We start from the raw sequence: 144,179 nt of genomic DNA, 5'->3' as shown, positions 1-144,179 counted from the left end.
GCTAGAGATCAAAACTGTATTTTTGTACCAGGTTGTTTTTTTCTGTTGTCAAGTTGGGCATTTTAACATTAGGGTCTATGTGGACTTACTCTGTTTTGAAGCCAGCCTCAAGTGGCCATGCAATGTGATTTTTGGCATTTCCACATAGGCTTAATTTTCCAGCCTCAGAACTTGCAGTTTGGGTTTTATGTAGCATTACAGGACAAAAAAACATCACATGAGTGACGTAACTTTGTGATGTCTATATGTAAGTAACACAACGTGACATTAAAACAACCATGACTACTGGTTTCACAGGGTTCACAAACAGTCCCCTGGGTGAAAGTCCTGTGTTTGTCTGACACATCCACCAAAAAGGGACTCTTTTGCTCTTATATTACGTGAGTTGCTTGATAACCTGTTGCATCTGATATAGACGTTAAAGAGCGCCTTCGGTGCATGTCGAGAGGTGTGGAAAAGTGTTTGTATTTGATGACCTGGGAATGAGAACGAGCTGGCTAATGAGTATACTAATGACGTGTGAACAAGCAATTGTGAATGGAATTACATTAGTGATTAGACGTAATAACTTCGCTTACAGCTTGTCGAACTGCCACCAAGTGACCAAAAAATAGATTTCAAGTTGGCAGCAAGACTTGTGTAAAAAAACAAACAAACATGCAAGGCAGAATCGTATTCTTGAATTATTCCTATAATTCTTCCTATAATAATCGATAAAAAACTGCTTTACTACATTATTTACTGCAATGCCAACAACTATGAAGTAATAAAAAACGTTTTGTAATTACTGATTACATAATTATTCAACATGGTGACCAAATCAGTAGAACAATGTGAAAAACAATACTAGCAATCAGCCTGAACAGAATCTTGAGTTGCACTTTTGACCATTTGTAAAAAATGCTCTGTTGGACCTCATACAGTCATCTTCACTGCTTTACTATTTTAAGTACAAAAAAAGGCCCAGTGTGTCTGTAGCAAGCTGACACGGTCATTGCAAGGCATAAAATCCAGGTTATGTAATCCACTTATCTTAAGTGGGCTTTGCCTGCCTCACCTGCGTGGCTTTAAAGACGAACAGGAAAGAGTGAGGGAAGGAAATGTTCACCTGGCCTCAGGCCGCCATGACAGGATGAGCCACAGCACATGAAGGGCACACGTTATCGCATGTTGGATCACCTCGCAGGTGGAGGTGTTTTGGTGGTCGCTTTATGGTTGCAAAGTACAAAGCCGGATGTTATGAGATCGTCTTTTTCGTAACGTGCAGACAGTTTTAATGTGTGATGTCGTGCATGTGTGTGTGTGTTGAAACATCTGCGCCTACTCGAGCCACTTCCCCTTGTTTCAAGCCTCCAGACACTTTTCATATAGTCTAAAAATATTCTAAATATTTCTCTCAGAAATAAACAAGTTTAAAATAAGACAAGAAATGAGCCTTTTATGGCCCAGAATAGACTTGTCTCTGTCTGTGTGGCTTTCATGTTAGAGGAAGTGCAAAACAATCATATTGTTACATTGTTACATTTCCTTCTCTTGCTGTGAAAGCCTCACATTGATCTTTATGAGGTCACAGACAGTCCTTTTGGCTCCCCGTAGATTCTGTTAACACCACATTTATAAATAAGTATATCTTGAGTTGTAAGGGTCTTTTTATACTTTGGTGAGATACACAAGTACAGATGTAGCATATAAACAGCCACGCTATTCTGCTTTTCAAAGTAAAGTGTAAAGACAACAGGAGAATGAGTTATTGCTCTGTACAGTATGAATGAATGATTCATGTATGATTTTACTGTTTTGACACTGTTTGTAATCAGAAACATTATAGCCATCAATATATTTAATAAGACCGGTCAAGACATAGTGGCACATTTGTAAAATAATTAAAAAGATTAAAAAATCATCATAATCATTAAATCATCATAATCCTCATCATAAATGGTAAAAAAAAAAAAGTCCATGTAGTATATGGGGAATCTGAACATTAACAAATAAAAAAACAAAATGAATTAAAAAAAATAAACAAAAATAAACACAAATAATAATGAATCATGTAACAAAGTCTGTTTTAAATTGAATTGGGTTTTGCTGAGTTTTTAATGATGCAATTTGATCGCAAAAAATATGAACCCTGTGTTGATAATGCCCGTTAAAGGTTTAAAATAAACCGACATTGACTGTTGGTAGGAAATGAGATGCGATAGAGTCATTTTTCTGTCACGTCCGGCAATGAACGGTAGGTAACTAAAGACACACATGAGAAACCCAAAAGAACCTGCTTTCTTTTTTATTGTCTCGTTAAAATCACTGGCCCTTAAATGGCTGTACAGCAGGACTGTGTAAAAACATATCTAAAAAGCAGAGGGGAGGAAAACTGACAAGAGCGAGAAAGACAAAAAGATGAGAGTGAGACACAGAGAGAGATACATAATTCATCAGAGATGTCACAATGTTGAGTCATGTACTTAAACTTGGCAGGGAGAGCTGAGCGATGTGCTGAGCTCGGATGAGGGGAAAAAAATCCTTGATTATCTCTTAACAGTCGCTGGCTCGCTCTCACTGTCAGAACCAATCATCCAGGGGGAGAAAAACGGCATTCTTCTTCTGCAGCTGGGATTAATGAACTGACAAACTCTGTTAGAGGCACAAGATGGGGCACCTGCGAGGGGCAGATAATGGCTCAAGTGGAATACAACGAGGTTAAATCGTCATCTATTCCCATCAGCACAATTAGCAATCGACCCTTTCTGTCTTGAACACGTAATACGTCATAGAGATACGGGAGAATTCCTCCGGTCAGTCTCAACAAGTAAAGTATGAGGCTGTATCTGAAATATTGTGGAAAGTCCCTGCGTGCAATTGCTCTTATTGTCCCTTAACCCTCTCAGTGGCGTCTTCCCCTCCACCTCCTCCCACCCACACGCTGTTGTCAGCTGGCCCATTTGGTGGTAATCAGGTACAGGCCAGAAGGCCCACATCCTCTCCCTGATTAACACTTCTCAAATTCTAACATGGCTCTCGACTCCTCCTCCTCTTGAATATTCGACCGCAGACTCCAGATTTGCTCACCTTCTGAGAGATGAATGGCCCTGTTGTTGAAACGGAAAACAGCTCCGTCTCTGCTACCCCTGCGGTAGACTCTCTCTCTTTCTCTCTTTTTTCGCCTTTGAAGATAGAAAATAATGCGCCCTCCAAGTCTAACCCACAACTCTATTACAACCGATGGGTCTCAGTGCCATATTTGTTTATTTTACCAAGCCAGCGGTGGAAGTGTTCTCCTTTTTTGTAATCAGCTGAGTTTCTGAAAGGTTCCTGGCCTCGGGACTTCTACCTGTAGTGGAATCTGGACCATTCATACGCTCCATTACCAGGGCTGTCAGGCCCAACGAAGTCAAGGCACAACACGCAGATTAATCCATGACAGCCTGTTACAGGACATTTGGCGCAGACATTTTTGTCTGGCCAGAAAAGTCTGAAGGGGGGGGCTCCCTTAAAGCAACATCGTCCAATTAATTTTTCCCCCCTGATCTCAGAGTAAATGAGGCAGATTATACAAAGTTTCATTTTGGAGGTTAAGAGCTAAATTTAAAGGCACCCAGTTGGTTATTTCGTCACTTGGGATGCTATATGGAGAAATTTGTTAATGAGCGATTGTCCACTTTGTTAGTTTTGTGATCTACTAGCACAAGGAAAAACCATAGGCCGTATAAATAATGGACATAGCCACCGCGACATCACCAACTAGTATGTGGACTCCAATTGAGTAGCCTCGAGTTCAGCATTTTGGCTGTTGTTCATGTTTAGACGGGAGTGTGGAGCAGTTGAGGACCGAGGGATGGAACTGACTGAGAAGACGGGGACACTATCAGCAGAGAGCCTGTCACTCAAACCGACCCCACCTCTAATTTGAAGCCTTTATATCTATTTGTATAGAAATTAACCCCCCATACAGTTGTAATGAATGTTGAAATTAGCAACGGAGACCAAAACAGTTTTTGGCACTTTGTGTTAGCTTCATTTTTTGGCCCCAGAAGTTGCCACTTGTTGATGCATCGATAAAACAACATGTGACAAATTGCAACGGCAGAGGAAAAGATCATATATTAGTGTGCCACCTGTGCACCACTCTTCAAATGAATACATGAAACAATATATTGCCATATATTGTTTCATGTTTTGTATCACAAAACTACATTATTGTTCCTCAGTGAATAATTACAATTAAAAAACAAACACATTTTAGAGCAGTTTTTTTCCTCTTAACTGTGATTGGATGGCTGGGTAAAAAGGGGCAGTGACAAGTTCTACCCAAACTTGAACAAAAACAAACAAACAAAATAATCTTAAAATATGCAGCGCTCAGCACAGAAGAGATGCTCAGAAACTTTGTCACACTGCTGGCATTTGTTGCGTGCATAAATATGCGGCACTCGCATTGCAAAGAATATAAAAAATACACTTGGAAAAAATGCTTTGATGGACACAACCCTCAGCCTCATGTTTATTGATAATGTTGATATTAAAAATGACTATTTCCCCTGTAAAATCAATTCTGTTTTCCAGTTATGTTAACGTACTATAATTATTAAATCAGTACTCAGTTGATGAAAAGTTCTTACAGTGTGATTAATTTTGTTCTTACGTCCTCTTTTCTTCTCTCGCTGTCACCCCTTGTACCGACGTTGTTTCTGAATATACACTTACAGTTTAGTTTCATGGTAAAATGTGAGCTGTAATTTGTCATTTTTCAGATGTTTTTTTCAAAAGCATCAATATCGTGTAAATCGGACGTCATAATGATCAAAGGCAGCCTAACCTTGAACGGCATTTTTAAACTCACATTGTTTGAGTCCGATGTGATTCAGTTGTTAAGCACGAGGCTCTCTCTCTGTGGATGTGTGTGTGTTTGTGTGATTTTGTTATTAGGATGCAGACTGCTACAGAAACTGGAGTAGGCTTTGTGGTTAAATAATCAGAGACTGCAGGGGTCTCTTCCCTCCTCGACTCAGGCTGTGAAGTTTACAACTTTCCATCCTCCTTTTATTTATCAGTTCTGCCCTTTTGATACATTGAACATGCCTGACCACATTTCCCTCCGGTGACATGCTTCTTTTCATTCAATCCCAAACATGGTCTTTTGTGGCAAGGCACCCCACTGCCAAAACTACTTAGAAGTTTCTTTGAAGTGTTTTCCCCTCTGTCTTTGCTGTTGTCCAGGGTGACAACATTTTTAACCTCATAGTAGTCCACAAACTGAAAATGCTACCGACTGTCATGGGTGACAATCAAAGACAATGAAAACATTTCCGTCCTGTGGGACACGTTTGTCCTGATAGTGTGGCACACTTGCATGTGACAGACAAAAAGATGAGTAACCTTTTCTGAAACCCCATCAGCAGTATTTGATTACATGGGGATTGTTTGGCTGTAGTTCTATTTCTGGTTTGGCATGGCATGAGAAGGAAGTGACCTAAATTCATCATGGGCTGATTGGCAGATGCATCTGTTTCGACACCATTCGTCACAGACGCGGTGAAGGCCAGAGGACCTCCACTGTATCTACAGCCGTTTGTGAGAACGCAAATGTCCAAATCAGTTGGATCTGACATTAAACGGACTTTATCCTGCCTGCTCCCAAGTCCACGTGATGTCCTGTTGAGCCCATTTGTGAATAGAGCTGGTTATTTACCTGGAGAATTCACAGACAGTGAGTGGGCGTGATGTCTCTTCCCATCATGTTCACATCCCAACGCGTCACATGGTGCCGCTGTCAGTGACCTTATGCTCTGGGATGCTGTTACCACGATGTCAACAAATGCACACGGTGGGGGGATGTCATGCTGGGATGAGACAGCCCCTCACATGACGTCAAATAAACTCCGGATTCCCGCACGAATGCGGGTCGTTTGTGGGATCCATCCCTCTCCCCATCAACCTGCCCTATGAGCACATTTGTGCTCCTGAAATTGCATCATTACTGGCAGTGTGATTACCTGACGCCGTCCTTTAGTGTTTCATACGCACGTAACCAGTGAAGTCCGGCCACGTTCTCAAGTGACCCCGCCCACGCGTGTTGCATGTGGAACTGCTTGGTGCCATCCGGCTGTCTGTCGGTGTTTTAATAACAAAGCTAACGGTTCTGTCCGAGCATGTTCTAAGCTGACGCCATCCAGCTGCATTCCAGCTGGATGCTGAAGGTGCCTTTTGGCATCACGCTCATATGCTAAAAGCACTGACAGAGAAGACGTATTTGAGTTCGGAAAACCGGAGGAAAACATCCAACAACAAAGAAGAAGGAAGATTTATTTAAAAAAAAAAAAAACAGAGAGAGAGAGAGAGAGAGAGAGAGAGAGAGAGAGAGAGAGAGAGAACAATATTTTGGAAACTTCCAACATGTTCTCACCCAAAGTTGTCACAAGAGGCCTCTTTGTTAGTGGACTTCTATGTCTACATGTTACATTGTCAGTACCCTCTGCGTCTGCTGTTGACGCTCCTGGATGCCGAAAACAAATTTCAAGATGATAAAAAAATCACATGGTTAGGTTTAGGCAATAAAAGCATGTGTCAACCAACACCAGGACATCAACAAGGACACGGGTGGTTAGGGTTAGAAAAAACATCATGGCTCTACATTAATATGGACAGCTTAGGTGTGATGGGGCGCCTGGTGGCTCAGTTGGTAGAGCAGGCGCCTGTGTCCTCGCTGCAGAGGCTGTGTCCTCGTCACAGAGGCTGTGTCCTGGCCGCAGAGGCTTTGTCCTCGTCACAGAGGCTTTGTCCTCGTCACAGAGGCTGTGTCCTGGCCGCAGAGGCTGTGTCCTGGCCGCAGAGGCTGTGTCCTCGCCGCAGAGGCTGTGTCCTGGCTGCAGAGGCTTTGTCCTCGTCACAGAGGCTTGTGTTTGTCCTCGTCGCAGAGGCTGTGAGGCTGTGTCCTCGCTGCAGAGGCTTTGTCCTCGCGCAGAGGCTGTGTCCTGGCCGCAGAGGCTGTGTCCTGGCCGCAGAGGCTGTGTCCTCGCTGCAGAGGCTGTGTCCTCACCGCTGAGGCTGTGTCCTCACCGCTGAGGCTGTGTCCTCACTGCAGAGGCTGTGTCCTCAAAACAGCGGCTGCAGGTTCAAGTCTGCTCTCTGGCCCTTTGCTGCATGTCATCCCCTCCCTCTCTCCTCATTTCATGCTACGTCTCTCCTATCTAATAAAGGCATAAAAGTCCCCAAAAAATATCTTAAAAACCAGAAACCAGAATGAAATTGGTTTCATATTTTTGGAAAAGTGTTAACAGAATTCCTTCAGTAGGTGAGAGCACTGCAGAGGGAGGTCATTTTACTGTAAAAGGTGGTTTTCACTTAATGTAAATGCTTTAATTTCATTTGGATAAGGAAGCCTCGATAAGAGTTCAGTGTAGTTTGAGGACAAAACTTTCTGTGGCACATATGAAGAAAACAATTTCTTGGGAAAAAAAAGTTCTTTAGTTTGTTGCCCAGTTCTGGATGTTACCTGGGCAACTGCTGTCTCTTTTTCTTAAAGACAGCGCCACCCGTTGGACACCAGGGGAGCTGCCCTAATGAACCCTCATCGTAACTTCACATACAGGTGACAGCATGTGGTAGAGGTTAGTTACCAACTCCAAAAGTGTGACCACCCAGCACAAAATGAGCTCCCCCGAGAAGATTTACAAACCCCTCATCTGAAACCTCAGCCACTAAACTACCCCCCCCCCCGCCAATTTTAGCTCTTAAACCTCATCTGTGCTGCAACAAAACACTCACTGACCTGTAGACATACACACATGAGCGCCTCTGCACATACAAAAATGCACACAGACTCCCCCAGCTCTCCCCAAAATCAAAATGTAGGAGGGTAAAAGTGACAAAGTGGGTGTGCAAGATGAGCTTGGCCATTATTCGTCTAATGGGGGTAGAGGATGAGATTTGCCAAGATCTTTAAAAGCTGCTTAAGTTTCCTGTCCCTCTTCATCATATTTGTCCTCAACATTCTTGCCGAAGCCCAGGATTATAAAGAAAATCAACATCATTTTCTGCGAGTTAGCAGAAGATCTAGTCCCGCTGAATTTGCATTAAAATTCTGATCATGCATTAACACCAGTGCAGAGAGTGTTAATTGTATTATCTTGTTAGAAGTCAAGGAGGACGGACTCTTGGCAGTGAGTCCACATGCAATTTCACACTGACAAAAACTAAGCAAATGAAAATATAGATTAATTAATACAATTTGAATTTGTGTTTTGTGTTTAAATGGTAGTTTTTATGTTTTTCTATTTTTTTTCCTTCTTGCCTTCACATCCTCTTGAGGGATAAACATAAGTAATTAGAAGTGATCTGAAAACAAGGAGTCGTTCTTTGTGTGAAGTGAGCCACAGAGAGGCAGAGAAGAAAGAAGGAGAGACTGATTTTTACACTTTCTGCACAATTTCCTCTCTATTTCCTCCCTGAAGACCCTTGTCTGCAGAATGTGCAGAGTATGCTTTCCATGGACAGGAGGCTATGGAACCTGCCAGAACAAAAAAAAAAAAAAAAGGAGAGAGACACTCCTCCTGCTCTCTTGCACTAATACAGAGAGATGGAGTTATTACCCAGAAAACCTCACCGCCTTGTTTTTTTCACTTTTTATCCGGAGTTCCCGGAACACTGAGCTACTATTACGACCAGAATACTTGGACCGCACACCGGTTACCCGCTCTGACGTTGAAGGGAGAAGAAAAAACAAATGCTCCTCAGAGCAAAGTGCATCGGCCTTTATTTCTGTCCTACATCACGCCTAATTGGTGTTCATGTGAGACGGCCAATGGTAGTCTGGGGCTGAGGTTCAACTGTGGGTAGAAATATTAGAACAGTGGGATAAAGTTCCCAATCTGCCCCCCTCTTTACCGTCTCAAACATTTGTCTTGGTTTCAGCTAATGACAGTGAGGAGGCTGTTATTAGACAAGCAATTTGACTGAACACTGCAAAAAATATCGACATGGATTTAAGATAGTCCTTACATGAAGCCCCAACAGTCATTATTTGACCACATTATCACATGAATGTTTGAAGAGCTTGAATTATTAAAAAATCTTGTGCATCATTTCCAAAACAGGAGGCCTTTTTTGCAGCACTGTTTATATTATTACTGGTGTGAACAAAAATTTACAACAGAAATTTCATGTTTTTGAGGCCACTGCTTTATTTTGCATTTTAATAACAGACTGTCATTAAAATTCTCTTTTTAAATTTTTACGAAAGAAAAAAAATGCAGATATTTCTACCTGCAGTTAAGTTTCTTTCTGCCATTTTGAGAACCTCAAGTTAAGAAATAATGTGATTAATTACGACTGAATGTAAATTAAATTGATTTTATTTCCTATAGTGTGCATCTGAATTGTAGTTTTATATTGTCCGAAAATGTAAAAAAAAGAAATGAAAAAATCGCTACGCTGTTTTAATGCTAAATGTAAAAAGTACAAAAAACAGTGGTATGGCAGTAAAAAAATAGTACCATTTATTATGGACTAATCCATTTCAGTTAGGTATCGAAGGAAAAATGTAGTTAGGTTTTTATTCAGCCAACATAATTTGAAGTTGGCTGAATTTGAGAATACAAGTTTAGGACATTTTTCTAATCTTATCTTTTCACAACTAGTCAACTTGAAAATTTAAGACAGCCCGAACACTAACCTTTTAGAGTTAATACAAATACTCTCTTTTTACAGTGTATCATAATTAAATTTGTGGCGTTACTCCCACACAGATAGTTGTTTTTGTTATGATTTTGTAATTCCTGAAACAACATGTTAGTCCTTGCGACAATCAGTGAAATAATATTTGGGTTCACCAAAATAACATCTAATCTTGGTCCTCATCTAGTGTCTTCTATCTAGTCTTGGTCTTCTATCATCATCCATTTTGCCCCATCTGGAGGAGAAAAACAAGAGTAAACATCAACAAACAAACCCAACAAGGACACGAATTTTCACTGACTGATGATAAATGTGAAATTTGTCTCCTAAAGCCACGGTCAATGCAGCCCGATGTTTCTCGGGACAGCCGGTGAGAACGACTGCAGTTGGTGGCCATTTGTCCTGAACAAATTAAAGCTGAGGTCCAAGGGCCACTTGAAGCACCTTCTAATATTCACTCGGAGAACCTGCGAAGAAATGCTTTGCACAATGGGTGTTATAGAACAGAGGAAGTTGGAGTCAAAGAAGGAAGGATGCCCTCTTAAAAACCAGGAAATGAGACTCCAGGATGCCAACTGCTCACCACTGAGGATCAGGTCACACAGCGAGATACTTACTCGCTCTGCGGTGTCTATTTAACCTTCTGTGGTGGCAACACCTCATTTCAACACTCATCAGACGTAGTAACAAACAACAAGAACCAGTCATCGAGGACAAAAAAAAAAGGTGCTTGAGGTGATTAAAATTCTATAAATAGACGACGCCGTTTCATGCGTCTGTTTCCATCACGGTGCGCTTCAAGTTACGACAGGTGTGTTTTTATTTTTATCATATTTGTTTCTCAGACAACATGATGTAGCCCATTTTTTCCTCCTCTGCTGTCATGAGTCATCAACCGCTGCTGACACTGGCTGTCAAAAAAAAGAAAACTTCATATGTTCTTAAATCACGCTTCACTGCAAATTGTAAGGCGGATTAGAAATAGCCTACTCCCATCCATTACACACACACACACACACACACACACACACACACGAACACACACACACGTGCACACACACACACGTAATGACAGAAGGGTATTTTAACAGTGGGAGGATGCAGGAGTAAGGCCAAGGGCTGGGAAAAGGGAGAGGAAGGAGAGGGGAGATGGATAGATAGACGGAGTCATTAAGATAACTTGGGTGTCAATGTAATTCATCACGCCTGATAAGACCATGGCCCGCTGCCAAGGAGCAAGGTGTGGCACTTTCCCCCACCAATCACTGTCAAAAGTAGCGTCCCTCGCAGCCAGTTTGTTGTTCTTACTCTTGCTATTAATATCAGTATTGATGAATGGAAATTAGAGTGAACAGCTGGCACATATTTACCATCTGACACTGTGTGTGTATGAAATTCATTAGTTCTCTTCACACTTACATGTCTGAAATGATCAAAGTCTTTATCACATATAAACACAAAGTACTGCCAACACTGACTGGACTGTCAGGAAGCAGCCATCTCCTGTGTTAAATACTATGTGTACATGTTTAACGTGAACTAGGGAGCACGTTAGGCCTTCTTTCTTGTCCATCAGGCCATAAATATATATGCGTATATACTGTATATGGTATTGTGGCATCCTGTTTAAGAAATTAGTATATATACATAATGTTGAGTTTGAGTATATGTATTGAAGCTTGAATATAAGCAATGAAATAATGACATTTGGGGCATAAATTTATGTTCCCTTCAGGATGAATTGTTTTAACTTTGGTGACTGACTTTTCGTCTCACACCATCATCAGGGCCATCATTTTAATTTGTCCAATGTTGTTGGTTTGTGACCCAAAACTAATGACATCCTCATCAGCCTCAGATGCACTTTGCAACTAAGCAAATGATGGCATGCTAACATGCTATCATATGATGGTAAACATGTTTACATTTGCCATAAATTTGTTTAATAGAATGGTTGAGTTTAAAGACTACTACTACTACTACTACTACTACTACTACTACTACTACTACTACTACTACTACTACTACTACTACTACTACTAATAATAATAATAATAATAAGAACATAAGCGCTGCTCCTCTGCTATCTCTTAAACAATTTAAAAATAACATGCACTAATAAAAATTATAATTTTAGACGTCAGTTAGGTCTTAAATACAATATAATATAATATAATATATATACAATATTTTACACACCAGGAGATATGTTCCTTGTAATTATTAAAGTCAGAAATCAAAAAAGAAAAATGGTATTTTTAACCTTTTATTACTGAGACAATGGATTATTGATTGATACGGACCAAGGTATGATAGCAATTATTGTGAGTGTTGTGCAAATACTGATAGCACTCACCTTTGTGGAGGGAGGAACATGACGTTTTTATCTGATCATTATAGGAAACTCTGTAGCACAGAGCTGTCTGAGTGATCAGTCTTCTTTGTGTCTGAACCACTGAGGCTGCAGTCTCTTTAACTCTGTTAAGCAAATAAATGAATAAATAATCTGCATATATGGAAATCCTTTTGTATCATATCTGATACATCAAGCATTTTTTACCACATTTTCAGTGCTTTGCAATGGCCAATTAAACAAAGCAAAACAACTTTCTGTCCTCATTCAGGCAAAGATACACTTTATATTTCCCTCAGAAGACACATTATCGGGAAAGCCATCCATCCTCTGAAAGCCCGTATTCTCTAATTTGTGATTTTAAAGTTTCACCAGGCTGTGATTATCCTGGAGGTCACCAAAGGTCATTTTATACAATGATGTCAAGATTTCATACAGCAGGTTTTTCAGAGACTTATTATTAATGTGTATGTCATGGAGGTGTGTGTGTGTGTGTGTGTGTGTGTGTGTGTGTGTGTGTGTGTGTGTGTGTGTGTGTGTGTGTGTGTGTGTGAGAGAGAGAGAGACATGTATCTACGTCTATCATGTAGGAGAGCGAAGGATGAACAAAGATGACTGAAATAAATCTTTAAAAATAAATGAAAAAATAAAGTAGTAAAAACTACAGCGTCAGTATGAATCTTACTGGATTTTCACAGTAAATGCCACATTATCAGTTCATTTAAATGTCAGTTCCACCTGGATTATTTCCTGTAACAGCTGACATGATGGTAACTGTAACACAGTGGAAATTGCTTGCACTGATAACTTCTGTCCCACATCAAACTTATCAGATGATAGCCACAGCGTTGTCAGTCGTTGCATTGTCATCACTAATGAGAGAAGGTGAGCACTTATTACCATTCTAGTACAGGAAAAAAAACTATCATCAATCATCATAATCAATCCACTTCAACTACAGGTGATCTGCCTGTTAAACAAAAAACCCATTACTAATTATCATCCAGTCAGCAGTCACAGACACATTCTCAGAGGATGAAGTGCATATACAGGGACATTCGCTGAGGACGGTTGCCATGTGCATTCAGAGTCATATTCAGGCAAAGATGAGACGAGACTTTCTGTCAGTGTAGAGGCTTTGTGAGACAGTGAGCGAAGATAACAGAAATGGTGATTTATTTATCTTTTATCATGTCTCAGATGATAATATATTCACTATGGATTAATCTACAGATGCTCCATTCAAACATTTCAATGGAGGTCAGATTTAACACACACATACACACACATGCCTATAATAATGTACAACTGTATAGTGATAATCACCTGAATAATATTAGAGTAGATCACTTCAAGGTTTTGAAGATTACTGTGTCACAGTTCAGAAATGCAAATAAAAGCAAAAAGTGAAAGATATAAAACTATAATACAGTCTGTTTATTCCAACTTGTTATTGTGCTTTTCTCAGTTAGTCTTTGTACGCCTAAAATGAATAACAATTTACAATTAGCATTGTTTAATAATGTTTTTGGTCATATTAGCACTTTAAAGTAGTTTTCTCAGCATGGTTCTATATGATTTATGAAAGTTATGTTACTTTAAACAAAGCATGCTCAGTTTTCTCACCATGAATAGAAAGACTCCTGAAAGTTAAAGATAAAACTCAAAAATGCACCGATAAAAATAGCGACCAATGCAACCACAAATGGAGTTTACAGCGATAGGGGCGTCAATATCATGATAGACGTTTTTGTCTCTCCTCTCCCTCAGTCTCTTGGGTAATGATACACAACTGATGCAAAGAAGGAACTGCGCCCCTGCATGTTAACTCTCCACCCATGACTGGGATTTTTGGAAACCGACATGACAGCGTCATTGCACCTGAAGCACAATTTTAAGTTACACAATCCACACACACACACACACACACACACACACACACACACACACACACACACACACACACACAGAGTCAATCCCATCCAAAAACGAATCAGTCCAACTCTACACAACTTCAGGGATGTAGCTAAGCTGAGGGAAGGGCTGAGTGTGTTTTCCCTCTTTAAATTACCCAGAAAATGATGTGTGATCCATCGAGTACTGTCTCTCCAGGCGATGATGGATGGATCCATCAGCTGCGTTGTCTCCCGATTAAGCAGCTGTGTCTAAACACAACCTCCAATTTACCAATTTGTCTCAAACCACAGCTGATTGATCTCTTGTACAGTATTTTCTCTCTTTTCATTCATGCATTTCCCCTCTTTCTCTCTCGTCGGCTTCTTCCACCTCCACCCTGTCAAGCATCCCCTGACCAAGGTGCACTGCTCTCCGAGTGCCCTGGCCTTCAGAACAAGCTCTGTACAGTGAAAAGCCGCACAAATGGCCATTCATATCAATCACTAAACACCGTCAAACAGGCCTTCTGTTTCCAACGGCATTGAGGCAAACACAGCCATTCCTGTTCTGAAATGAAATGTTGCCTGTAATCTTGATTCAAGGTGCTAAAATGTGTTGAAACTCAAAGGCGAGATTCTCTCTGCAGGCTTTTTTTTTATCAAGGTTTTTTGGGGTTTTTTTTACCAAAAGTGTTTGAATTTTCAACACCTTCTTGATAAAGTCAGCAAAATAATTCATATGGTTTGTGATGCATTGATGAAAGAGAGTATTACGCTGATCTCCTGGGGTTGTGCCAAAGACGGAAAATTAAGTGGAGGAGAAAGCGAAGGTCTCCTGCTGCATTTAGGAGGTGTGAAGGGCTGTCCAGGTTCCAGTGTTCAGCATCTGTCCCTTGAGCAACAAGAGAGGCTGTGTAGGGACCGGCTTACCGTGCTGCACAAAGGATGTCCTGTATTTTTCATGCACCTCCAAACACACTCTGAAACACATGACCCCTGAAGCTTTTGTCTTTGTCACTGTAGGCACATGTTTCTGAGCCCCAGCTTACAAATACTTGTTTGCTGACAGCCTGCTGGTTTTCCTGAGCTGTGGAGCAGAAGATCTTTAACCCACATCTCTTCCCTCAGGCTGATAAAGTGCTCTGATAAGCTGCGAGGTGCTGGTGAAAAGTGGCTGGCCCTCAGCCCCCAGGGTTACAATATGAAAGAGTGGCTTGTCTGGAGCAAAGCAGAACAGAAGAGATGATGAGGCCAGGAGAAAAAAAAGTCCAGAAGAAAGGAATTGGATTAATGATGAAGTGGTCTGGGTGCAGTGTGCGTGTCTGTATATGTGTTCGCTCAGGTATGCATATGTGTGTGTGCATACATTTGTGAGAAGTTAACTTTCGCCACCAGCTGTGTGCGGCAAGAGGGGGCAGGGTGTGTAGAAGTGGGGGAGCCCTGCCATGTGTTTATGTTGACTAATGAGCTAATTACCCAACCCCTAATCTACCTCAACTTGTGTCATTTCACAGGAATGCTGCAGCAGTCAAACGCTTGCAGATTATGGGTCATTTCCTGACAGTTAAAGGGAAACTACTACAGCAGTAATTCCTCCACACACCAGGCGTTAAACCACAAGTGCTGCAGCCGCTCCATTTGCCTCCTCATGAGTTTATTGTCCTAAAATGTGACTACAAGATTAAAAGTTAATGCATAAGAAGTGACTTCAATGTCTTGCAATTTATTTCTTAGATGATTGGGTTCTTGATGAATTTGTTTGAGCACATATTCTTCTTTGACTTAGTATGCATTGGACCACACACTTCCATTGTTTGTACATTTTAAATGCATCATCGGGTTTTGGATTATTTTACCAAAGTTGGCTAAAATCTATTCAAAGTAGATTTGGATTGGTAATCCAGATGCAGAAATTATACCCAACATACAGGAATCAAAGTATTCATTTAATTGATTTATCTGTGGTACCAAACATACTTATTTAGAAAGCAGTAATTTTAATGCATGTCATGTAAAAATTACTTACCTCCAATGGGGTGATTTAGAGATTTTTTTTTCTCATTTTAATTTATTTTTGTTTTTTGTAAAGTTAAAGAAGTGAGAGTTCCAAAATGTTTTGGAAAAATTGTCCTACATCTTAAATTAGATAAACTATTTTAAAAATCTGTTGGATTAGTTAAAAATATACTGTCAAAAAGAAAGAATAGGGTTGTTTTCACAGGACAACAACAATACATAAATAGTGTAAAGGGAAACCTCCCCGCTCAAAGTTTGATAAATTAACTCAAGTTATATCACTTAAGTCCATGTCAGGTGGAGCTGAAGACTACAAGTTTGAAAATGTTGAAAATCTTACAGGCTCTTCATCTCTGCTTAAGGCTAGCAGCTCGAGGCTACATTTACTATTCATTATATAACACACTGGAACCCTTTTTTCACAAATATTTACACATATATGTAGGTGGCTTGGGAAAACATGCCTTAAAAGAAAGGCAATAGACTCCTTCTCCATTACCAGTTGACTAGAGCCATGTACAAAGCCCTGCAGCAGATGAGTATGCATTTATGGATTTTATTTATTTATTTTTATGGATTTTTTTCAGGAGTTTTTCCAGTTTTTTTCTGGTGTGTCTCGAGCAATGTCAACAGTAGAAAGCAGCATGGAGGCCAGTGAAAATTTTAGGGTGGTTACTTCTTTTTTGTATCTTACTGTGAAACTCTGTGAAGAGCATTTTTGAATCACAGTATTTTGTAGGGCTGCCGGCTATTGTTTTGCAAAGGCAAAGGTGATAGAACTGGCACATCCACCCATGTGTCCCATTTCCATCACTATCGATTGTAGCCAATGAAACCCATGACTACTGTAGTCTTGGTCCCAGGACTAAATGTCGATTGTAACCTTACCCACTAAAGACAAAAGCCAGAAGTTAACATGTATTTGTGTTTTTTGTACAGTGGTAAAGGAGCTTGAGACAACAAACATGTTTTCAACAATACAACATCAGTTTTTGTTTTTTGTATTTTTGTCCATCATACCCTGTTATAGAAGTGCAATGCTAAATGTGTGCAGTACATCTTTAACTCTATTAAGATATCACCTGAGTACAATAAAGCTTATAGCTATGAGGTAAACATAGCCAATGAAAGCTCCTCATGATTTAGCTGAATAACAGCCCCTGTCAGGATGTTTCACGTTTTTAAGAAATATGGTAGCTCAGCAAAAACACCACAATGTAACTGGAAAGGTTATATACTGGGACATAAAGTTTGGGAATTGCTTTCAAATGGGTCAGCGTTGTCTAATCCGCTCAGCACATCTCTTGAAGTATTGCTTGCTTTCAACTGAGAATTATTTAGAAAAAAACATAAGTGAAATAGCTACTGCTCTACACTGGAACTGTCAGAAGTAACTCATTTTTACATATTAATTACCTCTTGAAGCTGCACATTTTTCAACCGAAACAATAAAGATGAAAGTAAAAGATTTGAAGAAAAACAGGCGAAAGTTTAAAGTACTTGAGTGGACTGAATTAATCAAATTTCCAAGTCAGACAGCATGGGAGGTCTCCACCCCCTCCACCCACAGCGAGAGGTGTGAGTGGGGATTCAGTGAACTCTCCCTTCACCCCCTCCTCCAGTGTTCATCATCTACCTCCCCTGGGGTGTATGCTGCTCCGCTCCCTCTCAACAAGCTCCCATCCATCACTCCTAAGATTTCACTTTAATAGGTGGTCCTCTTCCTCCTTTCACACAGCCTTATGGGAAGATTTGGATAAGAAGGAACGAGACGACAAAGAATAAATAGTAAAAGAGTGAGCATTGTTAAAAGGCTTTTGATACCGCATATTTTTCGGGGCCAGTAGGAGACCTGAGTTTCAGATCTGATCATAAAAAATGACACAATTTCAGCTCCCATATTTTTTTTTTTTGTTGTTGTTGTTATATGTTTTATGTACATATTTATTCATGAGACATTTTATTTTGTTAAATGACACTGAGACTCATTGTTATATTTGTGAAAGCTCTTATTCATTGCACTTTATTCAACAAGGCCCCGCTACCTATTGCACTTTACTGTCCTATTTGTTTTCTTGTTTTGACTGTATTGTGAATATAGATGGAAAGGAAGTCTAGTAATAGCAAAAGCACAATATATTAAAACTGTGCCTAAAACAAAGATGGCCACCATCTCTGCCAGTTTAAAGATGGCTGCTGATCCCAACAACAATGTGTACTTTATTACACATTGTGACAATTAAAAATAAGATAAACCCATTGTCCCCGCGATTACATCTTTTTCTTTTTTAAAAACGACTTACTGTTCAAAGACAATGCTTAGTTTTAAACTTATCAGATCCTATTAATCCAAAATATCTAGGAGAAATTAAAAATGGATGCCAAACGAAAACGTGGGTCTCGGGAGGGTGTGTTCAGTTTCACAGTATACCTACAGAGAAAGAACCACCACGACGTTCTGTTTTTGCTGTGGTTCTCCAGTTTGGTCCACATCCATGTGAGCTGAACACGTAACACCGGCATGCTGGACGAGCCCGGGCCGAGCTGCGCGGTAGCTCCTCCATTCAAACAGGAGGCAGGTTGGTTGATATTTAAATGGCCTCTGTTTGTTTTTCTTCTGGTCCCGTGTGTGCATGTGAGCCCAGTATAAAGGACCGTGTCCTTTTGAAGGGGATAGCACCAGGAAAGTGAGGGGGAAGGAAACTTACTTTGGTGTTTTATATATCAACGGAATGACTTCCCTCAAATAAAGACGTGCTCCATTCTGCCGGTCGGGCTGGAACAAGCTGCTCGTTTCCTGTCCTGAAAACTCGCAGTGTGTTCAAACAATGCGCCCGGGCCAGAATAGAGGAGATGTCACGTCTTGAAGATTTTGGCGCGGTGCTTTTGTTTGACCGCAGGTTCAGGCTGAATCATGTGTTTACAGTATTTGTGACATTTGAATGAACCGACACTATTGTGCCATTTGAATTCATATAAATGCTGAAACAATGCATGGCAGTGTTTGAAGCTGTCATCTGGAACAAAAGGCGAAGATGAAAGTGTTTCCTTTGAGGCTGTAAAGTCTCCTTAAACTCACTTTTCAGCCATAAACAGTAGCTACACAATAATTCTGGTGATGGGGATAAAGACACCTCTGCTAATTAATGAATCCCAGTTGAATTAATCTTCGCCTAAACGTTCACATTTCTGCCAACTGCCATGTCCGCGCTACGGACAAAGGCTTCTCTTTGCCTCTCTCCGCTGGGAGCTCACCATGCAGAGTTTCTCACTCGCGCTGCCCCCTCATCAAATTACAGCCCTGCTCCCTCCTGTCATGTTGGCAAACAAAGGTCTTAAAGCGCACTCCCAGTGTAATTGCCTCTAATCTCAGACATAATGTGGCCTTTCATGTCAACTGGTCGGAGAGAAAAGGGAGCTGTTGTTCACTTTTTTTCACCCTGTATGCTCTCCCACTTTCACTCTGAGGAGCACAATTTAACAACCTGCTTTGTTTTCCAGCATGTGTAGGAAGGAGACTTTTATTGTGATGCTGTGTAAACATTTTGACAATATAAAAAGTCTGGAAATCAAAAACATGCCTTACATTATTGAACCTCAACAGATGAGCAAATGCTTGGTGCTGTGGTTAAATAAACACAAAATTCGGAGAAATGTCTATGGCAGTGCAGTAGTTCTTGGTGAGCTCCTCCACCTTTGGCCTGGATTCTCTCCGTGGTGAGCATCAGGCAGTCTTGCAGCTGGAAGTGTTTCTGCGGTTTGGCCAGGTGTCTCTCTGCCCTGCCTGGGACAAGGCCTCAGCGGGGCCTGGGACTGGAGTCTGGGAGCAGGCTGGAGGCGCTGAGCGAGCTGGCTGCCCCTCCGTGATCTGAAATGTCCCGCAGACCCACCTGACTGGTGGTCAGCTGTAATTGATACAACACGATAGCAGCGCTGGAGGGGAAAAAGAGAAAATTAAGATGTGTGTGAGCATGCGGGGAAGAGAAACATCGAGCTGCGGAGGGAAAACGAGAGGAGAGGAAAGAGAAGGAGAGAGGGGATAATGGAAATTTTGGACAAATTCTTCAACTGAAGAGGCCTTTTGGTTAAATAATGGAACGCAGACTTTAATATGGTTTCCAGGGGCTTTGGCAAGCAAAGATGAACATATCAAGTAAAAAACACAGTATCTGATATCTGTCCTGTGCTCGATTTTGGAGCGAGCGGGGAGAGAGAGCGGGGTAAGAGGAGATGCAGTGTTTCTAAAACCATTCAGCTGGGCTTTTTTAAGGGACCCAGCTGTGCGCCCTGGAGGTCCAGAGCTCTAACTGTGGCAAAATCAGTGCAGTGAGGCCAGGCTGCAGCTTCAGAGCCTGGTTAGCCATGACCTGATGTTCCAGGAGCCTTCGCGAATTGATGGGCCCCAGGAGAGTCGTCACCAGGGCCCTCGAACAATCACCCATTCATCGCTGCAGCCACAGCAACAGGGCAAACATAAATGTTGAAATAGTTGTTTTAAAAAACATGACACATTTAGATACTTTAATTTTTCTGCATGAATGTTTTTTGTTTGTTTGTTTTAAAGTATTTAACGTTTAGGGGGATTTAGTGGTGTCAAGCAGTGAGGATTTTGGTTTGCAACCAACTGAAACTTTTCCCGGTTAGAAAGCCATCAGTGTTCTTTCTATAGGTGTTTATTACTTGAAGCCTAATTGTCCATACAGGGTCTCTTCCTCCCCAAAACAAATGGACAAGATGATTAAAACGATCAAAAACACTGAAAAGCAGTCTCACGTTACAAATAAGTGTGTCTCCAATGTTGTTTGGCACATTGCGCTTCTGTCATTACGCGGCTGCTCAACTCTAAACCATCTTTATAAGATAGATTATCGTCTTCTTAAGAACCAAATCTAATGTGTTTATATTGAAACTTGGTAGAAAAATTACTTAAAAAGAGCAGTGTGTAGGATTTAATAGCATCTAACAGTAAAGATTGAAAATTACAACCAGCTGAAACTTGTGCCAAGTCTGAACTCCTGGTTAGAATTCCTTCAGTGTACATAGTTTGAAAAGTTTTTAGCGGGAGCCGAATAATCCTCTCTAAAACAAACAGACCAGGTGATTATAAACAGTAAAAACAGTAACTGACTGGCGGTACAACATCGTGTTGTCGATGGACAATGACCTGCTCCTTATGTAGATATAAACACCTCTTATGTAACCCTTTTTCAAGTATATACAAGAGCTGGACTTTCCAGATATTCCTGAATGATTAACCATGTATTTTAGGGAAATTAAATTGTGATGTGACAGGAAGTTGTCTGACTGACGGCCACTATATTGTACATGTTCTAATATTTATTTATTTTTATTACTATACACATACATATTTTTCTGTTTTTATTGTATTATTACTAGTCTTAGTCCTATCTTGTTTTAACTGTTCAAAACAGCTCATTCTAAGGTAATAAAAAAAACAGCAATTGTTACTTTCTGGTGATTATACTCTAAAGAAAACATATTATGTTATGCTCAATTTTTTCCAATATATCCCCCCAAAATCTTACACAATGGACCTTTAAGAATTTGAAATAAAATAAGATTCTGCAACAAGTTTTTACGTGAAAGAATAATAATTATGGATAATTTGTCCTCTACCGCCCACATTGAGAATCTCAGGCGATCAACTTCCATTTCCAATCGTGAAATATCAAGAGCAACATTAAATAAGTGTATACTCCCCCGGTGAATGTGGCCAGTATATTTTGGGATAATGTGGCTGAGCTGGCTTGAGCCCATCACGCCTCATCTGCCAGGACTACACACTGCTGTTACATAAGACAGCTGAGCCAGTCCAGACATCTAGACTAGTCCTTATGTGGACAAAAATGGGTGTGTTCACTGTGTCCCCTCGACGAAACCCATTTACCATGACTGTATCAACCAACTTTTCTCCAGAGTTTTCAAAGTCCCTTTCACTCTCAAAGATTAGAGGCCTGGAGGTCAGCTGCACATCAGTTACATTTTTCTCCGCTTCACCGACCAGTTATTTATAGAGCGAGAACAAATATACAATGGAAGGAGGGCAGCGGTTTGGGTAGGAGGCAGGTTAAACCCAGGAACATCTGTCCTTTCAAAGGCATCTCCTCTTTGGTATGCTCAGAATCCACTCCAGGGGTGTCGGCGCTTCACTGGTAGTCAGAGAGATGGCATGCTAGTCAAAACAGAGCTGAAGAGGGGGGAGCGGAGAACCTGATCCAAGGCCAATCTCCCATATCACCGAAAACAGTACATGTTCCCGAAGTCACCTGACTCCGGACAATACTTACAGGTATTATCGGTCGGCCTCACTTAACAGGAAACACACATTTCAGTTGAGAAGACTCAGAGGAAAAAGAGCGACATTTTTGAGGTGTAAGAGAAGAAAAGACGGTTTAAAGCGGGCTTACGCAGCAGTTCTTAGTTATAGATGGTGGCTTTAAAACAAAGATTGCCTATATATTTACACTGTCTTATGAAACTATCATTCTGATTTTCAATATTGAACTTTCCCTCTTGTTTTTTTTTTTCAGTTCACCCTGTGTGTGTGTCATGTATTGCATGCTTATCCTAGAAGAGGGATTCATCCTCAGGTGTTCTTCCTGAGGTTTCCTCCATTTGTTCCCTTATTTAAGGTGTGAGTCTATTTGGGCTATATAGCAAAATGGACTATTATTTTGTCTGTGGTTACCATTTTAAAATTGGTTTATATAGTAGTTTCTATGCAGCAAATATCCAAATATACAGTTCAAGTGGGCAAAAGAAACAAATATAATTTATTAACAGGATTTATCTTCATTAGTTTGCCTTTGTATTTTTTTTTTGCCTTTGGACCGTCATATGTCATCTGCTCAAGGCAGTAACAGGACACACAGACCTGAAGAAAGTGCAAGCGTGCGTGTGTGTGTGTGTGTGTGTGTGTGTTAGGGGTTCACAGAGTCTAGGTTTAGTCCGTCTGCATCAGAGATGCTTCATTACACACTCGTAAATTCAACCACATTGACACTCCCAGTCCGACCTCTCACTCTCTATTTCACTGATTCTTACTGACATACATGGAAAAACACACACACACACACACACACACACACACTCACACACATGTATGCAAAAGTACGTGGTAGGACAGAATCAACACCTTTGTTTACCTTTATCTCTTATTTTCAGTTGAAAAAAATATTTTTTACATATAAAAACTTGCACATCTGATTGACTGTTAAAATTTAATTTAACAGTATTCTTTAATCTACAAATTACATTCAAAGTGTCGTTATTTTTGTATGAATATTAAACAATTCTTCTGACAAATTAAAAAATTCCTACTTGTATTATTTTTTCGATTGACATTTAATTCTCAAACTTAATTCAAACCGAGGTATCGAATACCTCTAATGCCTCTGTGCAACAATATGCCTGTTATTAATTGTATTTTTACTACTCTAAATAATCGCTAAATGCAGTAATTAATATATTGCCATTTGTTGTGTAAAATATGAATTGTTGTTTTTTATTTTGTGAATTGGTTGACAATAAGAAAAACTATACAAAAGAATTAATTGAATGAGATTTTTTTTTCGTTTCCTGTGGACCTTCTGTGTTTTACTTTCTCAGCCATGCGTTGCAGAACAAGTAAGGGAACTTTGAGGATGAACAGCAGACTAAATAAACTCACTGAACGCAGAAGTATCACATACTTGCAGTGCATGAGAGATGTGTTGCATCTGAAACTGAAAGCTGTTTTGAAACTTTTCTAGGTTTCTGTGTATATCTCTTTTATTTAGCTCATTTGCCTGTTTCTTTTCAAACCATATGCATATTTAAATAGTTTAAAAGTCCCATTGCAAAGACATATTCCCAAAATATGACAAATAATGCCTTTGCCTTTTCAATCACCATCATCCAATCACAAAGTGTTTATGCATGAAAAAAACAGGCCAAAGCACTCTTTAAAACAACATTTAATTTAAAATGTTAATAAATGCCAAATTATCATAAACCTAAATATGTCCTTTTTTAAAAAATGGAAATCTGTTTAAATGTATGCGCAAGACACCAAAGTTTTTCTATTTCATGTGATTGTAAATAAAATGTCCTCCAAGAAAAATATTTCAGTCAGAGCATCAAACAAGAAAAAAAATAGGTTTTGTAACTTCAGAGGGAATTTTAAGACGAAATTCACATGACTTATTTTTGTAAGCAAACAAAATAAATGTTAAACTATTTGTTTCCTTTGGTTTTTTTTTCGTTGTTTACGTTTTATATTTGGGAATCATTATTGATTTCACATTGCTGAAACATTAACAAATAACGTCTGTAATTTTACGGGATTTAGGATTAGTTTGGGGTTTTTTTTTATTGATGACTTAATAGCTGATTGGTTCACTTTTTGCTTCTACTGTGCGGCTCTTTTTCAGCTAAAAGGTTACTAAATAAATATCTTTAATCCCGATTCGCCACGTTATAATTAATGCACGCTGCTATGTGTTGCATTAAATTCCTCATACAGTAACAAACGGACGCTAATTGAATTATGCGTTTCTTTGTTCCTGCGGCCCTGCTGCGCACTTTGATCCTGGTCAAAGCGGCAGCAGCGAGGAGAGACATCGGATAAAATCCCAACAGGATGCTCAACATTCAACATTCAGGTCTGACCTTTATGGAGAGAGATTCTTGTTAAATGTGTCCAATCCTCAGTTCTTAAAATATCACTGTAAAAACGAAACAAAAAGGAAGCGCAAAAAATCGTTTGCTGGATTAGGCTTCTAGGGAGTAACAATAAAATGTCTTAATTATTCAAATGAATTTAGCAAAAACATAAAACGTGTGACGTTTTAATTAAAAAAAAAGTCTTTGTTACAGTGGGAGGTGTTTTGGGGTGTTTTGTGGCATTACATGTTATTGTGTAGAGGGGAGGAAATTAGTTTTAATTGTTCTTCAGCCGTACACCGACCCCCTCAGTGACGTCATTATAATACTGGTGATTTCCCATCGCAGTCTGATTGCACATGCAGCACATCCTGTAACTCTTCAGGCAAAAATTACACAAGGTTTCTGTGGGGTCACAAATGCAGTGCATGCTGGGAAGTCCATGTTTCTCCTTCAGCTTGTTGTTATAATTTCAGTTAGTCATTAGATTTTACAAAATCACATGATTATGATATTATTGCTTAAGTATTTAGATATTTATTTATTTTTTATTTTTTTGCCTTCTATGATATGCTTTATGATGCCAGTTGTTTGCAAACTTTTTTTTCTTCATAAAATAGACTAATTAAATGGGATTAAAAGATATTTTCAAAAATATATTTTTGGGTATGTTTTCTTAAAGCAGCACCATACGATGGTGCTAAGAAATGATAAAAGAGGATTAAAGGTTAAAATTTTACACAATACACATGGGAAATATTCAAAAACCTACAAATTCAAAATTAAAATGTAACTTTTTTCATCAGTTTGTCTGATTGTTACCCTCAGACAACACTGTACCACTGGGAAACAGAATGAATGTGTTAATGGCAATATATATATATATGCTTCTATTTTCAAATAAAATTAAAAAAAAACTATGTAAAACACTCAAGAAACAACAGGAAAATTAGCTAATAATTTAACTAGACACAAGGTTAAATATAGATATTTACAATGCATTGTGAATCAGCATATCATGAAAAGTTTAACAGAGCTGTCAAACTCCTGTGCAGTGAAGGAATCCCCCTGTAATTACATTTTAAGAGCAGAGGAAGCTGAAGGCCTGAACCCCGTCATTTAGTCGGCATTAAATAAACACGAGGCCCATCAGTGTCAGATATGCCCTCACAAAGTTGCACTGTAAATAATGACTTTCATGGCCGTGAGCAAAAAAATCTGAGGTCACGATCAGGCTATACGTGAAGGAAAGTCATGCTACAGAAAGCTGAATGTGGGTTAATCGTTAAAGTACCCAAAAATTATCACTTTATCACTCTCATCAGTCCATGTTCAACTCTTCCTAAAAGAGAGAAAAAAATGACACTATCAAACAAATGCCAATAATTCAGCATGGGGAAAGATCAGAAAGCATGTTGTTACTCGCCCAGTGGCAAAACGCAATAACACAATATCAGCAGACTGTGAATGTACAAATACTACAGCTGCATGGTGTAACAATATTCTTTCTGATACAAAACAATGCTAATAATTGGAGGAGAGTATAATGCGTTGTTCACGGAGAGGTTAGCAGGATTCCCTCAGAACAGAACTGAAATGTGATATCTAACACATGTCATGGAATTTCTATTCTTCATCTGCCCCGGCTCGCCTTTGATGGCGAGCCAAAACCGTCAGCGTAATAAACTCTCTAAGAACCTATGAAGATGTGCATTAGCCAGGGATTACACTCATTCAATGACAAACAATTATTGGGAGTGAAGTTAAGATCAAAAGCTGAAGTTTGTTCGATGGACTGGGATCTCTGTCTCGATATTGAGTGAATAATTAATCCATTTCAAGTCTGACTTTGTTTTTAAAAAGTGGATGACACATTTTTGTGATGTTGTATTATTCGACTACATCTCACAACATCAACAATTTCTGCATGATTAGTATGAAAAGTGGTGATTAAACTAAGAAATTCAAATGAAAGTAGATATTTCTAACAGTCCAATTTGGCCAGGGGATTTTTAAAATTATTGTCATTATTTTTCTGTCATAAATTCAGATTTACAGCTTAATCACACAGACATTAGACGCCCCCGCTGAGCTCTGTCCCTCTCCAGTTGTAGCTCAGTGATTTAGGATGACCTTTATAACCTTAAGGTCAACATCAACATTGTTGGTGTCCTTGTGTGGGCGAGCAGCGCTAATGCTCCATGAAATATAAAGCATTTTTAAACTGGTAATAAAAAAGCTTTAAATTTTAGATCAACTATTTTCTTTCTTCTTTCTACAAACATGCCACTGCAAAAACTCTCCTCCAGTTGTAGAAAAAAACTACCTAATAATAAAAAGAATGACATAAAATATTTGTAGTATTCTATAGAATTGCTAATACACATTAACAACAACAACCACATTGTGACTTGTTTTCAATATTTTCCGCCCACTAATGTGCCTCCAGAGAGCCCACGCTCAACTGTGCAACGTCCCAAATATTTAGAGTAATAGCTGGTTACTGTGCTATCTCTACCACTACAAGCTGTCAATCTCTGCCCCCGGAGCTAATTAAAAAGGCCCCGGCACTTTATTTGTTTGCACACACTCTGAGGGCAGACTGGAACAGTCAGGCGTGGGGGCACGACAGGCACGCCATGCCCCCTTAAATCACTCCCCTGTGCCAAAACGCTGACACCACACAAGAATCCTGACAAAACATTTTGCTGTGTGGGCGACATGAGGGAGGAAAAATCATGATGGCAATATGGGAAATTTACAAAAATTCTTATCTATCTTTATTGTTCTTCACTTTCCCCTCAGCCCCAATATCACCCAGCTTTTATTCTTTTTGTATCACACAAATTCATACCCTTCTTTAATTTCATCTCTACATAAAATACAGTTCAAAGTACAAAAGATATTAAACAAGCTGTAATGACTTACCGTATCGTCCCAGGCCTGCACCCCGTCACCTCATCCTTCTCTAAGTTTGCATTTCTTTCCCTGTATGTGTCACTACTGCTGTCGTCGAAGTGGTTTTGCTACCCTCTGAAATCCTGAGAAGTGACACAAAGATGGAGCTGGCATGGAATAAAAGACATACATTTTAATTGTGTTGCAGTGGACCCTGTGGCATCAGCTGCTGTGGCCTCATGGCTCTCTGCTGCCACCTGTCTGTGTGTGGAGGAGCACATTAGGACCTGCATCTGCAGAATGTGCTGAGTAATGCTCGAGGATCATGTCAAAATACCTAAATCTGTGTCTTCATATTGCTATTTTTATGTGTCCACTGAACTGAATAGTAGATTGACTAAGTAGAAATATGGATTAATCATGTAAAATACTTACCATTTCCCATAAAATACCAGATTAAGAGTTCTAATACTGAGTGACTTTGTACTTGAGATAAATAATTTGATTGACTCTCAAGAGGCCAGCAGTAAAAATTGTCTTGACCTGGATCAAATCTCTGCAAACCAGTGTTTGGCGAGTGAACCCCTGTTTTGCATGACTTTACGGCCCAACAGGAAGCCATTGAAACTCTAACATAAATAGCAATCAGGCCATGAGTAAACCAATCAGCAGCTTTGTTTCAAAATATGCACCAATCAATTAGAGAATGGATTTCCTTCCAGATTAACAGACCGAATCAAAGCATCTCAGGAAACACGTTACGGACGATCTACAGTTTGTTTCTTGTAATTGAGGACCTTGTGGCAGTTTGCAGTCTTGACTTTCTAGATTTTTATTGCTTGATTAAAATGTGTTTACACTGCAGAGGGTTTAATCATCTGATCAATCATCCATTTACTCTGTTTAATGAGAATGTTCGTAATGACAGTTTTGGCAATTATCAACCGTTGAACTCATTTTGATTTGATGTTTTATCTTTTGGCAAAGTCGTCTTGTTACATCAGGGGCGTTTCTAAGATTTTAGGACACTGGGGCTCAGCCCGAACCTTTGTAGGGGGTCCAGGGGGATCCCCCCCAGGAATTTTTTTTTTGATGAACAAGCTCTACTTTGATCCTGCGTTAAGCACTCCGGCATCTTATTTACCCATAAAAACTATTATTTTACTTTCCAAATTAATTAAAAAAATGTGATGTTAAAAACATTAGTTGTTGATTATTATTACTATGATTGAATAGGAACAAACAAATTCTCATACCAGGTCAACACGTATTGCCGCTTTTTACGGGGACTTTAACGTTTACATGTTATGTCGTATCCTCCTGGGTCTGCTGTTGACGTTGCGGGATGCTGCAGCCTGAAGGGATGTCATTAAAAACAACAACACCAATAATAATCATAATAACAAAATGCTTTGCCAAACAAAGCAAAAGCAGAATACATAGATGGGATACATAGAAGCCAGTCCTTCTGCACACAGGCAACGTATCATACTGCCACAAAAGGTGGCTTTTGGTGTCGGCGTGTGACACTGAAATCACCGACAAAGTGGCAGTATTTGACAACTTTGGAATGAAAACAAGCTGAAATAGAGTACTTTATAACATCTTTAGATCTAGGGCTACGTATAAAATACTCAGGGCGGAAGCCTCTGAGGCCAGATGACACCACTGTCAAGATAATAAGTGATCAAAGCCTATCTCTTGTTCATTACGACTGTTCAGATTTAAAAAAACGTTCCTCACAGACTCTCAAAGACAGCATGTTGGCCTCATTTGTACTCCAGTCCAGCTCACACAGCTGTCTTCCAGGCTACAAGCAGAGAGCTCCATCACCTGCATCCAGCTGCAAACCACAAACAGATTGAAGTATTCCCCTGGAGGGGGATTTTGTGCAGTCAGGCCATCATCTGCACGGAAGATGAAAAGGCCAAATATTAAGCAGAACTGGCCTCAACTGCCCATCAACAAAGGACAGCTCTGGAAAAGACAGCTCGCAGCTTTTGTGCCAGTGAGGGCTGATACAGTAGTAGCTAGGAACATTGTCAGAGCATGTGACAACATTTCCCAGACCGCTAAACATTGAAAACAGACCAACGAGGCAACATATTGCATTGATTTAGTCATTTGACAAATAGCTTTGGAATGAGCGTCCGTGTCCAGTCGTTTCTAAGTGGTTGCCATATAAGTAGTGGATGAAAGGAAACATGGTTTCTTATTTTAAGAACAGGAAATGAGACAATGACAGAAGGCAAACTTATCACATTATTGAGACGATTGTGGTAACCGTGGTGAGAAATGTACTCTGGATGGTGTCTTTATTGTCTCTCAGTGCTGAAGTCCTGATGTGGTCATCCCATTCATAAGATTTTTATTGCATCTGGTATCCTCTGCAGCTCATGTCCACATGTTTACAGTGTTAGTCGCTGTATTTCTACTGAGGAATTTTGTAATAACTGACCTGAAATTAATAATATTTTTCCAGGTTTGTTTTTCTTCTGCCTGCCACATTTTCGTGTGTGAGAGGCCGTTGTTTTGTTGAGTCTGTGTTTCCGTTTTACCACAGTTATTTTTGAGTACAGCAGGTTAGCCGAGTGGTTATAAAGGGTCAGTCCCCTGTGGCAGCAAGAATCTGACGTCCTGGAGTATCCTTGAGCTCTGAATCTTTATACCAGCAGTTTGGACTCTGGTGTGTGGCCAAGCCTGTGCTCTGACCTTGTTGGAAGCAGGCAGTAGAGCAGGAATTTCCTTGAGTGAATCACTTTGGTGTTTTTGTTTTATCTTCCCAAACATTCAGACACTACTGATTTGATTTAGATTAAAATGTCTGATATTGCAGAGGTGGGACCAAGTCATTGTTTTGCAAGTCACAAGTGAGTCCCAAGTCTTTGCGCACAAGTCCCAAGTAAAGCCCAGAGTCAAGACAGAGAACTCCTAAGTCAATTAGACAATTGACAATTAGATACTTTTTAATCTTTGGGTTTGGGCAGAAGGTATCATATTTATTCAGGTCAAAAACCTCACATCCAGATGAAGTCATGAGTCATTGGTTTTAAATTCCAAGTCAAGTTGCAAGTCTTTTTTGATTTTGTCAAGTCAGTTCTAAAGTCATGAACTTTGTGACTCAAGTCTACACCTCTGATATATCATGCAATATCTAATGGAAATTAATTTAACTTTACAATCATTAACTTCCTGTATTTTATTCTGAAATGCCTCAACTTGGCAAATCATATATTGCACCTCACACATCTGCACTAAAGTACGTGTGAACACGAGGTTAGCTTTTACATTATGCATCTGAGCAATCAGTGCCAAACAGCCACGGAGGCTCGCAGAGTTCTGCTTTTCAAAACACAGTGATTGCCCTCCATTTGATTTTCCTAAACCCTGCAAACTCCAACGTGGAACTTCTGTCAGTGAAAGCAGCTCAGTTGAGAAAACAGGATTACTCGCTATGGCAACACCTGGAAGCAGCACGTGCACGCAGGAGAGAAAAATGATCCTGGTTTTAACTGCCGCAGATAATGACACTGCTATATTTATATTTGTCTTTGGCAAGGGACAACTCAGCCGTTCCACTACTAACCACAGCCAGCTTTTTTTGTCTAAACAGTGCCAGCGTGACTCTTAACTCAGTGCTGGAGCGAAGTGTAACAGAAGAGTTTCCAAATACTAACAGGGTCAATGGTGTCAAGTGACTTCGATTCCTCGGAGTTTCTAATTACTGGAAGTAGGAGTTGCAGCATGTCAGAGAGTGAGTGCAATAATGGGGTCGACAAAGAAAGACCTGGAAAGTGAAGACAATAGAGGGTGTTTCATTATATAAGTGACGTGGTGATTAGTCCTTGTGTTCCCCCACAGTAACATATTAAAGACACATTTGCTGATTGCACCATAGAACCGTGCAGAACAATGGGTTTCTGCCCGAGATCACTGTTTACGTTTTGAAACTGACTGACATTAACTTCAGTTTTTGTTAGGTTGGTGTGATATGGATCAAACCTATGGATCAAAGTGGGGGGGGGGCGGGCAATTCCCCAAGGCCACAATGAATTAGAAACCAGAATCAGAATTACAAATACTTAGTCCACCCTTGCACTAGAACTCTAAACGCAGATAACGGTGAGTGAGAGACTGCTTCTGCTGCTGGAGCACCAGTGTACACTGTCATGTCTTTCCCTGAGAAAGGGAAGAGAAAGAAAGCAAACTGAGTGGGTGAAAAAAAAAAAAATCAAGGTTCATGAGAGAGACATGGATCAAGATTGGGAGGGTGAGGACTAACAGAGATTACTCGTGCATAGATCCCAAAATTTGATGTTATGCCTGTGGATATCGCTGATGTTTTCTTGGGTGAAGACCCAGCTGAGGAAAAGTTCAGAGGTCAGGAGGTAGTTAGTGAATATGTAATTGCAGAGAGGGAACACAGCCTGACGGATTGATGCATGTAAAAAGAGCAAAAGAAGCCTGAAAATGCTGTAAAAGTGTGCACTTCTAATGTCATTAGGCCAAATCAATAATGTTTGAGACACAATTTGATAAGTGCACCTAATAGAGGAGGACACTGAAAAAAAGTTGCCTTGGTTGTATGACTATATTTGTACTCCAAAAGCACCCATTCTTGGTTGAAACAGGCTTACACGTGTATCTTCCAGCAGCATGCAGCTTAATCCAGTACCTAAAGGACAGAGAGCGTCCAAAAGAGAAGACAAGACTGGAGCACACTGATCAGTTTGCACAATCAATAGCTTTAAACAGTGTAAGTATTTGAAACTAAATAAGTTGCCGTCAAAATTAAAGATCCCTTCCAAACATGTTTCGTGTCATAAGAAATTACTCTGCTTTGAATCATAATTTGAGTCTGGGCTGTTTGTAGTTCATTCTTAAAAGCACATCTGCTCCTTCTCTGTCATTGAAAATGACAGACAATATAAATAAGAAAATATTTTTTTATTTACAGCATGGAACTGCTGGACACAATATGTCTCATACTACACTGCCAATAGTCCATCCTCAGTGGTGTGTTCATCTGCAGTGGGGATTTCAAGTTTCCATGTCACATTTGTGTAAGTTGCATAGTAGACCAGTTTTGGTTAGGGTTGGTTAAGGTCACTAGTTGTGATGTCACGAAACGCTGCTTGCCTCGTACACGAGTTAAACTCAGATTTAAAGTGAGCAGAGAGAACCTTTTGCCTCTTCATAAGCTTTAGGTATCGAAGTCTGACATCTGCATTTCTGTACAGAGAAGATGAAACATCCAAGAGAAGTGACAGGAAACTTTATTTGTCACTTTATTACCAAACAAACCAATGAATTCAATGACCAGATTATGAGACAATGGGCTTCGGAGCACAAATATGCAACAAGATATGCAGACTAGGTGGTGGTTTTTCCAACTTTTTTGTTGTTTTGTAACTTGCTGTAGTCGCTTTGTGTCTTCTTTTGTTTTTTTCTCTCTTTGTGGTTGTTTTACTCCTTTTGTAGTTATTTTTTGGGTCTCTTTGAAAGTCCTTTGCTTATCTTTGTGGGCATTTTCCGGGTCAGTATATGTTAATTTCAGTGACATTTTGCAGGCCAGGGAGGCCCCCTGACACTTCGGGCCCCTGCACCTGTGCCTGGTAGGCCGGTTCAGTTTTTACTCCATGGTGATATCACAGACAAAACACAAACACAGAGGTATGTCATGTGATAGTTACAACGCAATGCAGTATTTTTATGTAGGATCCCACTGGATAAAATGGGAAAATTACAAGATTAAAAAAAGTTATCAGGTCCTAGAAGATAAAAGTTGGGATTGTACAGTAATTTGATTGATTGCTGCATAAAATGGAGAAAAAAATGAAAGCATTGTCTCTGCCAAGCTAGTTCTCTGGAAAATCAGTGAAGCATCACACATTTCACAAATGTCTCCAGAGGATGACCCTGCTGATTTATACATTGCTCCCATTCAGTGCTGCTGCCTGTCTCTACACTCCCAGGGCCCCCAGGTCACATTCTGGTGGAGCTCCTGTTTGACGCCACAGGGCCACGATCCCAACATGACAGAACTCTTCTTTTTTCCCCTTTTAAATAACTCTGTGACCCACAGGTCCCAGACAGTACGCCGGGCTGTGTACCGGAGCTCGCTCTGCTTTTATAGAGGCTTTTCCGGTCCATCGCTGTACGCATTGTGCCAAAAAGATGGCAACTATCAAAAGTGCCCGGGGTGAGAAAGGGCAAATAGATGTACAAACAAAGGGAGCGAGCGAGAGATAAGGTGTCAGACAAAGAGACAGTGAAAGCAGCGAAGTGAAAAACGTGTTATCGCTGGGGCCTGTTCGTCACAGACTTGGGTCAGAGGGGTGTGAGACATGAGTTGGCAGAGCTAAGAGCAGGGGCTTGTTGGAATATGTGTGGGGCCGTAGGAAGTGCTGTGTGGAGAAGATAACACTGTGTGTGTGTGTGTGTGTGTGTGTGTGTGTGTGTGTGTGTGTGTGTGTGTGTGTGTGTGTGTGTGTGATGGAGGGGAGAGGAGGCAGTGGAGGCGGGTGGTGGGGGGCTTAAGAGAGTAACAGTGTCCTCAGCCCTGCCCTGCTTTCCTCTATTCACTGCCCGCATCCTGTCTGTGTGCTGCTCCCTAATGGCTTTTAATGAGCCACCGGTGAATCCCTCTCCTTCCTGCCTTCACACAACATGCCAGGCCAGAGAGCGAGTGAAAGGAAGAGAGAGAGAGAGTTGAAATATTAACATCACTGCCTCCAGTGGTGAGTGGTCACTTATTCTCTTCTACAGGTCTGCAAGGAAATACAACCATTCATTACGCTATTGTGGGGCACAAAAAAAAGTTAAAAAGTAATCTTAAAAAGTCATTTTATAAGCTAATCAATCATCATTTAATTGTGAAATCATACAAGGCATGACTCCTATCAGCGTTGAGTCTGAGTTGCGTTATTTCGGTTGTAGCCGAGTTTTGGTGAATAAAAAGGATGTTACAATTCTTGATATCCTGGTGGAAACTGATACAGCATGGAGGCTGTTCAGTTTATTTTCAATAACAATAACTAGCAGTGTACTAGTTCAGCTGGTGCCTATTCCTCTCCATCTTTCCTCCATGTTTACTGATGTTTACGCCACCACCGTCCACAAAACCACAAAAAGCACCATCAAGATCTGCAAAATAGTCATAAGAACCTACTTTTTTTGCACAAATTTCGCACAAATTTCGCACAAATTTAGCAGCGCTGAAAGAGCGGCAACTGGAAGCATCCGGGCCTGCATCAGTACTCATACTACTCTATACTACTGTCTAATCTATTTAAAGTACGAAGAAAACAACAGGCAGCGATTGAGATTATTACACCGATTTCTAACATGAATCAGTCTTTCAAGGTTATTTTGATATTATTTTCCTCTTATGCACAGCAGTTTATGTTTCATGACAAAAGCAATAAATTCCTGAGGAAATCTGCAGGAAAACAAAAAAAGCAATATGATTCTTGATATGTTAAGTTGTTCAGCGTATCCTCATACAACAGTTTGTATGATATCTAATGAATTAGCACCCTACGAATGACATCATGTACTTCATATACAGTTATGTACTTTACGTGGAGTTACGTAGGTTAGGTTTAGGAAAAGACACATGGTGACAACATACCTTAAAATAACCAAAAGTTTATGTAGTTTTACATGATCCCAAACACTAGTCTCCTGGACAGCCTCCCAAAACAGACTATCGGTCTTCAAACTACTTACTTCGGTCAACACATTGGTCATGTGATCCAGTTATGAGGATTATGCATGAAGTCTTGGCTCATGATTGCGTACACAAATTCTGGTGCATTACGTTTTTGTAGGTGTAAGTACGAACAGTGCGTGAGAACAGCCTGGTTATTTGCGATGTGCTGTTTGGTTGCTTAGAGTTGAAGTGTCAAAGTGATTTTGTCCTACTCACATCTTGGTAACTTCTAACATTTTGTGTACTGTCCCATCACAGATTAATGTTATTTTAAGTGTTTGACGGGAGAGAAAAAAATTACACAGACAAATTACACTCAAGTACAGGTTGAACATTTATAATTTCTCACTCCTGTAGAGTAGAAAGGTACAAAACACTACTTAGCACTCCCTGAAATGTCCTTCTCTCATTGCTGGCAGGACTCCATGGCTCATAGTTGTGTCTCGTCATTGTGATGGATGACAGGTGAGCGAGTCTCTCTGATCCCTCTGACACTTTGTAATCGAGTTAAGAATGCTGGATTAGAGGATCCTTTTGAAAAGGGCTGAGGTCAGCTCTCTATTCTGCCTGATGCATAGCTGCAGAGAGCGAGAAAAAGCCTGACATTGATTGCAGGAATGTGTGTGCATGAGTGGCACAGATAGAGCGGGAGAGAAAGAGGGAGACGGTTATAGTGCTTGTGGAGGAGATTGTGGGGGGGGTGCTCTTGGGGTTGGATAGAAAAGCAAGCTTGTAAACAAAGTGGAATGAGCCCATTACAGTAGTTACTGTTGCTACGGTTGTCATGCTTTTGCTCTGAAGCTGGATTTACAGTAGGGTGCTGGATAATTTTGAGTTGAGTGTGACTCAACAGAAATGAGGAATTTTCATCAGGTTGAGTGCTGTTTGACTCTTTGCTTCCATGGATTGTTCAGTCAAAGTTGAAACAATAAAGATTATAATGGGTTATAGTGCGATTTGCTTTGCCCGCCCCATTAACCATAAAACTGACCTTTCCCTCGCTTTCGTTTCCTTGATCACTCCCCTTTCGAGTGCAATCAGGACTTTCTATTGCCCTCATGACATGAAACATCTGCTCGACATGCAGCTCTAGTTCACTGTGAAATTAACTTTATTAAATGGAGGAGAGAAAGATGAATTCTGGACCTTTTTCCTGTCATTTCTTGACCATACACTTTTGCCTTTTTCAATTGCCTTGTCATTCAGTGCGTTCACATACACAGATAAGTTGAGCTACACTTATAGTCCGATTGGTATATTTAAGTGGACAACTGCCCTTGTCCCGGTATAAAAGCCCAGTGTGGGTGGCAATATGCCCCCTTTCAGCTGGTTGCTAGAACAAATCACAATGTTTATTTACAATAACTTTGGGGTGGAAACCCACTGCTTCACATATATACAATCAATTTGTGCTGAGCAAACTCTGCCTTAACTGATTAGTTTAAAGCCACCAAAAAAGAAATCACATTAGTATAAGTGTATGCTATATTTAGAATAGGCTATTTTCAGCGCTTTACCTTGATGTGAGACAACCCTTACCGAGGGACTGTACTTAGAAATAAAAAATCCAACCGTTTAGAGTTGTATATCCCTCACCTGAATCGAAATAAAAAAACAAAAGTCCCAAAAGTACAAATATCTTTTTCATGCTTTACCTGTTTTACACCACCCCTTACCCTCTCAAGTAATGAACGGTGCCGCGGAGATTGGGAGCATGCAGAATGCCTCGGCCAGTTTAAGTCTGGTTGAGGCGTATACATGAAAGAGAAGCTCGACTCCGAACTGCATTATCTAGGTGTATTAGTCCAACTTTGATAAAGTCGATTTAGTACGATTTCAGTGTAACATGTTTACGTGCTTTTTTTAAAGTCCAGTTTTAGTTGGACTAACACAACAAACTTTTTCAGACATCATGAAAACATATAGATAGTTTTGAATATCACAGCATAGCGGAGCAGTTATGGAGGCTGGAGATGCAAAATATGAGGCAGTAATTCATTCTCAACGGCAACAGAAAGTCCTCATTTGTTAAGGGAACTATCAGGTAGTGACAGCACAACTCCTCCCAAAAGTCCAGCCCTTGCCCTCTTTGTGGGAGGCAGAAAACAAGCAAAGTCTGGGGATAGCCAAACAGGGTGATAATGTTTACTTCCCTGTTTGGGTCCACTCACAAACCTGGCAAAGCCGGGTGGGCCAAACCTCTGCTGATTTGATAACGATGATTCCAGTAACGTCTACAAAAAAAATGGAAAAGCACTGCACTATAGATGACCTTTGCTTCGCGATGAAAGAAAGAGCTCTAAGTCATGTCAGTTCAAGCCAGTGACAGCAAATATATAGCTCGATGTTGTATGACAGTGTACTAAAATCCATCCACACAGCTTCTGCTTCCAGAGTTTGCAACCACAGTTGAGTAATAGAAGGAACAGTTGTCTTTTCATTCCTTCAAAATCACCAATCATTTCTTCGGGAAGAGCTCAGAGAGGGAAAAAAAGGAGCAGACTTCCAGCCAAGTCGGTGCTGTAGTGGTGACAGCACCCAACAGATGGTGGTTAGGTTAACATTAGTCATAATAGTCATGATGGCGATGATGATGACAATAATAGCTCCAGCAGCAGACGACAGTTGCAGGTGGGGGGGATACAAGGAGGAGGAAATGTGTGTATGCGTGTGTGTCCATGCAAACACCTGAGTGTCTTGGCAACCATGAGAGGAAGGGTCCCCGGTCATCGGACATCCCTGCTGCAGGGCCCACTCCCTGCAGCAGACCCCCTAATCAGTGCGAACAAAGGGGGGAGGGCGCTTAACAGCTCCAAAATAGCACGAGGAGTAGGAGGAGTGGAAGGATGTAGGGAATCTGATGCAATGCCTCATAGTGCACGTATTAGTTATGGTCAACTAAAGAAACAGTACATAATATCTGTCATATGAAAACAAATGCCTCATAGAGAGGAAGCCAAGGAGAACTTAACATGAGGCTGCAGAACTGAGTGCATGATTCACAGTTGTTTGTGTGTTTATCTTGCGTTTGATAATGTGAATCTGGTGGATAATTGTGTGTGCATATGTGTGTGTGTGTGTGTGTGTGTGCGTGCATGCGGTTGTATGCGACTTCCTCAGCTGCTCATTATGAAGTGACAGCCTGACAAACTGTGGCTCTAGTGGTTGCATCGACTTCCTGACCCCACAAGCCACAGTGTTTTCCCTGATTGACTTTTCCTCTTTGATGCCACACAAGATGGGAAAAGAGTTTTTGGGGAGGATTACATCACTAATCTTGACATGAATCTGCCGTGTTAACTACAGTAAATATACAGTTTATATGTACTTAAGCTCATGTGCACACAGATGAATCATTGCAGCAAGTCATGTTGGAATATTTCCATGCTTTTCCTTTCACACAATAGTTGGCTTAAGGAGATCCTTAATCAAACTCGAAAGGATTTAATTTTTACTTACCTGTAAATCCTTTGAGAAGACCTGGAAGCCCTTTATGGAGTTTTTGAGTGAGGTTACCATCAATTCAGACGTCAACTAGATACCACCCCTTTTTAAATTTTTATTCTAATTATTTTTACTTTTTCTTCTTTTTATAAATTATTTGATTTTATTGTTTTAGTTATTACAATTTAATTTTTTTTAAATCTGTAATGAGCGGGAATAATTTGGAATAAGGGTGGGTGGTATGATGTGGAGACGGGAGATTAGGGTATGAGTTAACAGAATCGGTTTGGTTAATGTTCTTCTTGTACGCCTTGTATGTCAATCAAAGAGACTAGTTTATTCTGTCATCTCAGATATGCCTTTGCTGTTTACAATAATGTAAAATCAATGAAAAAACATTTCCGTGCATGTTTGAAAGAAAAATACCCTCAGAAATCCATTTTGATGACACTTGCAAACCTCCTTCTAAGTTTCTCTAAGCAGCTCTGGCTGTCTCCTGTGACTCTTTTCATGATAAGTCCCTGTCCATATGGAGAAAGGCCCATCAAAAGCAGGAGATGATAAAATGGACAATAAGCGGGGGCCACCAGGTCCCCCTCCTCTGGGGGCCACAGATTAGGCCTCCTGCACTTCCTTTGGAAAACAGGCGCTGGACCCAGAGGAAGCTCCTGTCAGCTGCGCTCCCTCACCTCCATGGCCTCTCTCGCTCTAACTCCCTCTCTCCACCGCTCTCTATCTCGCTCGCTCTCTCTCTCGCTCGCTCTCTCTCTCGCTCTTATTCGCTCTGTCGAGGAGATGAAACACAGGCCTTTCCATCCACAACTTGCCACCGTACTCCACCCGGATACCGCAGGCCAAGCCTCATCAGGCTACTGCAGCATGTCACACTGACGCTTCTTTTCTGTTTTGTGTTGCCACATGCTGTGCTGACTGAATTTAAAAATGAATCTTTTTTTGTGGATAGCCTTCATCAGTACATCATCAACCATAACGTGTGTGTGATGTGTGTAGAGGGGGTGTAATTACACGAGAATATCCTGTTGCCAGGACCGGAGAGTCAGACAGTGGAAGGTGGAGAGGGGGAGTCAGGTGGTCAATAGTGATTGAGTATGGACACTCCCTTGACGGCAGAGCCAAATCACTGCTTAAGTCATCAGACAGATAGCTCTTTGTTGCCTCCACCCTTCTGCTGTCTGGAAGATGACCCAGACAGCTTTGTGAGGACGAGACGGTTCTTTGGCCTTTGTCATTACAGTTGGGCTGCATCATAGCTGAGGCATAATTGTTGCAAACACAGTTTATGTCATTTTTGCACTTTTTTTTGCAAATGAAAAGTTGAATTTCTAAGCAATAAACGCACCCTTGTGCCATTCAATGCAACACAGCCTTTCTTGTTCAGGTACGGCCAGTCACTTGTGTTGATTTAAAACTTCCATTTGTCAGTTGTTCTCGGTCAGGTCTCCTAATGATGAAGTTATACTGTGCATGATTTTTGAAAAAAAAAAAGATAAATATAAAGACTCAAACAGAAAAATTCCCTCTTGATCATCATTTATGATGCACAAGTTTTTGGCAAAGTATTTTTCTGCAGTTATTCTGCCCTCTGAATGTATTTCTTTTCTTCTTATTTTCCTTTGCATTTGGGACATTTATGGGCGTGTACCCCCACAGCGCTCAGAAATTCATAAAAGGTGGTGACCAGGTGCCGGACCATAAGCAGCACGCAACCAACAGACACAACGCTGAAAACAAAAATACAGCATACAGCAAAAAATACATGAAATCTACTTGTAATATTGGCAGGCATTCTTGGACATTAAATGCAACAAAGGCTATTGACTATACTTGTATCAGTTGTATTATTGATCTGAATTTGCAAAGTAACTTAAGTTATCAAGTAAATACAGTGAACTAAAAAGTGCAACATTTCCACCTGAAATGTAGTGGAGCATTAGTATAATGTGGCAGAAAATGGAAATTCCTCAATATAAATATCTCAAAACTGGTCTTAAATACAGAGCTTAAGTAATAGTACCTAGTCACCCTTCACCACAGCCTTTAGTATGTACAGTGTTATCATAACTAAATTATTATGAACTGCAGTCTTTGCAGTATTCAGCCTTACTAATGCACAGACTCTCACTGACTGTAGTTGAGGCTACATCCTGTCTGGTACACACAATGCCAAAAATCATGCTGAAGTCACAGACCTTAATGATTGACATGTTTAGTGTCACATGTAGTGGTTATTCCTCCATCCAGGGGTTGAGTTCTGGTCTTTGTAGACATGACAAGCATTTCAGGAGACTGCAGCACTGTAGGTTCTATTTCCAGCAGAACCGCCACAGGCAATTTGGATCTCCTGCTGGCCAAGTGGTGCGCCTGGTGTGGGCGCACATGGAAAGCCTAAGTAGGTAACTCTGTCAGGCATCCCTGCAGGCCCAGTGGCCACTGAAGGCTGGCACACGGTGCCCTCTTCACCACAAACACAGCCACAGGTAATGTTTTCCTGAAGTCATGCCAGTGTTTTAAGAATTTCCATGCATTGAGGAAAAAGACCCAGGCCTGCCTCCTGAAATACAAGCAGTCTTTTCACCCAACACCGGCACTAATGTAGTCCGCCTTTACAGACAGCGAGCAGACTAAAGCTCCCCTGTCCTGGAAGCAAAGAGGTGAGAGGATTAGGGCTTGCCACAACATTTAACGACACTGAACCTTGTTTGATTCAATCGAGCGTGTTGAAAAGCAGGCACAGACGACGACTCTGACCTCCTGTTTCTGACCCGGGCTGCCATGCAATGTTGTGTGCATGTGTATGGGTGTCTGTGTCTGCTGAGCAAGAGCCTTCTGGCGCTCAGCCACAGCATCAGCGGGCGGAGAGGACAGATTGATCATGAAGCAAATGTCATCATGTTTTCCTCTGACAAATCTGACAAATTCACAGGAAAGTTCCTTCATTTATAATCAACATGCACCTCTGATGAGATTAAAGGTGAGACACTGGCCCTTTCAGAGAAGCACTTACTTAATGTCTGAACGCTGAGCAGCCCGAACATATACATGAGTCATTTTAAGACTTTTACTTCTTAATGTGTCAACGCCATAAATGCAACATCTACATTTTCTAAAACTATGTTACTAAAGAGTTTCTCACTCTTTCCTTTAGGTTTGTACCCTCCAAATGCCAACATTGCCACCTGCATTCATTTCCTGTGCATGACAAATAAAAAAAATGACCCTCGAACATCGAACGCGCCAAAGCTCAGCTCGTGACTGAGATGTGTCTCGCTATCATTCCTTCCATTTCATCTGAGCCAAAAGCCAGACCTCAGCCAAACGCCGATACACCCTATCCCTCTGGAGACAGGTTCCATGATTTGACAGGGTCTGGGCCTCAATCTGGTCGGGCCGGAGGAGCGGAGCGAGCCGCAGAGGAACGACATGTGATAAATGGGTCTTATCTGGAGGTTGTGGCGTTGGGAAGCTGACTCTGTTTCCCTCCGATTACATTAGCAGGCAGGAAAATGGGACGCGGGGGGAATGGCTGGAATTCCATAGAACGAGGGGCAGACGCTCGTTTTCACTTGTTTGCTGACTGATAAAGAGAGCAGGAGGAGGCACGGAGGAGGTGTGCCCCACACTGTCTGGGTACTTGAGAGGTCTGAGTAATATTTGCCATGAATGTAGTGTTTTTATCTGACAAGTTTAGTGTACCTCAGAGTACAAAACCTCCACACTTTTATTTGCAGGACAGATTTTCTATGTTTTGCCAGCGTAGATCACTGAAGACAGATGATGTTGAATTTTTTGCTGGTTTTAACTTGTGTTGTTAACAACCAAAATTCAACATCTTCTAAACATTTCATACAAGCTTAACCCCGAGGTAGAATAACAACATTTGGTTATAAGGTATGGAGACCAAAGCTCAACAAATGCAAAATGTCGTAATGTTAACATCCACAGTATGAAATTCTAACATCTAATATTCCAACAGACATTTAGAGTATCCTCTATCCCATTTTTTTATCCCAACCAAAATTTAACGTGTGTAAAATATGTTAGAGTCCATGTCTTTCTGATGTCATACAGTGCAGGCTGGAAATTATTTACAAAATATTAAACACAACGGGGAGCTTGCACTTTAACATCAAGCAAGCTAGACACTTTGATTTTTTAATTTTTTTTGTAATCAATGTCAAACATAAATCTTTTTCATCTTGACTCTGGAAGATTCATAAAGTTTAATAAAATAATCTGAATTCAAGATTTACATACTAGCTTTTTTTGACAATTATTTTCCATTAAATGCAAGACAATGCTGACACAGTGTGCTGTGTCCTGATACCTTCAGACTTTTTGGAGTAATTGTAAAAGACTCATTGAAGTTGCCTGCATGAGTAAGTCCCACTAAGTTTTCACTTGGGTGGTTTATTATTAAAAAAAGACTGTATTTTCTTTGTTTTGTGGGTTTCATTTCCCTGCCGTGTTCCTGTGCTGCCTTTCCCTGGTTTGCTCATCTACACACCTGCCCTGCATCAGCCTCCTTAGTCCTTCCCTGCTGCCTGATCACATTATTCCCCTCACCTGCGCTTCTCTGCCCTTTTTCCTCGGCTGCACCTCATGCCCTCGTCAGACTAGTATGTTTATAAGTCCTGGTTTTCAGCTCAGTCTGGCTTTGATTTCTGATGTGGTTGTGTGAGCTTGAGTTTGCTGCTTTAACTTGGAACAAAGAGCGCTCTCATTGAATCCTCCTGCGTTTCAGTTCACCTGCTTCAAACCTCATGACAAATGCATACATCAACAAATGTCATCAACATCATGAATCTTGACTCTGTTAATGGCTAACTTGCTTTATACATACTGCTCAATACATACATTTTAAAATTTTGTTGTAAGGCTGTGAACATAAATGAAAAGAAAACATTTGACCTGTTGCAACTGGTCTTCCTCTCTCTGAGATGAAATAACATTATTTCAAGATTTGACAGATAGAAAGCATAGAGATATAGTATGATATTAAAGGGGAAAATAAGGAAGAGAGAGCGATTGTGATAAGAAGTAGGCAGCAGCCCAGACAAACATGGCGTGGCCCTTCCTCACTGACATCCTGAGGAGGAAGCTGCGGTGCTCTGGCCCCTCTGCTCCGGTCCCTCAGAGACGAGCTCCTCCAACAGGTCACTGAAGTGAGTCAGGATCAGCGCTTATTAACACTTTCCCTTCCGCTTTTTACTCTCTCTCTGACTCATACTCCTACACATTTTTCTATGGAAATTACCCTTGGATCAAAATGTACGTGCTGTCTGACTTTTTGCCCGTCTAGATATCTCACCGTCCCTATCACACTTGTTTTCTGCTCCCACCATTGTCTCTTTTCTACAATTTATCTTTATTTTTTTCACCATTTCCATCAACTTCCCCTCATCGCCTTCCTCTCCACTCACCACATCACTTATTTTCCACACCTGCTTGTCATTGTTCTGATTGTAAATCATCTACCAAATAACTGCAGATATCCACCAGACACGTAGGAGAGCTAGCAGAGGGAAAATCCTGCTCCCGGCTCCATAAATCACCATTCAGACAATCAAGCTAATTGCCGCTCAAATGGCTTCTAACGAAGCTCTAATTGAATAAGGTGGCTGGTGCGTTTAAGCAGCGCTGCGAGCTGAACTCTGGAAAGGATATCTCGGAGAGTGTGTTTTTAAGCGAGGCAGGCCTGCTGGCACCAGAGACCCAGTGGTAAACGGCTCAGTTTAGCATTACAGTGGTGGCTCCCTATGGGCCTGTCCTCCACTGTAGCAGCAACCTGAGGAATTGCAGGCACTCGCAGAAAAGGCTGGAAAATAAAGAGTGAGACCAGAAGAGAACCAGGTTGTGCCAGTAAAATATGTACGCCACAAACACCCAAGAGTAAGCGGTTTACACACACGCAAACTCACAAGTGGATTTTTGCAAAATACAAATGCATCTGTGTAGTTTGTGAGTCCTCAATGTTTGTGCGTATTTGTTTTCATGTTTTGAATGAAATGTGCAGCCAGTTTTCAAATGCTGAAGAGTTGATAGACATGTTTTGAACAAGGCGTCACCATCAAAAACACCACTGAAAAACAATGGCTGAACCACTTTTTTTCTCCATATTGGGTAGATGTTTCTGTACGGAGTTTTTTTGTTCTCACATGTATTCATCCTCTGGCGTGGTTATCTGCCCCCTCCATGCCTGCTCAGCACAGCAGGGGTCCCCCGGGAGAACAAACCCACACCGGCGGGTATAAAGCAGTCCCACGATCCCCTCCCCCTCTCCGTCTGCCTCCTCCTGTCCCACCATGTCCCTGCCTACATGCCCCACCAGTCTGCCTTATGACCTGGTTGCTGATAAGACCAGAGGCCCTGCGGTGCCCAGCGCCTGGTGCCAGCACTTCCCTCTCACACAAAGTCAGTCGTGCTGTGTCACAGATGAGAGAGGTGATCAAAAACAGCAGCCCTGCTAAAGAAAAAGAGTAAAACCTATGAGACAATAGGGGTTCATGACATGACCCTCTTAACACAGTGTGTAGCTCCTTTCTCACAGTGACAGTTTTCTGGTCAGACGTGCTACAAGTATAGCTCAAGGGATGGCAATCACGGCTGTATAAAACAGGAAAGTAGCAGCCAGACTGCGAAACAATGAACTGCAAGTTGCTATAAAACTCTGAGAGGAGCTCCAGTTTCAGCTTTTAAAACTCTGCAATCCCTTCAATATTATCACCTTGTTTTCACATTTGATATGTTGTTAAATAATATGAATTGCAGATAATTTAACATGTTAGTTTTGGTATTGTTAGCTTTCTGAAGTTGGCATTTCCCTGTAAGTGTAGCCTCAGAGCTGCTAGCATGGCTATAGCCTCTGAGTTGTTTTTTTCTTTCTTTAGGATTTTTTGATGAAGTCATTTGACCTGAGAAAAGGACTCTGACTCGCTCCACTTGAGTAAAACTTATTTTTGCTCCGCACTGACACCTACACAAGGAGACACACACCCTCACACACACTCCTGTGGATACATGTTTACATACAACCCTTCACTCAGTCCCTCACTCAATCACTCAATAGTTCACCCAAAAGCACACCTATTAAGAGAGAGAGTGTGTGTGTGTGTGTGTGTGTGTGTGTGTCGTCTGGCATGGCTGAGTGTAGTTACTATTTGTCTGGACACATATAACAAGGGTCATCAATCTTCTTCAGGGGACTGTTCGGAGTTTGGATTAAAAACACCTGGGCCTCCGCAGGCTGACTCATGAGGTGGAAACACGCTCCTGCCCTGTCAGAACAGCGAAGAGCAGTCAGTCTAACGCAACCTCAGACTGATAGAGATGGAGACCTGGGCAGGGGAATAGAACCGGGCTGGCGCAGCGGCGCTCAGGGAGCTATCTGAAATATTACGCCTTCTTCCAGAGCACCACTGGAAAGAAAAAGAAGGAGCTCAGCATGTGAACCTCTTCACTTAAACCCATAATATATCTGCTGGAAAAGATTAGAGGTAGAAGGAAGCAATAATTGTGCACCAGCAGTCAAAAACATGCACTTATTGACAATAAGGCTGTGACTCATAATACAATACACCTCCTACTGGCTGCACATTGAAGCAAAACATTAAAAAGCCTCAGCAGTGAGAAGGATGTTGGCTTCCTTTGTGGTCTATTTGCCTTCCTGAGCTGTTCTTGGCTTTCACAAAGATTAAGTCAACTACAGCAACAAGAAAGGTGAGAGCTGAGGTAGACTTAAAAGTGTGCTCATGTTGAAAGGTTGGTATAATCCACAGAGGAAGGAAGAACAGGCAATCTGAGGGTGTTTCATAAACACATTCCAGGGCAAAGTCGAAGCAGCGCTGACAATAAAACATTTCTGAGAAGAAATTTAAGTCAAAGAAAGATGATAAAGACATATTGTGTGTATCTGTGTGAGTCTGTGCACATGGTTTGTGTGTGTGTGTGTGTGTGTGTGTGTGTGTGGCTGAGAGAGGTGCTTTGACCCCGGTCAAGTCACTTGACTTCTCGGCACCTCTGCCTACCCCAGCTGTATCAACACGTCCCCGCTCTACCCGGGCAGGCAGGCAGTGGGCCGGCGGTGTGTCAGGAGCCTGGCTTCAGCCCATCACACTGAGACTGACTGGGTGTTTGTGTGGAGGGGGTAGAGGGTGGTGGAAAAGGGAGCTGCACCCCTCACCACAACTCCACTCTATGGAATTCAAATTATTCCTCTCCACCCCCCCACTGGCAACCATGCCCTGAGTAAACAAGCAGCCGGGGTCAGGGGCAAAGCAATCAGCACCACTGGGCAGCTCTTAATGGATTGCTGTGTTTGCTGACAGGTGGCTTGGTGGTGCCGCCAAATCAATAACATCAGAGGCCTCTTTTATGACATGCTGTAATGCAGCGATGATGATGTTACATTGTTCTTCTGTCAATAGAAAAAAAACACAAAACAAAAAACACTGAGAAAGTCACTTTGTACAACTTTATTAATGCAAAATCAAGTGTTTTAATAGGAAATTAAGTGTTTAATAAGTATATAAAACAAGTTGGAATTTGTGCATTATGTTGCACTCTGCATTTGAAAAATAAATGGTGGAAAGTAAATTACAAGTGATGATTTGAAACGAAGTTTCAGAAAAAAAAACAACCTCGCAATCGTCCTCTTACCTGAAATCTCAGCCGTTTATAGCGGTCCTCATACCATGCCTCACTCATTACAGATGGTAGCCGGAAGAGGATGAGGATATGGGTGGAGGGAGAGAGAGTGTTACAGGGGTGTTTGTCGAGATCACAAATCTGTAAAATAGATGTAATGTTTCTTGCTTTTAGATAACAGTGAGGAAAGATACACAATTGCATTGTTTCAGGGTATAAGTGTAGTTTGTTTCATTACTTTAAGGAAAACTTCCCCCACAAGAGGATTTCATTTATTACACACCCCGTGTTACCTTTAATTCGCGAAGAAATTTCTCACACGCCTCCACGGTGAGCAAAGAATACAAAAACAAAATGAACTAATTACAAACTTTGACACAACTTGTGCAGTACAGCCCAAATCTCATTTATCCGGTTGTATGTTCTGTACTACCCAAACCTATACGTTTTCACACAAAGGCACCCTTTGGCGGCGGTATGCGATGTCCTGGGAGGGAGCATGTCTTGACGCTCAGAGTTTCTACTGTATAATAAAGAGCAAGAGGCCTGTGTGAAACCAAAAGTCAGTCAAGTTATTTAAATAACAATAAAGTTTTCTAGTTTGTGTGGAGTACTAGGCTTCGTGACATATATCACATGATGTTTATCAACTGATAACATCCTTTCACTTTTTAGGTTACATCACCTCATTGATAAACATACTTATTTTAATCCAAACCATGATCTTATTTTCTAACAATGTGCTTTTGTGGATGTTTTGATAAAGTCTTGTTGTTAAATGCATCCACCTTTTATTCCAATATGTCAAAATCTTTCCTAGTTTTTGGATTCTTCACACTGGTAATTGACATATAAATGCACATTTTGTAGGTGAAGTATTCCTTCAGTTTAACTTCATTTTGAAAGGGACCAATACCATTTAGCAATCTCACTACCTCACTTGACCTTAGCAAAGCATCCATGTGCTTTTTTCATTTTTCCAAACAGATTTGTTAACATGATAAGACACTGCTTTCATTCTCAGAGGTGACACAAATGTCACGCCACAGGAAGAATGGCTCTCTATACCGGCAGCTCTGCTTGAGCAGCTGTTAAAGATATGATGCATGTTTGATTTCTATCCACCGGGTCTCTTTTCAAATGAATTTAAGGATGTTGGATGCCCTCAGCAGTGACATTAAAAATAAAAAAAAAAGGTCTGCTACTTTGCTAATCCTCTCTGAACCTCTAATATCATTACTGCGGTAAATTCATCTTGGGGGAGGAGGAATGAATGGGTCTCTTTGTTTTATTATTATTATTTCTGGCACGGAGAACCACACACACGTCTGTGCAGCGCTGACCGAAGGTCTTTACCCAGATGGCAATGGTGCTACAACTTATTGTACAACAAACACATCTTTCAGGGTTTCCAGCCAGCACCGGCCTCATATGGGCTGGGACAGGGGCCAAACAATGCATTACCTCTCACCGCCTAACCTCCACTGCTTCCATCCCACATAGTTAGCCCTCCTCTGAACGGGAGCATCCCAATCCCCAGGCTGATTTACTGTCTGAGGGACGCTATGGGTTTCCTGCTCCAGAATACACAGAAGCCGCAGTCGGACACAACGTGCAGACAAATATCCTTTAACACAATTTAAAGAAAAGGGAAAATTCAGACTTTTAATTGCTTATCAAATATTGCATGCTTGCCATTGGATGACAAATGACTATTTGGAGTTGAAAGCGTTGGTGGGGCCTTGAGTGCTTGGGTGTGCGGTTCTGTGCAGTCTGTGTTCTGACAGCTGGCAGAGGAAAAAATTAACCTGGCAGAAACCTGCGCTCCACAAAAAAAGCAGTCAATAACAGGAACTCAATCAAACTGCCCTGGTTTCCGGTAAGCTATGCACTCTGGACTGCCTGGTCTGACAGAGGCTGGCTCGCTGAAAGACTGGTTGGCTGCAGGTCGGCCCCCACCGCAGCACGGAGAACTCTCAGTTGGCTCTGTTGTACCACACTCATTTGTACCTCGTCTGAGTGAGGTTTCGTCTTGTATTCAGCTGGGTTGAAAAAATGTGCCTGCACGCTGCAACGCTTTGCCAAAGAAAGTACTGAGCCCCAGCCTCAAGTCAGGTTAATGCAACATAAAGACTTGAGTTATCCTGTGCTTGCTTTTCAAGACACATGAAGTGATTAAAAATAGAAGATTTTTGGAAACACACTCTATATATGTCAGAAAAATAAAAGCATTGAAGAGGAGATTTTTAAGTGTTATTCCCCCAGAGTGCATCATCTCAGAAGGGTTGGCATAGGAGGCTATTAAATGTTAGATAGCAATAGTAACATGATGGGATTCCTTTCATAAGCTATTTAACCTGAGGAAATTGGTTTGATTTCTTTACAAAACATGAGGGAAAGGATAGTGAGAATCTTAGAAAGAAGTATCCTGCAAATAGCAAGAAATACTAATTTCTTGGTGACAAGAAAAGAAAAGAAAAGTACCTGAAAATTAGTTTCAAAAAAGAGGAAAATTTTGAAATTCAAGGGGAAAAATGTCCAGAAATTGTAAAAATGTACTTTATTGTTTGCTTATTTTCAGGTAATTTTCTTGCAACTTTTTTTTTTCTAATTTCCTGCTAGTTTTTAGGCAATGTCTTGTTACGTTTCTCATTGTTTTTTACCTAATTTGCTTAGGTTTTAAAGGGTTATTAGGAAATAACTAAAAACATCCAAAGAAACTTGTCAAACCACTCCAGCTACATAACCACACTTACACTGTCAGCGTGTTCTGTGCTGCATCTTCCAATCTGCATTAGTTTAAGCGTGTTAGAGGCCACCTCCTGCTCTGTCCTTGCTGAACTCTAACTCCTAGAAATTACATTTATATACCACTAACCTGTTTAGCCAATTCTGTGTGTGTTAGAAAATGTAATTTCCACCTAAGTACATTCACAGGCATCATTTTTCCAACCAAGGAAGCGCTACGTTTTTGTTCGTACAGAGGTTGTAGGCAGGGATATGCGGTCGATGGTGGGCGTACAACACGCAGGACTTTAACCCCAAAGATCAGGGTGCTCATCATGAGTCCAGCAGGTGGTTAGGTTTAAGCAACAACAAAATTAGGTAAAGATTGTGGTTTGAATTTTAAGTAAACTTGTCCTGAATTGTATTTCAGCTCGCTGCCTTTTTTCATATGAAACCAAGAATATATTCCTAACCTTAACCAAGTGCTGTGAATGATTGAACACTACATTAAAGTTCTTTCATGCTTTATATCATACTATAAGTGGGTATTATAGGGGAAAAACAAACATATTGAATTGTCAAAGACATTTAAAGTGTTCCTGGCATTGTTAATAATAATTACTGATAACACAAATGCATTCTTTGCCGCATTTATATTCCTTCCAAAATGTATGCCTTTGCAATTTTTTTTGTGTTAATTTGTTTTTTCAATGGTGCAAAACTAAAATGATGGTGACTTTACAGATGTAAAACAAACAAATGGACAAAAACAAGAAAAAGAAGCTGTAAATCATTGACATATTATTACCTCTTTAAGTTGATGTGGCAAACAATCCATGAGAAAAAAAAAATCTCTTTTGCAGTTAAATGCTTCACAGATTCACCGTGTTCAACTCTGTCCATCTGCTATCAGGTGTTGCGCAGGTAGTGATGATATAAAATGCAAAAAAAAAAAAAAAAACTGTAGTCAAATGTGGTGCTGCTTTATTAAATAGGTCTGCATGAAGCAGTGCATACAAATTAGTGCAGATAGTTACGAGCACAACGGTGGTCAGGAGACAACTCAAGGTGGGTGTAGCGGTCCACGTTGCACCTAATGTCACAGCCAGTAAACCTCCAGAGTGACAAGCAGTGTTGGCAAGTGTGAGCTCTACATGCTCGGATTCCACAGCTCCTGTCATCACCTCCACCTTGTTTAGTCTAAGTGTCACTGTCTATCAGCTCACCGTAACACAGAAATATTCCTCTTTTTTCCCTGCAGACAAAGGAGGAGTTAGTGCCCTTAAAATCAAATCCAGAAGCGAGAAACAAGAGACGTTTATAGGAACATTTAATGTAATTTTTTAAATATTTTACCCTAAATGAGACACTTTTCTAACGTGTTAAAGTAAAAACATGAGGCGCCTTTTGCACAGCTTTCTATTCCATGTAACATTTAATAAGATTCTATATTCTCTATATATGCTATTCTATGTGCAATTCACGTCTGCAGAGACAATGAGAGCTATTTTCCTCTGCTATTTCTTTTTTCATGATTATTTAATGCCACAATCCCCCAACACTTGCATCATTGTGGCCATTATTCCTCCAGAGTTGTTGAGAGGTTTTTGTCGTTACACTTGTTTGATTACACACGATGAATTAAGTCTCCCAGGTGTTCATTTTCTTAACTGTTTCAGCCACATGTTTTAACCGGTCTGTCCTTCTGTTACGGCTGTGATTCATCCTTTTATCATCAACTAATGTGCCACCCACAATGCAGTGCATCCTCAGTTGGCAAATGAGCTTCATGCATTTTTACGAATCATCTCAGCAGGACATGTGAGATACAAGAACAGTTTTTGATAACTTAAGTCTTCCTACCAACATTAATAATTTGTAAGGCATCTTAACTGCAGAGATACATATATGCAGAAATACCACATGAGGGCTTTTTAACAGTGTGAGCGTTCAGTTTAGTGACAGTTTATCAAAAAGTGATGTGATTCCAACTATTGATTTATTTTGAGCTGTTTTTTCTTGTTAGTTTTTTTGTTTGTTTTTTACTGAAGAGGAAGAACTCCATGACTTTAAGGGGAATTTATGTCCAAAGCTGCCTCGGTTGTGTGTGGTTTGGGCTTCAGGCTCAGTGATGACCCCTCTGGAATCTCATGTCCCTTTTATCAAACTCCCAAAGTTATTAACACCTATGAGATGTCATACAGGCGCCACCCTCTGGCGGGAGACCTCACCTGCACTAAACTAAACTTCATATCACAAAATACTTTCAGTCTTTCATGAACTTGTCTTACCTGCGTCCTCAGCCCTGCACAATAAAACAATGGTTGTCTAAATATTCAATCTAAACAGATGCCGCTCCACCAGCAGCCCCACACCATCACCTCCCACACACTGTGCGCACGCAGACCACCATCCTCTATCTCCACACTTTCTCACACTCTTTCTTGCCTTACCATGTTTAGAGCCATGGCTTGGGACTAATTGAATAAGCAGCGACCCTGTGGACCGCCTCTCTGAGGGATTAGGATATGATCTCAAAAGAGCGCTCCTCCGAGGGCAAACACAGCCAATTTAGAGCCATTTCATGCTCTGCACTCCAGCACACGAGAGGCCGGCATGAAGGCCACACACACACACACAAACACACACACACAAGAGAAAGAAAAGTAATTCATGGGCTCTCAAATCAAGCATGCTTTAAATTCTGGTCTTTCTCTTATGAAACACAGCTGTTTTTTCTCTTTTTTTGTATTTTTTTGTCTCTCCCTTGCCTCCCGAAATACTGCAGAGACCATTAATTATCAAAAACTACCCTGGTATGCAAGACACCTGAAATTCACATGTTCATATAGCAGAAGTTAAATGTCAAGTTATTATTAGGATTGATATCTGAAAGGTCATGTGGCGGGGGGAAAAAAAAGTGATAAGATTTGATGGTATTTTAAATCTCAGTATTTTTTGAGCCACCTGGAAGTAACCCCACTAATGTTTCCCCCTCTGGCTCTCCGCCAAGGCTTTGTATCGTCAAATTAATTGTCTGAATCCTGTTTTTAATGATGCTTGTTTCCATTATGTCTATTAAAGTCCCCTGTATGGACTGGTTCTTGTAATTCTAAAAAGTGAAAGGATTTAATTTGGGGAAAGAATCCCTGGAGATCTTATTATCCATAGCATTTGTTCTCAAAAAACGACTGCAGTATGAACAATGTAGAATGATTTTCACAGCCTTTTTTTCCATGCTTAAAGGTCACAGATTCTGCTCATTTTGAGGGTCATACTTGTAATTTGGGTTTCTACAAGAGCATGTTTACATGATAAAACACTTTTTTTCCACACTGTTTGCATCTGCATTTGTACTTTAAAATAGGTGTTTTACCCTTTTTCTGAAACTCTCCGTTTTTAACATACACTGCAAAACAACAGGAAATACAAAAGGACCCATTAAGTTTGTTTGAAGTTTAAAATTACTTTTACACAATAGCCAATAGCATAACAAATAAAAGGAAACCCTGATGGGTAGTTTAAAGGCACCATTTTTGGATTCGGACTGTGAGCATTTCTCTGTGGTCTGAGCATTTTAATACTTCACAGTATTTATATAGTTCTTTAACCTGCTTTATAGACAACCTTTCAAACCTAAGTAAATTGCTTTTTCAAAAACATGACAACACAATGAGAAACTTAAGAGGAAATGACCCAATAACTCAGAAAAAAAGTACAAGAAATTAGCTGAAAAATAGGGTAAAAATATTTTTTTAAAAAAACAAACAAGAGAATGACTGAAAAAGTGATTAAATAATAATAATTATTGTTATTATCATTATATCAAATAAATGTAAACATATAATTATGATATAATAATAAATATGGGTTAAAAAAATGTTTCTAAACCTACTAATTTCCTGCAATTTCCGGACCATTTCCTCACTAGTCGCTCATTGCTTTTTCCCCATGTTTTCAAAAGAAAAATAAATACTTGTGAAGGCATCAGAACGCAATGTCCGAAAGCAACACAAGAAAAATGATGTTAATCAAGGTTAGAAAGGGAAAATAAGACATGGAAATTAACTTTTTTTTAACAATATGGGACCTTTAAATATCTGTCAAGTTACTGATTGAAACTGTATCTTAATTTAAATAATTTACACCATAGCTGTATTTATATATTTTATGGTGTTTTCATCCATTTTTCTACCTGCCTGCTTTTGCTTGTCACTCCTCTTAAATATGAAATTCATAAGCATTCACATCACCTTAGACACCATTTCTAGGGGCTCTGGGGTTCAGAGGAAGCAACCCGAACAGTGTGTGTTTTATTACATGCCTCAGTAATCCAGGAAAGGGGAAGCACATGTCTCAGTGAAATACGATCGAATTCAGATTATCTGTGGATATTTTGCCCCGTTTTAACCTCTCACATAAAATGAATCATATAAAAGTCTGTCCCAATTCAGCATACATTATTTGGAGAGTCTTCTTCTTCTTCTGAGAGCGGCCAGCGCTGTATAGTTTATGTCTGCCTCTCTTTTTCCAGCTGCCTATTAGGATTGTGGCTTCCCCTGCGGCGGTGTATTTCTCCCCCCTGGCAGAAAAAGAAGTATGCCATTAGTTCACCAGACCTGCCATTGCTGTCAAAATACGAGCGGGGAGTAGATCTATTAGATACCTATATTTCCTGGTAGGACAACCTCCATCTTTGCCTTCCCCCTTGGCACATTAAATAGGGAGACAAAACCCAGATGACTGGTTCTGAATCTATGAAAACACGGACTAAGTACACTGCTTTGGATGTGGATTCTAAAAGAAAATAATGAAAAAGCCACTGCTGGAAAAAATTGTTTCTCAGAGGACATTTCAATTGAGAAGACACAGTTTGCTGTCATGGTTAGCTACCGTGCCAAGCAGATCTTTGTTTTCTTTTTGACTTTTCCTGTTGATTTTATGAGTTTTGCACCTTTTTATCAAAGGAGTTTGTTTGCAAGAATTCAACCTTAACTTCCATCTTTCACACAAACAAAGTAAATCACTTTGCAGTGACGGTGCCAGTTGCAAATCCTCCGTGCGATCTCACCTCATCTATCTTTATCATGAGAGTCAAAAACAGTTGGAAGCCATCTATGGTATTTAGTACTGGGTTTCAGTTCCACAATGAAGCGAGCCTGATTCCTTAAGTAGCAGAGGGAATGGTGCAAGAAAGATTTGTAATAAAAGCCCGCTCAGGTAAATCACTTTTCAACCTGTCATCACCCCGCAAGGGTAATATTATTGGAAACAGGCGGTGTGTATAACATGTGGATATTGGCTACTCGTTTCACGGTCCCTTAAGACTTGGGCACCAGTGAATTCCACACTTCTTTATGAATTATCCTTAAACCTCTTTTTGGCTGACATTTTGATGTCTTTTTTCCTCCACTGCCAATAATTTGATAGCTCAGTCTTTTGTGTATAAACTTTAAATTGCAACTTATAACATTTTTAAGTTGTCAGTGATGGAGGAAGTGCTCAGATCCCTGACTGAAGTCTAAGTAACAATACTGTAACAGCACACCGATACTCTACGTAAAAGCTTAAGCATCATTAGCTAAATGTATTTAAAGTATGAAAAGTTAAAGTGATAAATGTAGCAAATTGGCCCCTGTAAGTGTTACAGAATTGAATATCACACTATTGGGTTTTTGTTTGATGATTTTAATTATTTTTTATTGCTAAAAATGTATCCAGATTCTGACAATATCGTACGGAGGCAATACAGGCTTAACTGTAACCCAACTAACCCCGAACCAATGGCATGTTTTGATTTTACCATTGGACCATTGGGTGCTTATTTTCCCCCAGTATTACACAATAAGCTCAAGCGCAAGCTTTTTTTCTTTTTTTTTCTTTGTACTGTGCCTGAATGGCTTTTGCATTTTATTTTCTCTTTCTCTTACACCCTCCCCAAACACTCCATTCCACCAATCCACTTATGCTCAATGTTTCCGATATAGAAAGATGCACCATTGCTTTAAATTGTCTCAAATGTACTGCTAGCTGTACAAAATGCAATGAAACTCAAAACTGTAAAGGATGCACATTAACAATCAGTAACAAATAGTGATTTTATTTATTTTATTTTTTTTAAAGAGAGTAGATTATAACAGTGTACAACTATATTTTGGTAAACTGTGTAAATAATCCAACAGTAATTAAAAAAAAAACTCAGCACTAAGTGGGTCAAAACATCTGTTGTCCTTGGTGGTGTTCTTCCTGAGCGTAATGGGTTGTTACCCCAAATTTTTGACTCAGTGATGTTTAGTGTGTTTGACAGTATACGATAGTTTGTAAGATCATCATATGTTTTCTATGGAAAATCTTCATTTGCAAAGTAACCATAATAAATGTTGTTGTATGTGGTGGAGTAAAAAGTCAGAAGTCTCAAGTAAAGTACAGGTACTTCTAAATATTTCGAGTAAATGTACCTGGTAACATTTCACCACTGCCCAACAGAACACTTTGTAGGTGATGCAAATAAATATTGGACTAATTCTGTAGCTGAAATATCACAATTTAAATAAACCAAAATAGTTAATTCATTTTAATCTAATTAATTGACTTTTGGTGAAAAAGGTCAAGTTTGTGCTTTCAGGAAAAATTAATTCAGCAGTTATTTGACTACCCCCGCTGTCTGGCCAAAGCCTTATCCACTAAGCTGAGTCTCAGGGCGGTCCACTGTTTGTGTGAGCTCTGAATCTGCAGGCTTTACAGGCTTTCCTCTTCCCCAGGCAGGGCGGAGAGGCTGCTGACTCCACATTCTCATCCCTCTATCCCTCTTCCTCCATCCCTCCATCCCCCAGTGTCCTGTTTACTCTCTGCAGGCCTGCGGCCGTGCCACCTCGGAGACACTCCAGACCACCAAGGTCCTGGCGGCCGCCCCGGATTGGCCGGTGACGGCCCTCACCATGGGAACAACGGGGAGACGTGCTGGAGTGGGTGGGGGAGTGGTGCTGACGGTGGCTTAGTGGTGGGGATTTTTTTTTTTTTTTTAATGTTGTGGAGCAGGCAGGAGGGTGAAGGTATGATTACATGTGGCCAGGCCTTGACATTCAAAATATATAGGGATGCTGTTGCATTGTGGGGCCAGGTGACCTCTTATAGGGCTTCTCCATTAAAAAGCATTATGACGAAGAAATGCGACTACAGAGAAGATGTTGCACTTCTCAGTTACACCAAATTAGAACAGCTTCTTCTTGCAGATTCTGCCGTTACGTTTTGTCTCTGTGCTGGTTGGCAGGAGGTTTTCATACCATCCTACTTAAATTTCCTCTATAGCCATGAATGTAATGGGAGATGTTATTTTTGACACTCTGAGAAAATGGGAGGGAGGTCATGTTGGCCTAATAATGCTCTGGGATTCTTTCCAGAGCATTGGTCGCCCTCTGCTGGTTCAAGCCTGCATTGTTTCCCAGTCAGCAGCAATGTGGTGTGTTTTGTGCAAAATTACCACAAAAGCAACTGCAGCAAGCTCCATTATAACATCTATTTTTTGCATGGGTGGTCCTCTTTACATTGTTGAACTCAGTGACAGCAAGCTCTTGTGAATGTAAGAGAGCCAAATTTTGGGCAGTAAAAGGAGTTCTGCTTAGGTCAGTCTGTCAACAACCCATCAAAGCAAACAGCATTGGCCAAGCAGTGCATGCAGCTATTGAAGGGTTTCCTCGACACTGGCAGGACTTTGCATTTTCTGCAAGAAAGCTGCCATTGTGGGAGTAAAGGGGATATTGCTTTCTGTTTTGGAAGCGCTGCATATGAGGTGTTCAATGGCTACTTTTTGGGGGCAGACATCCAGACTGGGAGACTGCTGAAGAAGGGAGGGGATACAGGTGTTTGTGCATTAACATGGAGCCACGCCGCACTAATTTTCTGCTGAGTTTTTGGAAAGTGGGTTCCCACTCCGCAGCAATCAGCAGTGTTTTCCCCATGCTGATGTGAGCTCTGCGGGCCTGCAGGTTGTGATGGCCTCTCCCTTTCTGACAGGAGGGAGGGAGTGTGCTGAGACAGCACGTATAATAAAGTGAAGGTGGTGAGGCACAGAAAGGCCCACGATTGGGTGTACTTTTAATAAAGAACTGGGGCTGGTTGCACAAAACACCATAGGCTCTCTCCTGAAGTATGAAATTAAAGGCTTATTTCTGCTTTGCTGAAAGAATTACTTAATTGTGTTGCACAGAAGCCCTTAAAAGGTTTCCTCGGGTCAAGAAAAATGTTAAGGCATTTATTACATTGAAAGCTATTTTTCATCTTCAAAATTCTTCAGTTTCCATGAGGACTGTTTGCTGGCTTGGAGTGTTGGGGAGTAACCAGTTATAGTAATTATATTACAAAATAAATGTAATTGTATACAGTTACAGTTACTGAGGGGAAAAAGTAATTAAATTGCAGTTACTAATCAAAATGTTGGTGATTTAAAGGGCTTATATATGAAGAAAAAAACATTTTCAGTAAAAAGTTTATATTGAAAACATTAATTCTGGTGCTTAACGTCTTCTTGCAATGCAGGAATGCCTCCTTTTGGCATATTTTTTGACAACGCGGTTCAGCATAGCCACTGAAACAAATTTGAGTGCAGTTTTTGCACTTACTATGTTTATATGTCTTTTAAGCTTTATTGCCCTGTTTAAAACATTTGTAAGAAAAGTAATTCAATCTAATGAATTATATTACTATAGAGTAATTGAAACAGTCGTGTAACTTACATACATTTCTAACAGGGTAACTGATTAACTGTAACTTATTTTTTTATTTTATTCATTTTAAAAGTAACCGTCCCAGCACTTTTTATATATATAAGGTTGTTTGTGCAACAGTTTAACTTACTTTAAGGGATTCCTCCTATATAAGCACAAGATAAAAACTTAAGTGAACATTAACCTTAAGGAAAAGATTTAAGGGTGTTTTGTGCGACCAGTTTTATTTTAAGGAAACCTTCAATCACATTTCTTAAAAAATCTTAAGATGTTTAGTGCAGCCAGCCCCTGGTACCCAACTTAGAGCTTTCTAAAAGGGGTCTGCATTAAAATGGATTGCTGGACTATTTTCTGCACAATGAGCGACCCTCTCGTGTCCAAAAAAGAAGCCTCTCAACTGGGGCTACAATCTTTCAGTTCAGAATTTTGTACCAAGATAGGGAAACTCAACAAAAACAAGTTTCTAAAAAAAATCCATGCACCTTTGAGCAGAAAAAAAACAAAATGAAAGACAGCTTTCAAGTCATACTGAAACAAAACCTGGAACACCGAGGGAAGAGGGGGAACTGTGGGCCCAGACTCACAGGGCCACAGAGTGTTTGTGTCGGGTCTTCAAGATTTTGACAGCCACAGGATATGTGTGGGCCATTGTTAGTCACTCCGAGTGCTACCTCAGTGGTACAACTTCCTCCTCTGCCACAAACCTCTCTGCCCACACACACACATACATAAATATGTGCACACATCAATCACAACTATGCATATTTCTGTTTTGGGTGTGAGATTTATTTTTAAGGACTGAAACTTGACAATTTTATTTTACTGTCAAATAAAAGTGAATATAAGATAAGATACACACGAGGGATATTTTTTCTTGAGCCGTAGTACAAACCCAACTGCAAACAGCTTGAAGCAACACATTATCAAATATGATACAGTGGTACACCAAATTTATAATAAATACAAACAACAAAAATAAGAACAAATATATAAAGTATTGCACATGCTCTTAGAAAAGATTTACATACATAGGCTCTGGAGAAATGAGAAGTCAGAAAAAACAATGATACATAATCCATAAAACAGAGTGCAATAGTACCTACTTGCTTTTTTTCATTATTCTACATTTGAGATAGAATCAACTTGCTGTAAAGTTTTTGCTGCATTTACATTTACTTTTATTGCATGAATCCAAAATCCTCTTGACTAAAACTGAATTAAAAAAATTCAGAGTGAACCGAATGCAAGTATTTTATATTAATCCCCAAAAGATCCCAGCACAAAAGATGCTGGAAAATTGCTTAATAGTCAGGTCATGACTTTATCAAATGATTTAACCAATAAATAAATAAATAAAATATATATTTTTTAAATGAAATAAATAAAAACTGCTCAATGTATGACAATGCCATGTTTTGGAAATGAATGAGCACTATTTGATGTTACTGTAGTCAATGAGAATGTAAAATTACATTAATGATTATTGATTATTGATAATTTCTAATTATGTTATATTAATAAATAAAAAATAGTGTTTGTTGTTTTACATAGCAGGTCACAAAAGACTAATGCTACATATTTATACAGATTTCATTTATAATTTCACACTGATGGACTTTTATGCACCATGCAGTCTTATGTGTTGACTGCTTAGGGCCAACAGATGCAGATTAGCTGCTCGCTAACTCTGATGTACCTACTTTGAATTGTGCGCTGTCGCTGCATAAACAATAAAATAAATAAGTATTATGTTCACATATTTTAAAAATAAGCAGACAAAATCTTAATATCAAGTATTTTTCCTTTTCTCCTGTTGCATTTAGAGCACAATTTTTAAAGCCTATTCTCAATCTGTAAAATATTTTTGCTATAACAATGTAATATTAACTTGCTACCTTCCACATTTAACCGATGTAAAAGGCAAGCTTTATTATTTGATTAACATTTTTTTTATGAATTTAACTGCTAAAATATAACAGTGTCACTACCTGATAGTATTTCCCAACTGCAATAAATCTGCTGCCTCTACCAGTAAGAGCATGAACATCATCCAAAACGCCCCTGAATAGACACAGACACAGTAAATCTTTTTCGCCTGCGCTGCCCGCCACACAACACATAAAATGTCTCCCTCAAAATGGGCTCTTTGTGTGGTCAAGTGAATATGGCCTGAAGAATGAACCGCAGCACTGTGACTCTTTTCCTGTTTCCCCTGTCTAAAAGCAGACTGGCCTGAAATGAAGGCAAAAAAAAAAAAAAAAACGAAACCAAGAGCAAACCAGCGATGCATTTTTAGCTTGAATATGGTCAGATATCAGTGATTCCCCTCAAGGTCTACCGAACCACCCCTGATCAAAACCCTAATGGACGTTAATGTTGCTGGACGATAACACAAATGAGGTTATTTGGCTGCTGTGGTTGTATCGTGTTTCTGGAAATATGCGCTGTTGCAAAAGCACTCATTCTTCTCACCGTGCTGCACTTTAACAAGATACAAACCGTCGTGACAGAAATCATTACATCTCCTGCATCACCTCGGCCTGACCCTTCTGTCTCTCAGCTTCAGGGTTTTGTCATCCATCGAATCCTCCTCTCCCGTCTTGGGCTCCATCGTGGGAAACGTTTCACACTACAATAGCAGCAGCCGTACGGGTTGCCATTTGAATGCCTTGTGCTGTGTTTTTGTTGGCCATGGGAGCTGTTTTTGGGAGTCAGACAGAGAACGGGCTGAGGGGTCTTTTCCCCTCAGTCCCTGTTGCAGAGAGCGCGGGGCTCAGCTCATCGATCACTTTGCACCGGGAGGGAGGACAGACGCTGTGGGTGGGATGGAAGAACATAACAGAGAGATGTACAGTATGGATATGTATGAAGCTTATGTATGTCTTGCTATGCTGTAACATATGTGCGGGCGAGTGCGAGAAGATAAAGTGTGATCCAATAAAACATGACAAGGGTATGTTGCGGGCAGGATAAGTAGATGTTTGCATGGGTAAAGGGTCAACGAGGAGTTCATTCGTCTGGCTGAAAAGGTCCGGAGTGATAAAACATGCACACAAGCAGCATGCTCATACACCCACGCTTGTATTAACACACTAACCTCAGACAGAGAACATGCCTCTTCAGTGTGTTTGAACAAGATGCTTGGCTCCATTTAGTTCCTTCAGCAAAGACTCCTCAGCAAGAGCTAAAGCATAAAAGAGAGGAGCACGTACACACACAGAGGCCTGATGGATTATGGCTCTCTCGGCCCACAGAGCCCTCTCAGCAGGGTTGGCAGACTGAACAGAGACCCCGTGCAGGCCGAGGGGTGAGCCAGAGGGACGAGTAAATACAAAGCTGATGGAAAGGGCCCCATTGAGGGACCGCCTGACCAGCAGTAGGGCCCAACATGGAGGTGATATGGAGCCAAGCAGATGACCCGACAGCGGGGAACCTCCACGATCATTAAAGGCTTCAGCGTGGCCATTTGATCAGTGTTGAAACCACCGACTGAAAACACCTGACACAGCAAGCTGCTGTGTTTCCCCCTCGTCTGGAAATCAATCTGCGTGTGGGTGGGAGATGGCTGTTTTTGTTTCAAAGTCATGTTTTACTGTTACTGAAAAAATGGAACACAGAATAAACGTATGAAGCGCATCGACTACAAGCTCCTAAGACTAATAAGACATTTTTTCATGTTACAGAACATCATGAAGCACAGAAAATCTCTAAAAGGAGTTTTTGGCCCCTGTACAGGCTTTAAACACAATGATATATTATTACTTTTTAAGTTGATGTATGATGAGCTTGTTAGCATAGAGTTGCCTATGCAGTGGTGTAGTAGAGGGTATATGCAGGTATTCAGGGTATACTTACTCTTTTTGTAACCATTTACAGTATATCCACTTATCAGCCAAGAGGCCACTGGAATATATTGGAGAGTATGCCCACTTCCTCCTTGGGGACCTACCCATCTACCTAGTCATAAACCCATTCATCAACTACCACTACACCCCCGCCTACATATGAAAAAGAAACAGACATTCAAGTACATTTGGAGTAATGTTTGTGTCCACCAACAAATTCAAGTCTACTATTAACTTTATTAGCTCTGTTTTTGGTCTCTACCAACTCTTGGGGAGAATATTTGGCTCTTCAACTGCTAAATACTGCACTCACTGAATGTATCTTTTATTTACTAGCGATCAGGTAGCGTACAGTAGGTTTTTATAGTTTTTCCACTGAATAAACTTGCCTATGTGGCCAAAAACAACATCATGAGAGCAGTGAGAGGGCATCACGTTGTGCATTTGACTCCTAAACAATAAACTAAAATTTGCTAAAAAGCCAAGGGGAGGTGTAAATTTGGCTGATAATATTCGGTTAACAAACTAACCTTTTCACATATTCCCAGATTGTAATTGTAGATAAAAGTAACTTTTGTTTAACTATAGCCACAATTGACAATCACAGAATACATTACAGTAGCAAACAATAGCTAACATTAGCCACCATAAGCTACTGGTCATACCAGGACAACGAATACTGTGGCGTGGAAAAACTTTATTGAATCAGCGTGTCCTCATACAAACATTCATATGATATCTAATGATTTAGCGCCCCACAAATAACGTTAGGTACTCCACACAAAGTTAAGAACTTAACCACTGACTTTCAGTCTTAATACTGCTAAGTTTTTACTCTCATCATTGGTCATATGATCACAGCCTTCCCAATTATGTAGGTTAATTGCGTGGATTATGTATGAATTGTAAAACATTACTTTTCATAAGAACAGTACATGAGAACATCATGACTGAATCGAGTATAAGTGCATTTTTTGCTCATGAATCAAACTTTTCATTCGTAAGAAGAGAATATTTTTTCTTTCAAAAGCCGCAAAGTCTTGCTTTCATTTAACATTATTAAGACAAAAAACTATCCTTTCATAAACACTGGTTATCGGTGATATCCAGGTTTAAAATGACCACTTACTACTTCTTATCCCATAAAGGGATAATTGGAAATTGTGTACTTATTGGTGGCAAACCTCAGCGGTGTTAAAAACAGATCACTCACCCAGCATGTTCCCACCACTGGACGTGACGACACGTGTACTGCCATTAACTGAACATAAACGTGGTCTGTTTGCTCCCCCTTCGCAAATCAGAACCACCTGCCCCCGGGCCCTGAGAACTGGCTGGTCCTCTCTCTGGACCTCCTTGGAGAGAGAGAGAAAGAGAGAGAGCGAGAGAGAGAGCCTCTTGTTTGGACAAACGTCAGGGCCAGCTCCGGGGCTCTTACATGAAACGAAGACTGGAGCAGGGAATCTTACCCTTCACATAGCCTCCTACAACCCCGGGCCCCGTCTCCTCCCTTCTGAGCAGGGCCCAATATTTTTTAATTACGTACAGGAAACTCCTGTTACAAAGGACACTTTCTTAGTCAATCTGCAGGGAGGCTGCGAGGAGTTCTGGGGTCACCCTGCTCTTTTTTCTCTCTCTGTCCTTTCTTACTGAACGTGTGTGGGCGGTAGGTGTATCGACTAACAAACTGGAGAGCATGCCACCCAGAGATTCGGGTCACTGCTGACAGCGAACCTTCACAAAGCCAAGATGGCACCTGATGTATGAACCCCCTTTTCATGCACACACCCAAACTTATACCGTCACCATCCCCAGCCTAGACCAAACAAACCAACTTTAGCAGCAAATTTTGTTATATTCTCATGTACTGTATAATAATACATGTCAATATTGATAGTATTTTATATAGAAGGACAAAGAAGTAGACATGTCAGTAAGCTTTTTTTCACGCTCCGCTTCTTAGCTGTGGTGGTCTCTAACTGACAGGAACTCAGGCACTATTTGTTATCTTTAGGTCCAATAAGTCCATCTGGTTTTGGTTTGGCTCCTCGAGATCGCCCCTGGAGATGTGGATGGAGGGGACTTACGGGTGAGGCGGGGTGGTGGAGGGGCAGTTCTTGGAGAGCTTTTTTTCTCCTCTTAAATTGAATTTCTCACCATTCCAACCTGGGCCTCGGACCAGGGATAGAGCGAGAGCTCGCATTCAGCTTCCAACCCTCGGGCTCCTGAATATCTTTGCAAAAAAAGCAAGAAATAGGGGGAAAAATACTTGGAAGAAATCAGTATCACCTGTTTTACCAAACGACTTGCATGTTCGGAGTAATGACTATTAACTTACTGCGACTCTCTGTGCCTGTGATTGTAATGGAGGAATGTATGAACTCTCTCTGAACCATCCCTGACCTGAAACGTTTTGCGTCCGACGAAATGATGTGTGAAAATAGACAAATAGTAGACTAAACAGAGCTGTCAGTCTTTTATTGGAAATCAGCATGAAGAGTATTTGAAATTCATATTTAAGGTGCTAATGTTCCAAAAATGTTTTTTTTTTTAATACACATACACTAAATGAGAAATGTTTTCCAAAAAAGCCAACCTCTGCAGCAAAGGTTCAGTGTTGATGGTGTGAATGTACAGTAGCCAAAAAAAAAGTTGTGGCTAGCTACATCTAACTAGCTGGTTGTAGTTACCTGAATCCTGACTGTAAGTCTACGTTTATGTGTCCTAAAGAATGTATATAAAGATGGATGAAGCACTCCCGCTTACCTCCGCTATGCTTAAGTGAAGCTGAAATATCCTGTACACGGCCACTACCATCTTGTGTTGATGCCATTATTTGGAGCTGGAGTTTGTGCCATACCAGTATCCATGGTGAGGGAGTTCTCGCCAAACTTACCGTATCCGACCAATCGCAAGCAGTTCCATTGATTGCAAGCGTACGGATTGGCTGTCACAGCTGTCAGTCATGGCGGAAAATCCCCTTTTTGTAGAACTGAATCACTAATTAAACTTGAACTGATCATATAAAAAAGACACTTGAACAAACATCAGGGTGATGAGAACTACCTTCAGTGACAGAAACCATCTAATTTATTTGGCGTGCACTTCAAGTTTTTAGTTTGGCATATACCCCATTCACTAACATAAAGCGGGGGGGGGCTTTATGACCTGTACCGCAGACAGACACCAAGGGCCGATTGAGATTGAAGCCTCACTTTGGGGGAACTGTCATGTTGTCCATCTTTATATACAGTATGAGAAATTGTTTGTAATATCTCAGGACCCTGAAGTATTTAGCACATTAGGTGAGGACACAAATGGGATTTTGCAAAAAGGGGGAGTCATGTCCCCCATGAAGATCCCCCATGTTGTTATTTGAAATGACTCCTCAGACTTGTACGAAACTAGTACAAAAGAAAAAGCAACTTTATTTGATTACCTTTGCTCTGGTGCTGAAGAGAAAAAGATACAACTCTTTCAGTTAGCTTTAATAGCTGATGTTCTGTAAATATTCCTATTGCGGCTTTCCATATTTAGCTGCACATCTCTCTTCTCATCTACTTTCTAGGAAAAAAAATCCACAGAAGAAGCTCAAGCTCAAGTCAATTTCAGGTTTTCATGCAATTGGAAGACAGTTTGTCTGTCTCATCCATCTGCCTTGTCACTGTCCACTGCACGCTATATAAATCAAAACTGAATAAAAATGAAAATAACCCCAAACCTGTGAATTATTTTGTCGGCCCTTACAATTTTATGGCCGTGACAGTCTCAAACTACTGGATGTAAAAGTGGTCAACTACTGGGTTTCTATGCTTTTTGGTTGTACAGTTTGCTTTTCTGGTATTTCTGTACGATTAAATACATGTTTCTCATGGTACTCCCCCATAAAGTCTGCACTTATCCTTGACTAACCCTGTGGCTTCTGTAAAATAAGACCTTACTGTCTTTTAAAGCATAGAGCAGGCTGAAAGTTAAGGTATACTTTGTGGAAACGTAAATGTACACACGCTCCTTGCGTTTCCTCACTGTCATTCTTCTTCATTTTCTGTGTCTCAGCCCTTCCTGTGAACTCTGTAAAAAGCTGTTGATGCCCACTTTTTTTTCTCCATTATATCTGAGTCAAATCCCCATTCCCCCGACATCATCATCATCCCACACACTCAGTTTATTTTCTCAGGTGTACAAACTGTATTGCTCAAACTGGCTCCCTCAGATGCTCTTTATTAGGCTCCTGGAATCAGCTGTACTTTCATCTTGAGTCGGAGTGTGTTTGTGTGTTTAAGGTTTAAATAGACCTGCGTTGAGAAATTCTCACCAAAAATAGTTCATGACGGATTAAAAAAAAGAGCGCTTTATTAAGACTGTTTGTGATAGAGAGTGTTGTCCTCTCAGTGAGAGTTTAAATATGTTAGTTGGAAGCTAAATATACCCGAGAGAAAAGAAGAAATCATGCAGTTGTGCAGTTATAGAAAGAGTGCAACATTAGTCCAGGTTGTGTATGTAGCTATATGGCAATTTGAAAATACAATTAACAAAATGTCATGCAAAAGCATAACATTTAATTTATTGTGGTAAAACCTATTCTATTTAAATATTGCTTTATTCATTTATGTACTTATGTATGTTTATGTGTGTGTGAAGCACTTGGTGGCAAAACCTTTTTAAAGTGCTATGTAAATGAAATGATGCTGAAACTTCATTGCACTCCATTATGAAAAAAGAGACTTTAGACAATAGCTTTAAAGTTATCTATAAATTAAGAAATCTCAATCTTCTTACTTCACTCCTTGCAGCACTGTAAAAGGCCAGAATCCCTAAAAAAATATTAGATATTGGGTTCAACAGAGATATTGTAATTATTGAAAGAGCAAGCTATTTACATGGTTTTCATACCTCTTTTTTTGCAAGTCACTGGTAAACACAATATACTATATAAAATAATGGACGTAGTTACCGTGGCATCACCTAGTAGTTTTTCGACTCCCGGTTTGAAGCCTGGAGTTTGGCTTTTAGGACGTCTCCGTCTTGGCTTTTTGGAGCCAGACATGACCATTTGGAAGAGAGGCTGGTGTTGCGGAGGAGCGAGGGGTTGATCTGACATATACGTAGACTGTGGTGACACTGCAGACTGTCACTTAAAGCAACTACACAATTATTTTGGGCAACTGAATGGGGAATTAGCTAAGGAGTACCAAACAGTTTTTGTACCAGACTGTAAACGGGTTATTCTTGCTCCAGAGTGTAGCATTTTAAAATGGGAGGGGGTCTATGAGGACTGACTCTCTTGTGAAACAAGCCTCAAGTAACAATTCAAGGAATGGCGGTTTTTTGTACTGTCTCGCCAACTTCAGTTTTCAGCCCCCGCAGGATGCCGTTCAGTGTTAACTAAACACTTCATTTCTTTCTGCCCACTGTAAACTCATGGATATGTATGTGCATTTTTTCTGACACCCTCAGCTGTACTATATGTCATCAAACTTCAAACAACAGTAATAAAAAGAAACGTACTCCCATTTAAGACACGATTTCAGTTTAATGGATGTGTACACACTTCACAAATACATGCTGAATTTGAAATTGTTAACTTCTTTAGCTAGAACTAAAAAATAACATTCTAACAACATTTTATCAACTTAGGCAGCATTAGGTAGGTAATGTATTACTTTCAGTTAGTGAACCTTCACAGAAGGTGTTTAAATGCTAACTTTGTTTTGTGGAAAAAGCATCTACAGTAGCACGAATATGCAGCTAGAGTGAAAAAAAAAGTTTAAAAAAGTTATTTCTCTGTATATCTAGTTCAAGCTTTACTGTCTGATAAAGCACATGAACACATAGACATGCAACAAAGAACTACAATATCACATTTAGCTGATAAGACATAAACTGTGTTGGTTTGTTCTACAGTAAAAATATGTTTTCTTTCTCAACATGAGGACAAAGCAGGATGAAACACAAGTAGGATGGAAATATGGGTAGATCTGACCACACAAGCCCTTTCAATGGAACTATGGTAGCTTCATGTGTAATCTATGTTTAAATAAATACAATTATAAAGTGCACATACTATAGCTCATGATACCAACAGCACAAATGCCATTCTGTCCATACATACAATTCAGTGGAGTCTATTGCTAAGATATAAGAAAATCAGAATCTTAAATCTACAGTTCAGCAGTTATTTACAGCCCAGAAAAAAATGGATAAGAGAGGAGAAATGCAATACATATTATTACAGTCATATAATCATGCTGTAGGCTTCATACAAAAGCAATGAGCAAATACCAGCACATCGTATTTGGTTAGAGATAGATGAGAGTGGCTCAATAAGTGGATTTTTCAAAGTGAAGTGCAGTGTGCACATTTCAAGGCAAAGGTGCCACATACAATCAAACTCCTATATGATGATACATGCCTAATGAAAGTGGGTCAGATTATGACATTAGCACTGTTTTGAAATGCCATTTATATAATACGACGTGATGAAGAGGATTGTTTCTCTTGCGTTACAGCCACAAGTTGTACATTATTCAGCAAAAAGGTCATGAATGATGAATGGTGAGACTGCCATTTTTAATTAAACAAAGCTGTTTTTGCCTGTATATTGTTTTGCATATTGCTTACATTAACATTATAACAGTGGATCACATGTCAAGACAAGGTGTGTGGGGTCGCCAGAATTTCAGCCCATGCCACACGGTGCATGGGCTGAAAATAAAGGTCATTTACATAGACAGGAGGGTTGGTCCAAGCAGCCACAGCTGAAGCCATCACATTATTGTTGCCCTAAAAAAGACATTGTTCTGTTAGTGGCGTAATTCACTTTCAGAAGACCACAGTTGCTGTGTATACTGTAACAGGCAGGAACTGAGTCTCTCGTTTCTGCAGTGCTCCCCTGCACAAAATTTGAGACATGCTTCCCCCTTGTGGATGTTTTGAAATTGTTCCTGTGATGGTTAAATGTTTGAAGTGATAATCTCTTTTTATTAATATGAAAAATATAACTAGTCAAACAGAATAACTTTATTTTTCCCCCTTTTTGTGAAAAGAGGAAGAAAAGAATAAAACAGACCAACCTCAACTATCAGTCGTGGGCACACATGATGATCGCCGTGATCTGCACATAGTTTTCTGTGAAATAAAGCAAAAACACACAAAATGATGAGTCAGAGCAAATGTATAGCCATTGCTGGGGAGTAGTGAACTGCATGTAATCAAACTAGTAGTTAAACTACATTTTGGGTTACATTTCGTATTTGCATGGTATTGGGGTGTATGTAGAAAATGGATAGCAATTTATATATACATACATACATACATGCATATATAAATATATAAAAAGGGTATAAGGGTATAAATAAATGTGTACTTCCCTGTTGTGGACACTGTGTGTCAAACTATATGTTTGAAGCCATCTAGTGGTAGTTTATATTAGCAGTCCTTAAAACAGGAAGTAGTTGTTGTGACACAGGAAGTAGTGCCAGTATTGCCATGTGGCAGCCATTTGAGGATCTTTCCACAATCCTGCTGCATCCATTATGAGATAACTTGTTAGATGCATTGTCTGTAAGTTGTTTATTATTAGTGCATGGGTGGGGGAAACTATATATTTTAGGTATTCTTGTAGAAATGTTTATTTGTTGTAATTTAAATTATGCTATGTGGCCGCAGCTAAACATACATGCTAAGTTATATCTTTAGTTATTGTTATATTTATGTGTTATCACACATTTGCTCAGTGTAAAGTTTATATTTGATGTGTAACATCTAGTATTTCATATATGTAATGTAAATGTAACGTAATGTTATTTTATGTTGCAGTTTTACAAAAAAGGGAAATACTCAAGTAAACTTTGAAACAGAACCCTGGTTCTCCTGGAGTTATTTGAGTAGCCTACATGTTTAAGCTGACTGGATAGTTGGACACAGGGAGCTTTAGCGAGGCTTGAGTATTTGTTTAGACGGATATAAAGGCTTTTTATTGGAAGTCTTTTTTGTGTTTTTGCTTTTGCTCATTGCACTTGGTTGTAAGGTTTGTTTGCTTTTATTTGTCTTATTTGTTTTGTTTAGCTTTTTTTATATGTTTGAAATAAAGATTCATTCATTCATTGAGTTCAAGTACAAATCATGTCATATTTGCAAAGTGATTCAAGTAGTTAAATTACACATTTTGGCCATTTTTGTGCAGTTAAGCATTAAAATATACAAACTGTGGGGCAATAAAAAGAAAGGAAGTATTTGTTATTTCTATTTTACCATTGCCTCTTTACTGTAACTGAACCCCCTTTGACCACAAGTAGTTATAGGGATTAATTATTGTTATTCATTACAAACAAATGTTCAGAGAAGTTGTTGCATGCTATTTCAGACGTTACCTTACCTCAGGAATCTTGCTTGGTGTAATACCTCCACCTGGACTTAGTTTCTGAAGCTAGGTGTCTGACTGATGAACATTGTATACAAAACCAAAACTGACATACTTTATCATGAATAATGTTTTTTGGTTTATGACCTGAACATGTGGGCACTTTTTTGTAATAAATCTGAGTGTCATTTTTTGCTGGCATGCGATGTCTTTGTAATATATTTTGTTCTGATTTCATATCCCATGTTCATTGTCAATTTGATCAGTTTTTACTAAGAAGTTTGAACCACTGTTTCTAAGAAGCTTTAGTTAACCATACTACATTTCCTCCGTGTAGTTCAACTTCTTCCAGTATGATGTGATTGGTAGTTCTCAAACCTGTGCATATTTTCTTTCTGAAGCCTCTCTACAACATCTAAGAAAAACTTTAAAATGTAGGACTGTTATGTATGAGCTTCAGAAAGTGCAACACATTTTTTAAAGTTGAATTTTAATACTGTCCAAGATTTAAGTTTCTTAAGTAAAAGGTATTTTGTAGAATTACGTTTTTTAACATCAGCAACCCTATGCAGTCTCTTGTTTATGATAAATGCAAGTGAGGACTGTGTATTCTACCTTTGTATAAAGGCGATGATGAAGGACTGGGTCAGCTAGCCAAGGATGTTTCAAGGCCTCAGACGCCCCCATCCTCCAACTGATGACAAACACAATGACACATAAATATTATGTTACAAATCACCACACAGGCATACGCAGAGGGACAGTGATACAGAATGAGATGATGGATACCTTTTGTTTACCATGAGGAGTCTGGAGATGAAGTCTTTGGCTTCTTCTGACGTATCTACAAACTCTTGTTCCTCAAAGCTCCATTTACAGGCCAAGATGTTGTTTAGAGTCTCGTTGTCATCATCGCCGAGGAAAGGACAAAGACCGCTCAGACTAACAAAAGAGGCACACAATCATTAGTTATTAGGTTGTGCGTTAGTGTGGATATGTCAGTGTTTACTTACAGCATGTAGGTGATGACGCCAAGGCTCCACATGTCTGTGTTGAAAGACACAAAGTCGTAGTTGATGACTTCAGGAGCGAGAAACTCTGGTGTGCCAAAATTCACTCGCAGTTTCTCACGTGGTTTATATCTATGTAAGAAAAGGCATTATCATTTAGTATGATTACATTGAAAAATAATAAAAGCAGATGTAAATGCTGGTACTGAACTTACATCCTAGCAAGGCCGAAGTCAATGATTTTGATTTTATTTGCAACTGGGTCCACACACAGAATGTTTTCTGGCTGAAATTTCAAGAAAATGATAGATAAAACACCAAGAATGCTGTAAAGTTAGTTTGCAACTTCAATAACAATACGTTTAGTCTTTTTTGCTGAAACTGTCTCCACATCTTGACAATTATACATGAAACAAAAAATCAGTGGGAAAAAATCATATTCCTTAGCGTCCCTCTAGTGCTCCTTATGGCATTTGCAATATGTTGTTTTCAAAAACATATTTTAGTGTACTGTTTAGCTGTAACATGAGAAAATCGGTGGGCGGTGCTTAGTTTTGGCTCATCATGTGCAGTTGATTCTCACTAACACCATTATAAGTACTACAAAGAGGGAAAGAATTTTTTTTTTTTTCACAGATTATGTTTCATGTGTGCTACTGTGGATATGTTTAAAGTATCAGCAAATATAAATGACTTGGTTACCTTTAAATCCAAATGTAGAATGTACATTTTGTGCATGTGCTGCAAGCCCTCACAGATCTGCCTGATGAACACAACAGCATCGAGCTCCATTAACTTGTAGTTTTCATCAATGATCCTGTCAAACAGCTCCCCTCCACCAACACTATTAGAGACAAATGCATAAAACACATCACTCAAACACCCTAAATTTAATGCATTTTTACAGCTAAAAAAATATTATTTTAACATATTAATCCACATTATCAAGACTACGTTTGTCAAACAAACTTAACCAAAATTCTACTGAACATTACTGAAGTATCTTGTAGAAGTTTAAAGTCTATGAAGGACAATTACTTGATGTTTGATGTAAAGGAATTAGCACATGCCGAAAATACGAAAGAAGGAGCATACTATTCAAGTACAAGGATGATGTCATTTCTTGACTCATAAGCTGCATAGAGCTGGATCAGGCTGGCATGGTCCAGATTATTCATGACCTGGATCTCATTCTTCACCACCTCCTACCAAAAACACAGGCGTAGACAGACAGGCAGATGCAGTGCCAGACAAACAGATACGAATGCAGACAAACACAGACAAGCGAGCACACACGGACACGATGAGAGGTTTCAGCTGTTCCCTGCTATGAGACAATGCATCTTATCTTCTAGGTCAAATATTTCTCACCTAGGTGAGAAGTATTCCCTTTGCTTCTGTTCCAAATGGCCTTGTAGTGGACTAGTATGTACTGAAAATTGTAACTGGGCCCCGTTGCTTTTTATATCATGTGGCGTGGCTCTTACTGTAGTAACAACAACACTATTTCACCATGATGAACATTAGGTGCAGTACCTTTTCTTTCAGAGTCCTGGCTTTGATGACCTTCGCTGCCAAAGTGAGACCAGAGGAGTTTTCAACACATTTGTGCACCTGGCCGAAACGACCCCTTAAAGAGAGAGAAAGAAAAAAAAACATACATTTATAGTTACAAAGAAACAGATGCAAACTCTGTCACGTCAAACAACATATTCTCCTCCCAACGCATCAAATATTGCTGCTTGGTCGTTCTTGTCCTTCACGACTACATATGACAACTAGGTATCCTCCTGTGTCTGTTGTTGACGTTCCAGGACGGCGTGTCAGTTTATGCTTGGTAAATGCATGGCATTTTTTCAAAATGCACGTTGGTTTTCACAGGAAATGTAGTTTCTGCTTGTTAGATGTATACTGTCTTTATCAAAGTAAACTGACAATGTTGGTAAAACACCTCGTTTTTACCATGTGCAACACAAGAACGTGGTGAGGTTTAGGCAACAAAAGCACATGGTTAGTTTTGGAAGAAAAACATCATGGTTTGGCTTAACATTCATATGGGAAGCAAACAGCAGGCTACTAAGTGAAAGCCCAGATCCCACATCCACCTACTCTGAAGGCACTTTCCAGCTCCTTATACTACATTATTACCAGCCGTGTTTATAAACTGACGTGTCCTGGTGGCGTATCATACAACCACAAAAGGTGTCAGTGTCGCCGAAATCACTGATCAAGCAGCGGTATTTGACAACTTTGGTATGAGAATGGGCTGCCTCAAATTGTTCATCCTAGCAGAGGTGGGACCAAGTCATTGTGTTGCTAGTCACATGTCAAGACAAGGAAGTCCCAAATCAGGGCTATAAGTCCCAAGTCAAGTGTCAAGTCTTAAACTTTGAGTTTCGAGTCCTAAACCTCAAGTGTTTATGGACTTGATATATATATATATATATGTGTGTGTAGGGGAGTCAATACAAATAGAGGAGCGCTAATACTAAATATATATATGAGAAACACTCCAGGAAGTTAAGGGAAACATACAGATTTGCTGCAAACTTTTAAGTTTTTAATCTTTGGGCTTGGGGAAAGGTACCGAGTATTTTCAAGACAAAATGCTCAAGTCCGAGGAAATCACAAGTCATTGGTGTAAAAGTCCATGTCAAGTTGCAATATTTTGTCAAGTAAAGCCTTATGTCATCATATCCACACCTCTGCATCCCAGCAGTCCAGACACAGTTGAGAGACAGGAATGAGACTGTGTTTTATGTTTCCATGACAAATCAAAAACTGATCTTGCGTGAGACAGGGAGGTTTTAGGACAGTGTTGAGTTTAATCTGTTATTTCATTAAATCTGAGCTGGGCTGTGTCTCCTTTTTGAAGACTTGGATTAACACTTAGTGATTAGCTACCAGCTGGCACCAGGGATACAGTTTCACATACCACTCAGTCCCGAAGTAAAAATAACTGCCGTGACTCTGGAGTTATGAACCAGGGGAGAGAGCGAGGGTTACGTTATAAGGCCTTATGGGAACCTCACTGCCTTTGATCTCTGATAGATCAACTGGTCGTCAATAGCTTTCATTTTTTACATGACAGAGAAATTTGAAAAGTGCTCACCCGCCCAGGACCTCCTGCCAGTTGATGGTGTAGAAGTTGATGATCTGGTTGGGCTTGGCAGAAACAATGCGGTGATTAAAGGGAGCCACCGGAGGAAGACTGGTGTCTAAAGTAAGATGGGGGACCCCAGAAAAGATATAATCTGTTTTAATAAGTTATGAGGAATGTGAGAACACAGGAGCTTCATTGTTAATTAACTACACTAAGGCTTTTGAAAGGGTGCATGGCTGCTATAATCAAGTTAGCACATTGTGCATTAACATGCTATGATAAACATCAACCACAGGCGCAGTTGTTGTTTAAATATCACAGAGGAGTAACAACGCTTTGGTAAAACACATCCTCTAGTCATATACTGCCAGGGTCTTCTTTTACTTCCACTGTTATGTTGGACCTACTTAGTATTTGAGGCGAGTTCAAAAAAATATATATTACTAGATTGTGTGGGATTTTCTGTTGTTGTTTTTTACAACACATAACATTAATATTTTTTTGTTTTTAATAATTGTGACAAAGAAATTATGCAGGATGTTTTACAGTTTTAAAAAAACTTCATCATCTTGTCACAATGAGATTTGCTATTCAGGGGATTATTGACAGATTCTTAAAGTATGGCAGCCTTTTATCACACGCTTTGTGAGACAATTGTGTATGTATTCATCATCTGTCAAATCAGTGCAAAATGTAACTTTGTTACTTTAACGCATGTTAGTGTTGTCTATCTTATCGTCTCTTGGTTGTTTAAAAAAATATTATTTCAGATTTTATTTATTTATTTATTTACTTATTTATCTTTGCACACGTAGGAATATTGTGATTACTTCATATTGATACTGAGAATTGAAAGCCAAATTAATAAATTGGTTATTTAAAAAAATCAGCGTGTCTGTGCTCTCTGGTGCACAAACTATGGAATTACAACAATGTAACTAAATAAACCTGCTTTCAAATTTACACTGCAGCTCCTTGCAATGTATCAGCCATCATATACACCAAAACATATATAACCTAACTGTAATACCTTAATATTGGTTGATGTATCAATAGATAGTATTTAAAGATGGATGACATGACAGCATCAATATTGCGGAGCATCTCGATCTTGATTGTCCCCTGCTGGCTGGCTGCAGTATTTGTCATAAATCCTGCGTAGTTCTTATCATGCTGATGTTTGTTGTAGTGTTGTTTAACTAGCTTTCTGCTATAAAAAGGGGGTGTGGTGAAATGATTGACAGTTCTGTGTGCCAATCGAAGTGTTCGCAATTGAGTTGCCGTCACCGATGCATGATGGCATTGCCCATATCCAGATTATTTTGGCTTAATTTTTGTATTGGCCATCTTTATATGCAGTCTATATTTGTCTAGTGTTAATATCAAGTTATTAAAAAAAACAGCTATAGACTATTTAGGTATTATAATTCAATTACACAGAAATTAGGCCCCCAACAAGAGAATCTCCAATAGCCTCCAGCATGCAGATTTTGTGATTAACTTTTTCTGCTACTGCCTTAAAATGGGTTACAAAAGCTCAATTATTCAAAGTTTCAACATCCTACCATGATTAGTGTCGAGGAGCCCTGACTTACCAATAAAGTACCGCTCTGCTTCCTCATCTTCCTCGTTTTCTGCATCGTTTTCTGCCTCGTTTTCCTTTCTCGCCCTCTCCACTCTTTCTTTTAGGTCTAAGTGGAATTCAACTCCATCTGACTTGAAAACAGCCCAGCCATCAGACTCAAGCTGCTGTTCGTCCTCCTCGTTGTCTTCCTTCTTCTCCTTCCCCTTTACCTCCACCGCCTGGCTCTTTGTGTGGTCCTCCACTACAAAGTGTTCCTTGGTCACACAGAACTTGGTACTCGTGCTGCGGACCTCTAAAATCTGGTCCTGCTCAGCCTCTGGGGAGGCATCTTTGTGGTCATCATCGCTGAAAGAAAGTTGTGATGTTTATTTATTTAGGGGGTTATGCAGTCAAAACCACCATAGAGCTAATAGAACAGTGGCCAAGCGCCACGGAGAAGAAAATGGAGAAAGTGTCAAAAAAGAAGCCTATTAATGAGATTGTTTAAAAAAAAAACACAGTTCAGACAGAGGATCTCCAAAAAAAGTTTCCAACAATATCAGGACAACTGCTGATCTCTGAATTAATTTCATAAGAAATAATCTGCAAATTTTCAAACACAATCTCAATATTTGGATTAATTGTACAGTTTATTAATTGTTCTGTACTGTTATTTTTATACATTAAATATAATATGAAATATCTATAAAATAGGTTACTCATCGCCTGATATCAGACTGAATTGTTAACTTGTTACACTCTTATTTTTGTCAACACAGTCAGCTTCTCTGTGATGTAATCTTAACCATATTCATCCAGATTACAAATCCTAAATATCAAACAAAAGAAAGAAATAATGTCTATCATTTAATATCATTTATCATTTAATTTTAGGTAAGCAAAAGAAAGGCAGCATGCTCAAATCAAATGTTTGGTGTTTTTTCATTCAAACAGACTAAATTTAGTAGATGATTAGCAAAATAGCTGAGGACTACTTTTCCGTTGATGGATTAACTGATTTATTGACAAATCATGGCAGCTCTTTAAACATAACCTACCTCGTAGTAATCTTCACTTTTTCATCCTCACGGGCAGCAGGTAACTCTGGGGCTTTGGCTGCTTCTTTATCAGGAGATGTAACCTCTTTCTCCTTTTCCTCTGGGAGCTTTTCTTTCTTTTTCTCTTTCACTTTATCAAGTTTTGGTTCCTTCTCTGTAACCGCTGCCTCATGCACCTTTTCTCCACCCTCTTCCTCACTAGCTGCCTCAGCAACCTCATCTTTCTTAACCACAGCTGCTTGGGAATCTTCACGCAGGTAGTCCACCAAGTTTTGAGTAGAGGTGTCTGGTTGTTGATCTTTTGGAGACACTCCAGCCTCCAGGTCCAGATATCCAGGGGTGAGCTGCTGACCTGACTTCTCTGCATTCTCCTTGTTGAGCTTCTGCACCTCTTCCAGAAGCAATGCCTGCTTCTTTAGGGAGATATTTTCTACAAAAAGTCCAAACAGGTTTTGGATTTAATCACTCACAACCTCTTCAACACTGTGCAAGGTTACAATGTATACATCATGCAGGGACTAAATATTTCACTTTGACCTTCTGAGCTTGGTTTCTGTGTCACAGCGTAAATGCTGGTCGGGCATAGCTGTACATGTAATGCAATATCACTCTGGCACAGTAACATACTTATAAAAAGTCTGAGGGCAAATGTTTTTATTTACATTTAGCCGCTGTGTCTCGTTAATTATTTTACAAGGACAACTGCGTTTAAGCACAGTCATACTTTTGTATGATAAAAGATCCAGTATGTAGTATTCAGGGAAATATATTGGCGAAAATGAAAAGCAGATTAAAAAAATGTTTTCTTTAGTATATAATCACAAAAATAGGAATCGTTGTGTTTTTGTTACCTTAGAATGAGCCATTTATATCTACATAGTGAGCGGCTCCTCTTCCTTGGCGTCCGCCATGTTACATCACCATGTTTCTAAAGTAGCCCAGAATGAACAAACCAAATTACGGCCATTTGTGTTTTCACATTGGCCACTGCAGTTAGCAGCGTCAGAAATACATAGATATTTTTATTTATTTATTTATTTTCCATTAAAACTGCTTTATTCTGTTTTTTTATCAGTTTAAATCCGGTTGTTTTTGAGAGACCTCTACAGAAAATGCAGCTCCTGGTAAAAAAAAAAGAATCCTAAGTTATTAGAGAAAAAGAGTGAGCACACATTAGCAGTTGCAGGGCTGGCAGCTGGTCTCCAACACCAACAGCATCAGAGAAACACTGATTTGTCAGACTGTAATGCACGCAAATTCATACATATCTAACTATCTTGAAAGGCTGAGATAACATGACCAAGGAAACAAGGAAGCAGTGCTGAGTGGTCCTGTAAGGACACAGGTTGGGGTGACGGTGGGTCACAAAAGTCCAGGCCCTCCCCGGGACTTTCCCATGGAGATGCGTGTTCAGAACTGTGTGGACTTTGTTTCATTTTAAGCTTCGTCCTCACCATGTTTCTTTTCCTAAACCTAACCATAGTGACTGCTAACCTACACCTAAATAAACCCAATCATGTTTGTTTTCCTAAACCCAACTATGGCAACTTTTAATTGCCTAAATCTAACCTCCATAAATGTATATTAATTACATAACTGTACATTAAGAACGTAACTTAATTCATGGGGCACTAATTCGTTTGATATCATATGAACTGTTTGGTGTGCATTTTCATAGGATATCATACCGCCCATTCAATAAGAATACATCGGAAATGTACCGCGAAATTTCTTAAATCGGCATCTTCGGCATCCTAGAGACCACTCCATATAATTTGGCTCTTGGTAAAAACCTCCTGAACAAAGAACAACGAAGGAAATCCAACTGGGAAAAGTTCCAGCTGGTTGCAATCTGTGATCCTCACTGCTACTAAATCCCCCTAAATCTCACTCTCCGCTCCTTTAACAGTTTGTTGATCTCAGTACCTGCTGCGTCTGGAGGCTTCATCTTCTTTTGAGCTTTCAGACCCTTAGGGCTCAAAGAGGGCTTATCCGCCCCATCTTTACCTTTGTGGTCTTTCAACTGTGAAATACAAATAAAAAGCAGTCAAAAGAGAAATCTGGACAATGTACTGAAATTCAATTTTTACATTCTCAAATAAATTATCTTAAATTATCAGTCTCAAATAAAAATGTGATATTACAGGAAGATTTTGATTTCTAGAATTATTAGAAGGTTTTTCTTAACCAGAAGACGTTGGCAAATGTTGGCATTGTAAATTTCTGCAAACAACGTATATGTTACATTTGTACATTTCATACAAATCAGATCAGTGTATTGGTCATTGGGAAGTGAAGAGGATGGTAGATTGTAGGACACTGATATGAGATGCCTGCTGAGCTGAAAACAAACAAACAGCAAAACTGTCCTCCAGCAGCGTTTTAGCCGCCACCAAACGTTGGTGTTTTTAACGACCAGTTACTTTGTGTTCACTAGCGATAGTTTCACGAAGAGTGGATGTATTTTGTTTTTACCAAGACAAAACATGATCTTTTCCTAACTATAACCAAGTGGTTTTGTGCCTAAAACCAACCACACGTTAACCACAACATTGTTAAGCGCTAAGTTTCACCATATCCATTACATAATAACATACAAATGTAGTATTGTACAATGCCAGCATTTATTTTGGTGTTTGGGGTGTATTATTCCTGTCTGAAATAAGCACTTTGGCTAGTTCACACAGGTAGGCAAAAAATAAAGGCAGCAATGTGTTTTTTGTAATGTAATGTAATGCAGAACTTTCTTCTTATCGTGTTAATCAGCACAATACTATTCACAGTACGGAGGCAGCCCTTTAAGCTAAAACATTAATAACAAAGAGCCAGCCTGAAGCCAGAGCTGCAGAAGCACATACTTACATATTAAAAATTAAAAGAAAAGTTCCTGTATACATCCAGGCTATAAGCACAAGAAACGTACAAATTTTCCACATTTGCGAGAGGCGAGGAAATGCTTTGGTCCATGGAGCTTTATCTTGTGAGAAGGCTTTGGAGAACTGGGCTCACATGCAGGAGTTATCTCTTGATTCCCTTTACTGGCTTTATTAGAGGTAGGTTTCTAGTAAAAAGACAAGATGGCAATGCTTAGTAGGGTTATACGGATAAATGCACATGGAATGGAAGAAATATTGCATGTTAAGAATGAATGAAGAGAGACAGGAGGCTGATATGATGACGTTAGGGTCACATGTAACATGAATAATTGAGTAAAATGATAGCGACACATTGATCTGATGAAGTTAGATGTAAAACACACAACACAACAAATGAATCAAACATCAAATAATTCAATGACCTGACGGGTAAAATCATGACAAAATATAAGCAACACTTCCTCTGTTTTCAGCTCACAGATTAGCACATTTATTGTATGTCTCCATGCGCAGACTGACTTGTATAATGGCATGCCTTTGATTATTCATAGCAGATGGATGGCCAGCAGAGGGGCGGTGAATTTATAGCTTATCACTTGTCGCACTCAGCAATGGAATGCAATGCTGACCCTGAGCGGAAAATATTACAAGTGACCGTAGGGCTGTTGTTCAAATTTCTCAGCTGAGGAAACTCACTAAACACTCTCCGATCAGGTTAGCATGGAAAAATCTGTCTCGAACCCGGGCTGTTGCACATTTGTTCCCCCCGAATGCTGTCATGAGGGAAACAGCAGAGAGGATATTTCCAGTGCAGTGTTTCCCCAGTGACAGCAGTGTTTTCTGGAGATCAAAACTGTGATTGGGAGATTGGGGAAAGCATGAGGGGGGCATAGTAACAGCAGTTACTTGTAACATATCTCACACCTCTGGAGGTGGAGGAAGATGAAGCAACCACCTGACAAGAGCTCAAACGACCTCGGAAATTCCCTGAAATGTGAGTCACACGGGACCCATCAGATTGGTATGCCGTCATTAATCATCAGGATATAATACAGCCATAAAATCATGATCCATTTAAGTTGGCTTGAATCCAAGAAGTCATGTCTCAATTTAACACAAGTATGAATTCAAAAAACTGACTGCACTGCTGCACACTGTGCACTGTGACATCAATATTCCTTCAAGTATGCGATACCATGACATCACAACCACTCAGGTGAGTTTGCTCTTGGCTCGTAGGTCAGAGAGGAAAAGAGATCTGACTCCGAGCTCTGCTACTACGCAAGTGATAGGAGTGTGGTGATAACGTGCTTTAGGGTGTCTGTAAGTGCAGCTCATGCTCTTGACGCAAAGCAGCACTTAGTGATCTTTATATAGGGTCATACGACTGTGTAATGAATGCAAGAACCTCAGGTTTGATTTGAAGGTGACTTCAGTGTCACAGGGATTAAAAAGTATTTAGTTCATTATTCAAACTTTCATTCAATCATTCATTCAAACTTTAAGAAGTATTTCTCTGGTAAAAAGGTGATCTAGGCTGTCTATGCAGTAGAAAGTCAAAAAATACTTCTGAACGTGGTGCTACATGACCAGAGAAACAAAGAAAAGGGCTGGGGCATTTGCTTTTGCTCAAGAGGAAGAAAACCTACAACTACCAGAATGCACTGCCCCACACCAGACCAATAAACACTCCCGTGTGTTGGTGATGTAATACAAGCTTGGCCGTTTTTCCGAGACATATATAGCTAGACACACAAGACAAACCCACTAACTCTGCAGTTAGTTGAACTCTGCTACAATGCCTTTTGTTTGTTTGTTTGTTTGTTTGTTTTTAAGTATGAGGCCGAACAGAACAATAATCCACTTAATCCATTGTCTTTATTCATTATACATTATACATGAAGATGTGATTTACCTGATGAGTAAAGAGATGTAACCCTTACCCATACCTTAATCCTAACCATAACTGCCTCTCTTTTAACACTTCATTGCTAGCTAAACGCAGCTTCCCTGGTTGTTTATCATGGACTGATGGTTGTCGAGTCATGTAGCTGCTCCAGCCGCAGCTATAGCTACTCAGTTTTTCCACAGGAAACAATATGGCAGCCAGCTGCAAATGATCTACAGTTTAACTGTAAACAAGTATTTTTCTGAAAACATTTGAGTTGAGAAATAGGCAATGCAGTAACAGAATCTTTGCTCATTATTGACCAGAGCCTCTTCCTTTTAACATTTGATCTCAGTATTTTCAACCTCCATTTTTACAATATAGGAAACAGTATGTTGCATATCCTGTTCACATATTCTAATACTACAGCCAAACAATGCAATAAAATATGTTTCTGAAGATATTTTAGGCAAGAAATAGGCAATACAGTAACAGGATCTTGGTTTGTATTTGATCAGTGCTGCCTAGTTACTGTTTGATCTGAGTTTGGTCTCTCCATCCACTTCTATACTCTCTAAGTGTGTGAGAAACTAGAAATGCAGAATTACAATCTGTAGTTTGAGCAACAGCCCTAGAGCCAGCTAAAATCTAATGGATGCATGTTTGAGCTGAGATATGAGCAGGGAGACCTGGGAGCTGGTAAAATGGAGGGAGGTTTACCACTGTTAATTTATAAACATTACCCACACTATTATGATACAAAGCTGGTTGAAAATAGGAAAAGTATCCCTATAAGACAAAAGTTAAAAGTAGAAAATCCTCATCCTGACAAGTGTGAAGCACAGTGGAGCTACAGTAACCTCACTGGAGTTATATTTACATAAGTACATATTTACTTTGATACTTTTCTGAACTTGCAGCGGTAGTTCCTGCAACACTGCATGCAGTGAGACATTTACTAGAGGCTCTAAATCAAAGGTGCTGTGACAGCACTATCAGCAGGACTCCCAATAAAATTTTATGAAGAGCTATTTTGCGCTGCGGGAAGTGAAGAATCACATAGCATAATGCAAGCTCTTGTTACCTTCTGTTCAACAGAAGCAAGTCAGTGAGACAAGAGAGAAGGTGAGAAAGACTGACTCATCACAAACTGTTGACACCTGACTCTTGGTGAGCTGAAGGGGTTAAAGCCCTTTTAGACCACAAACACTGTAGCTCTGATCCAAAAACAGCATTTCTAAACAGGGCTGCTCACATTTCACCCCTGGCCTCACCTCTCGTGCCCTGCCAGGGGCTCTAAGACTGAGCCTCAAGCCAAGGAGGCCATGTTGCACTCAGCACGAGTAGAGATCCAACAAATATAAATACCAGTTAATTGGGGTTTCCGATGAGATATAAGTGAAATATTTATTGTGCAGCGTCTTATGTAACACTTCAAAATTAGAGTTTATACTGTAATTATTTTACCTTCAATCAGCAGATGGCAAGAGTGTGAACATGCCAAATCCCAGACACTACCTTTACCCGGCCCCATTATATGGGCTATTTAATACACAAGCCAAGTCACAGGCTAGAGAACTGTTGGAGTGGTCAGCTTTACTGCTATGATCATTTTCACATGTTCTGCCAAGAACAACAAGATCTTTGAGAGATCTCATAAGTCATAGCATCTTTTGCACCCCTAGAACAAAACTAGATGTTATACTTAGCCAAACAAACTTTATGTACACTTTTGAGGCAAAATATGAAAACCAATAATCCATAGCAACTAATTAAATCTGGATTATCTCTCTCCAAAATCTACTTTATGCAAAAGCAGCATAATGCAGCATTTTCACATTTTCTGTGCACACCTGAGGAAAAGATATTTGTTGAGTTTCAGCATAATATTTCAGGCTCTTGATCTCACCTTGTCAAGCTTCTTGTTTATTGTGTCAGTAGATGATTTCCTTTTAAGGGCTTGCTTGCCTTTATTGTCTTTTTGTTTGGAGCCCTTCCGAGCTGCGGGGCCCTTGAACATCAGCTCCATAACCCTGGAACTCTTCACCGTCTCCCCGATGAAGCTGATCACCTGCTGCATGCTGAGGACCAGCTTCTCCATCCCTTCAAGCTTCTGAGCCTGCTGCTCGGACCGCTGGTTCACCACCAACATGATGGTGCTCATCTCCTTGCATATCTGCCTCACTTCTCGCCCCATGACCTGGGTCTGGTTCACCATCTTGGGTGGAAAATGGATCTCCTCCTTGTCAACCTTCAGATTCTCCATATCCTGTTCAATGTCGTCAATGTCTTGGGACATCCCATCTAGTCGGTTGAGGACCTTTTCTTGGATGTTGATGAGCTTGTCCATCTTGTTGCTGAGTGACTCAATCCGATTTTGGATGAGGGTGAAGCTTGCGCTGTCGCCATCTCCGGCTGTGTTCATTACAGAGGAACTCATGGCTTCCAGTGATATAAAAATCACGTTAAGACACCAACTTGAGACAAAAATAGGACTAATAGCGTCCGTGAGACAGACGAAAATACTTTTTCAACAATCGTAGCCAGCTCTACCCTTCAGTGTACCCCGTTGGTGTGCAAACTAAGATACAGAAAAGTGGAACAGAAGTGATTTAAGATCCAAAAAATCACCAGCAAAGCAGATGATAATTTTAAACCTCAAGTAAAGTGAGCTCTGACTAGTATTGAGTCCAAAAAAAAAAAACAGTTTCTCTGACACTTTTTTCTCTCTGAGGCGCCTGCTTCTCTCCGCACTAGAAATGGTATTAAGAATGGAGTGAGCTGGTGTCTCTAAATGTAAATGGACAGCCTACGTCAGCAGGGGTCAAGTGTTTGGGGTGGGGGCTTGGCACTGCTTTGGCTATGAGACATTTGAGAGCCTTTAAGTGTTAAGCCCACACCGTCACTCCCCCGCTAGGTGTCAAAATGGTCACTGTACACAGAACTTCTTCCGTGTGTAAGATAAGTGTGACTATGCTCATTCATTTTTCCAATTCAGATGACAATGACATTAACTCACAGTGACAGATGGACACGTCTGGTCCATGTTCTTGAGTGGACTGCACAGGTGTAGGACAGATTTTATTGTCATGTCTAAATACAAGCTGACAATGACAAAGAAATACTCAAGTAATATTCATAGCATTGAAAACTCAGAATGCTGCTGGTTATTGGACACAGCTGCCTGGACGTTTACAATTGTGAATGACAACCATGTTGCAATGCGAATTCCTTGCTTATCTTCTGGATGCCTGTAACTTGCACCCAGTGCTGAGGGGATAAGGGGACCCACAGTAAGATGTTTAGCCCGTCTGCTGAAAGAGGAGACGGGTGACACGAATGATTTATATGATGCCTACTCACCGACAAAAACATCCACTGATAACCTCCCTGTAGAGAGCAAGGGATCCATTTTGACTTACCTCTTGTAATATGACCGTTACCCATTTTTACTGTAAACCTAAATATGATTTATACTAACGTGTCAACAGACGCAGAGATATTACTCCCTTGAAATCAAAATCACTTCCATTGTGCTTTGTTGAGATGCTTTTCGCAACGTATCGGTAACTGAGTAAATTGGTTTGATTTCCTTTGAAAACATGAGGAAAAAGGCAATGAGCAACTTGGCAAGAAAAGTCCTGCAAACTGCAAAAAATTAGTAAAAGGCGACAAGAAAATGACTTTAAAAAAAAAAAAAAAACGAAAGTTTTAAAAATTCTGGGGAAATATATGAGAAAAAAACCTGATATATATAATTATTATAAACATATATTTAAAGTTATGTCACAGAAAAAAATTTACTTTTTTTGGGGGGGGGATTTTTCAGGGTAATTTTCTTGTTACTTAAAAAAAATGTCCTGCACATTTTTGGGTCATGTCCTGTTAAGTTGCTCAGTGCTTTCTACCCATGTATTTGAAAGAAGTCAAACCAATTTGCTAAGGGTTCAAAGGGTTAAATACCCAAACAAACACTGAACTACGTGCTATTGTCCAAGTCAATTAAATAACTATAAGCTGCAATGCACTTACAGTTAAACTATTTCATGACAGTTCTATCAAACTTGGCAAATTCATTTTGTCTCCATAAGTTCACAGATCATAGACTGATCCAGCTTTACTCAGGCCACTGTGAAGTACTTGGGACAACAGGGTCACAGACAGCAAAATGAGCCATGGTGACCTCAGCCAAACTCCCCTGCACTGCAGCAGGGGTGTAAACTTGGCAGATAAAGTGGAGTCGAGTGGGGTAAGGTGAGGGGAAGGAAAGGAGAAGGAGTTTACCTGTCAGCTCGTGTTTAATGACAAGTCGCTGCACCAGCGTGCATATTACTTTCTTTCACTCGAGGTGGCTACAGCGGAAAGAACAAGTGACTCTGACGGGGCAGAAACAGATGGGAGTGAAACCAGCCATCAATCACTCGGAGAGAGACAGGGACGCTCACACCTGTCCCTGGATGCCAGCAGATGACAGACAACGTAGGTCATTTGCAGCATGTTGTGTCAATTTGAGGGGCGGTCAACTCTTCTGCAGCTGTGTGCATGCAACAGACAGACACAAGGAGAATGTAAAAGACAAATAGAACTAGATGCTGTCGCACAACAATGTTATTTTGCTGCATAATAACCCTTTAATCCCTGGATCAACATCAGTTTTCTTGTGCTTTTTTAGACACCTTTAGCGTTCATTTAAAATTTTAAAACACAATTTGGTTTAATTTCTTTTTAAACATTGGAGGGGGGGCAATCAGCAACTTGGCATGAAATGTCCTGCAAATTGCAAAAAAATAAGTAAAAGGTGACAAGAAATTGACCTAAAAATAGGAGAATCATTAAAACATTTTCAAATAACAACAGAATAATTTAAAGAAAACATATTATTACAATTATATATTTAAAATTAGGTTACAGTAAAATATACATTATTATTTGTTTATATTTACTATTTTATTTTAGTACCTTTTTTTCATCTCAGTTCCTGTTTTTGTTTCATTTGCTCATTTTCAGGTAATTTTCTTCTTTTGGGTAAATTCTTGTTAAATTGCTCATTCTTTCCATGTTTTTGAAATGACTATGATGTCTTTCATTGCTTAGAGGTAGGGGACACTTTAAGGTTATTAAACCCTGCAGAGGGTATAAACAGACCTCTTGGCCCCTGGGGCTTATTACATAAAGCAAATATCATGTTATATCACTTACACTTTACAGTGAAACTAACGCCAAAGAAAGTAACAGCAGTGTGGTCACAGTCCTCTCTCACCCTCTTTGCCAAACACAAGTATGTGTACACACACAGACTGGGCACACAAAGTGGCAGGAGAGAAATCACTGCCTGTCTACTGGTGCAGGATTAAAACGTTGTTTAGTTAATGTGACAGCAAAATGATTAGGATGTTTGGAGGCACTGCCAGCTGTGTGAATGCTCAGAAACCCTATGTAATATGTAACAGACACAGTTCATGTTTGTGCGTGTGTCCCGGTTGACCTTGCAGTTTGACTTACAGACGTTGAGAGTGGAAAAAATTTAAAGGTAAAATGATATACAGCATGGGGCTTAGCTCCTTTAAATAGTGAAACTGCAAACTGTTAAGGCCAACATGCATCCTTTGTAACGCCAATAATATTGAAACCAGTATCTATTATCAATAACGTGGTAAACTGTAAAGATGGCACTAATGATTATTTTCATTATCCATTAGTCTGTTAATCTGACAATTATTTTCTGTTCTGCCTGTAGGATTTAGGGGGATATATGGGCAGAAATGGAATATCATACAATGTTTTCTTTAGTATATATTTACCTGAAAATAGGAATTGTTGTGTTTTCGTTACCTTAGAATAAGCAGTTTATATCTATATAGGGCGTGGGTCCACATCATATTCATGTTCAAACTGCAAGCTTTAGTGCTGAATTTGGATTTTTTTTTGTGGATCCAATTTTTTTATGTAGCAGTTCACATTATCATTTAAAGTATGGTCAATATCAGACTCCTATGTGAACTGTTCATGGCTCTGATGTGGCCCGAATAGCCAGAAGAACACATCACACACAGCATGCTGTGTATACAGAAGTAAACAAGGAAAAGAAGCCCCTAAAAAACATGGAGGCCACCGATGTGACCAATTACAGTTTAATTTTTAAGTTATTGTGCAGGTACTCCGCGGGCAGAAGAAGAAGCAAGTCAACATTGTTTATAAGTCTCTGCCTACAAACAGACAGACAGACAAAATGAGTTTTATTCATTATATAGAAGGATGTTGATCGTAAAAGTTGCATTGAATTCCATTACAGGTCGCATGGCTGTTCAGACTGAGTTCACGTTTCAAAAAATCAGATCTGTATCTTATTTAGAACCAAATATGAAAGTGGCCCAAATCCAGTTTGAGAAGATCAGACTCCATCTGATTTGTGCTGTTCACACTGTCATTACATTCGGGCCACTTGGGCCCGCACTGTGAACATAACTTAAGACACCTGGATACATTTGAGGCATACCCAGTTTATTCTTATGAAAGTTGCTCAGTCGTGCATGAATCCAAAAAAATAAAAATACACTAAATCCCCCTAAATCTTACACACTGTTCCTTTAATACTTGATAAATTTTGGTCTACATAGCGTCAAAAAATAATTGAAAAATAAATGTTGTCACAGTATGACAGAGGTGAAGCTGTCTTTAAATGTCTTTTTTTTTTATCAACCCTAAAATTCAAAGATATTCAGTCTGTTTTGATCCAGAACAGAGAAAAGCAGCATATCCTAACATCTGAGATAATGGGCCTGAGAATTCTTGGCATGCAATTTTTTGAGGGCATTTTAGCTTTAACAGTTAGACAATTATTAGTAATGCTTTTTGCAGCTTTAATAAAGTGTTGATTGTTAGGGAACCTGTTTATAGCATGCATAACGCAAGCCATACGTTATGCGCTTTGGCCAAATAAATTAAGGCCACAGGGAAGTTTTAAAACCAAATAAAGTAGCTGAGCCATTACGTCTATATAACCTCCTCTGAGTAAAAAGGCAAAAGAAAAGCACCTAAATGCATACATGCTTTTAGTTTATCTTCTCGAACAGTCAGTCCTTGCAGGAGATTATACTGTCCAGTTGAATAATGTGACCTGCGCCCTTCTGTATTAGGCTATTTGTTTGGCACAGCGACAAGGTGAACTGTTAAAAATGGAGCACCACCTCCTGAACTGAGAACACAATGTCCTGGGAAGCATTGGGACTGTGTGCTGTGGCTACTGTCCAGTCACCTCTCCAGTCTCTGCTCACACATTGCACAGCCTGCCAGTTCTGGCTACACTTTCTCTTGGAAACTTGTGGGCTTAAATGTGTGTGGCAGCCATGAAACTTAACTCCTCGTGCTAATGTCTACGACGTCTTTTCTGTTCTTTCCCTCTCATGTTTTCTTTCTTGGCATGTAAACACATTCTGCTGCTGCACTTTGGAGTTGTTTATGTAAGGATATTAAAACTATAGGCCAACTAGACCACATTATGCTGATTCAATACATGACTCCCCACATACATGAATACATACATTAGCCTTGTGAATTGTGATAGATGTACTAGTTATCACATCCGAGCTAAAATATTTCAGTGTTGAGAGATTTCATAGGATACGCACTGATGCCTTTTGTAATTGGACATGCTCAAATGAATTAAATTATGCAAACTATGTGTCTGGGCCAATTATTCACAAAGTCTGCTTTTATTTTGAACAGCAGTTGGCAATGTTCATCTTGGTAAAGGATAGACAGAGAGACTTCATCCAAAATCTTTTGAGTTTGAAACACCTTTTGGTACAAAGGGTAAAAAAAACAGTGACAAGTTATTATTTTTATTATTAATTGAATCATTTGGTTGACAAAATGTTCAAAAACCATTTAAAAGTGAGTAAAGAAAGTTCTTAGAGCCCAAGTGAGCATGTTTAAACAGCCTGATTTGTCCAACCAATAGTTGGAAATCCAAAACTACTCAATTCACGACCATAAGAGACTAAAAAAACCAGCAGATCTTCACACAATATATTCACAATATTCACCTTATTAATTTATCAACTCATCATTTCAGCTCTGTGGTGCACCACCGAGTTTCACAAAGATTAAGAGGAGCTCTTTACAATATGAGGCGGTGGTGCTCATGGGAAATGCAGTCTTCATTTTGGAAATCACTACTGCTTTGTCCACAGGGGCAACCAAAATCAACTCAAAATGAAAGTAACTTCTTGCTGCTTTTAGTAAGGATGACACAATCGTATGTAACTGAGTGCTGCTCAGAGTCATTTTAAAAAGAGATACTGTACTGTGGTACTTTTCTGTTCAGCACAGGTAATCTTACTTGTACTTGACAAGTAATTTCAGTCACGTACAGTGCCTGAAAGATATTCCCAGATGCACTATTATTATCAGTGAGGAAACATAAGAAGCGCTTTACATCGAGGATGTCATAAAAGGTATTAAAGGTCAGTGACAGAATGCACAGAAAGCTTAGTCACGTACTTGTGGATGTACAACAGCAAATGTCAGTGAGGATCTCCTAAATGCCAAAAGAGGAGTGGAAACAAGAGAGGGCATCCAGTCCTCTCTGAGGACTACGGCCATGGCATTAATAAGACAGTATGTGTGTTTAGATGTGTAACGTATATTTATACTGATGCAGAGTTCTCTCAGCATAAATGTACGTTGTGAAACAGGTAAAGTGAGATTTAATGGTTTTAAGGGAAGCAACAGAACAGATATCCAAGAGTAATTATCAGACAAAGTGAAATAGTGAGCATCAGATGGGTATAAAATGCCAGATGTTTCTCAACAGAAAAGCTCTCTTGCACTGATCTCAAAGGTTTCATGTTTGTAGCTTGTTCTACCACATGCATAGTCACTGCTAATAAAACAATACATCACAAAAACAATCTGAAAATCACTAGATGGCAGGAAACGGAGGATTTTCAGCCTGATGTGTTTCATTACTGTGAGACCCTGCATTGTGCCTGTCAGGCGCTACCACTAGAGCTCACTGTACCTTCACAGCAGATTCTCTGAGCTCTGCACTCATAAACACCACCAACTCCTTATCTAATGCTGCTGCTATCCATAACATAGCAAAACACATTATCAGTCTCACCTTTCACTCCAATACTGAGCCTCACATTACTGCTGAAAGAATTACCCACCATATGCTCAGCTGACTAATTAAATTAAATGTGTGTTTGTGCTTTCAGGTTTCTAGACAAAACAAAATATACCGGATGAAGTGATGCTATAGGAATAAATTATACACATTTCCATTATATAATGATGTCTAAGCATCATATGTTTGAGTATAATACAAAATGAATATATTTCACCTGTCAAATAAACATAATTAGTTAGAGAAATAATAATAACAGCAGTTAAAAATAAACAGACACGTCTATCTCAGTGACATTTACAACGCATGCATCTGTGGCGTTTGTTTGTTGTCTGAGATTTAAGTAATCATAACACTATGATTAGAAGGAAACTCGTTTCCATCAGTTGCCAGCATTGTCCCTGTTATAAGAAGTGGCTGAGAGACTACTCCACGTGAAATATGATGCTACAACACAACAGAGCGGCACCATGCCTCTGCTGCCTGCTGGCAACTCGTGTTTGCTGTGTTTAATAGAACTTGTGAGCTTGATCTTTCCCACAGAGGCAAAGTCTTGTGGTGCATAAGTTATAAATTACGTATTTGATACCAACTGTGCATCATTGTCTCTTCCAAGGAAACTAAGAATAACAACAATAAGAAAAAAAACAGAGCAAATAAAGTGGAAGCGCAAACACTGCTGCCTATGGAGTCAATTTTAAAAACTTAGTGTTAAATCAACGACTTCTGGAAAATAGGGCTGCACAATATGCAAAAAGATACAAGATATACAGATATTTTGATTGTTGTGTGGGAATGGTTATTTTGCTATTTATTTTCACTAAGAAAAAAATAAAAATGACAATGACATGATTTTTTCTGGGGTCTGTACTACCAAATAAGCATTTTCTCTTACATCTGGAATATGATTTGTAGACCAGGGTATTTCTGTAGTAGTACCACAAGGCTTCATTTTGGTATGTTGTGACACATTTTACCTTTACCAAAAAAATGTCAGCTCCTGCGATTTGGATATTGCAGTAGGTCATGTTGGAGTTTCAGTAATATTTAGATTAATTGTGCTGGCCTTAAAATAGATATTACTCCACTATAAACATGTTTGCTGCTTTTTATCAACTGTAGCTCACTGATTCTACTTGTAGATACCTCTTGGGGCATGAATTGACAGCAAATATTACAAATGATGTGCAGTACAAAAGTAAGTAGAGAGAAAAGAAGAAAACAAGTACCAACACTTTCTAAAATGACTATACCTCCAGCCTAATGGGACATTCCTGCGAGGACAGTCAGATTATCAAGTCAGGGGAGTTATTAAATGTTGGTATTCCACCAGCTGCTGCCATCCTCTCTGAAGACAGTCCAAAATTTGTTGACAGGATCTAAAGTATTAGTAACTGGTCAATGTGTGCCGTTTAAAGGCCGTCAAGAAACAGTCACACAAATATTCATCACTGTGAACGAACACATTATGTGATTTTTTTGCTGATTTTCTGTTAGTGTTGCGCAATATGGAGGACAGTTGCAGTCGTCCTCAAGCTAAGCAGCCATATCAGAACAAATCACATGACAGTATTTTTCAATATGCACAAGTCATTGTGATTGCATACAATTTCACCCGAATATATAAAATGGTAAGCTGCTACATCACTATGTTAAAATGCATTTATGCACAAGTCATTATGAGTTCGATAATCATTGGAGATAGTTTCATTATTACTATTATTTTGCAACTGTCCCCAGATTTGGGGTCGGTTGCAACATTTATACTTCTTCAATTCAAATAAATTTTGTGAACAATATGTCATATGTAATCATGTTTAAATGGTATGGGTAATTAGCAGACAAATGTAAGTTTAATATATACAATTTGGCAGGTATAGTCCAAATATTTTCAAATTTTTGAGTATTATTCAATAAGTTAAACAGTCTCATATCTACCTGAATGGCAGGTGAAGTGGATGCTCTGTGCCTCCTCCTGTAGCAGAGTAAATCGCACAACCTGCTCCAGAGGTAGGAGGCGACCATACACATGCTGTTGACTAGCCAAATGTCCCAGCCCGTGACAAAGTTCTCCATGGCTTTAACTTTACTCTTCATCCTTCTTCTATAGCTTGCTTCTCCTATCTTTAACTACAAAGGGCCTCTTGGAGCTTACGAGGAAGAGTCTCAAGTGGAGAGTAAGAAGAGATGACAGCTCCTTCTCAGGCAACGCACCGCCCAAACATTAATGCCACGCTCTCTGTTAATTCAGTCAACACCCAACTCACATCAGCACTTAGAGCCAGAGGACGGGCAGTTTGTCCTCATGACAAAAGAGTGACAGGTGCCAAAAGGTGACTGAGAGACGAGCTCTCTCTGACACCCTCATCCACTCACTTTTTCTAATCCTTCCATCTTTACTACAAAGCAGGACTTTTATTTTCCTTTCAGAAACTATTCACCAAAAGCAAAATTAATCTTTGACACAGTACTGACATTGATAAGTGAGAGAATTGTGATAGGGTGTCTCAGCTCCCTGTCAACACAGACACTTGGATATGGTGTAAATAAATAGCCTGTGCTATTGGATTACAGGTCCAAATGTCACACTGACTCGCATGGGAGCTCACACTCAACAGTCTCAGCTGAGGCGATTTTATATTAACTGTTAAACACTAAATTATATCATGTTGTATACAAATGAAAATAACGTCAATATTAAATGACAATTCAATTTAAAATTAAGGCATGGATTATTTACTAAGTGAGGGGCGTCTGAGGGCTTTTAACCCTCATGTTATGTTGTGGGTCAAATTGATCCATTTCAAATTTTAAAAATACAGGAAAAATATTTGAAATAATTTTTGGAGCATGAAACTTTTTCTGCTGGGCTTAATTACTGTGATGAACATGTAAATGAAGAAGTACTAATTCAACATGTTTTCAACCCCTGCCCTGCATGTTTATATATTACACACATACTGTTAGAGTCAATTTAACTTTTGCAGTGATAGTGGAGAATACAGAGGGTAAAATTATCACATTTAGACAGAAGCTGATTTTTCTTTTCCAATATGAGACACATACTGTTGTTGTTGTTTGAATTAATCAACATGACCCTATAACAGAAACTATATGAAAATTGTGGGGCAAAAAAATGTGTTTTTGCCAGTGTGCAAAAAAAGTTTGAAATTTTTTAATGGAAAACTTGTAAATCCTCATTTGTAAACCTGTAAGATGTTAAGATATGATTACACTAAATATTAATTAAATTGATATTAATTGAGCTAAAGATCATTTTTATGGAGAAAAATATGTTTTTAAACTACTGGTTAAACACATTATTCCTTTTTTAAGAAAAAAAAGTTGAACATAAAGAGGGGGGTGAAATTCAACCACATAATGTGAACTATGAAAAAATGGCCTGTTGGCTGTGAAAGCCATGGACACAAATCCAGGAATGCATCATCTGGTTGACAGTGGCCAATCACAGCTATGCACAGCATGTCTGGATGTCTCCCCGACCTCCTCTGGCTTCACCACCGGCTCTGCCAAACACAATAATGAGCTCACTTCTGGATGGGAGCTATGCTCTCCCTGCTCAGTGAATGTCTTGGCTGCCATGGAGGAAAAAAAACTGATCTTTAATCAGTCACAATGTCTCAGCTTGCTTTATAGTGTGCCTACATAATTATAACTGCAGCCTGTGGTTAATTTAATCCTTGAGTGCATGTTTTGTTTTATGCTATTTCTGGCAATACAATATTAATAAAATTGATATATTTGAAGACACCAATGGTCTTTAATGAGCGATTATGTGTTATGAGTGTGCGTTTAACACCACAGTGTCATTTTTAGCCACTTTATACTTTATAAATATAATGTTTTTGACCATCTTAATATTGTTAAAAATACCTGTCAAAACTGTCTCAAATGACTATTTTTACTATAAAGAGGGCAGCAGCTATGTATTTCCACTGAATTTTAAGCAGATTAATAAATGCACCAGCACATTGTTCACAGTTTTTCTCCAAATGCCCAAATCCATATCACTTTTACTGCCCTCTGCTGGTGCTCCAGAGGACTCGAAAGCCTGATTCAAACACACAAAATGTATCACTCCATAACATAACCTGAGTATCTTAAATATGGAATTTATGAGCTGCGTGGATACCTCTAGCTCAAACTTCATCTCCCAGAAGCAGCGCATGGTTTTCACCTTCTCTAAGTAGGGGAAGAAGGCCAGCTTGGTCATGTTTCGGCTGTTGGCAGGCTGATGGACTGACTTCAGCTTGGCCATTCTCTCTGAGAGGGACACTTGGCTGCAAGCCCTTTCCTTCTGAGCTGTCTGTCCGTCTTCTCGGCCTGGTTGACCTGTCTGGTGTGTTTCTGTTGGCCGGGTCTTTTATCTGAGCAGAGGAGGGGAGAAAGATGGGGAAAGGGAATATTTAAGTATTTATTGAGTATCTGTACTTTACTTGAGTTTTTATATTTTTGTCAACTTTCACTTTTACTTTACAATATTTACTAAATAAAATGTGTACTTTTACACAACTACATTTCCTCTAAGCATTTTAGTTACTTACTACAAAACAGGATAGGAAGGGAGGAAGGGACAGATGGACAAAAGAATGATTGAAGGAATAGAAAAGAGGGAATAACTGGATTTTTTTCTTAAAATTCTTTAAGTTGTAAAAAAAAAAAAGAACACCTTGTTATTCTTCAAGTGTAATGTACGCTCCATTTTTAAGGTGGTGTATGTTACCAAGAAATACATTTCATAATCCTTAAAATTCTAACTGCCTGTTTATTAATCATCAGCATTTACCTGTACTTTTACTTTCAATAGTTGAGTACTTTTAATATCAGAAAATGACTTTTAATACTTAATTATGGGAAAAAAATATGGAAAAAAAAGACACTTTATGACTTTTACTGAAGTAATATTCTAATAGGTGACTTTAACTTATACCAAAGTCATTTCTGTTAAGAAATCTTTGGCTACGTTTACTAAAGCTTTCGGGTCGGCCCGGCTTACTTCATCAACCACTGCATAATAATCAATTAATTGTTTTAAATTCTGATTTAGTAATGTGTCAGATTGTTTGTTTGTAAGGTGTTTCATTGGTTTCAGTCTTTTATTAGACAAAAAAAAAAAAATCAATTAATGAACTTTAATTTAACCTTTTCATTTGCAAGAACACCGAGGGACTCCACAGCACATGCTGCGTTCATGTACTTTATAGCCTGTAGGAAAAATGTTTCCGGTGACTACCAAATAAAGAAGACTGTTACAGTCATATTTAATTTGCAGCGTAAGCCAGACTTGCCATATACTTGATCTTAATGAACAAATAAAAGCGATCAACCTCCAATTTTGAATTGTCAATCTTTATGTAGTGTAGTGTAAAACTCGGAGGTAAAAGCCAGAAATATCCAGATGTCGGACAGTCCCATCAAGCCCGTGAATGCACAGAGACGGGAAATGAAAGGAAGTTGACTAAAAAAAAATAATATAGTTTTCTAATAAACGTCACATTTAGTTTGTAAAACGGGAAAACCATATCTAGGGCATAGCGTTTAGGCAAAGATAATAATAATTTTAAAAAATAAAAAAAAAACTGAAGGGGGCAATTAGGGACAACATCGTTTGGTCACGTGATCAGGGTCAAAAGTTTCGCGGGAACCAACATGGCTGCTGAGATGACATCAACAGATCCGGTGCAGTGTCCCGTTTGTTTTAAAGACTTCCAACCGGCCACAATTAACGGACACCTCGACGTGTGTCTGTTGAAAAGCGTCTCCGACAGCAGTCCGCCGGCAACGCACGAAAACGAGCCTCCGTCAAAGAAATCTCGCGTTAGTGCGGAGACTGAACCTCCCGGCCCCGGTGTCAACCACCCCGCGGCCGGCTCCTCCTCTGCGGCTGCGCCGCCTTCATCTTCCATGTTTTCTCTTTTTCAGGCAAATAAGAGTAAAACTTCAGTTCAAAGTGAGCGAAATGTGTCATTTCCGAGTAAACAATCTGCTGTCAACAAGGGAGTTAAACGGAACTTGCCGGGTGAGGCAGAAGCAGGAGCAGCAGAGGGTTCAGAGAGGAGCCAGCCGTCTGCAGATAAACACACGATGAGGACAGCAGATTTATCACCGCGGACACTTCTTACTACAAACAAGCCTCTGGCTGAGGTACTGAGACCAAACACGCTGCAGGAATACTTCGGTCAAAATAAAGTTGTGGGCCAGCAAACACTCATCCGGTCACTTCTGGACTCCCAGGAAATACCGTCTCTGATCCTCTGGGGACCACCGGGATGCGGAAAGGTGAGGTAGAGACCACTGACATCTCATTTTAATTTGTTTTATTTATCCCGTAGAGCATGCACGTAGCTTTCCCTCAAACTCAAAACAATGAAAGATTCTCAGAATTACATCAATTTATTCTCCGTTATTATCCATTTGAAACCTGAACAAGTTGGCCATGATTTATTTAAAAAACATGAGAGGAAGAAAATTAGAAAAGAAAAAAAGGAAGTAGTATTACTTTATTATTATTATTATTATTATTATTATTTATAAGTATATAAATAATAATATTATACAAATAAAATAAAAATAATATAAAAAAGAGAAATAAAAAATCAATATGTATTCATAATAATTATGGGTATAGTTTTCCCCTTTTTTTCTCTTTTCCCAGAAAAAAAATCAGAAAAAATAAGAATTTACTAAATTACATTGACTCATTCTGTTTCATTAGCATTTGAAACCTGAATAAATTGTCTTGATTTATATTAAAAACATGGGAGCAAGGACATGAGCAAAGACAAAAGAAATGACCCCAAAATTAGCAAAAAAGAATTACAAGAAAATTACTGGAAATTTACCTTTTTTAAGAGCATCTGATTGCATGCATTGGTATTCAAATACAACATAACTGGAGTCCATCTTTGTAGAAAATGTCCATTTTCATTTGCAGTTTTGCTGTCATGTACTCCATTATACAGACTTGTTTCAGTCTCTGACGCCGGTGAATGTGCCTCCACTTTACAGATATGATTTTTCTGGCAATCAATATGATTATATGCAGCATATACCTCTGATATTTTCCCCTTGCTATTGAAAAAATAATATTTTTTTAAAGTTTCTTGCAGGGTGTGAAACATTTATTACCAAGTTGCTCATTGCTTTTTCCCCATGTTTTTGTAAAAAAAAACAACATATTTCTGTCATTGATTAATGCCCTGCTCCAGGTATCGACTTTGTGTAATTATGTAAATTATTAATATTACAAATACAAATTAAACTTTTGCCCACTAAAATAATAAAATCAACAGCCTTTTTTTCAGTTTACTAGAAACAACCTGCTGGAATAAAAATGATATGCTGTGAAATGAACAGACTGAAAATTTTACCTTATTGGATAAAACAGATGTTAAAAAAGTTTTCTTTAACTTCTTAGTACAAGTGCAGCTCAGTTTTATGTATATATATATATGTAATATGGGGTCTCTGCTCTTTCAGTTAGGGGGTCCTTGACCTGAAACACATTGAAGGCCTCTGGTTTAATCCATAAAATATTCTAAAATAAATGTCCTTCACAATTTTCCATAGCCCATGTAACATTTTAAATGATTGTCTCCATCGTACAGTTCAAAAGCAAAATATATTTTATGTATAAATATATTTAAATTGAGGAAAAGAAGGCAGCAACCAATGAGGTTTTTTTTACCTTTTTCTTGCGAAAACAGTGAATGCAGTCTATGCAGTTGTACTCAGTTTGCGTAGTAGCAGCATGTATCTTTATTGCTCTTCCCTCTTCTGCACTTGATAAAGAGACGGTTGAAATGTTTACAGTATGTTGAAAGAGTACGTTAATCCTCTGGCTGCCAGGTGGGTATTTGCATCTGTTCTTTGTCAGACCTGAATACAGCATGTTAATGACTTCTTAGGTATGCCAAGCTACTGGAGGGTGGACTGACGCACGGCAGCTCGCCATACATCGTCCACATGCTTTAGTAACACTTTAACTCCCTCTGCCAGGTGTCTTACAGCTCTCAGGGTTCACAATTGAACAGTTATTCCTGGAGCTTGTTATAAGGATTTACAGCGAAGAGAGGATCTGCTAGGCCCTCAGAGGAGGATGAATTTATGACCTGGAAATAAAATAAATGCCTCAAAACCTGGAGACTGAAGGTGCTGATAATTTATCCTGTTTCGATTCCAAAAGGCATTGAATGTTTAATATAATTGATTTGTTTTGTTTGTTTCTTTCAGACCACTCTGGCTCACATAATTGCCAGCACCAGTAAAAAGAAGGGAACAGCTCGTTTTGTCACTCTGTCCGCCACCAGCGCGTCCACCAATGACGTACGAGAGGTGATCAAGCAGGCGCAGAACGAGCTCCGACTGTGCAAGAGGAAGACCATTTTGTTCATTGATGAGATTCACCGCTTCAACAAATCCCAACAGGTGGAGTATTGGGCCAGAGGCTGCAACTCCAAAATCCAGCCAGTGTTTATATTATATGTTTGTGTCAAATAGGTCAAAGGAATAGTTTGTCATCTATGCTTATCCACTTTTCCTGCCTCTGTGCTGCAGATAGCCGTCGCTGGAGGCATTATGTATGTAGTATGTTCTTGTGAATGAGATATCTGAAGAAGGTCTTCAGAGAATTTTGTCAAATTTGGCACAAACGTCCACTCGGACTCAAGGATGAACTCATTTGATTTTGTTGTTCAAGGGTCACTGTGACTTTGCATCCGTATTATTCTCAATAAGATGTTATATCAAGAACACTCTGAGAGAATTTCTTCAAATTTGGGACAAACTTTGACTTAAGAATGAACTTATTAAGACTTTAGTGGTCGAAGTTCCTCGGCCAAAGTCTCTGTGACCTCATGAAACTTCTTTTTTGGGCCATAACTTAACAAATCATACGCTAATTATGACAAAATTTCACTCAAATGTCTACGAGGAAAAAATGATTAAGGGTGATTTTTTATTTCCAAAAGACAATTTTCATTATGCTCTGCAAAAAACACTTTTCTATCCATTACTCAGTGTCATAACTCAGGAACAGAAGGGGAGACATTTGATCAGATACTGAATTGGTGACACTAAGCTTGAGCAGTGTTTGCTGATTGTATCGATCTTCTGTGCTACAGCGGGGAAAATGTATGTGAAGCATTCATGTTTTCACAGTCATGGATTTGATTTTGCGGAGACATACAACAGTCATGCGGCAATCCTAGTTTCTTAAGTGCTGGATAAGAAGTTTTATGCTTCTCTCTCATGTCCACTGTCAGTTACGAGGCTACAATAGTAAATTTAGCTTAGCACAACAACTGGAAGTAAGCATAAAAATACAGTTTACAGCCTGTCTTAACAGCTCCATTTACGAGACTTTGCTCACTCAAAATAAACACTCAGTCATCCCCTCTCAAACAATACCCAACAAATCCTGTGGTTGATTCTTGGAAAACGTATATTATTGTTGATGAGTTGGTAGGAGAAATAGGTTAGGTTTGGCCGCTTTTTTTCAGTGAAACTGCCAAAACACAATAGCTCATTCAGTTCTGTTTGCTTCCTATTTTGCTTCCTAAACTTAGAAACTGTTGACTGTAGAAAACAATTGGTAAACTTTGGTTAGTTTTGTCTACATGACAGTAAATCCTGTGTCAGGGTCCCTGTGGATCCTAAAAAAGTCTTAAATCCTTAATCCTTAAAACGTCTTAAAAAGCATTGGATTCATTAATCTGGAAATAAGGCCTTCATTTATATTAAAATATCTAAAGGCTAAGACATTAGAAGTAGGATTTCTTTTCTAAATTTGCATTGTAAAATCTCAAAGTTATTGTTAACATCTGTTTTTTATTTTTAGTAATTTACCAAAGCCCTCTTCTTAAACCCTTCACGTTGGGTATTCAAGCAGTAGAATAATCCCAAATAGAGAGTGAGATGCGCAAAAATGGTAAAAATCACCAATAAATGCTATTTTTCAAACTTTTCCACTGAACCAACAATGTAATGTTTTATGCTACAGTTAGTGTTTGGGTAAAAAAAAAATACTCTATGTAAAAAATGTTGATTCATAGTTTATGTTATTTTTTTCAGCTTTGGCTATTGTAAAAATTTAATTTGACTTGAGCTGTAGGAACCCTGTAAGTGAACTAGCAGAACTAGTCAAACAAACACTTACCCTTGATGTCTTGTCATTTCATAGATGGTCATTGTTGTCCTTTTTTCCCCTCTCATCTGTGCTGTCCTTTTTCCCCTTTAATATGTGTGTGTATCTGTAGGACACCTTCCTTCCTCACGTGGAGTGTGGGACGGTGACTCTGATCGGGGCAACCACAGAAAACCCGTCCTTCCAGGTGAATGCTGCCCTGCTGAGCAGGTGCAGGGTGCTGGTTCTGGAGAAGCTCTCTGTGGAGGCGATGGGCTCAATCCTGGACAGAGCTGTCTCTACGCTGGGGATCAGAGTCCTGGGAGAAGATTCGGCAACTTCTAAAGATCCAGACCAATCAGACGGACATGAGTAAGTGTGCACTTGGTGACCAAGTTTCAGTCATCATGACCGGGTGTCACCAGACAAAATCCTTTGGTTGAGTGGGAGGCCTGTTGTCTCCTTCTGTTCCTGGCTTAGTGGGTTCAGTTAGATAATATATGGGAGGAGTGCAGCAGTAGTTGTTGGAGCCACAGCAATCCCCCTCAGCTCTGATCTGGTCTGATATGTTGACAGAAGAGAATCTGCATGAGTTGCAGACAATAAGACAGCTGTTAACTGCTGGCTGCAGATTGTGTGTGATGATGATGAACTCCGGAGATATGATCAAATATTTTTATCATATTTTTGTTTGTTTTGGATGCACTGAAACCAGGGCCTGCACCATGCTGCAAGATTAAAGGGTTAGCCAGCTAATTTTGTGTTTAAACCAGAATGAAGCTGGCTCGCTTTAAATCTGGGATAAATCACCATTGTAGCCTACACCACTCATTAAAAAACAATTACAAACCACACAGTTATGGTTTAATAGGTACAGCGATTAAAATAATGATAATACAACTGTCCTGTATTAAATCTACCTCAAGGTTATAATGTCCATTTTTTGTTGAAAGTGATTTAGAGAGATTTTACTCATTATTATCAGTTTGAAGGCTGTAGTTGGTGTCAGTGCTGTTGAATTATATTGCGTTACAGTTAGGCTGGGCGATATGACTTGATATTTTTAGGCTATATCACGATACGCGATTTATATCCGATATTTTGAAATCTCCTCTAAGCTACTGTAAACTACTAAAATACAAAATTATTTAATAAACTACAGTTAGAAATAAAGTAGCTCTGCCATAAAATAAAGTTACATAAACTACTGTCAAAATAAAGTTGAATAAAATACAGTTCAAATCAAATAAAGAATTAAGTTATAGAAAGTTTAATAGAATATTGTTATAATAATAATAATACTAATATGAAACTATAGTTTTTTATTGTGATACGAAATGTTTCATCATATTGCAAAGCTGTAGTTACACTAACAGCTATTGTTCACACTATTTATCCATATGGCTGCAGAAATAACAGAAACACTTCTCAGCTTATCCCAATAGAGAAGCTGGCAACTGGGTGTATATTATTCATATATCTTTTTGAATATATTAACTCCGTTATACTCTGGGTTTCAAGGTAGACACCCAGTACTGCATGTTTTAACAACTGGGCCACAGTACATGAGCGAGGACTTCATGAAAGCTGAAAGGAGCATGAAAGCTCCACAATTAAAAGCCAATACTTTGTTAATATATGAGGCTGCGCAAGCCCTTGTATTGTGAACAACACTTTCATGCAAATATTTCACAACAAAATGCCTCAAGGGATTCTGTCAACCGAAGCACTGTCAGGTCTTTTACTTTGAAACAGAAACAAGAGGTGTTGAGAAAAAATAAGATATTTGTATCTCTTCATGGCAGTGAAAAATAGGCATTGAAACTGTAGTGAAAGGTTGTATAATGCCAATATAAGCGTTAAAAGACTATTTTTCCTGTCTGGCAGTGTGGCTGCTCTAACCTGTTAACACGGGCACCAAAATGTCAGAAAATAGTGAAAATTGTCAATCAGTGTGTCCCAAAGCCAAAAGTGACAACTTTAAAATGTCTTGTATTTTTCCTTTTTCCAAATATATTCTGTAAAATAATATAAAGGAGTAAATAATCCAGAAAATATTCACATGTAAGAAGTTAAAATCTTTTTTTTTAATTACTCAAACTGATTAAATGATTATCAAATTATTTGTAGATTAGTTTAATAGATGGGAACTTATCGATTAATTGTTGCAGATCTTCAGTCTAATGTAACTTTTCCTACACACTGAAAGCATTTTTTTATTATTTTTGTTTTGTTTTGTTGTTTTGGGTTTTTTTTTTTTTGTTGTACGTGTAGAAGGGTTATTGTTGGGCAGTTATCAGAGCAGACTGAAAGTTGTTGAAGTGCTAGCATTAAGGAGGGCACAGGGGATATTGATAGTACTTCCCATGAATGCTTGAAGGGAGCTGCCCATGGGTCGAATTTTGTCACCATGTGAGGCATTCGAGGTTCTGAGGAGCTAAAAACAGTGGCGCCCTCAAGAGCTCGTCAGCAAGGACAGTTTGAGATGAGGATGATAAGAAGTCTTTGGTAAATACAGCTGATGTAAACGTCTGATTGCTTTAGTAGATTCCTGGTAACAAACAGTTATCTGTGTTTGCATCCTTGAATTAATTCTCAGGACTAACAAGTAGAAATATTAAACATTAATATTTCATACTCATTCAGTGGATTTTATACATTTATAGTGTCCTTACAAAAAAGAACTATATTTTAAAAGTATTGATACTGATGTGGTATATCTGATATTATTGCTTTCCTAGGCCAAAGATTTTCATTGAACAAAAAGCCCTGGACACAATCGCCTACCTGTGTGATGGTGACGCGAGAACAGGACTGAACAGTCTGCAGTTGGCTGTTCAGGCTCAGGTGAGCTCGGCCTGGTCATCAGGACAAGAGGTTTCTCAGGAGATACTGGTGAAGGAGGAACACATCAAGGAAGGTCTTCAGAGGTCTCATATTCTCTATGATAAAGCCGGTAAGACCATATTTTTTCAGTGGTATAGTTTTATGAACTTAAGGTGGCCGATGTGAACCCCAATGATCGTAGTGCCGTCTGCAGCTGCAGTGCACCCTAGATTTACCAAAGAAACCAGTAATATTTTTTTGTAAATTGCTTCCAGTTGGTTTCTGTTAAAATATATTACCAGTGATGGCTGAAACTGTGAGACTGTCAGAACAAAAACGTAGGGCTGTCAAACAGTTTTTTAAAATCACAATTAATCACAGACTCTCATTAACTAATCACATTTTTTAATCCCATGTTTTCATTTATATTATTTTGCATCACAAAACACCTATGAAATCCATATTGACAAAAGTATGTCTGCACATTAACACATTGCTACACTGGAGTTTCAGTGTAACACCTGCCATCACTGTTTTCACTTTAAATAACATCTAAATGTCTTGAGGTTTTGAGTTTAACAGCCGTGTCACGTATCACATCACGGGGCTTTCACATGAAGTGCACTGAATGATAAGAGATGAAAAGAAAACCTCAAAAACGCATGTCACTGGGGGGTGTTTACAGTCATGCTCACGGTTGCTTAGGAGTGCCACATCTTACACAATACACACACTGAAGTTGCGCCTCAGTGCCCATACAAATGTATATATAACACTATGACTCTGCTTGGATTGGTATGCAGTATGTCCATAAACCTAGACTATAGTTTGCTATTTTCACAACTGCAATAGTTTCTTAATACAAGAAAGCAATGTTTATTTAATGTTTATCCTAGTAACAATATCTATGTACATTTACCTTCTCCTATGACCATCCATGGTGTCCTGTTACATAACACACCAGCTGTCCCAAAAGACTAAGATTTACTGTTCCCTGCTTCACAGGGTGATGAGACTGTGTCTCAGCTTGACTAATGATCTTCATTATCCTTCATTACCCTTCATTGTGGCTTTATATTGTCTGATCCATCTCAGTTTTTTTTTTTGTTTTTTGTAAAGGTTGAAAATTTTGCGTTTTATTTTCTTGCCACATGTGTTAATGTACTGTTTTTGTGTGTTACTTAAAGGTGAAGAGCATTTCAACTGCATCTCAGCGTTACATAAGTCGATGAGAGGCTCGGATGAGAATGCGTCTCTCTACTGGCTGGGCCGCATGCTGGAGGGTGGCGAGGATCCTCTCTATGTGGCTCGCAGAATGGTCCGCTTTGCCAGCGAGGATGTGGGTTAGTTCATTGATTTATTTTATAATCTCAACTTTCATTTACTTTTGATCATTTGATTAATGTGTTATTATCTTTCAATATGCAGCTTCCAACTGACCTCCACTGTTTAGCTATAACGTTTAGATGATATTCTTCTGATCATGTGTGTATTTTGTGTGTATTTTTACATGCGTGTGTCCCTGCTAACATCATTGAAATAGTAGTTTCATTTGAGCCAACGTGAAGACTGTCCTCTTCAAAAAGAGGCCCTAATATTGTTCTTAAATCCCACCTCATGACTAAAGATGACATCACTTATTATGCCTCCACGCTGGTTGTGTTTTCGGGTTGTCCGTAGTTACATGTGTTCCATTCATGAGAAAACAAAAACGCCTTGAGGATATTTCTTCATATTAGGCACAAACGTCCACCTGGACTGAAGGATAACCAGATACAATTTTGTAGATCAAACATCAAGATCACTGTGACTTCACAAAACATGTTTTTGGCCAATAAGATTTCTTAATCCTAATCTTGACAAAGAATCACATAAATGTCTTAATAGGATAAAATTATGAAGTGATGACTTTTTATATTCAATAGGGCAACTTCCCTATCACATTATAATGTTCTGCAAAAACTCTTTTCTGTGCTGATTGATTAGATCTTCCTCACTTTTTTGGACAGTTTGAAACATTGTTATTAAAAGTCATGAAGTATTTAACAGTTTTACTGCACAGCACTTTCAAAGACAGCTGTACTGTACTGTTGCAAGAGAAAAGAATCATTTTCTTTAAATCGCCCAGTGAACCTGAAGACTTCAAATACTTTCTGAGTCTCCAATTGCTTATTGAAATGTCCATAACCATTCTGAGAGAATGCTGGATGGAAATAGTTGTCCAAAGAATAATCAGGGAAATGAGAGAGAAGAATTTGAGCAAGAAAAGTATCTTTTAATGCAGCCTGACTGGATGGCTCTGGTCTCTCTCAGGTATGGCAGACCCCTCCGCTCTTCCTCAGGCCGTGTCAGCCTTCCAAGCCTGTCACTTCATCGGGATGCCTGAATGTGAGGTAGGCTCATCTGACCGATCAGTGATGTTTTTGAGTCATTTCAACCTGATTTTCAGTCAATCTTACAATAGTTACATCCTGATGTCTTTACCTTAGTTTCCTTTTTCCACAGGTGATCCTGGCTCAGTGTGCAGTCTATCTGGCACGAGCAACCAAGTCTGTGGATATCTACAAGGCTTACGCTAATGTAAAAGCCTGTTTGAGGAACCACAAAGGCCCTCTGCCTCCGGTCCCCCTGCACCTTCGCAACGCCCCCACCAGGCTGATGAAACAACTGGGCTACGCCAAAGGATACAAATACAACCCAGCCTTCAGCAACCCTGTAGACCAGAACTACCTGCCTGACGAGCTTCAGGGAATCAACTTTTTCACCTGGACACCTTCAGACCCATGAGGACTGACACATCCTGGTCAAACAGGTTAACAATCAAGGTTGCTGTATGAAAACAATCTTGTCAAATGTTGGGATATAATCCAAAAATGCAGCTGCTGATCCTAATTAAAAATTACGCTTAGTTCGTTTACATGTCTTTTCAGTAAGTGATCATTTGCAAAGGTGAAAGAAAAATTGAAGGAAAGGTGGGTAGGATTTAGGGGTATTTAGAGGGGAAGATTGCAACCAGCTAAAAGTTCTCTCCTATGCCAAGTGTGAACTCAGTTTCCCTCAGTGGTCATTGTTCATGAGGATTATTAGTGGGAGCTGAGTTGTCCATAGAAGTCTCTTACTCTCCAAAAACAAAGGACCAGGGGATTTAAATTGATTTAAACAATGAATAAAACAGTTTGAGATTGAAATAATAATAATCAGGTTTTTCCAGCGCTGCTCGCCACAAAAGGGGCTGCTAACTACGATGACGAACGCAAAAAAAAGGCTGTGCAACATGGCTGACTGTGGAGATGTAAAAGGTTTATCTAAGGTAACAAAAACACAACAGTTCTTCTTTTCAGGTAATTAAACACTGAAAAAAAACATGCTTATGATATTATATACCATTTCTAGCAATATATCCCCCTAAATCCTACACAGTGGACCTTTAATCAGTCAATCATCATATTTTATCTAAGTTTTTCTCAAAGTTTGCTTTCGCTTGTTGTTTTTGAATACAATATGAAGGATACGCTAACCATTTACATTTCATCTACAAAGATATATTCAGAAGAAAAATCTGTTCAAATGAATAACAGTAACATATACACTAAATACCCACAATCTTTGTTTCTACATAGTAGATATTCAAATGTTTAATATGTTGTCAAACATTGTTTAAACTTATTAATTTTTTATGTATGTATATATTTTGATAAAATACAAGACAAATATAAAATTATGTCATCATACAGTTTATTGTCCGGTCACTTCTTCAGTTACAAAAACTTGTTCAGTTTTGGGCCATGGTCTGAGGGGAAATATCACAAGATTAAGTTTGTTCATTTCAGAAATATCCTATCTATTATATGGTTACTTAATGCCATTTGATAATAGTAATAATAATAATAATAAAATGCATTTTATTTATTGGCTCCTTTCAAAGTCACCTTACACGACAGTTAAAAAAGCAGCAATGTATCCATAAATCTTAAAGTCAAACAAATCAGTAGTATACAGTAATAACTTAATAAATAACATATTTACAAAAACTATGATGTGTCTTCCCTCACCTCACTGATCCAGGGGATGAAAGTGGCCACACGGGTGAACATTGTAGGTTTCTGAGGGGTGTTACAGCCCCGTCCGTCCACAAAACTGGTCACTCCTTGCACGTACCACTTACCATCTCTGCCCTCGCAGTTCAGAGGGCCTCCAGAGTCCCCCTGGGAGATAATGGCAGGTTTTAGAGCAATGGAAAATGGTAATGTTTGTTTCACACAGAGCATGGGGGTGCATGGTTGTTTCTCACGTGGCACGCTGACTTGCTCTCTCCTCCGGCACAGACCATTGTTGTCTTTGCTGAGCTGCCCCACCAGTCGCTTCGACTACAGATAGAGTGATCCACCACAGGAAGTAGAGCCTGCTGGAGTGTAGTTGCCCGAGGACCACCAGCTAAAGAGAAAATTATAAGAACTTTGCATTTTAATCATGTCTGGAATATATTTGATGTACACGAGTGCACTGCACCCCATGTAAGCTAAGGGATTTGGCGTCAGGTCTTACAGTAGAGACGACCCCAGCCTGTGACGTAGCAGGGCTGGCTGTGGGTGAGAGTGGCATCTTGCTGTGGCAGGCAAGCCGGCTGAACCTTGTCATTGATGACAGCACTTTTCTCCAACTTCAGCAGAGCAATGTCATTACTACATAACAGGATGAAACAAAAACAATTCAACATGTCAGTAATTATATATTTAAATTGCCAAGAGTCTGTTTAACTGTGTGGAGTCAATTCGATAACTTCTGTTTACTCAGCCGCTCTTCAATAGATAATCCCAGGGTCATTTTCCAAGGACATATTTACTGTGTTTCTTTATGATCCACCACAGATGTGGAGCGCTGGAGTTATTATGTTGAGCAGGGATGATGACTTACCCACAAGACACACAGTTGTCGTTCCATTTGGGATGGATGAACATTTTTGACACCATAATAGACTGTTCAGGTCCCTCCTCCTTGTTCATGTCATGCTCAGCAAGAACAACCCTGTAGGTGTGGAATCTGGATAGGAAAATAAAAAAGCTTAACATATTGTTTTGAAGTTGACTGTAGAAAGTTAAAGTATCTTGGATTTTTTTTTTTTTTTTGTTGCATTTTCAGACAAATTTGGAGGTTGTTTGGGATTTTTTTGAAGTTGACTGTTAAAAGATAAAAACATTTTAAATGTGTTTTTGTTTAGTTGTATTTTTAGAAAAATATGGAGATTATGAATCCTAAAAAGAGAAAAGGAAGGTAAAATAAACATATAAATTAAACAAATAAATAATAGAGATAGCTGGGTACATAATTTAAGTAAATTAATTCCATAAGATGTACAAGGTGCCTTATATTTTCATTTTTTAATAATTGTTTATATGGAATGTACATATCACTTATATTTTTGTTTTTGTATTTTTTTCCTTCACAATTTATTTTGCATGTTCCAAAATAAAGATCCAATATGCAAATGCCAAATATAAAGTTTTCCTCACGTGATGCAGTGTGCAGCAGTCAAGACCCAGTTAGGGGCAATAAGCGTTCCTCCACAGGTTGGGAAGAAAGACTCCAAAGAAACTTGCCATGGCCAACTGTACGGACGGGCTTCTTCCCCGTTCACCACGCGGCTGGTGTTGGGCTGGTAGCTGGGGACGCCACACCCAAACACTTAAGGCAGAGACAAAGAAAAGTGAGATTCTGTCATATCCTCTACATGTATTAACGTCAGCTCTAATTCCAACAGTATATTGTTCGTATTTAATGTGAACTCACCAGTTGTAACAACCAGGAGGAGCACAAGTACCAGTTCCATCTCTTATTCGTCCTAAAGAACTGGTTTATCATGCTGAGCTATTTATGGGCAGCAGTCCAGACGACACCAGACTTAGCCTGGGAGTTTTCCTTCAATTTTCCAGGTGTTAAAGCTGCTGTGTGCCAACAGAGAAGTCAGATAACTGCGGAAAGTCAGAATGTATACATTATGTGCAGATTGAGATGAGGCGAGAGAAAAAGACCAAATGAAAACACACTATATAAGGACATTAAAATACAATTAGAAGCCATCAAAGAGCAAGAAAATAAAAATAATGTAAGATAATTTAAAAATAAAAACAGGTATAAAATACAAACATAAAAGTTTCAGCGCAGTGTAAGAAAATAATGGATATTTCATTTAATGAAAGGCATTTTAATAAAGCAATTCAATGCGCAAACTGAAAGCTGGCTACAAACAGGGTCCCACCAAAATTTAAGATTATATTACTAAACAGGAGTTAGTGTTCCTTTCCATATGGCCCAAAAGGTATAGTTATATGCCTTTACAATTTAAGACATGGTTTCCTGATTTGGGGGCAAGAGGAACTACATACAGTTCCTCTGGATCTTCCCCAGGATCTTCCAATATTCATGAATATTATTCTAATATCTATATAATATCTATCTACTTTTTTTTAAAGAAACTAGTTTAATTATATGGAGCCCAGGAGGTGACGTTTTTTAAACGTGCATGTGAATCACTAAATCAAGTGCGCGTTTTGATAAGGATTGCGCAATGTTTTCGTATTCATTCACATTAGTATCACTATGATTGAAATCAAGTAATTTCGATACAGAAACAACCTTTCAGAGACAATGTAGGAGCTGCAATCACTTTTCGGCAGGTTGAAACGGTGTTGTATAAGTAATTCGCACGAAATACGAATAAATTGCGCACGCGTTAAAAAAATGCATTTGAAACTATAAACAAAAACAAGAAAACAAACATGTCACGTTCCGGGCTCCATATAATTACACCCAAAAGAAGACGGATTTATAAAAACTAATAATAATTTACACTCCTCGCCAAAGGATGTCGCTGTTGAATGCCGGGAGGACCGGCGTTAACGCTGGTTTCCGCTTTAGCGCTACCGCCGAAGAAGAATTTGTAGTTTAAAGATGGCGCTGCCCGGTGGCGTACTCGTGCGGCTCAGAGCTCTGTGTAATGTCACCAAATGTGTTCATACAGGTTGCAAAACATCGTCCAACTGGGGCAGTGAGATGCGGTGGTATAGGACTAAAGCACCACCCTTTGACGAACACGAGACATCAGACCTACAGTTCAAACGAGGTGAGTGCGGAGTTAGCAGTTAGCCCTGTTAGCTAACAGTTATCAGCTCTAGCCGGCGCTAAACCCCAAGGACATCCACCGTGTGAAGTCATTCTCGTATTTCGGGGTGTTTTTCGTCAAGTCTACGGGGTATTTTTCGTTAAGTTTACTTGAGCTTAGAGTAGACATAGGTGCTCGATAACCTTGCTGTGTGTGTGTGTGACCTCTGTGTCGCTGTTTAGATACCGTGAGCTCCAACCTCATTAAAGAGTTCCCTGACCCTAAACGTCTGCTTGGTGACACCATCAGCCGCTCACTGGGAGCCAGGGACTTGTCCGAGTTAATCCAGTACAGCTGCACGGAAAATGGGGGTGTTAAGGTAAAAAGAAAAAAAGTCATAACAATATGAAGGACACACCATGCCCACTGACAGCTCGTGTGTGACATGATGTGTTTTGAAACTTTGTTTCTGCAGAAAGCTACTGTCACAGTGCTGTGGCCCAGCAGGATTGTAGAAGAGGGTGTTGCCATGAAGAGGATCGATGCTGAACGATTTGCTGCAGCGGCTGCTTGTCTCAAGCTCAGAGTAAGCTGCGTTCACCTCAGACTTTAAATACACAGATTTCTAGTTTTTGTTGCAGTCTCTTCAAACTTGTGCCATCAGGCAGATGCCACAGGAGTATGAAAGCCACGATAACAAGACTGAGAAACAGTTTCTACCCACAGGCCATCAAGCTGCTGAATAACCGCATCAGACTGACTGCTACAACTTAAACTGTACTAAAACATTTATCTAGCAATATAAAATTAATATATAGTGCATTCATTCTATTTGCAACCTTTGCATGAGGCACAGTGTGCTTCACTTTAAACTCAGGTTTTTACTAAATTTAAGGTGGCATTGGACTTGCACAGCGCTGTAAATCTAACTTTTTTTTATAATTTTATTATTGTTTTGCACAAAAGGAGATTAGCAATTACGATTTTCAATGTATGGTGTAAACCGCTGTGTTTTTAGTGTCCATATGACTGTAAACTTTTTTAATAAATTTATAATAATATTTGCTCCTACCTCTCCCCTCTTTGTGTACAGGAAATGGGGGTCATTGGTCCAGATAATCAGCCTATCAGTAGAAGACTTGGCAGGAAGAGAGGAGGGCTGCAATCACAACTTCGTGATGACGACGAAAATGAGCGGCCAGAAAGTGTGTCTAAAAACCAATGGATGTCTCCTGTTGAAGACAACTCCACTACTTCTAAGGCTCTTTCCCTGTTTCCCCAACCTAAATCTCTCCTCTACAGGGTCATCCAGCTGGCCACTTCGTCCAACAAAATCAGGGTTGGTAGCTCTTTATCCTTTGTACAGTGAAAGCTAAGCTCTTGACTCATCATGTTTTGTAACTGTCTGTCATTCTCTCTCTTCACAGGAACTATTGCAATTCACAGTTAGAGGGGTGAAGGTAAAGACGTGTGACCTGATGCTGCTCTGGCCAGAGAAGATGACCTTCACTGCCACAGCGAGCAGCCGAGCGGCAGCAGAGACTAAAGCTGCAGCTCTTGCCTGCCTGAAACTGAAGGTGAGGGGATAAGTCTGTAAAAAAGCTACTATACCTTTTACATACATTTCAGGGCAAGAGTTAAAACATGTATCATATCACCTGCTTCAGGAGCTGGGGCTGCTGGATGAGAACAACAACCCACTGACTCACGCCAAGTACAACAAAGAGAAGGTGAGGGAGGCTGGAGAACGAGACAGACGCCCCCTCCCCCTAAGAGTCCCAGAATACCTGGAGGAGGAAATGAGAGAGTACCTCGCACAGGTCAGTCTTCACTAAATGTGAAAAACATGGAAAAGATTTTCCTACTCTGTGTGTGTGTGTACTACATAGTAAAAAAAAAATGTTTTCATATACTTGGTACTTTTGGTCTTGTAAGAATATGACTAGAACAGCACTGTGTAACAATATCTAAAAGCGGGCTGCAGAGGTGATGCCGTGTTGCTTTAGATCTCAGGTGCGACATGAAATAGAATCCGGAAAGTCCAGTTTGAGTAACAGATCCATGAGTTTTAGGGCAAATCAGACACTGAAAAACTGTATAACAGTTTAAAGTACTATGAGATGGGATGTTATATCTCTGGACTGTTACAGGAGCAGTTATTTGAAGATGTTCAGCGCCGATTCACTCTGTTTTCATTTTGGTTGTACATTCAGTCTGTTGCTAGTCCAAGTTTCTACATTTAGTTAATTACAAAGCTAGCATGTACAAGCACTTCAATTAAGATTTAGAGCTAAGCAGCCTATTATTTTTGTCAGAGATTACAAATAATGATTGTTTCTGTGGATTTTGCAGTCTTTTAATATGCTTTTAACACAGAAGTGATGTCCAACATGAGTACCTTGACTAGGGAAGTGTGCATAAGTTGACTGGTTCATTAAATGTTGCTAGTCAGCATAAAAATCTTGAGTCAGTTAAACTAATTATGAAGATAAGAATAATAGTTTGTCCTTCCCATTCTCATGAACATGGTATCTCCACAAAGCCACAAGTATTTCTTCAATTTTGGCGCAAACATCCACTTGGACTCAACAATGAACTGATTCGATTTTGGTGGTCAAAAGTCCAACAAGGTCACTTTGACCTTGTTGGACTTATTCTTCTGAAAGCAATATCTCAGGAACACCTTGAGAATTTCTTCAAATTTGGCACAAATGTCCAATTTGAGTCGAGAATAACCTGATTAGATTTTGATGGTCAAAAGTTGCCGTGATCACACAAAACATATTTTTGGCCATAACTCAAGAATTAACAAGGTAGTTATGACAAAATGTCACATGAATGTCTAATAAGATGTAATGATGAAGTGGTAATATTTTAGCATGAAATGGTTAAAGGACAACCTCACTGTGACATCATATTGTTTTCTGTCCAGACATTTGGCCGGGTACTGAACTACTGACACTACCTTTGGGTGCCCACCTTAAAACTGTGCTGATGTTTGTATAGATCTTGGTGATCTATGGTTGAAAATGTGTGTGAAGCATCCACATTTGAAGTATTTTCTATTGTCATGAGTCTGGACAGACATGGATGTAAATTGTAACTGTAACTGCTTTCAGCCAGTGAAAATTCTGTGTAATAATTGGGCATATTTCCTAAAGAATATTGCTATATTGCTTTGGCTTTAAATGTTCATTATTCTCATGTGGTTGTAAAGTTTGAGGGTTCACATACTTTTGGCCATGACATTAAACTAATGCCTTGTCTTTTTAACAGTATCCGGTGGCAATGGAAGTTCAGAAACTTTGGGAGGAGGAAGAGATGAAAGGACAGCAGACAGTAAACCAGGATGAGGAGGAGGAAGAGGAGGAGTTGACAGACGCCATCACAGGCCGGCCGTACAGACCTCTGTCTGACCATGAGGCGCAGCAGCTCAGTGCCCATCTGCAGCAGCAATGGGAGACAGCGAATCCTGGGCTGAGCATGGAGCTCCCAGTCGATGCCCACCGTGAGCGTGTGATCTCGGCGGTGCAGTCGTCCAGGGTGGTTGTGATCGATGGTGAAACAGGATGCGGAAAAACGACACGGATTCCCCGCTTCCTGTTGGAGGAGAGCGTGAGAGGTGGCGAGGGGGCAGAGTGCAACATCCTGGTGACCCAGCCCCGCAGGATCAGCGCCGTGTCCGTGGCCCATCGTGTTGCCCATGAGATGGGTCCAGCTCTAAAAAAATCTGTGGGATATCAGGTAGATACAAGTTTATAGTTCACTGTATTTTTTTTTTTATTTACTGTATGTACATATTTTGTCTAGAACCATTTTTACTACAATAATCAGGTAAAACCTGGAGAGGACGCCATCTTCTGTTTTGTGCTGTTGAAGTAGTGGTGTAAAAGTAGAGAAGCAGAAATATCATATCTTTTTCATAACAATATTATTGGTACTACTGTTGGTTCTACCACCTTTTTTAAACTTTTAAATATTTTGTTGAAATTAATAACAAACTTTTCAATAAGCTGTTCAAGAAATTTATGCTGTTTTTTTCCAAACCGCATAAACTGTTACAATTGAATTTAAATTATTATTATTATTATTATCATATCATACCGAAAATATTTTAAATCTACACTTGAAGTATTCTGTAATTAAAATCTGTAATCTAAAGTGAGTAATTCTTTCCTGTGCTTAGGTGAGACTTGAGAGCCGACCACCAGAGCATAGCGGAGGAGCCTTGCTCTTCCTCACAGTGGGCGTCCTGCTGAGGAAGCTGCAGTCGAACCCGTCCCTGAAGGGAATCAGCCATGTGGTGGTGGATGAGGTTCACGAGAGGGACATAAACACGGACCTGCTGCTGGCTCTGCTGCACTCCAGCTTAAAGGAAAACCCCGACCTACGAGTGGTGCTTATGAGCGCTACCGGGGACAAGCAGAGGCTGTCCGACTACTTTGGCGGCTGCCCCATAGTTAAAGTGCCCGGATTCATGCACCCAGTGAAGGACAGATACCTGGAGGATGTGCTGAGAGAGATTGGACGCCCACCGCAGGTCAAAACAAGTGCGGAAAAAGACGAGCAGGTGAGTCTGTTATGTGTTACCACTTTAGTATTCTGTTTCTTTTTTGTTTTTGTCCCATGTCTCCTGACTTTGTATCTTGTTTAAGGGAGGAAGAGACGAGGTTGCGCCAGATGTAGATTTAGTAGCTGATGTAATCGAGCACATTGACAAACATGGAGAGCCAGGTAACAGCCAAACACTCACCTTTTTGCTTTTTTAAATTACTGCTTTTGTAGCAGAGTTTAAGATGATGGCTCTGATTCAGAAATTCTTTCTTGTTCATGCTTCAGGTGCAGTGTTATGTTTCCTCCCTGGATGGCAGGACATCAAGGCTGTTCAAGAGATACTGGAGAGCAGGCAGCACTTTTCCTCAGGCTCACAGATGATCTTGCCGTGTAAGAGAGATTAATAAAGACTTCTTTTGTGCCCTCCAAGTAGGGTTTCTCCCCGCAGATAGCATTTATTTATAATTTCTTTCCCCTTTTCTCTCAGTGCACTCTAGTTTATCAGTTGCAGACCAACAGGTTGTGTTCCAGCGCCCGCCAGTGGGCCAGAGAAAGATAGTCCTCACCACTAATATTGCTGAGACCTCCATCACCATAGATGACATCGTCCATGTGGTGGATACCGGAACTCACAAAGAACAAAAGTATGACCCACGCACCAAGGTTTGTACCAAAGTATTCTTTGTAAACCATTTCAGATCTGTAAAAATTAAGCTTGTGACAATAATAAGTACATTTTGGTTTTCCAGGTCTCCTGTCTGGACACAGTTTGGATCTCTCATTCCAATGTCACTCAAAGAAAAGGGCGAGCAGGGCGATGTCAGCCAGGACAGTCTTACCACCTGTTCCCACAAAAGCAGATTGAGTCCATGACTCCTTTCCCCATACCAGAGATCCTGCGCACGCCACTGGAGAGTTTAGTAGTGCAAGCCAAAATCCACAGTCCCAACTGCAAGGTATTGATAGAGCATAGTATGGAAGCTCATTTCTGCCAGTGTAATAAAAAAAAAAAGATCTGTTAAAGGTTCAGCAACAGGGTGCACAGTATCATTTCATAACTCAGATAGCCACCTTTCAACAGGTCAGATAGTAATAATCAGGTGGATTATGATGATGAGGAAGAGGATGGAGAGAGAGAGAGAGAGAGAGAGAGAGAAAAGACAGCTCAGAACCTTCATGTACCCACAGTGGGACACAGGGACAGAGTGGCACCAGCTAAGGAGGTACTTCCAGTGGAGAGAAGCAATGGAGCAAAAGCGTCTATATATTTTGTCTGTTTTTGCAAATTCAGACACAAATAGAAACAATACACTAAACAATAAAACACATCTGCCTGAAATCTGCAGTTAGCTGACAGATTAACAAAACGCATTCGATAATATTGCCCTGAGTCATTATATTAAGATACAGACTCATTATTTTAATACAGTTTCTTTGATGATAACTTGGCAGGCTTTTTTCCCCTCCCACTGGTGAAAATGGGCTTCAATAATGAGAAAAATGCCTTGATATTTTTCATATACCTATAATTTTTTGTATATCTGACTTATTGAATGATGGTCATTTTTTGTGTGTGTGTGTAGGCTGTAGATTTTTTATCTCAAGTGTTGGACAGTCCAGGGGAAGAAGCTGTGAGAGATGCTGTCCGAAATCTACAAGGAATTGGTGAGTGACGATATGATCATGTGGTGAGATTTAGCCATCATGTGTGTACCTTTTACAGATTCAGATGATTAAATGAATGTCTAAACTGTCAATTTAACTTTTGCAGGAGTCCTGGACAAGACAGAAACCCTGACGCCTTTAGGAGAGCGTGTCGCCTGCATGTCATGTGACCCTCGTTTGGGCAAAGTGCTGGTCCTGAGTGCCATGTTCCGATGTGTTCTGCCCCTGCTGTCTGTAACTGCCTGCCTGACCAGAGATCCTTTTCACAACAGCCAGCTGAACAGGCCTCTTGTCACTAAGGTTTGATGTTGATCAGTGTGTTTTTTTTTTTAAATACCATATCTGACAAACAGAACAAAGTGTAAACTATGCAGTAATTAATAATCAGTCTGTGTTCTGTTTGTCCAGGCGAAAGCGGCTCTGAGCGCCGCCAGCTACAGCGACTATATGGTGTTTGTCAGAGCTGTGTTGGGCTGGAGGAAAGCTCAGTATGAGGGGGCCAGAGAAAACAGGGACAAACATCTGGAGAAATATTGTCTGTCCAAGTTCAGCCTCCGATTCATTAATGGTTAGTCTGTGCAGACACATTCATTTAGACATTGTCTCAATACAATGTTGGGGTTTTAAAGGTATATTTTACAGGAAATTTCAATCATTGTTTGTTATGATAATAATAATAATAATAATAATAATAATACACTTTTTTATATAGCACATTTCATACAAGAAATGCAGCACAAAGTGCTTTACAATAAGGACATTGTAAGAACAGAGTGCTTCGCTTGAAAACAGAAAGAATGAACATATAATAGGTCAGAAAGGCAATTCAGCATATAAGGACATTTAAAACCGTTTAAATTATAAATTAAGTGCTTAAAATCATCAAAAGTATCACCAGCAAAAGTAAAAATCAGTCCCAGATTCACCCCAGTTGGCCTTTCACCTTGCTTCATTTGCATTTTTTTCTGTGCCATGGATGTGAGCTGCTTATGGTCTGGCACCTGTTCCTGACCTCACCTGCACGCTCCGCCCAGTAACACCTGGAACAAAGTGAAAAAAAGGATTAATATACAGACAAAGGGCAGAATCTCTGCAGATTGAGAGGGATTACACATTGTTGTATTGGGAAGTCCAGCATAGTGTACCTTTTAAATTACTCATTCTTACCTTTTTTTTTTTTTACTTTTCACAAAACAATTTCTGTTCTTGTGCTGTTGTGCTGCAGGTCTCATCTCTCAGTTCAGCGACAACCTGCATGATGCCAGGCTGGTGTCTAATGCAAGTGATTGCCAGCGTTATAATTCTCTCTACAATGAGCACAGCGACCAAGAGGAGCTACTTAAAGCTGTACTGCTGGCTGGACTCTATCCCAACCTTATTCAGGTACATGGCAACAAAGGGGTCTGTTAAAATATTACTTTAAACAGTCTATTTTCTGGTGTGCTCCATCAAAGGTGAAGCCAAGAGTGTGAGATATCTATATGAGCTGTTACTGTTGTATTGGAGGTATTGTATGTCTTTGATTGTCCTCTTTGTTGCAAACATTATTTTATTTTAATAAAGTTAGATCCAGAACTTGTTATGTTGTCTTTCGAAACCCCACTTGCACCTCTAGACGTTCCAGTGCCACATGGATGAAAACCGTTACTTACAACATTTCCTTTTTTTCTCAGGTGAAGAAAGGTATTGTGACCAAAACAGGGCGCTTTCGCCCAAATGATATATCTTTGCGCACAGTCACTGGGCCAGTAGTGCTTCATCGATCCTCAGTGAACAGGTTTGAACACACTCCAAAATTCAGCAGCAGCAGATTGTTATTTTTACAGTGCATACATAAACATATTGTCTGCCTCTGTTTTGTAGAGATAAAAAAGAGCTCCCTAGTCGCTGGTTGACCTTCTTCAGCGCTGTCAAGTCCGATGGGATCGTTTTCATCAGAGACTCTTCTACAGTCCATCCACTCGCCCTGCTGCTGCTCACAGACTGTGATGTCACAGAGACAGGTAGGACATGTGCTGCTCTTCATAAAGAGGACTTTAATAGCAAATGCACTGCTAATCAGACTGAATTGTAATTTCCTTGTTTGACATTGTGCTGTGTGTACCATTTGGGAAGATTTTTTCTATATGTGATATTTTTCTTATAATGTATCTAAGGACCATGTGACATTGTGACAGGAGCTGCTTGTGCTAAAGAAGAGAGAGAACAACTCTTGATACCGAGTTTCTTTTTCATATTTTTGGCATATAACAAGAAATAAGTGATCAGTTGACTTGGGATTAAAACTGGGAAAATGTATTTTTCATTTCATGGGGACTTAAATGGATGGCAGCACATGTTGCTCCAAAACCTGTATGTACCTTTCAGTCTTCATGGTGCCTTCAGAGATGTGCAAGTTACCCATGATGCCACGGGCACTAACACACCCTCGCACCATCGCTGCCGTCATCATCATTTATCTATTTATTTCAGGACTGTGCAATAAAAAATATGTAACTTAAATTTTATCACCCTCTTAGATTACTAGATTTGTGGTAAATCCTCCCTTCAGTAATAACTCTCTGTCATCTCTCCCAGTGATTGGAGATCGAGTGGAAGTATCATTTCCTGGACGCTCTCTGGTGCGCTGTGAGTTGTCACAGAACACCTGGGAGCTGCTGTGGGAGCTTCGCACTTCCATTCAGACCATGCTCCACCGCAACCTCAGCAATCCTGACAGAGCAGTCACCAGCTCCTATCAAGATGGGAAGCTCATCTCCTTACTGGTAGAGCTGCTCAATAATACAGACCCAAACCCTTTGGCCCAGAGCCACGACAGTGACAGTGAGGTGGATTAATGACATTAAGCACTTTCTACGTGTGTGTTGGATCTGCTGGCTGGTACAGAGGAACCAAAGAGGATGATGGTATCTCATTTGTATGTTGATGTTTTCGGTGCTTGAAGTGATAGTTGGGGATTTTTTAACTGGAGCTGTATGAGATGCTTATGTATAGTCAGTGTATTACAGTCAGTAGCTGGCAGTTGATGCACTCCTGGTTTGCAGAAACAGACATGGTGTGCATGCCACAGGGGTTAATATCAAAACATATTTTAGCCACTTTAAAAAAAAAGGCCTTTCAAAAAAACAATAACAGTCTAACTGGATGCTATATTTAAAGTATTTTCACCGCTTTACCTCGCTGTCACACAGCCTTTTCCTTGGGCACTACATTTCTCATCTGCCGCAGGTCATGTGTTTTGGTCAGAAAGTGCTATTTGCAGCTGTTATGTGATTCGACTTAAACAAAACTTCATGTTGAAAAGAATCTCAATACAGCGTCTACTTATACTGATACTGTATATTTTAGGTAGACATTTAAAGTGGCCAAAACACATTTTTATATCAACCCTTTTATACACAATGGTAAAGGGTTGATGCATGCCCTGTCTGTTTTTGCAATGCGCAGCCACCAGCAACTGTATACTATGCATAAATATCTCATACATCCCCACTTCAAAAATCCCGAAACTATCACTTTAATGTGCTGAACTAAACAGGACTCTTGAAGAGCAGAAATCAACAGTGGACTGCAGTCTGCTTCTGTTATGTTGAGGTAAATGATGAACTGCTATATGTGAGGAATTCCATCCGTTTGGATTTTGGACCACGGTTTATTATTTATGGTTATTTGCTTCCACAAAAGCAGAAGTTGAATTTTACTTAGAAGAGAATCATTGGCCTAAGGCCATTAAAACAGCCCGCATGCAATAAATGTCAAATGTATTGCAATAAAAATTCACATGCCAACGTGAGGAAAATCATTGGAACCTTTTTATGATTGGAATGAATTTTTGAACTGCAGATCGACAAAAGGGACCCCCCCCCCCCCAGTGCCTTTGGTTTAAGAGAAGTCCTTCATAAACTGTGTGTGAAAGCTGGTCAGGCGCCTCAGTAATTCTTCCATAGTGTCCTCAGGGGTTGTGATGCAAAATCTGCAGAAATAAAGTTAGGTTAAAGGTGAAATTTTCAACTTAAATCTTCTTAAACCATGTCTTTTTTTACTAAAATATCCACAGTAAAACCTATGATCTGAATAACAATGCTTTGTTATACCACTAGTTCCAAACCTGGGGGTCACAACCTCCACTAGGGGTCACCAAAGCTGCATAGGGGGGTTGTGAGGCCTTCTTATTTGAGATGTCCCTTATGTTCATTGCAGGTTTATACTTGATTTTGGGTCTCTATGACAGCATAATTAAATGCTGTAAGGTTAAAGAAAAATGCATTATCTTACACTGTCTACTTGAATTTACCTGTATTCACCCTCTGTCTAAAATGCTCTTTGTTAGCACCTGTCTCTTTAAGACCCCCTCCCAAAAAAACCCAGTCTGCTTGTATTGGTTAGTGTTTTTGGACATCTTTGCCCTTAGTGTCGTTGCACCATCATTCTATCAGGGAAATTACTCTAGCTGCACGGTGGGAGCACTTTTTTAGCTTTTATATAGTGTACTTGTGACATCACAACGTGTCCTGACTGCTCATTTAAATGCATGATTCCTGAATACGGTTTCTGTATTTCAATTACGCATTTCTCTGCAGATTTAACCTTTTGATATTTGCACAGAATTTATTTTGCCGCTATACCTGCTTTTTAATGAAAATGGATAAGGAAATCAGTTTTTATAATACGTACCCTTTTGAAAAAATGGAAAACTCAATAGGCTTAGGATATGAAAACTAAATTTAAATTGTTATTATATATTAAGATTGTTATTCAAGATAAAACCTTGAAAGTTATCTCACAGAATAAGGGCACCATGAAGAAATAGAAACGTATGCGGTTAAAACAACCAAAAAGCTAATAAAACAATTGCCAAGAATCTGTTAGATCAAAACACTGAATTTGTCTCAAAGAGGACTCTTACATATGCATTATTGTAAAAAATCAAAAATAAACACATAATGTACACTACAATATTAAAAGTTACCACAAAAATCTGCCCGAAATTCAACCAAAATTGCTTGTTTTACAAAAACGTCCTGCGGTGCCTGAGATCACAATTTTGGCTAATTGTACAGTTTATCAGTTATTTAACTGTTGTCAGTTGTTTATCACTTGTATACGGCTATTATGCTTGGAATATAATACAAGATATCCATAAAATATGTTGCTTAGTCTGGGCTGGTAAGTTCAGTGAATGACAGAAAAGGGGTTTGTGAAAGGAAAAGGTTGCAAACTACAGTTTATATGATGTATTTTACCTGATGTGGTGTGTGCCCTCCTTTTGTCCGTACTCACAGCCAGGACTGACTAACACACCGGCCTCCTCCAGTAGTTTCAAACTGTAGAACAGGTCTGGTAGCATTTCCATTTCCTGAAATAAGCAAAAATAAAGCCAGGCATAAATGATATCACTAGATGTGACATTTTTATGAAAAAATGATATTGCTCTGGTTCTGTGAGATATTGTAACCTTTGCTTTCTGAATGGCTTTAGGTGGAAGCTGCAGTCTGGGGAACGCGAATGCTCCTCCTTTCACTGGCTGGCAGGAGACACCCGGCAGACTGTTAACCACCTCAAAGACTCTTTTCACATTACGAGCCAGCGTGGTCCTGATGTGCTGTGTCTCCTGCAGAAGTTAAAGGCATCAGCTATATATATATATATAAAAATTGGGCCTAGAGTTCTGCCATTTTGAAATTGCCTAAGAGAAGCATCCTGCAAAATAGTAATCTGAAGTGCACATCTGTTCTGACCTCACTATAAAGTGGGTATGAGGGATCTCCTGGTTTTGGAGGATTTATCATCAGATCCAGGGCAAACTGACCCAGCACAGGTGCACAGGAGTCTATCGAGAACAAATTGTAGATGTATTTCAGAACAGCAGGGTCCAGATTTACCAGCTCCACATATCCACAACGTAAACCGCACCTAGTGGGAGAGAGAGAGAGCCCAATTAAAAGCTATCATTATCGCTATCTCATGGAAATGAATGTTAAAATTTAAGTTTTTGGAGCACTTTTAGGACTTCTTGTCTCTTAAGATGCTTCCTTCTCTTTATGATACTGTAACCAATTTTCAATCATCAAATCATGACCCGTTTATTCAAGATAATCCACAGACCTCATATGTCCTCTCTCTAAATTTGGAGGGTTTTGTGGGTCCATGAATGCGGCTCAGACAGAGTTCTTCATGACTCCTTTTTCCTATGCAGCTGTTTGTCATTGACAGGGTGGATAACTGATCTGTTGATGATGACACTACATGGATGAATGAGAGGAGCAGCTGTTTGGTAGTGAAAGCAAGCTTTTAGACTCAGCGAAATGAACCGTTAAATTTCACTGTAAATGTGCCTGACATTCTGCTGCGCCGCCTCTGCTCCGAGTGCGCTATAAATAAGCAAATGGTATATATATTCCAATACAAATGAACGGTCAAGCGCCCCAAAAAACTTTCTGGCAGCAGATGTTGCCACAAATAAATGCATGTGTGGGGAACCCTTGTGTCACTGCAATTAGCAGGTATAGTTTGGTAGAAAGAATATAGTTCCTACATGAAACTGCTCAGAACAAGTTCTGTGGATTATCTTGAGTAACCGTGTCATGTTTGCTGTTGAGTTTTTCAGTTTATCATCTTTTTTAGCTTTTGAGAACACAGGCCGAGTGTAGTCTAGTTCCATTTTATTCAAGAGAAGGCAGACATCTGTGTGTCCGTTACCTTCAACATGGCAAATCACACCAAAATAATCCAGATTAAACAGAACTACAGGTAAGAGGAAAAAATGATTTGGAGGTGAACTGTCCCTTTATGTTGCATTTCTGTACCTTTTGTTAGGACCCCTCAGCACAATCTTAAATACTCATTAGGACTCACTCTCCGATGAAGCCTTTGGACGCTGAGTGAAAAGATGCCATCTCCACTGTGTCTGAAAGAGGAGGACCCATCTCAGCTAGAACCTTCTTGTAAGAGACAAACTTGCTCTCTTCCCCATAAACACAGTCCTGATAGACCTGTGGAGGAGCAAAGACAGAAAATCCAAGCATTTATTTACATATATTAGTTAAAATTAATGAATTTCTCTGAATAGATGATAATGCTTTAATAAATTAACCTCATCAGCCAGAAGGAAGAGTCTCTTCTCTGAAACAAACCGGATCACCTCTTGCATTGATTTCCTGCTTTGAACCAGACCTACAGGCATGAAAACAACCTTGTGATACATATTCTATGACACAAAAATATACTTTAAAAAAATCTGGGGAGGTTTTAAAACCTGTGGGATTTCCAGGGTTGACAACATACAGAGCCACAGGGTTGCAGACACCCTTTGCAGATTCCAGTGCTCGCTGCAGCTCCTCCACCTGCAGCTCCCAGCCCTGCTCCTCGATGAGGTGGTAGGGAACAGTGACTGCTCCCAACCCCACTATGGACAAAGAGGTGGTGGAGTAGCATGGCACTGGAATCAACACACCTGTTCTGGGTGACACCTCACCATTCACCAAGACCTTGAAAATGTTCTGATTAATACGGGAAAAGTTTTACTCAAAGATGCCAATGAAAATCTACAGGAGAAAGACACACAGATTATACTATTATAGGAGCAATAGTGATTTTTACCTGGAGTGCCCACTGTGAGCCGGGGCTGATGTAAATGTTGTCAGGGTGACATGGAACCCCTCCATCTCGTCTTGTGATGAATTCAGATACTCTGTGGACTATTTCTGATATACCTGCTGTAGCAGTATAAGAACCTGAAAGAATAACATGGGAAAGCTGAGATGACACTGTAGCAGACTAATAATATTACCATTTAGAAAAAAATCTACCTACATAGTGTGCCGTGTCACTGTGTTATTTAGGGATGTCCCAGACAAGTATTTTCGCCCCCAATCCAAGTCATTTGATATAAAGTATCTGCCAATACCAAGTCCTGATCGGATACTTGTATTTACCTGGATAAAACAGTTGTACAATGCACACTTCAAGTCTGCATCCAAACGGTTCATAAAGGTTTTTTTATTTTTATTTCATTTTTTTACAAAATAAAGTAAACAAACTAAAAAAAATGTATATGGCTCTTATCCCAATTCCACTTAGTGCAGCATTTGTTTTTTCAACAAAATAACAGTAAACAAACTCAAATGTCTAAGCATTGTAATAAAAGTACAGAATAGAGTCATTGAGCCCATGGATGTATTGATTCAGCCGCTATAATACACCCATGCGTTCAACACCTCATGACGTGCTGACGTACTACTGACGCACTGCGGTAAGCGTGTTTCGTCACTTCCGGTGATCCCTTTTGTGTTTCTGGTAGCGTCTCTGTGCTGCTCCTGCGAACGATTCCCAGCTAATCTTGTGATTTGCTCCTTACTCCGGCTGCTTATTATTTGCCTGTGATTTAAACTCACTCAAGTTTTACTCAAGCACTCACTGATGTCTTCTTCCCTCAGCGGGTTTCCTGTTTAATCACATAGCCGTTCACTCACTGCTAGCTCGTTAGCTACTTTAGCTTTAGCTGTGGTTAGCGATGGCTCTCCCTCCTCTGCTGCTCCCTCCCGCTCCCTCCTGCTCCTGTGTCAGGAGTTTAATGATTGCTCCCTCCTGCTCCTGTGTCAGGAGTTTAATGATTGCTCCCTCCTGCTTCTGTGTCAGGAGTTTAGTTACTCATCTGCCTCCTTAATGCTACTAAGTGTCGTTTGTTTGCTGCGTTGGAAGAGAGGCTTAGCGACCTGGAAGCGCGGTTCCGCACCGTGGAAAAACCCACTAGCTGCGGTATTTTGCAAGCCCCCTGTAGCAGGTGCGGACCGACATAGCGTAGCCTCTGCTGGCCGTCCCCAGGCAACCCCCCCCCCTGCAGCCGGGACGCTGAGTGACTGTTGGAGCGAAGCATAATGACAAGTTGAAGCCCACAGTTCAACACACACACACCCACTCCATGTTTTAAATAAGTTCTCAACTTTGGTAAATGGCAGCTTTTTGGGGAGTTTTTCTTAAGGACAGAGGGATGTTGTCTGGTGTAAAGTCCTCTAAGGCAAACTGTGAAAATGGGCTTTATAAATAAAATTGACTTGACTATAATCACAACTCCACTTCAAAGTTAAAGCTGAAATTTTCAAGTCACAACAAATGATTGGTCACAATTTAACTTGTTACAGCATTAGAGTAAAACTAGTTCACTAAAAATAAAAAATAAAAAAATAAAAAATTCTATTCCACGTGAGTTTGCAGTTACAAAAATATGAAAATGCTTTTTTTTGTCATTGGAGTAGCTCTCTGATTACAACACCTGTGTGATGGTGGACATAAATGACATAAATAAAGGGTCGGGCGCGGCACGAGCTCGAAATATCCCAATCAATTAAAAGGGTCCTTCTGATCCGATCTAAACATCCCTAATTTTACATACCTTACTGCCAGAGTTGCAAAATGCAATTTTTTGCACATATACTTTCACAAGTCATTTATACACACTAGTCTTCGGTATTGTAATGTACAGTTTAATCCCTCTAATTTTCTTTTATGTCTTAGTGGCTGTAACTATTGGTCAATATAAAATGCAGAACAGTATATTGCACCAGAGGGGAGTTCTCTTGATATGTTTAGGTACGTTATATACAGTTGTTGGTTTAAATTATGTTTGTTTTTTAATATTTTGTGGGGATTTTTTGCATTATCATAGGACAGCTTGAGAATGACAGAAAAGGGAGCAGAGAGATGGGAGACGACACACCAAAGGGACACGACTGAAATCAAACCCAGGCCACTGCAAGGACTCAGCAAACAGGGCACACATTCCACCAGGTGAGCTAGAGCCAGTCCTTAAATTATGTTTTTCACAGTCATACAGACTTAAGAGGCCTTTTTTTGGTTTTTAAATGTGTATTTTTTGGATGTAGGACGAGCCTGTTTAGCAGAAAACAAATTCTTCACAAAAATAAATAAAATGCTGAAATTTAGGCCTACCATATAAAAAAAGGTTTTTTTTTGCACCCCTTAAAATTAGGAAGGCCGCACTGTAAAGCTTTGGCGACCCTTGGTGGGGGTCGGGGCCCCCAGGTTGTGAACCAGTGCTAACAACAAAAAGTGAACCCTTCAAAAAGCTTATTTTGTCCAACAGTCTAAAACAAGAAACACATTCCCACATTTGAAAAACTAAAAAAAAATCAAATGTTTGGCACGAATGTGAAGGGAATTTAATTTGTGGTGCACAAAACAAATTAAATTACACTTAAAAAATAAACTTGGAGTCTAATTTATGCTTTGAGCACATAATATTGAATTCAGTCCACCTTTATTCTTTTGGACTGGTTGCAGATATCTAAAAGACAAATCTCAAAACCTGCAGCAAATATAACCAAAACTACCTGCTTTGTGAAGTACCAGTAGAAGTCAGAGGAAAAGTAGAAATTATTGGGTAATTTGAAAGAACTGATTCGTTAATTGTAATAACAGCCCATACACAGTCTGGCCTTACCTACACCTCCTCCAACACATTCCTTGAGCAGACTCTGAGCTCTCTGTTTGACGTCCACTGGCAGTTTGTCACTGCTCATAACCTGAGGGTAAAGACAAGCTGCAAGAACCTGCAAAATATGGAGACATATAGTTGAGTAAGATTTTAGACAAAACAAGACGCATTCACATGCACATTTGGTTTTAATAAAGATGAGTAGTCTTTGAAGGTCATGGATTACCTGTCGGACAAATGACAGAGGCTTCACACCTGCCCTGTGAGGGTCCCCCCAGGAGACATCTATCACGTCTTTGTATGGCTTTTTCACCTTCTGTGGTGAGTTTAAAGAAACACAAGTTTGAAAACGGTGTCTAGAATCCGCATTGCAAATATATCAATAAGTTTTTTCCTCTTTACCTGTCTGAGCTGTTCCTTGATCTGGTTTGCTCGTCTGGCCAGAGCGCTATAATCTAATTGCTTCATGCTCCTCACATTTTGACTGATTTCCTGCAGGGCAGACATCTCCTTAAAATAACGTTCGCTTCTGTAAGACAAGCACTATGTTGAGCTGAACTGTCTGTTGCTGCAAGTTCAGTGCATGTAGAAGATAGGTGATATAAGTGCCTTATTAACAGACTGCAGTTTAGGACAACCTGAAATGTTAATATTTAATGTAAGTCCATCACCTACTTCTAAAACACCAACTGAGGGAATATTTTCTTTTTTGCTATTTATTAACTTTTAGTCCTGACTGTGTGTGACACCTGCTGAATCTATAAGTAGGTCCTCATAGACTTCTGACATCATGACAATAAGCTTAATGACTGAAATGCTTTGCTTACAGGTGTTTGCAAAAAGTCTAGAAATAAACTAGAAAATGCATTTCCTGCGGAACATGCGTGTTGATGCTTAAAGCCGAAATGAATTCAAAACCATGGCTGAAAATGGTGAAATATATTACACATTGCCGGAAATATCTGAAAAAGTGGAAAAAAAATTAAAGCTGAACTGCTTTAAACTAAACAAGTTACCAGCAGAACTGGAAGAATGACAAGGAGGAAGTTGATGTTAACTGAAAAGGTTGAAAAAAAAAGAAAATAAAGATTTGGATAGCAATAGTGTGGCTGCTGAAAGCATCCACACTATCTAAATGTAAACAGGAAGCAGTCTAGTCTGAAGGATATTTGCAGTTGACATAATGACCTAGGCCACATTTAAGGTACAAGGTAGATTTATTATCATTTTTCTTAAACGTGGTTTAACAAGAAATGTAATAAAAGCTGATCCTAAATCCTCCTACATCTTTTTGGTGTCAAAGGAGGAGTTGAGGAGTTTCACAGCCTGGGGAAAGAAGCTGCTGGTTCGGTTCTGGTTCTGGTGGTTCGGCAGCAGATACTTTTGTATCTTTTTGCAAATGGCAGCGGGGTGAACAGGCTGTGGCTGGGGTGGCTGCTGTTTTTCAGGGCTTTGTAGCTGTCAGGAATATTTGTTTACACGTGGTCCAGGATATTTCTTCCTCTGGTGGGGATCTGACATGCTATGAAGATTCCATCTGGTTGCTGCTGATGGCATCATACAATTCCTGCAGTGCATTTTTTGAATTTGCATCAGATAGATTTTTGTACCCCACAGAATGGCCTAATCCACCTGACAGAATGACCTACGCCACATTTAACGACATTTATACAGGAAGTAGTACATTCTGATAGATTTTTGTACCTGACAGAATGACCTACTGCACCTATAAATCAAATATAACCTTTTAAATATTATTGTTGTTGCCATGGTATTTGCAGAAGATTATTTTTAATTTGTTAGTTTTAGAAATCTAGAAATCTTTTTTGAACTACAACATTTTTTCCTGTTGCTCTACTTTTAAAAATATACATTAAAATATAATACAAATAAACTTTTTTGTTCATATTTTTCTCCACGTGTGCCTTATATATCCCTTTGAGTAGTGCTGGATGTTTTACGGCCGAGTTTCTCTACGAACATAAATAAAAGACGTACCGGTGTACTTCCTGTTTTGTTTTTCTTTCGCTCCGTGTCTGCTCCTGCTCGGGTAGGGTAGATAATGGAAGAATTTGCGGGTCGGGGAGACGACCATAGCCTACCCGTGAAGAAACGCGCTCTTATTAGATACCGGTGGACCTTATAAACCAGACAGAAGCAGCGGGCAGTAGTAACACCTGCCGCGGGGCTCCAGACTCCCTCACTCCGCCTGTACTGTCCGCGACATGGCACTCAGCTCGGGCGGCTGGGCTCCTCCAGCCCCGGTCCCTGCCTCGTCCCAACAGGCTGCATGCGGCGGGTCTGCGCTGACGCCTTGCTGCAGTACTGTTTTAATGTCAGTCCGGGTTTCCGTGTGTCATTCCGGGATCCGGCCTCTGTGCCTCCCCGGAGCAGGCAGCGAGGCTCTGCGGCTGCAGCTCAGCATGGACCCGAGCCGGGCCGGAGAGTTCCGACTGGCGCTGCGAGACACGAGCGGGAACCGCAGTGTGGTGAGATTTCACGCATACACCTGTGTGCTCAGAGGGTGTGTTACCCGCTCAGATATGCTTGTGATGAACCACCTTGCTGAAACACATTTATATTTTATAGCAGTATAGGCCTGTACACGCCATTTTAAGGAGCACTGCACTGCAGCTCCACACATTCATATTTTGGGATAAAATCACAACACCGACTGCATGTAGACGTAAAGACAAACAGCCCAAGACTTTCTCCCATGTGTTTTAATGATCTACTATGATATGTATCTATGATAGAGAAATTGTTTTAGTTATCTATACTGCAGTTAAGATGTTTTTTTTAGTTTCACTTTCATTTTCAGTTGTTTCATAACCACTACACACTCAGTTTCATTAGATTAAACATAATCAGGGGAAACCCTTCAGCTATGCACAGTGGCAAACTCACTCTCCAGGTTTTAACGTTAAGACCGGTGGGAATTTTCTACCAGTTATCAGTCCAGATAAAAATGCTACACTTGTTTTTGTTTTTGCCCCCATTTTCCACAGGTTTTATTCTCAGACTTTTTTTTCATGCGCCCAATAGATATATTTCTCTCAAATTTTAGTTCCAATTTGTTAAAATCTGTGTTAGTGACCACCCTTTTTCTAAGATAATCCATTCCACAAGACAGGTATGGCATATCAAGATGCTGATTAAACAGCATCACTGTCACACAGGCGGCCACTCTAAAACATGCAGTTAGATCACACAACACAATGCTACAGATGTCCCAAAGTTTGTTCATATTGCCAATGAAGTTCATGTTTATTTTCTATTGTGAGCGGTCTACATTGCTGTTCCCCTGAATTTGGCTGTGCATTGAACTGGCCTCACAACCACACAAATCAGTTACAGTAACAAACTGCTGTCTGCTCAAAATCTTTGTGAGGACAACGAGCATGCAGATGAGCTTCCCTGAGACAGTTTCTGAGGGTGTGTTGAGAAATTCGTCAGTTTTGACACTTGATGTGGATGTCCTGAACTCATGTGGTTAATTGTGGTGTTGTGGTTCTGAGGCTGTTTGGATGCACTGCCAACTTATTAGAAATGGCAATTTATAGTTGTGAAATTACATTCATTTTACAGGCAGATTCCCAGTGGACATTCCTGCAGCAAACATGCAGATGAAAGGCTCCCTCAAAACATCTTTGGCATCATGTTGTGTGATAAAACTGCACATTTTAGAGTAGGCACTTATTGTGACAAGGCACACCTGTTTAGTAGTCGTTCATGAAAAAAGTATTAGACTTTTAATTTAAAGCTGTGAAAAATGGGAGCAAAAACAAAAATGCTGCTTTTAAATTTCTGTTGAGTATTTTTGGCAGAAGTAGCATGACAAGCTGTTAATAACCGTATATTACACTTGTCACTCTTCATCTTATTCAAAGTCTCTACTCATCCCTTCAGACTATATACTTGATGATGCAAGCATGTGTTGAGTAGAGGGACATTTTGGTCCTAGGAACTCTCTCGCAATAGGAGGTTTTGTAATAACTTTTCAGCTCCTCATTACATTTAGGGGGCTAAATACGGTGTCTAGCATACCTTTTCATTTTAATTTGTATTCGTAACAAAGTCACTTTGCTTTCTTTTCTTTTTCCCTTTCTTGGGGAAAGACAGGGCAGTGTAGGTTGGCAGTCCATAAGCAGTTACTCTCAGGTTTAGCTGCATTGTATGACAAATCCTACAGTGCAGAGGTGGATTAAACCACTTTGCACCTTTAATGGTCGAGATGAACCTCAGAGAGTTTCCACTATTTTTTTTATACAAAGTTCAGTCTTTCAACCTGATTATTTAGTTTATTTTGATGTAGTGATGCAGGCTTTCACACACATTCATTTATTTATGGTGGCCTGCGACAATCCACACATCTTATGCCACAAATACACAATGTGTGTGTCCTACAAAGGGACACACACATTTAAAAGAAAAAGGAAAGGACTGATGTTTGCCATTGATGTTTTCAACGCTTGATGCCTCAGAACTAAATGACACTTAACCTCCCTAAATCTTAAAAACAAATAAAATAAATAAAAATAATAAATAAAGGAGTCAATTGAAGCAGCAGAGGCCGAAGTACCCTTACTTTTAGTTTAGGCTTCTGTGGTATCTATTTTTTTCTTGCCTTCATACCTTAGTGACTTTTTACTGGGGTGTATGGTATATGACAATGTTTCTGCCATAGACAAAAACAAAAAGCCGAGCTTTTGGTGATTGAGGTCCCTGAGGAATGTATGATCCTATCTAGAATATAATGCTGTGTTTCTTATATGCAACGAGACTTCTTACAAAAGTCTTTCTGGGTGAAAAACTTATGACCCATAGAAAAATGAATAGATAGGGATAGACGCCCTTCTTGCTCCTATGCTATGAATTACTGCAGCGATGGATTAATAGACTGAACAGAGATGACGTTTAGAATAAAATCATGTGACTTTTAAAATGCTTTTGTAGTTGTTATAAAAGTAAGCTGGGGTGGGTAGGTTTATGTATGGGAAAAAAATGGGGGAGGTGTTAGTATAAGTACACACCTACTGTATGTTTTTTGCATGCCAACATATAAAAAACCCCCAAAAAGTACAGTCCTCTCAAGTTATTTGTGCCAGTACTCCCAAACTTGTGCAGACACATTTTTCTTTTTCACTGGTCCTGTAACGTTATCCCCACCACTTGCATTCGCTTTATCAGCTCAGCTGCCCATTCCCCCAGTGTAGTCCGACCGCTGGTGGTGCGTGCTGTGCACTACAGTATCAGTTGAACACAGCATCTCTGTATCAGTGCAATAGAAACCAGAGCGTCTGTATTTTTGACAGTATTGAGGTCAGAGGACTAGAAAGGCGTTATGGAAGTCCATTTACCAACTTAAGTTTCTCTTACATTAAGGTAACCTCAGTGCCACTGCTGAGACACAATTTGATACAAAGTCAAGTTCTTCCTCTCCTTCAGTATCAGAGGTGATTACTGTCAGTGGACACATTAGTCCTTAACTGCAGATACACATGCTTGATCATATGTGAAGTTGACCTTACTTTGAACTCTGCCGGTCTCACTGCTCATCCAAACTTTATGTCCTTTGTTTTGTGGAGTTCACTGTGAACTGTTATCTTGAAAAACCTGACAGGCTCAGTTTCGGCTTTTCATCTCGGTGAAATCTCAAGTCAGACAGATTTCCCCCTGACGACTGAGTTGCCTCTTGATTTGCATACTTTTACTTTGATCCCAGCTTCTTTTAGTTGTCTGACTGAGCTGGCAGACTGTTCGTACACAGTCATATCAGAGTATAAATACACTCTCTGGCAGGTGGAAAATCCCTCTTTGCTGCTTTTGTCTACCCACAACAGATTTCAATGCCCTAATGATGCTACAGTGAGCAGATTATGTATAATCTCATTTGCTTTCTACAGTATTTCAGGGGATTATTTCCTTTCTCTCATACTAATACTCTTACAAAATATATTGCTGTTTGAGCCCACATTTTGTACTTTATTTTTTTCCATGTTCATGACAAATTTAATGGTGGATATAAATAATTAAGAAATGTCAGCAATGTGCATTTGCAAATACCAGAGGCTGCCTCATTGTTGTTAAGCTAAAATGAAGAGTTAATTAATCGATTATATCGTAAACAGAAACTAATCTGCAGCTACAGTTTTTGATAACAGATTCATAGCTTTAGCTTTAAAAATAACAATCAGTAGTTACAGCTTTTCAAATGTTAAGATTTGCCAGGAAGTTGAATATAATTTTGATTTTGGACTGTGACAAAACAGTAAACTTGAAAATTTCGGATTAATCAATAATGAAAATACTTGGTAGTTGTTAGTCGCACAATGCCAAATGGCAAATACATTTTTTGACTAATTGACTTTTATCCAACTTTTCTGTCTTTTATGTTTGTATACATTATTTAGTTGTTTTTGTTGTTTTTTCTCAAACTGTCCCTGTATTATTATTATTAGCCATATGAGATTTACTTGTTTTTGTTTCTTCTCCTCAGTTCATTGCAGAGTTTGACCTGCGCTCGGTGCAGTACGAGGTCAAATCCCCTCGTTGCCATGAGATGCGTCTCGCTGCACCGCCCCACGACTGCATCCGCTTCAACTTCCGTTGCGACCGCGAAGCCGAGGAGTGGGCCACTGTAGTGATGTCCTCGCTCAGAGAGGCACATAGAGGTACATTCTTTCTATGTTCAATTTACACATCAGACATTGTAAAATTAAAATAAGGACACATAAAATAAGGAAAACATAATTATTCCCTTTATCTACATAGATACATGTTTAAACTATTAAGCCAATTGTTTGTTGAGTTGTTCTCTTTCTAAATATTATAAAATACAATAAAAAAATATAAGCGACAGGGCATACCATCTGTGGCCCTAGGTGAAAAGGGATAAATCAAGAAATTTGCGAAAAGTTAAAAAAACTTTGCCTGGGAGCGAAAAAAAAAAAAAAAAAAAAGTGGGATGGACAGATTGTAATTGTCAGATATAAAATGAAGACACCAGATGCAATGCACCATAAGTTCTTTAGGCTCCATAGAAACACAGTTAAGACCATTTTTCAAGGTTGAATGAAATGCACTGTGGGTGCTTTAGGTCGATTTGCAGGCATAAGCTATGAAGGCAAATCCAAGAGGTGAAGGAAAAGCAAACCAGAATTAACAGAAGGAAGTAAAGTCTCATTTGGCCAGGCACAGTTTTGTCAATAGTCTCTCAAGGTTGATCCAGTTGCAACTGTAAACAGGGACTTAAGCCTATATTAAGGAATTATTTGTCTAACCCTTTGAAACCTGGATTGATATCACTTTTTTGTGCTTTGTTCTGACGGCTTCACAAGTATTTCAACTTAATAGACAACCACAAACTTTGCAAGATTGGCAAATTGCAGGAAATTTGTATTTAAAGTTATTTTACATAATTATTATTATTTTGAAGTACTTTTTCAGGTCATTTTCTTGTATAGTTGTTGTTATTATTTAACTCTTTTCATTGTTTTTTGTTTTTGATTTTCAGGTAATTTTCTTGTACTTTTTTCAATTTTATTTTTGCAATTTTTTGTGTCATTTCTCCTTAAGTGTCCCATTGCCTTTTTTCCCCCATTTTTTGAAAAAAAAATCTATTTACTCTGGTTTCAAAAGGTAATAATAATAATAATATATAATAATAATAATTTATGTATGGTCTTTATCAGCCAAGTATAGTATTTAAAATAAGTACTGTTATCAGTTGATGTAAGTGCTTGCTCACTAAGCTTGTGTTAAGCACTATTGTAACAACGTGTCTTGTTTCTCGTCTGACAGTTGCAAATATTAACACATGTGAATCAGACGGCAGACACAACGACACAGCAGCAGCCATGGAGCAGTGGAGCTCAGCGTCACTGCCGCTCACCGGTGGGTATCTGTGTTTACCGTCTCGTGATTTTATTTCTCTGCTCAGAACATGCTCTAAAAATGTCACTTTTGATGGCTTTTTTTTTTTGCTTTGCAGAAGAGCTATGCTTGGAACTCGCCAGGGCGATTGAAGCAGGCGACACTCAAGCCGCTTCACAGCACGCGTCCGCTCTGGCTCGGCAAAAAGCAGTGCTGACGATTCAGCTGTCTGAAAAGAACTACGCAGAGGGAGAGATCGGGTGAGAAATGCAAAGTGTTGAGCTGAAGATTTATCGCTTCCAGGTTGTGTGTTTTTGCAGCTTACAGTGCCGAATATCTGTGTTGCAGTTTATCTGTGGTAGTGGAGGACGTTTCATCATCCTGTTGTGTCACAGTGAAAGTCTTTCCTTACATGACTGTGGCTGCACTCAAGCAACAGGTTAGAAAATTGTCACTAACTAATGATTTAATAGCTTTAGAAGGTTTTCATTCACTAACTCCCACGGCTCTTCAGGTGTTTCTTGAGTACGGTTTCCATCCTCGTGTGCAGCGCTGGGTGATTGGTCAGTGCTTGTGCACAGAGCCAAGGTCGCTGGCCTCCTACGGGGTGCAGAAAGACGGTGATACGGCGTACCTCTACCTGATCTCTGCCCGACAAGCCCGCATCACCCGCCAGCTGTTCCAGCAGGACCTGGAGAGCGCACTCCTTGCACCACCTCTCCCACTGGGCAACGGCCCCACCTCCCAAGACTGGAGGGGTTACAGCACCCTGCCCTCGAGGTTACCCCACAATAACCAGGGTGAGATCAACAAACGCAAATTTTCTGTCATAGTTCAAGCAGGAAGTATGACAGTAGTGAAATGTTTCTCATTCTTATAAGGTTTAAGTGTTGCTTCTCAGCTCTATTTAGTTCAGTTCAATTCAGCTGTATAGTCATTTTGCTATACACTTACATGCCAAGCTGAATGAAAGTGTTTCTCTGTGATCGCAGACACTAAATGTAAAAATAAATGCAACAATAAACACTAAAAACCTCCTCACTGTTAGTAAAAACAACCATAAACAGCCTCTAGAAATTGAGCTAAAGCGACAGTTCACCCCAAAGTCACAAATTTTTACTTATTTTTCCTCTTACCTGTAGTGCTGTTTATCAATCTAGATTGTTTTGATGTGAGTTGCCGCATGTTGGAGATATCGGCCATAGAAATGTCTGCCTTCTCTCAAATGTAATGAAAGAAGATGGCTTTCGGCCTTTGGTGCTCACAATGCCGAAAAAAAATGTCACTGTTCAGGTGACTTATCGAAAGACTTATGTGGTACCCTTCCCTGAGCTACCACCTTATTGTGATGGAGAGGTTTGCGTGTCCCAATGATCCTAGGAGCTCAGTTCTCGAGGGCTTTATGCTCCTGGTAGGGTCACCCATGGCAAACAGGTCCTAGGGGAGGGAACACACAAAGCGTAGCTCAACCAGATCTCTTCTGATGAAATGATGAAACGGACGCGGATCCCCCCCCCCCCCCCCCCCCCCCCCCGAACGCTGGGGGTCAGCGCCCGGGCCCCCCCCCCCCCCCCGAAGTGGCAACGTGGGACCTCCTTCCCATGGGCTCCCCACCCATAGGAGGGGCCAAAAGGGGTCTGATGCGATGTGAGTTGGGCGGCAGCCGAAGGCAGGGACCTTGGCGGTCCGATCTAGGGACGTGGAATGTCATCTCTCTGGTGGGGAAGGAGCCGGAGCTGAGGTTGAGAAGTTCCGACAGATATAGTCAGCCTCACCTCGACACTTAGTATGGGCTCCAGACCAGTCTTCGAAAGAGGGGTTGGACTCTCTTCCACTCTGGAGTTGCCACTGGTGAGAGTTGCCAGGCAGGGGTGGCAATACTTATTGCCCCCCGGCTCGGTGTATATCTTGTTTGTGCCTATGGTCCAAACTGCTGGGGGACTGCAACACTCACATTCGCGGCAACAGTGAGACCTGGAGTGGTGTGATCAGTGGTGTTTTGGCTGCAGTTCAGTGATTGACTTTGTAGTTGTGCCGCATGTCTTGGAAACTGAAGAGAGGGGCGGAGCTGTCAACCGATCACCACCTGGTGATGAGTTGGCTCCGATGGTGGGGGAGGACTCCGGTCAGACCTGGCCTGTCGTGGCGGCAACACCCGAACCCATTGATGGCAGGGCCCCAGGGGTGGATGAGATCCGCCCAGAGTTCCTTAAGGCCCTGGATGTTGTGGGGCTGTCATGGTTGACACGACTCTGCAGCATTGCGTGGACATCAGGGGCAGTGCCTCTGTACTGGCAGACCGGGGTGGTGGTCCCTCTTTTTAAGAAGGGGGACCAGAGGGTGTGTTCTAACTATAGGGGGATCACACAACTCAGCCTCCCTGGTAAGGTCTATTCAGGGGTACTTGAGAGGAGGGTCTGCAGGATAGTCAACCTTGGATCCAGGAGGAGCGCGGTTTTGTCCTGGTCATGGAACTGTGGACCAGCTTTGGACCCTTGGCAGGATCCTTGAGGGTGCATGGGAGTTTGTCCAACCAGTACACATGTGCTTTGTGGACTTGGAGAAGGCATTCGACCGTGTCCCTCGGGGAGTCCTGTGGGGGGCTTCTCCAGGAGTATGGTATATCAGACCCCCTGATACGGGCCGTCCGTTCCCTATACAACCGGTGCCGGAGCTTGGTCCGCATTGCCGGCAGTAAGTCAGACTCGTTTCCAGTGAGCCTGGACTGCCCTTTGTCACCAATTCTGTTCATAACTTTTATGGACAGAATTTCTAGGCGCAGCCAGGGCGTTGAGTGGGTCCGGTTTGGTGACCTCAGGATTGGGTCGCTGCTTTTTGCAGATGATGTGGTCCTGTTGGCTTCATCAGGCCGTGACCTTCAGTTCTCACTGGATCGGTTCGCAGCCAAGTGTGAAGCGGCGGAGGTGAGAATCAGCACCTCCAAATCTGAGGCCATGGTTCTTAGCCGAAAAAGGGTGGAGTGCCCTCTCCAGATCGGGGAAGAGATCCTGTCCCAAGTGGAGGAGTTTAAGTGCCTTGGGGTCTTGTCCATGAGTGAGGGAAGGATGGAGCGGGAAATCGACAGGCGGATCAGTGCAACGTCTGCAGTAATGCAGACTCTGCACTGATCTGTCGTGGTGAAGAGGGAGCGGAACCGAACGGCAAAGCTCTCGATTTACCGGTCGATCTTCGTTCCTACCCTCACCTATGTTCACAAGCTTTGGGTAGTGACCGAAAGAACAAGATCGTGGGTACAAGCCGAAATGAGCTTCCTCCATAGGGTGGCTGGGCTCTCCCTTAGAGATGGGTGAGAAGCTCGGTCATCCAGGAGGAGCTCGGAGTAGAGCCGCTGCTCCTCCATGCTGAGAAGAGCCAGATGAGGTGGCTCTGGCATCTAATTAGGATGCTTCCCAGACTCCTCCCTGGTGAGGTGTTCAGGGCACGTCCCACCAGTAGGAGGCCCCAGGGAAGACCCAGGATACGCTGGAGAGACTATGTCTCCCAGCTGGCCTGGGAACGCTTTGGGATCCCGCGGGAAGAGCTGGACGAATTGGCCGGGGAGAGGGAAGTCTGGGCTTCCCTGCTTAGGCTGCTGCCCCCACGACCCGACCCTGGATAAGCGTTAGAAAATGGATGGATGGACTTATTGTCATATGTGCAAACTACAGAAAGTTCAGTTCTGTAAATATATTGTATGATTGTTTTTGTCAGGAGGCACAGGTGGAGTTGATAGACCAGGTGAAATCAAAGATGTCCTCGACATTAAGAACCTGCAGCTGAATGATCATCCCAACAAAGCCAGTAAAACACAGGTATGTCAGTAGTATATTTTGTTGAAGCAGTAGAGACAACAGGAGTAAATATATATAATAATGTGATTTTTGTGGAAATTACACAAAACCTACCTACATATTTTGACAAAAATCATGTTGTTGTATTTTTTTTATATCTGTGTGCATTTTTATGGTACCCTGAACCAAATAAAGGTAGATAGATATAGATATAGACATAGATGAAGATACTGTATGCATCTATGAGCCAGACTGACTTTGGGTAAATGTTAAAAATAGTATCCACCTGGCTGGACCAGCTAGGAGCCACTGTTCTACACCACATGATACCTTGCTTGAATTACAGGCACAACCTCTAGCGCTGAACCAGAACCAGTGTTTTCCAACTGTGCTCTGTGCATGATAATACAGGACAAATCATGTCCTCTAACAATTCAGTAAGGGACAGCTCATTTCAGTATGGGATGATCTCGTGTTATTTATGGGACAGATAGCAATCTTTTCCTCTCTGTGTGCAGGCAATGGAAACTGCACCGTTGGTTACAGGAACAATTCCTTTTTGTTGTGGTTGCATTTTCAACACACTGTTGTTGAGCCACAAATTTAGCTTAGTCTGGTTGTTAGTAATGTTACAGATAAAGACAGTGCATCAGGTACCAAAGCTATGCAAGGACATTTTAGAAAATGCTCATTTAAAGTCAAATAAATACCTGTTACAAAACAAAGCAGGGCTTGCTAAATTGTAGGCAAAAAAGAAAACTGCCACCATTAGCGATTAGCCACCAAGATTAGTCACTGGGACTAACCATGGACAGTCTTGCAATTAACAGTCTTACAGCTATTACCGCTACCTTACTGGAAGTTGTACCCATAATAATTTCTTGAGTAGCACCTTCAGCAATAAGATGGATCATTTGCCAAATTATTCCCTCTTAAATCTGTTTCATCTCACTTCCTCTCAGCAGACAGAGTGGGCTTGTCCCTCATGCACTTTCATCAACAAGCCGTCCCGTCCAGGCTGTGAAATCTGTGCTACAGCTAGACCGGACACACACATCCAGCAGGTACTGCATAGTGTCAAGTGATCAATGTCTCTTTGTACAAGTCTTTATAACATTTTCCTCACTAACAGTTGCCTCCTTTTATTCTTTCACAAAGGAGAAAGGACGGAGAGAGGATCGAGGAGAGTCCGGTTTAAGCAGCAGCTGACTGCCCATCATCGCTGTGAGGTTGCCATGTCTCACTCACTCACACACGCATACACACACACACACACACACACACAGAGGGAGGATGCTAAACAACAAAATACTCACATAAAGACTGCACTGAGAGTCCTCTGACAGCTGGAGCGATTGAAGCACTGTAGCATGACACAGAGCTGCACAGGTCTAGACTCAGACGATGAACTGCAGACAGAGTGCGCCAGCTTGAACCAGTTATATGGACATGACCATGACATACATCTGAATTTGGCTCTTTATTTATTTTACTGTGTGTGTGTGTGTGTGTGTGTGTGTGGTTGTGTGTGTATGTGTCTGTGTGTAGGTGTGTGTGTGTGTGTGTGTGTGTGTGTGTGTGGTTGTGTGTGTATGTTTCTGTGTGTAGGTGTGTGTGTGTGTGTGTGTGTGTGTGTGTGTGTGGTTGTGTGATGCAAATGACACAGACAGCCTGATATTTATTTTAGGTGAGACAGACTTGATACGAGTTGTTTGCATTCGATTGCAGCTAAAGTTGAGGGAATGTCATACTTTCAGTTTCTGCCAGCTGTGAAGTGAGAGGAAAGGTGGTGCCCTTTTCTGATTGTTAAAGTGTCATCTACCAAAATAATCTTGGCTGTTTTAAAAAGAAAAAAAGAAAGCTATGGCTGAAAAGAGAAGGTGTGTTGCGTTTACAGGGTTGTCAAGTGCTTTTATTTTTTTATAACATCGTATTAAGTGTATTATTTTTAACAAGATGCATTGAGTAATTGATGTACATTTTAGCATTTGATTTAATTTTACTCAATTCCCTCTGAGTTGTGACAGCAATGGAATGATCATTTTTCCGTACATAATACTGTAAAAACTTGCATTAGCTGAATAAACATAACAGAAATTAAACAATTATGTTTTTCTTTTGATAATTGGCCCACAAAAAGTTATGCAGTAACTCATGGACAAATATAGTTTAGTGCACAGTTTAAAGAAGTAATCCATTGTTTTAACAGATAAAATTCAATTCACTCATCAAAAGGTGTACTGCTCTGTACTCCAGTGTACTTAACTGTTAAAGTGAGGAAAGATAAAACCACAGCAGCTCTACAGGACTGTCTTGAGCGCACAGATTGGCAAATGTTTAAAAACGCTGCAACTCAAGATAACAAGATCAGTCTTGAAGAATATGCATCTTCTGTGACATCATATAGCAGCAAATGTGTTGATGACTTGGTGATCACAAAGACAGCTATGTCATTCCCCAACTAGAAAACAGAAAAAGCTGTTTCAGTCAGGTGACAAAGAGGCATACGTCATTACCCGAGCACGACTTAGAGCTGGCATCAAGGAGGCTAAGAGGAGACATCAGCAGAGACTGGAGAGAGGCTTCAACAATAACAGCACTAAAGATTTGTGTCAGGTGATTCAAAATGCGACCACAGCTGATGTTGAAAAACTGCTGAAAGTAAATACAAGCAAGTCCGCCGGCCCTGACAACATTCCAGGACGTTTACGAAAAAACGTGTTCTGATCAGCTTGTTAATGTTATAACTGGCATTTTTAACATCTCACTCTCACAAGAGACCCTCCTGCCTCAAGACAGCCATCAATGTTTCTGTACTGAAAGAGTCTGCTGTGTCTCTGTGGCTCTTACCCTCATCCTAACGAAGTGCTTCAAGAAACTGGTTCTCCAGCACATCAAAGACAACATCCCTACCAGCCTGGACCCTCACCAGTAGGCTTTCAGAACAACAGATCCACAGAGGATGCCATATCTACTGCTCTCCACTCAGTCTTTACGCACCTGGAGAATAAAAACAGTTACATTAGGATGCTGATGTTGACTTCAGTCCAGCATTCAACACAGTCTCTCCCAGGAAGCTGATTGAAAAACTTAACACTCTGGGCCTCAGTACAACACTCTGCAACTGGATACTGGACTTGTAGACCCCAGAGAGTTCAGATTGGCAGTCACGCCTTCTCTACATTAGCGCTCAACACCAGAGCCCCCCAGGGCTGTGTGCTCAGACCCTCCTGTTCACACTGTACTCCCAGACATCAGGAAATCTCTGAACTGAAGAATGTGGACGACAACACCATTATCGGCTGTATTACAAGCAACGTTGAGAGTTCATACTGAGAGAAAAGTCTTGCAGTCTTGCAAAGTGGTGCACGGAGAACAACCTTCTGCTCAACGTCAGCAAAACCAAGTAGCTTATGATTGATTTTAGAAAGAGGGAGGCAAAGACACCCCTGTCTTCATCAGGAGCCAAATTGGCGCAGGTGAAGAGTTATAGGTTCCTTGAAATTACCGTCACTGAGAACCTATCTTGGTATTCACACATTACCAACCAGGTTAAAGCAAAGAAAAGGCTCTACTTAGGGAACTTAGAATGGCTAAATTCCAGAGCAAGATCCTGGTTAACGTGTACAGAGGAGCAATAGCATCCTGACTGGTCATTTTTTCAACATGCTATATTTTCACTTTTGGGCCTTTTTTCAGACCTTTTTTCAACATGCTATGCTATTGCGCGTCTTTTTGAACTATAATAAGCGGTTTTCAGCCATTTTTGAGACGGGTCAAAATTTGAGATTTTTGACACACTATACTATGCGTTTTTTGATCATTTTTCAACACGCTATATTTTCACTTTTTGGCGTTCTTTTGGACCTTTTTTCAACATATGCTATTGCGCGTCTCTGTTGAACTATAATAAGCGGTTTTCAGCATTTTTGAGACGGGTCAAAATTTGAGATTTTTGCCATACTATACTATGCGATTTTTGCTCAATTTTTCAACACGCTATATTTTGACTTTTTGGCTTTCTTTTGCATCTTTTTTCAACATGCTATGCTATTGCGCGTCCCTATGAACTATAATAAGTGGTTTTCAGCCATTTTTGAGACGGGTCAAAATTTGAGATTTTTGCCATACTATACTATGCATTTTTTGCTCAATGCGATTTTTGC

At 40.0% G+C, this 144,179-nt stretch overlaps 6 protein-coding genes across 9 annotated transcripts; 3 read left to right on the top strand and 3 right to left on the bottom strand.

Annotated features, from left to right (window-relative positions):
- Window positions 1-68,128: 68,128 nt before the first annotated feature.
- On the bottom strand, window positions 68,129-85,222 carry mylk4a (myosin light chain kinase family, member 4a). 2 transcript variants are annotated; one of them, XM_042498440.1, is made up of 15 exons: window positions 84,386-85,222; window positions 80,636-80,773; window positions 79,639-79,735; window positions 77,713-78,142; window positions 76,686-77,020; window positions 75,100-75,205; window positions 73,524-73,617; window positions 73,083-73,192; window positions 72,690-72,831; window positions 72,203-72,273; window positions 71,991-72,119; window positions 71,767-71,919; window positions 71,593-71,671; window positions 69,689-69,743; window positions 68,129-69,398 (listed from the first exon to the last, which is right to left on the bottom strand). In XM_042498440.1, the coding sequence occupies exons 1-14, from the start codon at window positions 84,914-84,916 to the stop codon at window positions 69,690-69,692; spliced, it is 2,469 nt and encodes an 822-aa protein (XP_042354374.1). In that variant the 5' UTR covers window positions 84,917-85,222; the 3' UTR covers window positions 68,129-69,398; window position 69,689. The 2 variants fall into 2 exon arrangements, with proteins under 2 accessions (XP_042354374.1, XP_042354375.1); XM_042498441.1 differs by lacking the exon at window positions 80,636-80,773.
- Window positions 85,223-97,276: 12,054 nt separating this feature from the next.
- wrnip1 (WRN helicase interacting protein 1) lies at window positions 97,277-108,221 on the top strand. The gene is made up of 7 exons (XM_042498072.1): window positions 97,277-97,906; window positions 99,860-100,054; window positions 101,884-102,122; window positions 104,492-104,706; window positions 105,764-105,919; window positions 106,890-106,969; window positions 107,082-108,221. Exons 1-7 carry the CDS (start codon window positions 97,277-97,279, stop codon window positions 107,361-107,363), a joined length of 1,797 nt encoding a protein of 598 aa, XP_042354006.1. The 3' UTR covers window positions 107,364-108,221.
- Window positions 108,222-108,294: 73 nt separating this feature from the next.
- Window positions 108,295-110,415, bottom strand: LOC121951654 (chymotrypsin-like elastase family member 3B). Its single transcript, XM_042498073.1, has 7 exons — window positions 110,364-110,415; window positions 110,087-110,258; window positions 109,491-109,616; window positions 109,122-109,258; window positions 108,868-109,010; window positions 108,629-108,781; window positions 108,295-108,366 (listed from the first exon to the last, which is right to left on the bottom strand). The coding sequence occupies exons 1-7, from the start codon at window positions 110,401-110,403 to the stop codon at window positions 108,349-108,351; spliced, it is 789 nt and encodes a 262-aa protein (XP_042354007.1). The 5' UTR covers window positions 110,404-110,415; the 3' UTR covers window positions 108,295-108,348.
- Window positions 110,416-111,524: 1,109 nt separating this feature from the next.
- Window positions 111,525-121,693, top strand: dhx30 (DEAH (Asp-Glu-Ala-His) box helicase 30). The gene is made up of 19 exons (XM_042497175.1): window positions 111,525-111,696; window positions 111,918-112,054; window positions 112,151-112,261; window positions 112,769-113,014; window positions 113,103-113,252; window positions 113,343-113,495; window positions 114,952-115,419; window positions 115,862-116,245; window positions 116,331-116,409; window positions 116,515-116,619; window positions 116,717-116,892; window positions 116,979-117,185; window positions 117,813-117,894; window positions 118,001-118,194; window positions 118,303-118,462; window positions 119,120-119,277; window positions 119,568-119,671; window positions 119,758-119,897; window positions 120,472-121,693. Exons 1-19 carry the CDS (start codon window positions 111,525-111,527, stop codon window positions 120,729-120,731), a joined length of 3,486 nt encoding a protein of 1,161 aa, XP_042353109.1. The 3' UTR covers window positions 120,732-121,693.
- LOC121951016 (alanine aminotransferase 2-like) lies at window positions 121,295-141,542 on the bottom strand. 2 transcript variants are annotated; one of them, XM_042497177.1, is made up of 12 exons: window positions 141,330-141,542; window positions 128,750-128,876; window positions 128,574-128,663; window positions 128,354-128,462; window positions 125,494-125,627; window positions 125,150-125,393; window positions 124,988-125,067; window positions 124,750-124,886; window positions 123,633-123,807; window positions 123,350-123,505; window positions 123,138-123,250; window positions 121,295-121,867 (listed from the first exon to the last, which is right to left on the bottom strand). In XM_042497177.1, exons 1-12 carry the CDS (start codon window positions 141,473-141,475, stop codon window positions 121,777-121,779), a joined length of 1,602 nt encoding a protein of 533 aa, XP_042353111.1. In that variant the 5' UTR covers window positions 141,476-141,542; the 3' UTR covers window positions 121,295-121,776. The 2 variants fall into 2 exon arrangements, with proteins under 2 accessions (XP_042353111.1, XP_042353112.1); XM_042497178.1 differs by having other exon boundaries at window positions 128,750-128,839.
- On the top strand, window positions 130,364-141,333 carry sharpin (SHANK-associated RH domain interacting protein). Of its 2 annotated transcripts, none has more exons than XM_042497180.1 (9): window positions 130,364-130,836; window positions 134,847-135,021; window positions 136,151-136,243; window positions 136,341-136,482; window positions 136,571-136,661; window positions 136,737-137,022; window positions 139,934-140,034; window positions 140,979-141,077; window positions 141,172-141,333. In XM_042497180.1, the coding sequence occupies exons 1-9, from the start codon at window positions 130,573-130,575 to the stop codon at window positions 141,220-141,222; spliced, it is 1,302 nt and encodes a 433-aa protein (XP_042353114.1). In that variant the 5' UTR covers window positions 130,364-130,572; the 3' UTR covers window positions 141,223-141,333. The 2 variants fall into 2 exon arrangements, with proteins under 2 accessions (XP_042353114.1, XP_042353113.1); XM_042497179.1 differs by having other exon boundaries at window positions 130,365-130,836; window positions 140,976-141,077.
- Window positions 141,543-144,179: the final 2,637 nt, after the last annotated feature.

Source organism: Plectropomus leopardus, chromosome 12, assembly GCF_008729295.1.
Source record: "Plectropomus leopardus isolate mb chromosome 12, YSFRI_Pleo_2.0, whole genome shotgun sequence".
NCBI lineage: Eukaryota > Metazoa > Chordata > Actinopteri > Perciformes > Serranidae > Plectropomus > Plectropomus leopardus.
The sequence above is the reverse complement of the archived record's forward strand: the minus strand, read 5'-3'. Positions and strand labels throughout refer to the sequence as shown.

Excerpts from the sequence above, each read along its gene's own strand:
- mylk4a (XM_042498440.1), bottom strand. The coding sequence starts at position 84,916 with ATGAGTTCCTCTGTAATGAACACAGCCGGAGATGGCGACAGCGCAAGC. Across the intron at positions 79,736-80,635 it reads CTCGCAAATGTGGAAAATTT|TTGAAAGACCACAAAGGTAA; the intron begins GTACGTTTCTTG and ends TGTATTTCACAG. Across the intron at positions 71,920-71,990 it reads GGCGTCATCACCTACATGCT|TCTGAGCGGTCTTTGTCCTT; the intron begins GTAAGTAAACAC and ends CTCTTTTGTTAG.
- wrnip1 (XM_042498072.1), top strand. The coding sequence starts at position 97,277 with ATGGCTGCTGAGATGACATCAACAGATCCGGTGCAGTGTCCCGTTTGT. Across the intron at positions 102,123-104,491 it reads GACCAATCAGACGGACATGA|GCCAAAGATTTTCATTGAAC; the intron begins GTAAGTGTGCAC and ends TTGCTTTCCTAG. Across the intron at positions 105,920-106,889 it reads CTTTGCCAGCGAGGATGTGG|GTATGGCAGACCCCTCCGCT; the intron begins GTTAGTTCATTG and ends GGTCTCTCTCAG.
- LOC121951654 (XM_042498073.1), bottom strand. The coding sequence starts at position 110,403 with ATGGAACTGGTACTTGTGCTCCTCCTGGTTGTTACAACTG. Across the intron at positions 109,259-109,490 it reads GACAACTGTGTGTCTTGTGG|TAATGACATTGCTCTGCTGA; the intron begins GTAAGTCATCAT and ends CCTGTTATGTAG. Across the intron at positions 109,011-109,121 it reads AGGCTGGGGTCGTCTCTACT|CTGGTGGTCCTCGGGCAACT; the intron begins GTAAGACCTGAC and ends TTTTCTCTTTAG.
- LOC121951016 (XM_042497177.1), bottom strand. The coding sequence starts at position 141,475 with ATGTCATGGTCATGTCCATATAACTGGTTCAAGCTGGCGCACTCTGTC. Across the intron at positions 128,463-128,573 it reads CTCTGTCATTTGTCCGACAG|GTTCTTGCAGCTTGTCTTTA; the intron begins GTAATCCATGAC and ends CATATTTTGCAG. Across the intron at positions 123,251-123,349 it reads AAGCCATTCAGAAAGCAAAG|GAAATGGAAATGCTACCAGA; the intron begins GTTACAATATCT and ends TGCTTATTTCAG.
- sharpin (XM_042497179.1), top strand. The coding sequence starts at position 130,573 with ATGGCACTCAGCTCGGGCGGCTGGGCTCCTCCAGCCCCGGTCCCTGCC. Across the intron at positions 136,483-136,570 it reads TACGCAGAGGGAGAGATCGG|TTTATCTGTGGTAGTGGAGG; the intron begins GTGAGAAATGCA and ends TCTGTGTTGCAG. Across the intron at positions 141,078-141,171 it reads CGGACACACACATCCAGCAG|GAGAAAGGACGGAGAGAGGA; the intron begins GTACTGCATAGT and ends TCTTTCACAAAG.
- dhx30 (XM_042497175.1), top strand. The coding sequence starts at position 111,525 with ATGGCGCTGCCCGGTGGCGTACTCGTGCGGCTCAGAGCTCTGTGTAAT. Across the intron at positions 113,015-113,102 it reads CTTCGTCCAACAAAATCAGG|GAACTATTGCAATTCACAGT; the intron begins GTTGGTAGCTCT and ends CTCTCTTCACAG. Across the intron at positions 113,253-113,342 it reads TTGCCTGCCTGAAACTGAAG|GAGCTGGGGCTGCTGGATGA; the intron begins GTGAGGGGATAA and ends CACCTGCTTCAG.